The sequence below is a fragment of the Sturnira hondurensis genome, unplaced genomic scaffold (genome assembly GCF_014824575.4).
Source record: "Sturnira hondurensis isolate 20B ecotype Veracruz unplaced genomic scaffold, ASM1482457v3 Scaffold0006413, whole genome shotgun sequence".
NCBI lineage: Eukaryota > Metazoa > Chordata > Mammalia > Chiroptera > Phyllostomidae > Sturnira > Sturnira hondurensis.
This window is the reverse complement of record NW_028079044.1, coordinates 58,782,048-58,924,642: the sequence shown is the minus strand read 5'-3', so window position 1 is coordinate 58,924,642 and position 142,595 is coordinate 58,782,048. Positions and strand designations below refer to the sequence as shown.

General features: G+C 53.5%; 1 protein-coding gene and 2 long non-coding RNA genes across 6 annotated transcripts; 1 reads left to right on the top strand and 2 right to left on the bottom strand.

Moving 5' to 3' along the window:
- Positions 1-46,309: 46,309 nt before the first annotated feature.
- Positions 46,310-135,056, bottom strand: LPIN1 (lipin 1). 4 transcript variants are annotated; one of them, XM_037048730.1, is made up of 22 exons: positions 134,903-135,056; positions 121,081-121,137; positions 90,350-90,550; positions 89,445-89,540; positions 85,870-86,177; positions 84,116-84,241; positions 81,968-82,075; positions 78,556-78,685; positions 75,959-76,265; positions 74,900-74,993; positions 74,079-74,266; positions 72,581-72,674; positions 71,736-71,805; positions 68,687-68,779; positions 65,371-65,450; positions 63,117-63,243; positions 61,477-61,625; positions 60,891-60,977; positions 56,565-56,717; positions 53,254-53,368; positions 51,729-51,832; positions 46,310-48,738 (listed from the first exon to the last, which is right to left on the bottom strand). In XM_037048730.1, the coding sequence occupies exons 1-22, from the start codon at positions 134,981-134,983 to the stop codon at positions 48,579-48,581; spliced, it is 2,928 nt and encodes a 975-aa protein (XP_036904625.1). In that variant the 5' UTR covers positions 134,984-135,056; the 3' UTR covers positions 46,310-48,578. The 4 variants fall into 4 exon arrangements, with proteins under 4 accessions (XP_036904625.1, XP_036904626.1, XP_036904629.1 ...); XM_037048731.1 differs by lacking the exon at positions 81,968-82,075 and having other exon boundaries at positions 134,903-135,055; XM_037048734.1 differs by lacking the exons at positions 121,081-121,137; positions 134,903-135,056 and adding an exon at positions 108,559-108,757.
- On the top strand, positions 51,526-72,974 carry LOC118988774 (uncharacterized). Its single transcript, XR_005066852.1, has 3 exons — positions 51,526-51,611; positions 69,502-69,505; positions 72,964-72,974. It is a non-coding gene; the product is annotated as an uncharacterized LOC118988774 (long non-coding RNA).
- On the bottom strand, positions 103,063-119,621 carry LOC118988773 (uncharacterized). Its single transcript, XR_005066851.1, has 3 exons — positions 119,612-119,621; positions 104,125-105,081; positions 103,063-104,091 (listed from the first exon to the last, which is right to left on the bottom strand). It is a non-coding gene; the product is annotated as an uncharacterized LOC118988773 (long non-coding RNA).
- Positions 135,057-142,595: the final 7,539 nt, after the last annotated feature.

Sequence of the window (142,595 nt, the reverse complement as noted above, 5' to 3'; positions counted from 1 at the left end):
CTGAGAATTATGTTTGGTATAACATAATGTTCCATCCAAAGAGTATGTTCAGGATTTACTGAATACTATACAAATCAAGGAAGACATCAAGAAGACCAGGCTAATAATTACAGCCACGCTGCACACAGAGCTTGCTAATTAGGTACATTTTGGGGGAGGGCGTCTATGTAAATACATTTTTTATAGAGGACTTCCGCCAAGATGGAGGCATAGGTGGAAACACTGTGCCTTCCCCCACAGCCAAGTTTGGATACAACAAAAGTTTTGGAGAACTAAGACACACCCAGAGACCAGAAAACAGAATTATACGGAAGTCCGACAGCTACGAAACGTTCAACGAGGATGGTAAGAGAGGTGGAGCCAGCAGCGGAGCTGGGTCAGGCAGGACAGACTTAGGAGCACAGGCAGCCCAGAACTAGTCGGGGTGCGGGGCAGACTGACCAAGGTCGCACATTCGCGCGCAGTGAGACGGACCACGCAGGCCCCAGGGAGCGAACCCAGTGGTGGAGGGCTAACAGTGGTGGTACACTCGCGTGCCGTGGAGCAAGGCGCATGGGCCTGATGACGGTGGTGGCTGCGGTGCTGGTGGGGGTCACGGCAGCAGGCGGCAGAGGGAAGCCATTGTCCCTCTTTGACCCCGCCCCCACATACAACATCACAACCCAGCCACTGAGTTGCCCTGCTCTGGTGAAAACCTAGGGCTCTGATCCTGCTACTTAACAGGCACAAACAGCCCAAAAGATGGTGCAAGGAGAACTCAAAGTCCCAGAGCCAATAACTCTAAGCAACCAACAGATTGCCAGCCTCTCAGAAGCCCAATTTAAGACACTATTTATCAGGATGCTCACAGAATTGGTAGAGTACAGTCACAAATTAGAGGAACAGATGAAGGCTAAACTAATTGAAATGAAGGGAGATGTCCAGGAAACAAAAAGTGATGGAAAGGAAAATGGGACTCAAATCAATGGAATGGACCAGAAGGAAGAACGAAACATCCGACCAGAAAGGAATGAAGAAATGAGAATTCAAAAAAATGAGGAGAGGCTTAGGAACCTCCAGGACATCTTTAAACGTTCCAACATCCGGATTATAGGGGTACCAGAAGGGGGAAAGAAACAGCCACGAGTGGAAAACTTATTTGAACAAATAATAAAGGAGAACTTCCCCAGTCTGGCAAAGGAAATAGACTTCCAGGAAATCCAGGAAGCTCAGAGAGTGCCAAAGAAGTTGGACCCAAGAAGGAACACACCAAGGCACATCATAATTACATTAGCCAAGACTAAAATGAAGGAGAGAATCCTAGAAGCAGCAAGGGATAAGGGGACAGTCACCTACAAAGGAGTACCCATCAGACTGTCAGCGGATTTCTCAAAAGAGACCTTACAGGCAAGAAGGGGCTGGAAAGAAGTATTCCAAGTCATGAAATCCAAAGACCTACAGCCAAGATTGCTTTATCCAGCAAAACTTTCATTTAGAATGGAAGGACAGATAAAGTGCTTCTCAGATAAGGTCAAGTTCAAGGAGTTCATCATCACCAAGCCCTTATTATATGAAATGCTAAAGGGACTTATATAAGAAAAAGAAGATGAAAAATATGAACAGTGAAAGGACAGCAAACACACAGCTATTAACAACCACACCTAAAACAAAAGCAAACCAAGAGGACAGCTAGATCAGGAGTGGAACCATAGAAATGAAGAACACATGGAGGGTTAGAAACAGGGGGGTGGGAGGAGGAGAAGGGGAGAGAAGGCACAGAAAATAGCATAGATGGTAGGTAGAAAATAGATAGTGGGGAGGGCGAGAATAGTGGAGGAAATATAGAACCTAAAGAAATTGAGACACGTGGTTATAAACTAAGGGGGGAGAATAGTGGGGGAGGGAATGTGCGGGTGGAGGGGAATGAAGGGGGGGAATAGAACAACTGTAATGGTATAATCAATAAAATATATTTTTTTTAAAAATACATTTTTTATAAAGATGCTACATGGAACTGATGAACTACTGGCCTGCCGTGAAAGTTACATAAGTCAGAGTTACATAAGACTTCCACTGATGGTGGAATTCATTCGTCTGCCTCTAGGAATATTTATTTACTTAATCATTGTAAAGACTCCCACTTCGAATCTAAAATCACATTAATTCATGCATACTGATCACAAAAAAAGAGAGAGAAATTTGAAAATAATTTCCCCTTTTGCAGCGTGTACACATAAAATATTTGTCAATCCCATGACTAAGGGGATGCTAGTCCCGGGAGAACTTGAAGCCCCTCAGTGATCTCCCGTTGTCTTGCTCAGCGGTGGGACACTTAGCTTGTGCTCTGCGAGTGACAGCTAACGACGGTACGAAATGATGAGTGACGAATGACAATGATGAAGTACGGCTGGAACAACCAAGGAATTCAATTTCCAATTTTGCTGCGTTTCAATTCATTGAAAATTGAATTTAAGTAACCCCGTTTCAATTCACCACCACACTGGTCGGTGGGAACAGAGGCTGTTTCCATCGCCTCAGGACATTCTCCTGGGTGGAATCGGCCGCAGTTCAATAAATATAAACGAAACTAATAAACAGCGACCAGTTCCACCGAAGGTACACTCTGACGCTGAGGCGTATAAGGGCAGAAGGCGGGCCGGCTTTCACGGAGACAGAGGTGCAGTAGGAATGTAGAGAGCTGGCTGTCACGCAGGTGCGCACACAAGCTACATGACATTGCCATCGATTGCCGTCGACGTTCAGTAGATCAAGCAGTTTTGGCCGAAGACGTGATATTTGAGCGGATGTGCGTAGGAGAGAAAAATCCGAATGAAGGATGGGGCCGGGGTGGAGAACCTCAAGCTGAGGGAACAGCCGTGTGAGACAGCACCGAGAAGCTTCCTGAAGGGTCAGGCTATCTGGCAGAGAGCATGTAGCTTGGTAAGGTTCCAACATGCTCTGAGCATAGAAGTGACAGCTCGGTGGGGAAGCGTGACGTCCTCGTAAACCGTGTGAGAGAGTTTAGAACTGTCCCTGTGACGATGGGGCGCTGTATTCTGTTTTAAGTAGAAGGACAACACGGCCAGATCTGTTCCGGAAAGGCCATCCCGTCTGTAGAGAGGGACGCGAAAAGGCTGGAGTTGGGTTGGAGATGGGGAAGCCCAGGAGAAGGGTGTGGACGGGAAGCCAAAGAGAGATGCCCGGGCTGACCCGGGCACAGGAGGGAGGCTGGAAAGGAAGCGAGGGAGGTAAGAGCTGTTCATTCAAAATGAATGAATATTTATTTCAAAAAGACTCTTGTTTTGAAAATGAAGCAAGGGAGAGGCGTGTGATCGTCCTGACGTTCCAATGCCACGTGTCGTGAGAGAAGGTGTTACTGCAATTTTTATTACGGACTCTCCCGGAAGCTCGCGAACCCCTTCCAGAATGCTGAGTGTGCAGCCAACCTGACGAAGCCCACCTGCTGACCCCAGTCACCTCGCGCGGTGACCTCAGCACAAATGCAGAAGCCAGCCATGGCCAGGGAGGAAGACCTAGGGCACAGGCCGCTGGACAGGAAGGGGGACACGCTGGCCGTCAGAGGTGGCACAAAGCCCTGGAAAGAGCCCGGGATTTAGAATCTCAGAGGCTACGTTCTAGGGTCCAGCTCAGCAACTTCCCAGAGCTAGGCTTTGAGCAAGTCTCAGAGTTATCTGAACCCCAATTTTCTGACCTGTGACCCAGGAGTGGTACCACAGCCCCCATAAGTTTTCTTGAGCCTCACTAGTGTATGTAAGTGCCTTAAATATTTTGATTCCCTTGCCTTCCTCAAAACCCACTCTCTCAAGGTAGTCAACCCCCACAGCTCTGGGGGGAAACGTTCATATTTAGTGCACAGCCTGAGGTCTTTCCTGCTCCTATGTCACATTTTGGGGGGGTTCCCCAATCCGTAATAATATCTGAGTCCTCCGTAGGCTTCTCAGGGGCTCTTGTGGAGACTGAAGAGCCCGGGCAAAGACAACGAGTGGGGCCTCAGCTGTGCCACGTCCGCCACCAAGGGAGCCCCACAGAGGGTCAGAGCCCAGGCGGTCTCAGGGAAGGAGGGTGTGCACAGCTGACCTGGAGTGGGAGGCCCATGTGACCCAGGCTGGGGAATGGAACTGGTGTCCCTCCCATCCACCCTCACTCTCCAGGTAGGGCAGAGGGACGGGGAAGGAAAGCTGGGGTTGAAGCCGATCCTTCCCATAACACAGAGACAGCAAGCTGAGACACTCAGGTCATACTTGACCAGTTCATAGGGGCTAGGGGTGGGAATATTACATGAATCATTTGAATCCACTGGTTTCTATGACAGCTTGCTCATCTTCAGGAGGCAGCTCCTACCAGGGTCCCTCTCATCCGCGCCCTCCCACCCACCCCCCCCACCCAGAGAGTCACCACGTGGAGAAAACCAGTGTAAACAGCTCATGGCCAAGAGCAAATCGTTAGATTTCTTCATTCCTCAAAGTGCAAAGAAGGCCTCTGGACCGCATGCACTCTCCTGGCTTCCCGTACGAAGACCATTCCTTCCTCAAGAACTTGGCACTCTGTTTACCCTGTCGTTTCATCCTTCCCAGGGCGTAACAGCCCATGCCCAGCAGGTCTCACGGGGACAGCTTTGTCAGGGTATGCTGTTGCAACTCCAAGTTCATTCGACAAACACAGGGCTGGAGCAACTGAGGCCAGTCTCTCCATTCCCAGAAAACTTTGAAGAGCATAACCAAAGCAGAGAGCGTGTTGGCAACGTCTCACTCACACTTACGGCCCAAAGGGTCTAAGCTCTTTAAAACCGGGTTCACATCTGACATAAACTTAACAGGATCTTGTGGGATTTTTATTGAGAAGCATAAAAATGCCTGTCACTTTCCTTGTTCAGCCATTTCTTCTCTGCGGTCCTTTTCCCACAGCTACCCCTCACAACAGTGCTCTGTGGTGGGTTGTTCTGGAAATCCTAGTCCCTGGAAGTTCATATGTTAAGCACGAACTGCCAGGACGTCAGAATGTGACTGCTTGGAGACGGAGCCTTTCAGAGGTGATTGAGTTCAAATGGAGTCTCTAGGTTGGGCCCCAGTCCAATCCGACGGGTGTGCTTACACGAAGAGGTTAGGACACACAGAGAGACCACCAGGGGTGCGCACGCACAGGGGCAACCATTCCGAGAGCCAGCGAGAGGACAGCTGCCTGCCAGCCGAGGAGAGAAGCCTCAGAGGACACCTACCCTGCTGGCCACCTTGACCTCAGCCTCGCCGCCTCCAGAATTACGGGAAAATAAATTACTCTTGTTTAAGCCGCCCAGTCTGTGGTGTTTTGTTACGGCAGTCCTAGCAAATTCATACCTAAAAATCAGAATTTTTCAAGTGAGAAAATGGGCTGAGTTTACGCAGCTAATGCTCGACCATGGAACTTTCTGTGGAAATGCGTGCCCTGGCATTTCCCCATATGCTTCACTCTTTTGCAACACATGTGAGGTTGGAGGCATAGTTCATTGACTTTTACTCATTATTAATTTTAATGTGAGTCTGCAAGAAGATGGGGTCTTTGAAGTGAGTTCCCGTTTCGTCTCCCCTCCCTCAGCGTTGCCCTAATCCCCACCCCAGATCGGTAGTTGTTTCCAAACATAATAAACCCTAGCTAGCTGCGTTCGCTAAGTTTGCTTCCCTGTGACCAAAATACACAGAATGAACTTAGAAATTCTGCATCAGCCATTCTCAGTCTACTGCTTTAATAATTACAACTTTTCCCAATGTACCCAGACAGAATCAGGGGACCGCATGTGGAAACGGCTGTGAACGGTGTGGGATTCTGGTGGAAAGGACACAAAGTTGGAGCAGGCCGAATTACAGAGAAGGGATCACTGGGCAAGGCTTCTGTGTTTCATTTGGAATAGGGGTGAGAAAGGGCTCTCAGAGTTTGCTTGGTTGGTTGGATACAACACGGACAAAAGGCGGCCGGCTGTAAATGACGCTGAAATGCCAGGACTTCCTCGGTGCACTGCAGATGATATCCAAAGATTTATCCAAAGATAAAACGCTAGCATGGGTTTACCAAGACCATCTAGGAAGGGTTCAGAAGACACCTCTTTACCATGACTTCGGGACATAAATTTCTGAAGGGAGCCCCAGCAAATGTAAAGTAATAAAAATTACCAATCTTGCCCCAGGGCACCTAGCTCAGTTGGTCAGAGCGTCATCCCAATATGCCAAGGTTGCAGGTTCAACTCCTGGTCAGGGCACATACGAGAAGCTGCCAACGAATGCATGAACAAGCAGGACAACAAATCAGTGTTTCTCTCTATCCCTTTCTCTCTCTCTAAAAAATTCAATTAAAAATTGTACTAATAAACAATAAATAAAAATGACCAGTCTTCCCAATGTATATGACCGCAAACAAAATAACTGTCTAAAGTGGCACCTTCTCTCGCCAAGACACAGCAGTCCATCGGGCGGAGGCTCCAGCAGCGCGCTCTGCTGGGGAGGAGGGGCCGGGCGTTCCGTGGGGACCCTCCGTGCCGAGCTCTCTTACACGGCAGCCGGTGAAATTCGAGGCAGACGTGAAGTCAGAGGAGGCAGGCGGAGGAAGAGTCCTTGAACGCTTCTCCAAGGCAATCTGTACTGTGGAAAGTTATTTTTAGTCTGTTCCATGCAAATTGTGAAAAATATGAAGCATTCTGGGAGTTTATCATAATCCTTGATGAGATAAATACGGTGCTCATGCGATAAAACAAATGGAAAATATGTATTTACTCCAAAAGCTTCATTTAAAAAAATTAACATAAGGAAATGAGTCCCTAAAGAGCCTTCCAGTCTGAGACGAACAGTGGACCCAACTGCTGAAGGATACGGATCGGCTTTATCACTGTGATTACGGCCCCTGACTGGGGCAGACCAAAGCCGCACGTTCTCCCAGCAGCAAGGTTAAGTTCTGCAGAACCCAAGCACGTGCTGGGCTGTGCTGTGCACCTCAAACCCTGATCGAATCCAGGCCCTGCAGTGGGTCCCACCTCTGCTGCTGCACAATTACTGTCCGTGCAACCCTGGCGAGTCCCAAGTGTCTCTGAACTTCGGTGTTCCTGCCGCAATAATAGCTTCCACAGTAGGAGAGAAAATTGAATGTAATAATAGCTTGTTCGGTAAAATGCCTAACTTATTGACGGATGTGAGTTACTATTGTGTTCGTAGACTGAAAAGCAAACACAAAGCATTTCTGGGACCGATCACGAACTTGGGAATGTCCTGGGCATTAAGGAAAAAAACGTAAGAACAGCAGATCGTGTGGTCCCTGCCTCCAAGGAGCTTGTAACAAAGTTTTCAGGTGTTAAAAAAACCCGGGGTGTGGACTCTTGCACGATAACAAATGAACAAATTAGCATTTGGTGGGACAAGTAACAAGTGTCTAGAAGATTCTGGTGAGGGGAAGGCATGTGCATGAGGCCGAAGGAAAACCCAGTGGGAGGCAAAGCAGTGCCCTTATGAGGCATGAGCAAGGCTGATGGCTTCACCCCTGAGACCTCAGTGTGGCACCGATTTGGCAAAGACAATGGGATATCATTTAAGATCTAGTCTCCCACCCCACACCCCCAGGCACCGAATACTTACCAGATGTGGCCATGGCCCAGCCAGGCTAAGAAGTCAGAGGAAGACTCGGAGAAAGCCTGGTCTCCAGGCCGGCTCGGGTAGAGTCAGCTCCCTGGACCCAGGTTTCTCATCTGGAAAATAGGCCCCCAGCATCCCCTTGCCCTCCCTCTGCCCCCACTGGCCCGACAGCGGGGCAACAGCCAGAAGGGTGGAAGGAGAGGAGCAGGAGAACGCCTCGCACGCCCGCTCGCTCTGGGCCAGCATGGTGTTACATTCTGTGTCTCGCTTTCTCCCACTTCAGTCTCTCAAGTGGGGCTGAAATTAATATTCCCATTTTATAAATGAGGAAACAGCCTCATAGCACTGGAGAGACTAGCCAAGTTCCCATAGCAGAAGAAAGATTCAGACCCAAGTCCTTCAGACACCTGAGCCCACACTCCTCACTGCTCCCATAGCGGTGGAAGGGGTCCTGAGCTGGGGTCCTTCCTCTGTTCTGCCTCCTCCTCTGGGCTGGGAGACGGGGGCTTGGGTTGGACACACTGCTCTGGGCCCTTGGAAAGGTACGGGGGCTCGGAGAGGTGAAGCCGGTGACATCAGGTGAGAAGCATCCCAGGACCCAGTCCAGGTGCCCTCAGTGGGAAAGGACTAGGACTGGGGACGTCTCTGCCCAGGAATGAAGACAAGATGGACATCTGACCGGGATGTCCCTGGAGAGCATGTCTGGCCCTGCCCTGGCGCCCAGGACAAGTGGGACTGAGGGGGAGGGGCTGGTCTCAGGGTCCACTGAGGGGAAGCAGAGCCAGGAGCCTGGGCCCACTCATTACCTATAAGGATGCTCAGCCAGACCAGAAGTAGGAGGAGAATTCAAGTCACAAGCTAGTAAGTGCAGGAACCTGCACACACAGACATTCTGCTTCTCAAATTTGGGAACACAGTGGTGGGCAGGGGCCCGGTGAGCCCCAGGACAAAAGCACCCCATCTCTCTGCAAGAGCAAAGCAAGGGGGTATCAAACAACATTTTGACATTAGCACAAACTTGAAAATATGAAACTGAACTCAATAATCTGAGCCAAGTTTGGAATGGCACGTGATTCCAAAAACATTTCAAACTTACAGCTACCACTCGACACGCCCCGCAACATTTCCCAGCCCTTAGGCTTTGCAACGGGAATTTTCCAAAAAGGAGTCAAAGGAGACAAAGGGTAAGAACAAACATGAAGGGAGGGTAGCCAGGCCGGTCCACAGGGAAGGACTGGGCTGGACCCTGGGGCTAGGTACCCAAGAGATAAGGAAGGGGGCCAGGAAGCCAAGAGGTGAGCCCTGGACCAGCCCCTGAGGGTCCACGTACACTAATTTGGAACCTTCGCTGTTTAGCTAGATATTAAGGAGAGAGCAAAGGGAACTAGACACTGAGCTTAATAAACTGGAAAGCACAAGCCCGTTTGCCTTCTCAGCCAGGAAGCAGCAGCTTCAAGATCCAGGGGATCGGAGCACTGTACTCTGCCGAAAGAATCAACACCCCTCCCTCGCCCGTCCAGTACCAGGTTGCCAGGTGGGGGCAGGGCAGGTGGGCGTGGGAGTCAAAATGGTGCAGGGGAGGGGTTTGACCGAAGAGGCCTGTCAGTCTAGCCTGGGAAAAGCAGAGATTGGTAGGGGGGCGGGTCCATCCCAAGCCTGCAAAAGTTTGAAAAGTTGATGGGTCCTTTTGAAAAAGCACTTTATTATTATTATTATTATTATTATTATTATTATTATTGAAGGAAAATTCTCTTTCTTTAGATACCGCAAGATCCCCACTTCCACCAGTGACAGTGTCACCCAGGGAAAAGACATCTCCTGCCTGTCCAGGGTTTCCATGCCAAAAGGTACGCCCAACTGAAGGTGTGTGTAGACTGCAAAGGTCTCCAAGACAGAAGAAATTATCTTTATTATGTCGCAGTAATTTAGGCAGCCCTGCCTGGCTCCTGATGGGGCCACTCCTCCTTGACCACGCCCCCTTCTCTATAGCCCCACCCACCTTCCAAGCTGTTGGCCCCGCCCCAAAGTGCTGCCTTCTGCTCTCCCTCATCTCCTGGTCCACAAGCTGCAGATGTGAGCTTAGTTGATATTTGCTCCCGTTGGCTGCTGTTTCTTGGACCCACAGTCCAGACACATGGTTCTGGCTGAGTCATGTCTGCTGCCCAGGCCACTGTGGGAGAGATGGGTCCGAGTTCAGGAGGCTAAAAGGGAAGGAAGCCCAGGAACGTATGCACGTACCTGTTATGAGTTGAATTGTATCCCCACAACTTTTATATGTTGGAAGTTCTAATACCCGATCCTCCAATGTGCTGTTATTTGAAAGAAGCTCGTGAGGAGCAGGGAACGGGTTCTCCCTTGCAGAAGGAGCCAAGCCTGCAGGCCCTTCAATCTTGAACTTCCAGCCTCCAGAATGGAGACAATTAAGCTCCGTGGGTTAAGTGACTCTGTCTGGGGTACTTTGTTACGGCAGCCTGAGCAAACTCCTGCGATTCCCAGCCTCTCACCCTGGGTCACAGAAGGCTCACAGAAGCAGCGCGGCCTGAGCCAGGTCTCTGAGAACAAACAGAGGATTCCACACCGAGAAGAAAGGGATTGAGTGTTGTTCTGGGCCGAGAAAAGCGGGCAAGCGGCACCACGCAGCCTTTCCCAATGAACTACTACTCGTTTCCGGAAGCCTCTACGAGACAGAATGTGGAGCCTGCCTGTTTCCGATGGTTACTGGCCACACCTAGAGTTGGAGGGGACCTTGGAGATATAGTCCAATTTGTCAACAGAACAATTGAGGGTAAGGGAGGGGGACTAAGCCACCCAGCATCCCGCGGGGGTCAGAGCCCAGCCAGGACTAGAACCCTGGACTCCAGACGCCCACTGGTCTCTGTAAACAGCACGCTGACCACTGTTTACCACACAGCGGGTGTGAAGTGGACAATGGTCAAAGCAGGTCTCTCTTTCAGAGTAAGGCTCATTTTTTAATTTAAAAGAAGGCATGGGTGCGTGTCTTTTGCTGACACCTGCACAAAATACTTTGTTTTCCAGTGTGATCAGTGTAACATAACAGGATTCCCACAGGAGGCACCGCGAACCCGCATGGCCCGGGGACGTCGTCCTCAGAGAAAAGCGATGCTCTTTCTGTTGGGGGTTCTCACCAGCAGAGCGGTTCTTACCTTCCCAGGACATTCTGTCCTGGACCAGACGAGGAGCCGGCATCCAGTCCTTCCAACCGCACATCTAATGACTTTAACGCAATGGCTCCTCCACTCAGAGGAAGGCCGCCAGTGACTCACTCTCCCCTCCCTCCCAACTTCTAGCCAGACTGAAGGAGAAACTTCACTGTAAGAGTCACTGGGGTGGCTCCACCCCCACTGTGGGTGCACTGGGCCCCTCCTCCAGAGCAATGAGCCCCGGGCAGGGTGGGGTGGGCCCCAGGCGGCCAGGGAGCGTCCCCACCAAACACCAGCAGTAAGAATTCTGAGGTCACTGAGGTATTGCCCCCCCATTTCTCCCCACAGGCTGTGTGACACAGGACGAGACCCAGCTTCTCTGGGCCTCAGTTATATCATGAAATGCAGCTTTTCATCCTCACTTGGATGAAAGCAGAGCAACTGGTCAGATGAACTTGAGACTTCTCTCCACTCTGAAATGCTGTGCTAATTCAGCAGTGCAAATAGTAAGGTTAAAGATCGCAGTGATCTTGACTTTGGGGGCCACTGACATACACCTCCGTGATTCCCTCCCTGCCACCTTGCCTCTGTGACCTGCTCCTTCCTCTCCTTCTTTGCTCCCAAGTCACCCCTCCTCCAGGAAAGTGGGGGTGGGGGCAGGGTCAGTGTGCATGTCCCTCCTGCTCTGCCCTTGGCCCTGCATCACACCCTCGAACCATCCCCATCTCGGGGACCCGTGATTTTTCCCTGCCCTTCGGGTCACACCTGTCTCTCTCACTCTGTAGATGAATAGACTTAGAGGTTCTCCCCACCAGCTACTTCCAAGCCTAAAACTTTCTCTAGTGCTATTCCCTGCCCGAACACCCTGCATGTCCCCCGTAAACCACTGCCCTGTAGGAAAAACCGCCACCGTGCAAGCGATCCTCCAGACACAGGGAAAGATACGCTGCCTTGTGGAACCATAACAACCCGCTTACCAGGGGAAGTAAAAATCGGGTCGTGTTATTTCTGGGACAACGCTGATCTGAATGCAAGATTCAGGTGCCCCCGAGTCCCACTGTTGGCTCGGATGGAGGCCAAGAGCAGCGCTTAGCCTTTCTGAATTCAAGATAAGTTTCTCTCGGCTGGAAAAGTGGTTTCTTCTCCAGCGTCTGGAGTATGCACCGTGTTTTACAAAGTGCAAATGAATACCTTTGAGTGGGAGAGGTAGGAGGGTGGGGCTTCAGCTCTAAATTTTGAAAGTAGCATTAACACGATAATGTAACATCTTGACTAAGGAGTCTGTATTCCCAAGTGTTAAGGATATTAAAAGAGTCAACTTTTGGTTCTGGCCATTCCAGATTTTAAAAATAACCCCCTCTTCCTTCTCACATCCTCTTAAACATTTTTTTAAATGTTTCATTGTAGCCAGCAATACTATTTGAGCTTAGAATTTGTCATGACGAGAGTTCAAACAGTTAACAAAGGAGAGAAAGACAGACTCACAAATAAGAGCTCTGCAGAGTTGAAATCAGTTCCTTGGCTTCTGTCTCATCCTTTCTAAGAGGAGAATAATAATTGCATCACAGGGTTGTTGAAAGAATGAAATGATGTAACGTATTTAAGGGTCCACCTTAGTCCTCAGAACCTAGGAAGCATTGCATCATTTCAATGCTTTTCCAAGTCACATTCCATAGGTCGTTCACAACTCTCTTCTTATCACCCAACCGAATGGAGGAGCAGAGTGTTTTATAGAGGCGCTCCTGCCCGGTATGGGGCGGGGTGTGGAGTTCGACCAGGCGCTCTTTGGTGTGAACTGGCTAAGAGCAACCCTCCTCCCGCATTCCCACTGTTGCCCCAGGACCTAGTGTAAATGGTGCAATGCAGAAAACGTCCCGATGGCTGCATCTCCACCCACCCGCAGGACCTGTTTTCAGCTCGGATGCCGATAATAGAGTGAGCCTTACTACCGAAAGGCACTCCCAACAGCCCCCTTCTGCGCAGGGCAGTGGCGCTCAATGCTGGACGGAGCATGGACAGGTCCCAAGGAAGAAAGCCATGGCCGCTTTCACTAGAGCAGGCAGCCAGTGCTTCAGGTTGGGTGTTGCCAGAGGCCACCCCCTCAGAGCTACTGCAGAAAGGACCCCACATGAAATACAGACAAGGCAGATACAGGTCCCTGTACAGGGAGTGGTCCCTAAGCCATGGACGTGGGTGTGCCACTCACGGATGATGGACAGGGGGGTTGGCCCTTCCATACCAGGTCACACTGGTCCCCCAATTCTTCATGAGGAGGTTCCTGGTCCTGGGTGGGCAGGGCAGTCACCTGAGCAATGTGCCTGGGTGCACCCCAGCCTGACCTAGCCATTCTCTGGAGGTGGGGCCCACACTTCACAAATGTCAGCGCCAGTGTCCTGCTTCCTGGCCAACCACAGCCTCCCATTCTTCCGCGTCTTTCCCGCCTTCACTTTCTTTACAGCTGTCTTTGACCCTGGAGAGACCTCCAGGTCCTGGACCCCTCCATTTTCCCACATCCTCCTGTCAAAGTCTGCATTAGCCTGGGGTCTTCAGAGAAACAAAGAGAGCAGGAGAGAGGGAGAGAGAGAAAGAGGAAGAGAAAGATTTACTATACTGTATAAATTGACAGGCAGTGGGCTGGCTGGAGACTCAAGACAACAGTGGTGTAATTCTCGTCCAAGTGCAGGAGACTGATGTCCCAGCCCCAGCTCTCAAACCAGCCAAGTTCCTTCTTACCTTTCTTCAAAGTGCGTTTTTGTTCAATTCACATCTTCAACTCACTGGATGAGGCCCACCCTCATTACAGAGGGTCAGCTGTTTCACCCAGTCTACCAATCCCAGTGCTAGTCTCATCCAAAAACACCCCACAGATGCCACATTGGGAAACCTAGGATCCATCCTCCGTTTCTTCCCACTCCATCAGTCACCCATGTCCCATCAGTCCTGCCAGACTTACACACTGTCTCTTGCACCCATGCATCTTCCCTCATGCTCCATGGTTGCTATTTTGAGGACACTGTTTATTTCTTGCCTGGAATTACCTCTTAATTTGTCTATCTGCTTCCCCGTGTATTGATCTGCAACCAGAGTAATTAGTCTACAATGCAAACCTGACTATTCGCTCCCTCCCTGCTTCCAACTGGTCAGTGGTCGGCGGCTTGCTGGGCGAGACAGAATGAGCTGCACGGCTCACCAGGCCCTCGGTAATGTCGCCTCCCCACCTCTGCAGCTTGATCTAACGTAAGGCCCTGTCTCAAGCCTCATGCACCATCCACTCCTTGCTTCTGTGTCTTTTGTTCTTGTGGATTCATAGCCTTCCCACCTTCTTCTTACCACTAACCTTATCCTTCAAGACTCATTGAAGCATCTCCTTCTAGGGAACACTTTTCTAGGCTCTCCTAGACTGAGTTAGGGTCCCCTCCCCCAGGCTCCCAGAATGTGCCTGCCAGCACTTGGCACGGTGCCTAACGCATACTAGGCAGTCCCATCGATGTTTGTTGAGTGAATAAATGAACACATAAGCCATCCATTATCGTTAATAGGTGCACTCATGGGGGTGAGAAAAGAAAGCTATTGCAGCACAGGGGAGGCTCCCCACCCTCCCGGGAGTCAAGGAAGGCTCTGAGAGAAGGAGCCGAAGCTCTGTACTTGGCAGGTGGCCAGGAGGAAGGAGAGGAACTTGGTGCCAGGCAGCTCCAATGACATGTCATCTATGCCACCACACTGAGACCCTGCTTGCTCTAATGCTCTGCTTCCACCATCTCAAAGGTCCTCATTCTGGAACATGGAGACCAGCATTATCATGTTGCCTAGTGTCCTCCACTTAGGGACCTGACGGGCAGAGAAGACAAGCCCGACCGAAGGCATGGGGACAGGGTGGGCTTTGGAAAGACCCCCACCAGGAGAGCTGAATGTAGCTCCAGTCTGGCTCTGCTCCTCCAAGCCAGATACCTAACCACAGAACAATGACTGTTTTCTTCCCGTGCATCTTGATCTGTTTATACATGTTTAGAATTTAGAGGGAAACACCAAATCCACATTTCCAAGCTTTACTCTGCTCAGTACTTAAGCGTGCGTATCGTGGGGCAAATCGAATCCATATGTCCCAGATTCATTTACACTTCGGTCATCAGCATGGCCTCCTAGCCCCTCCCCATGAGGCTGTCTCATGCCCAAGAAGGCATCAAACTGTTCTTGGAGCTTTGGATTTAAAAAAAGGAGGGGGGGGCGGGGGTTGAAAATGTGAATCTGAGTCAAGAAAACTGGATTTAAATCTCAAAAGCTCTGATTACAGTTTGCAACCCTAAATCCCTCAGTTCAAAGGGGCACTCAGCTTAGCTCAGTCCCCTAAGTCACCCCAATATCCCTGTGGCAGCCCCAACCCCCAACGAGAGACATTTCCTCCCGAGAAGGAGTCGTCTGTGCCTTGATTGTGCCTTAAGAACTGGAAGCTTAGAGGGAATTACATCGGTAGCTGCTTGAGGAGAAACAAGCCTCTCACTCCCGGCCGCATGAGCATCACCAGGCTTTAGGTCTGAAAGGGATAATGGAGATCATCACAATAATAAGTACCATCTGTGCAGCGCTTTACACTCAATAAATCACTTTCACACCCATTTTCTTATCTAATCTCTGCTATTTTGTAAGAAGGTGCTGTTCCCCATCACCCTCGATTGGGTAGCTCTGGAAATGAGGCTCAGGAAGGTTATGCGGATTACCCGAGCTCACACAGCGAAGAGCAGAGATGCCAAGGACTCAGACTCATGCCCTTGACACTCCTCCGGGGGCTTGTCTCCTACCCCACTCACCGCTCCTCAGGGTGAAATGACACCAGCAGCGGCCAGACCCTCCCAGTCTTGCCAGTGGCCCTTGTGAGCACAGACGGAGTGACAGAGCCATCCTTTCCTCTTCTCTCAATGCCCCTTTCTCCCTTGATTGGAAGAAGTCGGGGAAGGGAGAAGCTTATCTCTTCTCATCCCATTCAAAGAAATGGTCTCACTGTTTCTGACTTTGCAACACCCATCCCTGTGAAACAATAGAGCAATTCGCTTTAACATATGTTTTCTTCCCAGTTCTCACAACAGCCTGATAAAGTAGCTACTCTGTAACCCGTCTTCCTCAAACAGGAAGCTGAGGGTCAGAGAGGATGCTAAATAGCTAAGAGTGCCAAGACTTCAACCCAAGTTTTCCGGTGCCAAGCCTAAAAGCTCTCTCTACTAAGCCACATTGAGAGCATTTGGCTCTGGGTCCGTGAGGACAACCCCTGTCAGAAAACGGAGTTGATAGCAGAGAAAAGGGAGAGGGGAAAGATAACACTCAAGACCTGCGAAGGGCGAGATTACTATGTGATTTGCCCGTTTGGCCAGGAACATTAAACACTGCAGGAAAATCTTAGGCATAAGGAGCAAGGCAGACTGGGTGCGGGGGCGGCAATGGCTGAGAGCAGAACCTGGGGGGCACGCACGTATATGCATCCAGAAGACTCGCCGTCTTCCTCTTTCAAGTGCATGCAAATGAAACTATAAATTAGTACTAATCAGTACCCGCGAGGTGAATTAATTAAAAAGTTATAATTCACAAGAGGCCTCCATTACTTGATAATGTATCACCAAAGCTTATGAATATGAGAATTAATTACTTGGCCCAGATGTTGAAAGAATGCTTATTGCCTTGGGCTCTTAGTTTAAAGCATCTACTTTTTTTTTTTTACACAGGGCTGAAATGAAGATAACGTTATTGTGTGTTTCCTAAACTATTATCTGAACAAACAGCCACCATGTATTAATTTGTTAATATTTGGTGCCTAGCTGTGCTTAGGGGTTTTATACACATTATTTCATTTAACCTTTGGAGCAACTATGTAAAATGGACATCATTATCATCATTGCATGTGTCTGAAACAAATGGGTTCTACACTCGGAGAAGCCAAGGTCACTCCCACGAAGTGAAGGACTGAATACTCACACCTTGTACCTGCCCAGCTCTGCCCACAGAATAGCCCTGTTGCAAACGAACCCCACGACAACTCTGGCTTACAACCTCTGCATGACTGAGGACCTACTCCATTTGTAAAGCATTTATTTGGCTCTGCCTGTCTGTCATTCGAAGCTCATGGATACACTTGAACCTGAAATCTTCAAGCACACAAGTCTATTTGTTTCCATTTTATGTTCATTCCTAACTGGTTTCTTAATTCCACTTTAACCAAAACCAAGTGTTGCTGCCTGGTGGGCAGTACAAATATAGAGCCAGGTTCCAGTCTTCGTGAGGGCTGTGGGGCAGAACGAGCACTAGTCAGTCACATCTACGCAGACCCGAAGCCTCACCAGGTAGCTGTGGAAGAAAGAAAAAGGTGGGGAGCCCTGGCTGGCGTGGCTCAGTGGATTGAACGCGGGCCTGTGAATCAAAGGATCGTGGTTCGATTCCCAGTCAGGGCACATGCCTGGGTTGCAGGCCAGTTCCCATCAGGGAACACATGAGAGGCAACCATACATTGATATTTCTCTCCCTCTCTCCTTCCCTTCCCCTCTAAAGATAAATAAATAAAATCTTTTTTAAGAAAAGGTGGGGAAATTGGAATTTTTTAAATCTGGATTTCATATGGTTTTGAGTCTTTAAGATGTTTTAAATTTTTAATAGGTTTTTTCCCATAAGGAATGTATTTTTGTAATAGAAAAACACATTTTAATTATTAAAATTATGAATGACAGTTTGGCTGGGTATAAAATTTTTGAATCACAATTCTTCTCCCAGGTTTTATATTCCATTGATTGCCTTTGCCCAGTGTTGTACAAAGAAGTCTGGGGCCTCCTTTCTGACCACTGTACTTCCAGGGTTATTTTGTTTTTTTCTGTGTGAAGTCTTCTAATATTCTTTTATTATCCATGGAATTCAATATTTCCACAAGGACATGTCAAGAAGTTTGTCAGATTTTATTAAATCTTTCTGCTAAAGTTGACATCACTTAACTGAAAGGCGTCAGCACACACTGAAAGAAGAATAAAATGAGAAAGGGGGACTGGAGACCATGGGATTATAATGAGTCATTAAAGGGATCAGGGACTAGAAATGAGGAGACAGTGGGGAACAAGAGTCAGGTCTGCAGGGCTGTCTCAGGAAAGACTCACTCCATTCATCCCAAGGGTCCGCAAAGAGAGAAACTGGGACTGAGGGGTAAAGCCCAGGGAGTCAGGGTTTGCTGGAAAGTAGAGCCATCCAAAGACAAAGCCAGAAGCATCCAGATAAAGGAAAGGAAAGGGAGAGAAGGACACAGCTGTGCTCCTGTCTTGATCTGTGACATGCATGACCTCTAACAACGACCATAATCATTTCACCTGGGCATGTCAGCCCCTTTTCCAGGTTGGAAAACTGTTGCTCAGAAATAGACCATCTGATCAGCATCAGGGGTAGTGAGTGAGTGAATGTCCCAGCAGGAGCATGTTGAAACAAAGAATGAAATACCAATTTAGGCATCACATTGTAGAAGGTTGGAGAATAGGTCTTTAGGATCCCTTCCAGCCAGCAAATCCCAGGCATCTAAGGTGTTTTCGTGATGCTTCCCAACCACCATGAAGAATCGTATACTTCAAAATAGTGACTGGCAAGAAAAAGTCCTATTGGAACTCAGCCACCACCACCATAATGAATACTATTCTGATGACCACCATCACCACCATCACCACCACCACCACCATGATGAACATCACCATCACCACCACCGCTACCATGATGACCACCACCATCACCACCACCACCACCATGATGACCACCACCATCACCACCACCACCACCATGATGACCACCACCATCACCACCACCACCACCATGATGACCACCACCATCACCACCACCACCATGATGATGAACATCACCATCATTACCACCATTATTATCACCATCAGTAGGATTATTATCAATACCAGCATCTATTATAGATGCTGGGTACTAATAGAAGCTGTAATTAGAAACATTGTATTAAATAGAATGGCTATCAAGGTAAATATCTTTGTTATCACATTACAGATGAGAAAACTAGCCTCAGAGAAGCAAATTATTTGTAAAATGTCATCAAGCAAGCAAAAGGCGGAGCTCAAGCTCCAGCCCCACTGTGTCGGAGTCCAAAGCTGGAGCTGTCTTCAGAATATCCTGCTCTCTTCTTACTTCTTCCTGCGCGCTGCCCCGCCAGTGTTGCACCTGAGCATGGCCTATACCACATCGGGAAGGAGAGGAGCAGGTGTTGGAGCTTGGGAAAGGGTTTTTAAAAATGTGTTCTCCTGCATGTCACTATCACAATGGGTATGACTTCGATGGCAATGCGCTCCTTGAGAGGCATCAAGAACTTGATGGCATCACAAGAATCAGCCTGCCTTCTCTGTGGCTCTGGTAGGTGGCTCCAGGACACTGGCCATGCCATCTTAAGCCCTACACACAGAACCTCAGGAAGGTAAGATGCCGTCTTGCAGAGAGTGGCTCATTGGCATGACTCAGCACCCCCCCAGTGCCAGATTCCCCACTCTGGGGATGCTGACTTGGCCCACCTTCCTTGCAAGGTATGAAGGCCATTGGTAACTTTCCCCACACTCAGCACTTCCTCCAGTTTCCTGGCTCTTTCAGCTGAGGCTGCAATGTTGAACATGTAGCTTTGTAAATTAATTCGTTCAAGATTCACTCTTGTCAGCTAACTTTTCTCACTGCAATAAGTCAAGGAAGTCACTTACGAGCAACTGAATTTTCTACTTTCATGTCCTCTTGAGCCCTTTTCATTTAAGACAATGTTCTAAAACCTCTATTCAGCAAAACTCTCCAGTTATATACGGGAATCTCAAAAGTGTTCTCTTAAAATTAACAGGGAGAGTGATCATCTCACCTTAGCCTTAAATTTTTAAAAAATTACTGGGTGGACCATCTGGGGTGAGAAAGGACATAGAAGACAGCTAAGCCCTTGGTTGCCATTCAACTTAAAACAATCTACTTTTCAGCTTTATTCTCTCTACAGCCTCAAATGAGTGGGTTTTTTATACCAGGAAGAGATGGTGCTAAGCTCAAGGTAACTGTCCCTACAGGTGTGAACTATGAAGAAAGAGCCTTGCCTTTGCCTTCCAAGAATTCATAAGCGAATGGAGGAAGGACGCACCACCCACTCAGAGACAAAGCAGACAGTCCCAGAGGGGCAGGAGACCTGGGAGCAGCGTGGGCTGGGAGGCCTGAGTTTGGGTTCTGACTACATCCCTAATTTGCTCCATGAACTTGGACATCACCTCCCCTCTCCAAGTCTCTACTGACTCATCTATTAAAACATCAGGTGATCACTTTCTCAGACTGTCACATTTGCTCACAAAGTTCTCACTCATAATTTCCCCACCACCCCTCTAAAATGGGGGTAGCAAATTATGAATAAGGAAGTAACTGGCAGGTAATCTGCAAACTTTATTAACTTTCCTGTTTTTCCCCCTCTTGTTTAGGAAACAATGACAGTGATCAGTCTCCCCCACCCCCATCTTGCTTTACCAAGAGTTACAATGGGATAGCTGTCAAGGTCAATTAGAATCTAGATTTGCTAACACTTCCATTTCCCAAATTTGCGAACAAATGCTTTAGAAAAGTTGAGCAATTGCCTGACTACCCGTGGTGTATTTTATGTACTGAAGGCATCTCATGTGGGCTTTGTCTTAAGTGAATAATAGCAATATTGTTGACTGAATAACAGTTCAGTTAATGCCATTGTTACTAAGTAATTTACACTTAGTTAGAAAACCAAGAAGGTCATTTGGACTTGTATGCATTGAAACGTACCGTATCTTGGTTACACAATATGCTTTTCATTATTCCACAATGTCTCGAAGAATGGAACTAATAAAGCTGATATTTCATACTGTAGGGTGCAGACTAGCAGTTTGCTGTAATGTTTCAGCTCTCAATTTTGTTCATACAAGGAACAGATTAATCTATTCGGCTGGAGAAAAGGCCCACCCAAGGGCTACTGCCCAGGTGAGGAGGGATAGAAGTCCTGCTCACAGCTATTTTCTCTATTTTCTCTATTTTCTTTAGTGGAACCAATCGGCACATCTCCCAAACAGGCATCACAGAGCCATAAGTCGGCGGATTCAACTCCTGTTCTGGGAAAACCAAGAGTTCATCCAGTTACGCTTAGCAGGCCAAACTATCGCACACAGCCTTTTGGGGAAACTTTGAGGAGCAATGGTTTCGATTTCTCTGTTCCTACGTAGTCAGTAGCAAGTGGCAGACCTGACCTGGGGATCAGCCTGTATTATGGCACGTTAGCAAAGAGCCGTGTAAGCACCTGCAGTCCTCACGAGAAAGGCGACGCGAGCCCTGGGTGCCTGGGGAAAACCATCCAAGTACCATCCTCAATGCCAGAATGTCACCTGGTCACCCAGAAAGTCTCATCGCCTATGTGATCTCTCCTACCCTCACCCGAGTATAAGCTTTTTAAGACCTTACGTGTGGATTGGGAGCAAAGTTTCGCCACCCCAAAATATGTCTTTGGGATATTGGTTATTTTAGGCTGGTTTTGTTTTTGTTTTTTTAAAGAAACAGAAGTCTCGGGAAGAACCTTTGACCTTTCCCCTAACTACCTAAGGAGGTAAATGAAGGACCCACTCCAGGAAGGGGGCTGTCATCACAGGTGACTACAGTTCAATGTGAACCGAGTGTGTTAGGAGGCGCCCAGTGAGGCCCCTTGGATCAAAGGCCTCCCTCCGCGCCTTGTGGGTAAAGGTGGCCCAGCATTTATTTACCAAACATTTGCTTTTCCATCCCCATGTGAATTGACTTCCTGCTTTTGAGGGTCCAAACCTCAACCTCCCTTCTCAAGACAGAACAGACGCCCAAATGGCCCTTTAGTCTCCTATTCTCATGGAACCTCTATGTACACACATAGTTAAATGTGATTGTTTTCTCCTGTTAATTGTCTTCTGTCGCCTTAACTATCTGACCAGCCCGGAGACGACAGAGGACAAGTTCTGTCCCTGCACTCATTCAGCAGAATCCACCTTCATGCGCACCCGTGTTCAGACACCGTAGACGGGCACTCCCAGGCACGCTGCCTGGGTGTGCGGGAGGCTCTTACGCACCAAACCTCCTCTCGTCCACACACTCAAGCTGCCGTGCACGTATGTCCGTCCTGCTCTCCACACTGTCATTTGTGTTTCCACCCCTCCCAGCAGCGAGCTCACTAATAAGCCTGGCACAACGGTAGCTGGAGAAAACAACCTCAGGGCGGGTGACGCTTTGGCCAAATCGCCCGCAGCCGTAGTCAGAGCTGCTGCTGTAACAAGAAGGCCAGGGACTGGGTGGCTCAGAAACACAGAAACTTACCTCTCATAGTTCTGGAGGCTGGAAGTTCAAGATCAAGGTAACAGCAGGTCACTGTCTGATGATGGCTCGTGTCCTGGTTCACAGTCAGCTGCCTTCTCAGTGTGTCCCTCTGGGGCCTTTTTTGTGAGGACACTAATCCCGTTCATGAGGACTGCACCCTCGTGACCCAGTCACCCCCCCAGAGCACTCACCTCCTGATACCATCACACTGAGGATTAGGTTTCGACATACAAACTCGGGGGGACCTACGCTTCTCATCTTCCACACCCGGTTAGGGGTCACGGAGCTGAGCTGGGACTCCAGGTGTGTCTGGCGACAGATTCCATTTGCTATCACACCACGGCCTCCCCAGCACTGTGGCATCGTCCCCTTTCCCACGGGCCCTCACGGGGTCATAGGAAATATCTCACAGACACTTTCCTGCTCACAGGCACATACAAATGGCTGGTGCTCAGTGGGCACTGACTGCATTCCAGGCACTGTTTGTTCTCGGTGATTCTCGGGTTGTTTACACATCCTCCAACCCTCACCAATCTTTGAGGAAAGTTACTAGTATTACCCTCACTCAGCAGAGAAGAAAAATAAGTCACAGAGGTGTTAAGTAACTTCCCCACGGTCACACAGCTAAGAAGTTACAAAGCTGGGATTCAAACCCACGTGGGCTGGCCTCAGAGTCCAGGCTTTAACCTCTACACTACCAGCTTCGTGAGTTCCTCCATCCACACAGGGGTTTAATGAATGTAAGCAACCCTTTACCAAATGCCTCCCATTGTGCCCACAGGGATCAGAGCCGGGGCACACAGCGTTCGTGAGACAAGGCAGTCCTTTCTGCGCTGGAATTTGTAGGGTACCTGGAGAGGCAGGTGTCAAACAAGTGAGAGCTGCAAGGGCAAACACACAGGAAGAATGACGAGCGGAGGTGGGGGACAGGACCCCTTCTGGACCGAGTGATGAGGCCACGGCTCCTGGGACCTCACTGAGTGAGACTCGGCACTTCCGTGACTGTGAGGGGTCGACTGCAGTGCTCCTCCTCTGCAGCTCGTCTGCTGGGCCTGAGTCTGCATCTCAGCTTGGAGCCTCCTTTGAGATGCCACAGTCTCGTCTACAAAGGAAGTAGGGGTGATAGGAACTTCCTGGGCGGGCTGCTGTGACCACTAGAGAGAATGTAGAGAAGGCACCTAGCGGGGCCCTTGCCACACGGAACACACGCGTGTTTTCCTCGCCTTTCTTTCTCCTCATTAGCCGGTCAGCTACAGCCATGCTGGGTTCAGGGGGAGGAGCTGTCAGCTCAGCCACCCTCAGCCAAACCTTCTCAGCCAGGCAGGTGGGCTGCTCATTACATCTCTGAAATAGAGCAAATCCAGTGTCCGCTGTGAATACAGCACTGTGTCAACCGCATGGGCAGAAAGAGGCCACCTACCTTCCCGTGTCTAAGTCAGCACAGGCTCCGTTCAGCTGCAGTATCAGGGGAAAATCCCAATTGCCCAGAGACTCAAAACAACAGAGGGTGATTTCTTGCCTCTGTTCCCGTCACCATGGAGGACTGGGAGACTCTGCTCTGTGTCATCCTCACCCAGGGACCCAGCCGGGGAGAAGCTCCATCACCATCTCCCTGGTGGTTGAGCACGCAGCAAACCAAGTGCCAGCTCTTTAGGCTTCTGCTTGGGTGGGACACAGCACTTCTGCCCACATTTTATCTCCATGACGATTCACAGGGCCACCCCTAACCTCGAGGGGTCAGAGGAATGCAATCCTACTGAAAGCCTGGAGGGAGACGAAATGGTCTGTGACCAGCTGCCCTGACTCCCACAGGGCATCGTACCGTGCCTGTCTCTCTTCCAGAAGGTTCTGTTCCAGGAAGGCTGGGAGGGAACTGCTTCCATCTGAGCCTGTCCGGGGAAGCTTTCCACATGATCCAGAGCATCTCAGACGTGTCCACTGGGGCCGCCCCACTGGCAAGGACAGCAGAACTTCCACCTCTGGGCTCATCCTAGAAGCTCACGTGAATTCTGCAACCTGTTCTGTTGCACATCGCTGTGTGTTTGGAGGTCGAATTCAGCACTTACAGGGTGCGTGTGGTGCTTCTCCGGTGTGTGTGTGCACAGCCACTCACCCGAGCTCGCGTGCTCCTGAAAAGTTCAGTGACAGTGACAGGTCCTCAACATCCCCAAAATGTATTCTCGAAGTTTTCACAGATCGACAGAATCTCTACATCATCACTTTCCTACTTAGGTCGCTTTACTTTTTCTGGATAAAAACCCTACCCTCCATCTACTGAGAAGCTCCTTTGTGCTGACCATATGGTCTGCAGGGTCTCACCCACACTCGGGAGAGTTCTCCGAGAAAGGTGAGGCTGCAGTTTCCACTGACGGTGAGGGACAGAGGCTCGGGGTGGCCAGTGGCTTCACGGGGCCACACAGTATGTGGCAGAGACGGAAGGTGAGCCCAGCTCTGAATGGCTACGAATCATCCCGTCTCTTTTCACTATAATTATATTCTCTCCGTGTTTCAGATGAGAAATCAGCCTCATATCTCAGTGAAGGCAAAGGGAACCTGCAACACCAACTGTATTTCTTTTCTTCTATAGCACATCATCTTGGCGTCCCCCCTTTGGGTGACAAATTTCAGCAGGAACCAGGGAGACAGGGTGTGTGGCCAAAGGACTGTCACTGATAAGGGCTACAGAGACTAGCAAGGAGAGAGTCAGACCAACCCCCAATGGATTTGTGTCTTAGAACTGGAAGACCAGCTTGATTCAACATGGCAACTAATTTCACCTGACTGTGACCCTTAGCCTCGTTACACATTCATTGTAATACATTAGCAGGCTAAACAACACTCCCCCATGGAGCCTTGATCAAAAAACAGAAAGCCACCCTGGCTGGTGTAGCTCAGTGGATTGAGCGTGGGCCTGCGAACCAGAGGATTGCGGTTCGATTCCCAGTCAGGGCACATGCCTGGACTGCAGGCCAGTTCCCGGCAGGGGATGCATGAGAGGCAACCATACATGATATTTCTCTCCCTCTCTCCCCTTCCCCTCTAAAGATAAGTAAATAAATAAATTTTAAAAAATAAAAAAAACAGAAAGCCCCTATGAGGATTCAACATGGCCACCAGGGCTCACCCCAGAAGTCCCCACCCCTATCCTAGAAAGATCCTTAATATTCCTGCCCCTTATTGAATGCCTTCGCCTCAGTAAAAGAAGCAAATGCCACTGGGGGGGGGCTGCTCTGTCTGTGGAATAGCCATCCGTCTGCCTGACTGCTTCACTAATAAACTCACTTTCACGTTAAGCTCTATGCTGGCTCGTATTTGAATTCTTTCCTGCACGAAGCCAAGGACCCCCAGTGAGCTGCGTTGCCAGCCCCCCAGAATGCCTGCATTGCAGTGCTTAGTTCCTTTGCAATTAGCACCTCTACGCTGCCCTGAAATGCAGGGGCTGGAGGGCGACGGCCACGCTCATCAGCCCACTAAGCAATTCATCGCCACACATCAGCCTCACAGCCACTTGGACTGAAACTCCACCACGGGGAAAACTCACGCTACTAAGGAGCATGAGCCTTCAGAGGGTCTGGTGATGAGTCCAACCAGGATTCTAAGAGACACAAGGAAGAGACGGCACCTGCCTCCTGGTCGGGCTGGTGGGAGGCTATGGCCGGTGGTCAGGAGAAAAGCACCAGGTAGAGGGAAGGCTTCCCTGATGGGCTCACAGCAACACCCCTGGCTCCACGGGCCTCTGAGGACCAGCCTCGTGTAGTTAAACAGAGACCCTGGAGGTGGGTCGCCCAGGCTCAGCTGGAGGGGAACCCATCACACAGATGATCAGCCCCCACTGTCACCTCTGGTTCCAAAGACAGACGGCCTTTCTGAACATTGTTCTGCCAAATGGCAAAGCCACCGCATCTCAGGTCCTTACAGGGGTGGGTCAAAAATGACACTGTGAACACGAGGCAATAGCTGTTATTGAAAAAGGAAGAAAATATGGGTTCGACAACGACATTTTCAACCCAGGCATTCACAGAAGAACTATAAACAGTCTAGGTAAGCATTTCCGAAATGCTCACTCTTGCCGGTAACCAGGAACACAAGAAAATAAGGCACCACATTTTGCCCCATTGGTCTTTTTCCTCTTTGGAAGGTAACGCTCAGTGTCCTTGCTGGGGCCACCGTGCAGGCAGCCCCTCCCCACAGGCCCTGGGAGAGTCGGTTCCAGGAAAGCGATGTAGCAACGTGCCCAGAGAGCACCGGGCCCGCCATCCTCTTTGATCCAGCAACTCTCTTCCGGGAATCTGCCTAGGGGGATCGTCAGTAAAGATTTACGTTCTGGAATTTTCAACAAAATGTTTCTATTCCAGGATTTTCAATAAAATATTATGCATAAGGACAACCACAACAAAAGAAATGGAAGCAAATTAAAGGGCCAAAAACAAATAGATAAAAGGCAGGGCAAGGTTAAATAAAATACAATGGGGAGATATGAGAGTCTCTTAAAAATACCATATTTTTAAGAATCAATTCATGACATGAGGAAGTGTTCATAATGTCAATAGAAAAAGTCAGACTCTGCTATGATTCTTCTTTTTTTCAAAGAAAATATTCCACACACATATTCACCCAGTCACAGAGTCACTGATATGCTCATAACACAGGCAGAAACACAGCAAAATGTTAGCAGGGATTTTCTCAGAATAGTACATGACAGATTTTTTTTGTTTCTTTAGATTTTTCCATATTTCCCAAATTTTCCAAATTAACATAATACATATATACATAGAGCAGACATATATACATTTTATAATAAAGAAGCATTTTGAAGACAGAATAGATCTTAAAAATTGCCACTGCTTATCTCCCTCCTGCAGCCACGCCCTTGAGCCGGACACACCCTGCTGACTCAGAGCCTGGGCCTGGTGACAAGTCGTCAGCCACAGGGACGCAAACAGAGGCTCTTGGAAGCTCAGGACAACCCCAGTGTGCAAGGGCCGAACCTCATCTGTCCAGCCTGTGTGAGGGTGAGAGAGACACGACACGTGACCTGGTGAGCCCCACTGCCCCAACCACAGGCAGCTCTCCCCACCCCAGAAAGAGAGTTTCCTAGCCCACCGGCAGCTGACCACAGATGCAAGCCCGTGGCGGGTGGGGGTCCCCCAGCATCGGCAGAAAAACCACCCAACGGATCCCAGCCCAAACTGCGGGCCTACAGAATCATCAAACCAATCAGTAATGGTGGTCTCAGTCCCCTAAGATTTGGGGTGGTTTCTTAAGCAACGACAGCTAAATGACATAGGGAAAAAAATGTACTCTGGTAATACAGTGGAAAAGCTCTGGGTTTCTCCATGGGCCATCATTTGACTGTCCGCGACTCCATGTTGCTGTGCCTGACCCGGGGATAACAGCGCGTGCTCCCGGGGCAGCCGTGAGAGCAGAAGGAGGAGCGTGAGAGCAGCTGAGAGGCAGTGAGGCCAAGCAGGCACGAGATGAATCGGAATCGCTATCCGTTGTCAGGAACTGAGAAGGGAGAAGCATTTCAGAGCACAAGGAACGGAGGACTCGGGTTACGTCCATTCTCACAGCTTCGGAGTGGGTTAAAAACACTGTCGGAGTGGTCCAAGGATTTCGTTATTTTGAGAGTGGGTAAAGCCTCTGGCTGGAGTTTGGAAGCACGAGTTGTATATCCTAACTCTTCCACTGACTTGCAGTGTGACACAGGGTGCTTTTCATAACACAATTAACTCCTGAGTGGTGGTCCTTCGGGTCTGAGCCGATCACAGCAGCGCAAGGAGAAAGCTAGCTCCCAGCAAGGTTATCTCAGATCGGAAGTCTGAAGTTCAGTGTCCACCTCTCCTGCCGCCCACAGCCCAGCTAACCCCATACGCTCAGCGCTCGGGCCCAGCAAAACAGCCTGAGGGTCTCGAGACAGAGCACCCAACTGTGGTACTGGCTCACGCTGCTCCCCTGCTGGAATGTATTTTCCATAATCAAACTCCTACTCACCCTTCAAGGCCTACCCCAGGGAGACTCCCCCTGAGCTGCCAGACAAAAGTACTTTATTTCCCTTGCATTCCCCACAGCTCTTTATCTTGGCTCGGTTCCGTACAGGCAGAGCTAAGACAGGGACCCTCATGCATGCGGGTTATTAAGGGAGGGGGCCCTCAGGGGGACCCGGAAGGAGAGGGAAGCAGGAGTGGGTGGTGGGAAAGCCGCACAAAGGTGTGAGCACAGCTGACGTCTACATGGAACATAAATGAGACCACAGGGTTGTCCCACTGGGAGGCAAGGGGTCTGCCCGGTCTTCCGCTTCTTCCTATCAGCCAACCACTGGCTGGAAGCATCCTCCGGAAGGGGGCGTGCCCTTCCCAGCATTCCTGGGGCCACACCCATTACCCAGGGCAATCCCAAGGGGAGGGACCCCTGTGGCCCTGGTGGGTGTGGCTCACTGGACTGAGTGCCCACCTGTGAACCAAAGGGTCATCGGTTTGATTCCCAATCAGGGCATGTGCCTGGGTTGCAGGCCAGATCCCCGACTGCGGACATGTGAGAGGCAACCACACACTGATGTTTCTCTCCCTCTCTTTCTCCCTCCCTTCCCCTCTCTAACAAACAAATTTTAAAAAAGGAAGAATGAACTATGAGGGGAGCCTCTCACAGTAAGTTCACTCCATTTAGGCTCAGCCCCTTCAGGTTCCCACTGGTCACAGTTCCTGGGGAGACTTACAAGAGAGGTTCCCTCCTTCTCCACCCAGGCTGAATCGCCCTCCACAGTAGCCAGCCAGGTGGTCGGTGGGATTTTCCCGAGGGAGAGGGAGAGCCAGACCCTCACGGGAGGAGGTCTGGGGCCCATTTGCTGTCGAAGTTGGGTGTGGGAGCCCTGAGAGATGGAGGCCCAGAGTATCGCCTCAATGCCAGACATGTTCTCCCTGTCCCCACCGGGACACAGCCCCTCTCCTTGTGATGACAGAGTCCTCACCCCTACCGAGTGAGAACACCTTCCTTGGCCTGATAATTTAGTCACAAACGCCCAAAAACGACCCGAAGCAGCTGCAGCTTTAAATTAATGGGCCCAGCTGGTGGCATCTCCCCTGCACCTAAAATGACAGGAAACGCCAATTCCCCACTTGGGCCACTAGGGGCGATGGTGAGCAGCCACTCCCGCTTCCCTCTCTAGGTACCTGGACCCCACGTGCTCTGTCTGTTCTACAGCGCCTCTCCTTCCAGCCTCTCCTTCCAGCCGAGAGACTTGAGTCTGTCCTCTCACGTCCCCTTGCCCAAGGGCTCCTTGAAGACAAGGCCTATTTTTATTTATCTCCGTACACATATTAAATCACATTGCTCAGTACACAGTAAGGGTGCGGAATGAAGAAGAGCGTGCCTCTGCTTGGTCTGCCTCACATTCCTCCAAAAAAAACCCACAGAGACTGTGGTCCTAATACCTGATACAGGAACAATGGGTCCGCGTGTTAAATTGGGGCCACCCCAGGACACCGGAATAACAAACGGCTACTCAACTGGGACCGGGCAAAGGTCAAACTACCAGCAGGGTATGTGGGAGAGAGAGGGGAGAGAGAGGGATTCTCTCCAAGGGGAGAGAGAGGGATGCCACGGGCCAGCGTTTCCAGGTACTCCAAACCTGGTGAAAATCAGACCCACTTCCCCACCAGGCAAGGCTCCCCTATATGAGAATCAGGGCTGAGAGACAGTCACCTGGGGTCAGGGCCTGCCAGGTGTCTGTCCTCAGGACCCCAAGGACTGGGGGATAGAATGGGCAAGGGCAGTGACTTTGAAAGGGCTGGACCAGGACCAGCACCCTGGCCTCAGCCCACCCTGAGTGTCCTGCCTTGGCCAGAAGGGACTTGGAAAGGAAGCAGTGCAGAAGAACTGGGAAAGGTCTAAAAACCACAGGAGTCTGATGAATAAAACCAAGAAGCTGCCCAGTGATGCAATTCATGGGAGACAAAAAAGAAAGAAAAGAAATAAGAAAAAAAAACCTCCAATCCTACCCAGGAGCATTCATCATTCAGCGTGACCTTCCAGGAATCTGCTGACAGACACAGAGTGTTCTGTGTGACTTTCTGCCCGGGACCTGGAATGACTGTGAAGGGGAGGAAGGCAGAGGAGGGGGCTGGAGTGTGGGGCGAGGAGGCAGGGTGGACTTGTTCCTGGCGCCATCTCGGGCCCCATCTGCTGGTGACACTGGGAACCACACCCAATCTCCCGACCGAACACAGTGTTTCTGAGAGAAGGTGTGTGTGTGTGGAGAGAGGAACAAAACACATTTCCACCAGGGATGAGCCAAATTTTTCATCCCCTTTGAATGCTGCATGCCTGTTGGGTGAGACTTGCTGTGCTGGTTTTACCAATGGGAAACGGAGGTTCAGGGAGATGATCAATTTCACCCAGGGCAAGAATTGATGGATTTGTTGTCGCTGTGGAATCACTCCTTTCTGAATGCACAGGGGCCGGACTAGCTCCTGGAGCATAAATGCTTGCTGAGTGAATGGCTGGATAAGGCTTGAGCACCTCACCTTTTCCCAGTGTGTCGGCACGAGCCCCCCTAAACAGGGAGACATCAAGGCAGCCGTGAGGACGGTGCCGTGTTCCCAGGCGGTGCTCAGGGAATGCCTGGCACATCGTCTGCCTCCGTGTCACCCTCCAAGATCACAAACCACTTCAAAGGGGTGGGCCCTGCCCCCCTTTGACCTCTTCTCGCACTGAGCTGTCCTGAGGGACCACGTAAGGAAGAAAGGAGAGCAAGCTGCACAGGCATCCACTGACATCGGAGGGACTGGGACCAGCCTACACTGACAGGCGATGGGCTACCTCTGAGCATCCCAAAAAACTGTTTGCTATTGTGGCCGCAAACTGTGGTGCCTGGAGAGATCCAGGCACATCAGGTGTCTTTGTGCCGGGCCCTGCCTACCCCTCCATCCATCCCCTCCAAGCCACCCCTCCCCGCGGTTCATACCCTTGCCCTGAACCCAGAAACACACCTGCTATCCAAACCCCTTTACACAGGCAGAAACTGCACCAGCCAGGGACCCCTGCACAGCAAATTTCCCTGTTCCCAAACACACTGGCATCCATCCCATCCTCGAACCTGAGCGGCACATGGGTTCCCCTTGCTCTCTCTGGCTGGGATAATTCTCCTGCTCAGGAAAACTCCTCTTCAGCCTTCAAGGCCCATTTCCCACATCACCCCCTGTGAAACCCGCTCCCCAGCCCCATTTACTAGCTAATTGTTCCCTTCCCTGAATCCCCAGCAATTTTGCTTGTATTTCACTACAACCCAGAGAGCACTGTCTTCGTCTGCCTGTGCCCTAGATGCGAGTTACATACTCAGCAAATATCCATTAAATGGCAAAGGAGTAAGCAAGCATGAGCTTCTTATAAACCCTCTAAGACAGAGAAAAGGAGTCAAAGCCAACTTGACACACAGAATGATTAGAAACAGGAACCCATTAGAGAATTCGTTTATTATTTAACTGCACAGTAAATGCTCGATAAAAAAAATTAAACTTAGTAACTGGACTCTAGACTTATTTTGTGTGTGACTTGGTTCAGGAGGTTTATTTTCTGGGCCCTAGAGTTTTATCCCAGAAATTGGAAAACAACGCCTACCTAACAACCCTGTGGTGAGCATGGCACAGCGCTGGCAATGGACAACGACCGAACGTGCACATGGCAAAGTGTCACTTGCTTCCACCACTCTGCTCGGAGACCGGAGCCTGGGGGGGTGCACTCTGGTGTAATCCGTCCTTCCCTATGGCACCAGAAAGCCAAGGAGCTGCCCAGAATTGATTCTGGGGTCTCATTTGCACCCCAAAGCCATTTGAAGAAATGAGCCACCTTGTGATGTTCACCACACCTCCTATGTGCTCGGCCCAGGCCAGCTCCAGAGAGCACAACTGTGCACAAGTGAATGACAAACATGCCAACAGGGGCCGGGGCACCTCCCACGGAAACAGATCGGCCTTCTGGGGCTGCGGGCAGGCGTCCAGGGAGCGCGGGCGCACAGCTGCAGCCGGGGCTGGCGGCCAGGGCAGACTTGCCCATTGTGTTGGGAACCAGCGGGAGACACAGTGTCCACTCTGAGCTGCGCAGAGCAGCTGTCATCCTCCTCTCCAGGTGCTGCCACAGGGAACCTCACCGGGGGCCTTTCAGGGACAACCTTCCCATGGGTCTGTGTTCAGCTCTCACATCAATCAGCCCACAGTTGGGACCCAAGTAAGAGCAGCAACAGGCGATGCTTTCAGGGAAATGCATTCGGCCTCCAATTCAAGTTCCATTTTCGCCACATGAGGCCACGTAATGGGCACAGTCTGTCCTCTTCATAGGTGAGAGTGAGAAATCCTAGGCTCTTAGAGCCTGGAGGAGAGTTGAAATTCACCTGAACCAGGGGCGCTCCACCTTTAGGTCACACCATCACCCCACCCCCAGGGCTTGGAGATCAGATGGCTGTGCTCTGCACCCTGAGTGTCCGATTCTTAGGTCCGGGGCGAGGCCAGAGCACTTGCATTTGTAGTGAGTTCCCAGCAGGTCGGTGTGCCTCAGTCGGTTGGAGCATCGTCCTGTAACTGAGTGGTTGAGGGTTCGATTCCTGCTCAGGCATATACCTAGGTTGTGGATTCAATCCTGGCCTGGGCACTTAGGGGAGGCAACCAATCGATGCTTCTCTCTTGCACTGAGGTTTCTCTCTCTCTCTCTCTCTCTCTCCCTTCTTCTCTCTTTAATAGCAATGAAAAAATGTCCTCAGGTGAGAATTTTTTAAAAATAAATAAATATGTAAGACCTAAGAGACAGTGGGGGAGAGAGTGAGTTTCTCAAACACCCCCAGGTAGGTTAGCCTGGGGGAGAGACAGGTGGGAGGGAAGGTGCTAAGGAAGCTCACAGGAGAGAGCACTGTGAACTCACCTTCTGATGCAGGTGTGGTTTAATAGCTCAGTTTAGCAGTGAGAAAACATGAATTTTGTTTTATGATTATGTCTTTCTCAAATGAATTTTTATGTAGAAACTACTCGGTTTCACCTATGCCTTTAATGGTCATATAATAACTGGAAATGCTTAGAATGCACTTACTAGGTGCCAGGTTCCAAATGTTCATAAACATTCACTCATTCGGTCTGCATAACAACCTACAGGTACCATCCCCCCTTCAAAATGAAGAAGCTTCTTTCTTTTGACTTCCGGCCAAGATGGCGGCATAGGTAGACACACTGTGCCTCCTCCCACAATCAAAAGAAAGACAACAACAAATTTAAAAAACAAAAAGCAACCAGAACTGACAGCAAATTGAACTGTATGGAAGTCCAACAACCAAGTAGTTAAAGAAGAAACACTGACCCAGACCAGTGGGAGGGGTGGAGATGGACAGCCCGGCAGAGAGGACTCACGGCAACGCAACAACATGGGTTGCCTGGCCCTGGTGAACACCTAAGGCTCCTCCCCTCACTACATAACAGGTGCACCAAGACAAAAAAAATGACCCAAATGAAAGACCAGATCAAAGCTCCAGAAAAAAATACAACTAAGCGATGAAGAGATAGCCAACCTGTCAGATGCACAGTTCAAAACACTAGTAATTAGGATGCTCACAAAATTGGTTGAATATGGTCTCAAAATAGAGAAAAGAATGAAGGCTATGAAAAGTGAAATAAAGAAAAATGTATAGGGAACCAACAGTGAAGGGAAGAAAACCAGGATTCAAATCAACGGTTTGGACCAGAAGGAAGAAATAAACATTCAACCAAAACAGTATGAAGAAACAAGGATTCAAAAAGATAAGAAGAGGCTTAGGAACCTCCGGAACAACTTTAAATGTTCCAACATCCAAATCATGGGGGTGCCAGAAGGAGAAGAGAAAGAGCAAGAAATTGAAAACTTATTTGAACAAATAATGAAGGAGAACTTCCCCATTCTGGCCAAGGAAATAGACTTCCAGAAAGTCCAGGAGGCTCAGAGAGTCCCAAAGAAGTTGGACCCAAGGAAGCACACACCAAGGCACATCATAATTACATTACCCAACATTAAAGATAAGGAGAGAATCTGCCATGACTGGTGTGGCTCAGTGGACTAAGCACCAGCTTTCAAACCAGAGGGTTGCTGGTTCAATTCCTAGTCAGGGCATGTGCCTGGGTTGCTGGCCAGATCCCCAGTGAGGGGCATGCGAGAGGCAACCACACATTGATATTTCTCTCTCTCTCTCTCTTCCTCTTTTTCCCTCTATCTAAAAATAAATAAATAAAATCTTTTTAAAGAAAATATAAGGAGAGCATCTTAAAAACAGCAAGAGAAAAGGAGACAGTTACCTACAAAGGAGTCCCCTTAAGACTGTCAGCTGATTTCTCTAAAGAAACCTTACGGGCAAGAAGGAGCTGGAAAGAAATATTCCAAGTCATGAAAGATGAGAACCTACACCCAAGATTACTCTATCCAGCAAAGCTAAACTTTAGAATGGAAGAGCTGATAAAGTGCTTCTCAGATAAGGCAAAGTTAAAGGAGTTCATCATCACCAAGCCCTTATTATATGAAATGTTAAAGGGACTTATCTGAAAAAAGAAGATCAAAATATGAACAGTAAAATGACAACAAACTCACAACTCTCAACAACCAAACCTAATATTAAAACAAAAACAAACTAAGCAAACAACGAGAACAGGAACAGAATCACAGAAACGGAGATCACATGGAGGGCTATCAGCAAGGAAGTGGGAGGGGAATAGAGGGTTGAAGTGCAGGGAATAAGCAGCATAAATGATAGGTAGAAAATAGGGGGAGATTAAGAATTGTACAGGAATGCAGAAGCCAGAGAATTTATATGTATGACCCGAAGAATTTATATGTACGACACAAAGTAAGGGAGCGATGCTGGTGGGAGGGGGTGTGCAGGGCAGAGGGGAATAAAGGGGGGGAATGGGATAACTGCAATGGCATAATCAATAAAGTACATTTTTAAAAAATAATAAAAAGTAAAAAGAAATAAAATGAAGAAGCTGAGGCACGAAGAGGTAGCTTGCCCGGGGACACAGTGATTAGTCCCAGCCCTCCAGGTCCTGACTCGCCACATGTAACCGCCTCTCACACTCGCTGGGCGGTAGTGCATGTGCCTGGTGCAACCGGCCTGCCACAGAATGGACACATGGGTGAATGAAGAGATTCGGGCAAACCAACCCACACACTAGCTTGAAAAACCCACTGCTGATTAAATGCATACTCTGTGTCAGATCAGTTATACATACCAGCATCTGGGATACGCTGGAGCGCAGTGAGGAAGTGCATGCGCTCTTTCACAGAGGCGGACGCTGAGACCCAGAGAGGGCGAAGGGCACGCCCAACGCCACCTTCCCCGTGCTCTCGAGAGTCGAGAGTCGGGGAGACGAGACGGTGTGGCAATCTGTGCAATGGGGAGGTGCGGATTTCCAGGCCTTTTTCTAGAGTCTTCTTCCAAAATATCGGCATCTTCTGCACATGGCTGTGCTGTTTCTCCACTCTGCACATTGTGGAAAACTGAGAAGAATGCAAGTAATTCTTGTCCGGGAAAATGTGAATGGTTTCGATCTTTGGGGAGGCGATTGGAGACTGCCCTGCACACACTGAACTGTCTGCAAATCTGTTCGCAAAACCATTTCCAGTTCCTGACGGCCTGCGTTTGTGTGCCCTTTGATTCACCGTTGAACCTGTTCTTACACTTCACTGGTTTTCTCATTAATTAACGAGTTAAAGAAAATCCTTGAGGTGTATTCATTGAATATTTCCACAAGAGTCATGGTTTCACCTTTATTTTCATTTTAGCACCAGTTAGGATTCGCACCTAAGTTTGTTGGTTCTAATTAATTGCACACATGCACACTTGTTACTGCTAAGCACTTTGGCATTAAGCTGAGGCACAAATTTAAGTAGGTCTTTTAAAACGTGTAGTTTTCTCCCTGGCCGGTGCGGCCCTGTTGGCGGGAGTATCATCCCACAGCGGGAAGGCTGTGGGGTCAGTTCCGGGTCAGGGCACGTGCCTGGGTTGTGGGTTTGATCCCCGGCCCGGGTGCATACAGTCCCCAGCCCAGGCACCTACGGGAGGCAGCCAGTCTCACGTCCATGCTTCTCACTCGCCCTTTCTCTGTGCTTTCCTCTCCATCTGAAAGCAATCTAAAAAATTGTATTTTCCAGTGTTATCTGTTAAGGACAGCCCCCGATTCCCACGGCCTCACGTGTCCCAGTCCTTTGGTTTCTGTGCTCATCTCTCCCCATTGCCTCCAGACCACCTCCGGATCCCCCAGGCGCAGCTCTCCCAGCCTGTACCGCGGCCCCAAGCAAACTGGCAGGTGCTCAGGGCTAAACAGTGCGGGCTGGACTGAGTCCAGTTGAACTGAACTGCACCCACGCTCAGCCTTCGCTGTTCTTCCAGAACCCTTGCCCTCCCACAATGCCAGGTCCCGGGGACAGTCTTCCAGAGAGGCCTCATGGGGAAATCTGGGAACGTATTTAGCACCAGGGAACATACCAGGCTTTCTCCCTGTCGGGTGACTAGAATCGTTTTCAGGCAGGAAGAATGACCACGGCCGTCCACAGACTCTGGGCCAACAGTCCCAGGGCCCCTACACACACACACACACACACTCTGAGATAGTGTCTTGATGGAACAAATTCCAGAGGCTGACAGCTCTCAGCTCCAACCCTAACCACGCCACACAAGACTTCCCTGATTTTCAGCTTTATCATCAGTGGTGGTTGACTTTACACATTAGGTTGGCTAGACTACAGTGCCCAGCTATTTGGTCAAGCACGAGTCCGGGTGTTGCTGTGAAGGTGTTTTTGAGATGTGATTGGTATTTAAATCGGTAAACTCGGGGGGGTAAAGCAGACGACTCTCGGGAATGCAAGTGCCCCTCATCCAGTCAAATGAAGACCCGAAAAGCAGGAGCCGGGCGTCTGCTGCGGAAGAGGGACTTCTGCCTCCAGCCACCCTGTGGACGCGGGCTGCAGCATAACGTCGTCCCCGGGTTGTAGCCCGCCCACCTGCCCTGCAACTTTCAGGTGGACAGGACCCCCACCCCAAGCAGTAAACCGATTCCTTTCCCTCTCTCCTCCTCCGACTGTCTCTCGCCAGGTAGAAGAAAGAGTACTACCTGACAGTCCGGGTTGAGCTGGGCAGAACCGGGCTTCCGGGGAGGCTGTGAAACAGGGAGAATGTACTTTGTAGACCCGGCGAGGGCCCGCACTGCCCCTCGAGGGGCCCGCAGGTGAACCAGGGCTGAAGGACGCCGGAACGCGGTCCAGCGGACCCCCGCCCTCTGCTCAGCAGTGCCACCCGCCCCTCCCTCCGGGTGTCCGTGCCTTTAACCAGGTGGAACACTTAACCCTCCCACACCTCGGATGTTGACATGGGGCGGGGGGAGTCAAATCCGTAATCTACCCGGAATGTTGCACAACTGGAAACATGGAAGAGGATTTACTGAACTGTGACAGCTGTTGAGGACCACTGTCCCAGCCCCAGGAAGGTCGGTCAGTGAGGAGGCTGTTGGGACAGCGTTTGCATGTGTCATGGCACTCAGAGACCCCCGGGCCATTCCATCTGAGCAGATGCTCACTGAACCAAGAGGGCGGCTCTGTCGCCAGACCCTGGACTGTGTCCACAGGGCTTGACTCAACGGTGCAAGTGAGTCTCCGAGGGCAACTGTCCTACAGGGATGTCACTCCCCAGCGGTGACCCTGCACCCTCAAATCCTACCACTACTCACCAAAGGCTCTGAAATAAGTAAGAGCTGAATATTAACGAAATCATCCCCAAGGTCATGTTTGACCCTGTTCTGGAAGTACAGCCCATTCTGTTTCACCCTGTAGACAAGTTCAGCCACGTGGCCTAATGTAGCCCCGGAGGGGTTACCCAGTGACCCCAAATACACGTGGAGGAACATCTCCAAGATGGACAGTGTAAATTCTTTTCCACTTTTTAACCTCCGCGTGGGAATTCAAGGCCAACAAAATTAACACCTAAAAGAATTCTTCCTTCCGATTTCTCATTTCGCTCTGGTGTAGCACCCGGGGCTCCTGCGGGCAACGGGTTTAGGATGGATTCCTTCCGAAGCTGTGGCTCCTTCCCGTGGGAAGATGGAAATCGCAAGCACGGGAGCAGGACTCCCAGGCCACGTCTCTTCACACCCCCTTTTCCCAGAGCCAGTGAGAAGCCCAGAATTATCTCTATACCATCCCCACACCCATGAAGGTTAGGAAACCTAAGCAAACCACAGGCCAGCAGGAAATTATGGGGACAGGATCAGATCGCTCCGCGGATCGGCACTCGGCCAATCCCCCAACAGAGACTCCAGGAATTTCTGGGAGGGGAGTCAACGGAAAATATGANTAGGATGGATTCCTTCCGAAGCTGTGGCTCCTTCCCGTGGGAAGATGGAAATCGCAAGCACGGGAGCAGGACTCCCAGGCCACGTCTCTTCACACCCCCTTTTCCCAGAGCCAGTGAGAAGCCCAGAATTATCTCTATACCGTCCCCACAACCCATGAAGGTTAGGAAACCTAAGCAAACCACAGGCCAGCAGGAAATTATGGGGACAGGATCAGATCGCTCCATGGATCGGCACTCGGCCAATCCCCCAACAGAGACTCCAGGAATTTCTGGGAGGGGAGTCAACGGAAAATATGAAAAAGTTACCTACCGTTGGTTCCAGCCCCACCGGAATACCAGTGAGTCTGGCCAGTTGCTGGGCATGGCTTTTTAATAAACACAAATGCAGCAGGAAGACCTCACCTCAGAGGAGGCCCACGGGGCTCGATGGGCATGGACAGCTCCCTGGGCAGTGGCACCGGATGCATCGCTGTCTCCCCGCAAACAGAGGCTCCTTCTACCTCTTCCAGTCCCTTTACCTCTGTGTCCCCAGATGTCCCTGGCACCCCCGTGCCGAACCACAGATCAGATCTGTGTCCACTCTCCGTCACCAGAGCACACCAGAGTCATTTTCAGCTTTTGGTTTCCTGGCAAGTCCTCTGGGTGTTTTCTCTGCGCTACTCCAGAAGATGGAATACCCCTCGTGAAACAAGGCTCAAAAGGTCTGTACCCTTTGCTAGATAAGATCTGCTATTCCACTGCTGTGGCCGAACCCCAGTTTGGGTCTCTCAAACCCAGGACAATCAGAGTTGAGGGTGTACGCACTTCCAAGCCAAGCTGAGCCCACTGGCCACTGGAGACGTGCAGCCTCAGATTCAGCTGGTCTGGGGCAGGACTCCCACAGGGGTGATTTTAAAAATCCCTCCTCCCCATTAATTCTAACCAACGGCCCAGGCTGAGAATCCCCATGACTGAGACCTGGAAGGTCCTCTGCTCCTAATACTCCTCACAGCATCAGCCACAGCTCAGTCCCGGTGGGGACCCCTCTGGGCATTCGTGTCCACGTCAGGCCCTTGGGAGTTGTCCTGGGTTCCTCCTGGGCTCTCCTCCACCCCCATATTACAGCCTAGATTTGGGTGCTCGGCCTCTCCCATCGGATCGCAGCTGCTCGAACAGTCTCCCATCACCCTGGTCCGCGTGTGCCACCACCTGAGTGACCTCTCAACAGCACCACCCGCTCAGGCCACCGCGCCTCCACCACAGTGGCCGCCAACTGCAACGCAGGCGAGACCTGACCGTCTGGCCTGACTACTCCCAGGTGAAGGCTCCCCCCCATGGCTTGTCCGCCCTTTGGAGCCCTCCTCCAACGACGTGGAGCTCATCGCTGCTTTCCCTCACCACACCGTCACTCCCCGGGCCACTTCCCATTCCCTGGCCACCACTCCAGACTGAGTCCAGGCACCAGCCTCCTGTCCAGGAAGACTCCTCCTGCGGCCCTGATAACACCCACCGGGCCCAACCCCCAGACACACCCCACCCTCCCTCCCTTCACGGCGCTCTCCCAGGACACTGACGTTTCTGTCCCTGCACCTGCCCACCTGCAATGCACGATTCCCTTAAACGTCCCTTCCCTCAAGGCCCCGAGCTGCTCAAACCCCCTAACACCTGGCACTGCACCAGGCACACGGGAGACCTTCAGTGCGTTTCTTCCTGCAAATGCCGAATTCACTGTCAAGTGCTGGTTCTAAGGCACAAGGAACCCCTCAGACAGACAGACATACAGACAGACAGGGGACTGTTCCATAAACACTGTCTCCCGCTGTAAATAACCTGCCTGCTTCTCTCCAAACCAGTAGCTAGACGGAACAAAGGGGACTGTCCTCGGAGAGGCTGACCATGAGGACTTGTCCCTTGGAGACCAGGAAAGGGTGCAGATGCAGACAGGCGAGATCCGGCTCTCATCTCTCTTCTCCTCCTTCCTTTCCCCTCCCCCTAACTTTATTTTGTTGACATTACATTATATAATTTTCATCCTACTAGGTTTTTGAGATCAAAATAATATATTTGCATAATTCTAAAAGTCAAACAAAGCCTAGCCCGCCCGCCCCACCACGCACACAGGCCCTGGCTCCTTGGAGACACAGCTTTCTCAGCTGTTTACCCTGCTCTTTGCTTTATTTTTCTAAATAATATAAATGCGGTGTCATATTTGGATTAACTAAGCAGATGCTACTTACTGACTTTTCGCATTAGATGAAGTTTCTATCTTCCTTGTGCCCTCTTTTCCCATCCCGACCCTCCTAGGGTGACAACGCGGTTTTTCACTGCTGTCCCTTCTGGCTTTTCCTGGGGCTGACAGTCGCTCCTGGTTTTTTTTATTGCTTGTTATTTTTCCGACGTACTGTGATCCCCTCCTTTCCCCAGATAATCTGATGGGAGGAGGAAACACTTCTCAGAAGCATTTCCCACATTGTCAAATACATCCTTCTTTTCCCCCCTCCTTGGACAAGCACAAAGTCGAGGATGGAACTGCACTTCTGCTGAAGCAGCCAACCGGGACGCCCCAGGAGGCCTCTCCCCGGAGGTGCGCTGCCGCCCTGGGCCTCTGATCTGGATCCGCCCCCACCTGCTGTCTGTGTCAGTTGGGCAATGCTACCTGCAGTCACGAATAACCTCAGAATCTCAGAGGTTATCGCCACGGAAACATGTCTCATTCCACAAAGCCCATTTCAGTATTTGGCGAGTCGCCTGCCACCCAGTGACTCCGGGACCCAGGCTCCTTTCATCGTGTGGCTCTGCCTTAGCGCCCTGCACTGGTTGACGGGCAGAGACAGGGCATGGGGACAAGGCACAGCAGTGCTTGAACCGCCTTGGCCCCGCGGCGACCTGCCCCTGCTGCTGCAGTTCCCACTGCCAAGGTGCAGGGACATGGCCGCACCTCAACACAAGCCCGGGGGCTTGGAAACAGCAACCACGCCACAGGAAGGCGGGACTCTCGGAGGACAACTTGTCCCCTCTACCACCCCTCCCAAGGCTCAGGGTCTCTGACCCTGCCCCATTTTCACAGGGAGCCCCCAGTCAGTCAACGTCACCACCAGGACACTCAGCCTCAGGGATTCAGCAACCAGAGCGTCTCCTTTATGTCATTATGTGGTTGTGACAGTGAAGCCGTCAGGAGACAAGCCAAGAACAGAAGGCCGGAGAGGAATCCCTTTACCTGGTCCTCCTGCCGCTGCATTGGCTCATTCCCTGGGCCTCGGGCCGCCGGGCGAACCGTCCAGGGCACGCCCCATTCCACGTGTGCTCCGTTCCCCCCACCCAGCGTGCCTGGTCCATGCAGACACCTCTGAGTTGAAAGGTCAAGCTCTGCTTGGGGAGACAACCAGGCCTCATTTGTCCCCGCTCAGAACAGGAGGTGAGTACCCCAGCATTTGAAGTGTGTTCGCATTTTAAAAAAGCAAAGGCACTCGGCACACACCAGGGTTCAGCCCCAGGCAAGACGTGGGCGCTGCCTCGTGTCTGCCCTGCTGGCTGGTCCCTGCTCTGTCCTCGTAGCTGCCAGGTTCTGGGTGCGATGGGCCCACAGTGCGGCACTTGCTCCGATCCTTGCTCACTTCTCCTCCTTTGTCCCCACTGCCCATACGACTGCCACCCTTGTGATGGGACAGAGCTTGAGGACACCTGAAAACACGCTGGATTTGGAGACCTGCGCTCCAGCTCTGCCTTTTCCTAGTCAGGCGGCCGCTCTCTCACCTTCCATTTCTCCCATCAACATGGCGTGAACAGCCGTAAAACGTGATCTCAGCAGCGATGACAACAACACTCGGGGCTGGGCCTTATCCTCCCCCTTTGCAAAGCACAGACTCGCCCCAGGGTCTCGGCCACCGTTCGCCTCCTGACAACCAGGTGGAACCAGCAGACGACTCATTCAGGGGACGCCGGCCTGTCGTCCGAGTCCCCAGAGCCATCAGAGTGGGCAGGACATCATCAGCACTGGGTTTTGTGGAGGCGGGTGTCAGTGATCTGGACAGTGGCCCCTCACGCTCAGAGGTGAAAAGAACCAAACCGACACATGAAATGTAAAACACAAACACCTCTGTTACCCACCCAAATCCCACGTCATTTCACCAGCGCCCACGCAAGGACGTTTTCCAGCACAGGGCCCTCACGTTAAATGACGCTTTATCCGCACTAGCGGTCTATCTGCACTGAGTTTTAAACACGTTTTGGCTTTATCTTTGTAAAAGGGCCACTGATTTATGCTCGCACACGTCGAAATAAAATTGTGTAAGAATAACTAGTTAGTTTGACACGAATGCTTTGAAGACGACTCTGTCATTGGGGCTGGAGAAAAATGTCTCGGTCTGTGCACCGCACACGCGTGTCGAGTCCGACCGTCACCTCTTCGGGCGGCACACACGGATTTCTGCGGAGAGCCCGGCTGAGGGCCATTTCACTGTGTGACGTGTGGCTCCGGGACCGCACCTTTGCCACCCAAAAGGAACACCACAAGCGTCTCTCCAGAACCGGGTCTCTCTCGATAAATCGGCAGCAGACTGCCTCACTACTCCACCAATACGTGCTAGTTATTTTTAGGATGTTTCTGAAATATGAATGAAGAAGACAGACAACGAACAAAAGCGAAACTGTCCAGCCACCCTGCGAAGAAAAACATGAAGTCCCCAAATGGATGTGCTCCTTGAGCTTACAAAGGCCTTCCTCGTCGCTGGGCTCCGTCACCATCTCGGAAAAGGATGTTTTTGCAATCAGGGCAGAAATGTGACTGGCCGCCTGCGTTTACATTTCTTTGTTGCACAATGAATGTAACTTGTTCAGCTTCCAGCCGCGGAGAAAGGAGCAAAAGTAGTGGTTACTTTCCAAAGTGAAACTTAAAACCACAACCTCCGGTGCACAAAAGGCGGAATGAGTCACCGGAAGAGGCCACTTGCTTGCAAAACTCATTAAAAGCAATGCGGGGCTGAATGGACTTCCTGCACCAGCGAAAAGATCTCTGGCATCAGGATGGTTCCTCCAGGCCCCAGCAATTTGGGGGAGGCAGGAAGTCATCAGAAATCTGGGTGAAGCCCCGGTCTGCTGGTTGACAAGTGCCCCCGCCTCCTCCTGGCAGGCAGAATCCCCTCCAGCCTGGACCAGCTCACGCTGAGATGCCCAGGAAGGTGGCTCCAACAGCCGGGCATCACAGGCCCAAGACACCCTGGGTTGGGTGTCCAGGGGCCTCCCCCCTTCAGCAGATCCCTTCTGTCACTCTGGCCAGGCCAGATTCAAGTTAGATGCCCTGTGGCAGCTCCAAAGGACCGGGCTCCAGGCCTCAGGTGTATCTGCGGGGACTTCAGGTGGGCCCCCCACGCAGTTTCGTGCAGGAAGCCCAGGGCAGGGCCCAAGAGCTTGCAGTTCTAACAAGCCACCGGATGCTGGAGCTTCGGGGGCCCCCAGACTTTTCACTTTGAGAGCTGCAGATCTAAACGATCCTTAGACCTGAACTACAAACAGCTGCCAAACACCTCCCTCCTCCGTGATGTTTGACCTTGAGCTGGGCCAGCTGGAGGCCCTTTGATACCTGGAGAGTCCCTCCTCCCCCTCCCTGAGCCCACAACACACCTGGCTGGTCTCCAAGGCACGAGCTTGCTTGATCGCAGGAGAGGCCCTAGTCCAGCCGGACTCGTTTTTTTTCAAAGGCTGTGCCTCCAAACCAAGCTGGAGTGTGCCCCCAGGTGGCCATTTGGGGTCATTGACTTTCAGAGCCAACTTCGGTCGGATCACATTCTGGTTCCCTCAGGTACCAAGCCCAGGCACTTCAGCCCCTTCCATCCCAGCAGGAGCTAGACCAGGGGTGTCGGACTCATTTTCACCAGGGGCCACCTAAGCCTCCAGGTTGCCTTCAAAGGACAGAATGTAATTTTAGGAATCCTTGACTAGGGGCAAGGAGCTCGGTAGAAACAAGGTGCTGGCCGGATAAAACAGGTTGGAGGGCGCGATGCAGACCACAGGCCTTGTGTTTGCCACCTGTGAGCTAGAAGGGTGGGGGCAGGAAGGGGAACCTGTGGCACCTGAACCACGTTCCCTTCATTTAGGGCAGAACTGCCCCCTCATGCCCTCCTGGTCTGGAGACAGGACAGTTCATATGTCTGCATATGAGTAAGCGACGGGTGACAGCTGTCCCTGACAGTGGCCTAGGCCCACCCTCCTGCTGGAATGAGCAAATTCAGATTCCAGAGGAGGTAGGTTTCTTTTGGGGGGCCGGCCTAACTCTCCCCCTGACTGTTCTCCTGTCCGGGGGGGTCACAGCGAGGCCTCATGCATCACCTGTAGTTGGGAAGGGGACGCTGAGGACCAAAGCCGACAGTCCCTGCCCCACTGTCAATGTGCCTTGGCCTGGACGATAGGGCTGGTGAGTCTGGTGGGTGTATCGACTTCGGAAACCAAAGGCAAGAAGCATTTTAAATGTTCAGGTTTGCAGCTGAGACGTGGAGAAAGGCAAGCTGCACAGGTGTGAGCGCTACCTGCAGGACGGAACGGGAACAGCGAGCCTGGCCGCGCCGCTAAGAGACGGTGGGGCAGAGCCCGAGCAGGCCGGGGAGCGCAGGCCGGAGCTGTTTAGCCCGGCGTTTACACACTTTTTCTCCCTCACAGGTGAAAGAGCTCACAATCCAAAACTGCACTGGGATGAACCTGTGACGTTCAACCCAATGAGAGGGCCTGTTTTGTCTTCCACATGCACCCGTGTTTGTTCTACAAACACCCCTAGACGAACTCTTCGCCTCGGGGCTTCGAGAGCAGGCTCAGCCTGCTGCCCCCTAAGCACTGAAGCATTGAGGGACCACTGCTCCCACATTTATTCCAAAAACTCGCAGGCTGATGCGGGTAGATCAATAGGGTGCCTCGGGCACGTCAGCGCTGCACAAAATCAGTAGGAATTATGGCGGTGTTCGAGTGGCCTGGGTGGACCAGTCAAGGGTTTTAATTGATTTGTTCAAAATGAAAATGGAGTCGGCACACCATGGAGAAGAGTCCAAACCCTGTGGACAGTGAATGGGGGGCAGGGGGTGCTGAGCTGTTTACTCTTCTCTTCGCTACCTCGTTAGTGTCTCAGCATCTTACAAACCTCCCTGGCTGGGGACAGTGCGAAGCCATTTCTCAGAGGTAGCAACAGGCCCGGGGAAGCACACCTGTGAAACGCAGGACTCCTGTCTGGTCCACACACCCCAGAGGCAATAGTCCCCAGCTTTGGCCGTCCCAAGGCCGGGTGCCAGGCCACCAGGGACCAGCCCTATAGCTTAGAGGTCACTGGAAGGAGTCCACTAGCCGACCCCAATCCATCCACTCTGGCCTCCCTGCCGTGTCTCCTGCAGAAACGCCAACAAGAGCCCAGGCTCCCCACTCCTCCCTGTCACCTGCTGCCCCAACAGCTGGTGCTTCCCCACGGGGCCCTGCCTCCCAGTTCTTGGGCCTGTGAGGGAACACACCTGGTTTTCCTGAGCCTCTCCGGGGTCTTCTCTTATGGCCGCACCTGACTGGCTACCACATAAAAGGACCTAGGACAGAAGCCACTTAGGTAACAGCCAGATGGGAAACAGGCTCTGAGTGGCTCTCCAGAAACAGCCTGTCAGTGAGCCCTCCCTGCTCCCAAGCCACTCCCACGGGTGGGACGCTGGCGGAGGGGGGGTGCCCTCTCCCCTCTTTCCTCCCTACTACCCTCCCAGGTCCAGGAGGTCCGTATTTTACCAAAGGCATCGGAAAAGGCTCTTTTATTCCAAACTTTTAATAGTTCAGTCTTTTTTTTTCCTTGAGAATAAAATGTTGGCTATCACACACTGGAAAACCAGGAACCTAATCATTTACTAAAAAAAACATTTAGAATTCACACACCTGATTTCGGTAAGTCTTTCATGGGACTCTTTTATTACAGTAGCTTTCAGCTCTGCATCCGGCAGCGCACGGTCGTATTACAAGGATGCTCATCGTGGTACCGCCCTACACACACAGATCGGGGTCGTACACAAAACACGTGAAACGAGTGACCCACTCCTGAAACCGAGCAGGGGATTCTCCTTGCAGGTGTCATCACTTCTCCACAGTACCAGGTGTGCGTGCATGTTCTCCATCACAGGTGATGAACACCTGTCACTCTGCAGCTTTGAGGCGCAGGGTCCACATGCAGCATTCTAGCACGTGACGGGGCGGGGGGGAGCACTGGGTTGCGGTTGTGTAAACACAGATAAACGATGCATGAGCTTGCGGGAGTGTCACCCATGAACAAATCTCATTTCCCAAAGCAACAAGCCAGGTGTGAATGTTACTGCCTGGGGGTGGGCAGGGTCCCACTCTGAACTTGACCCAGATGCGAGTGCAACTTTGTGGAAGGCAGGCTTCGGTTCAGAGTGACGGCTCGGGATGTTGCGGTGCCGCGGTGCTCAAGGCCAAGGTGGCGCGCTCGCACCGCACCTGCCTCGCACCTGCCTGGGAAGTGGAGTAGAGCCGTTGGGCCAACAGGGCGCGCGCCACCCACATGCTCGCCGGCGCTGCTCTTTCTGGGAGGAGCGTCGTGGCCTCCGCAGGCCCAGAGCTCCTGCTGTGGTCACAGTGGTGAGCGCTCTCCCCAATGCACCCTCGTGGCAGAGAATGAGCATAGGCTCAAGGCCACTGACTAGCTAGCCCAGAGTACTTAAGGCAGGGCGACTTTTAACTATTTTCATTGCTTCCCAAAAGGACTGTGCGCATGCGTGTTTGCGTTTCTATGCAACTAGGGTCAACCACGCAGCCGTCTCCCCTTCTCCACGGAGCCCCTCTGCTCCCCTCCCCAGCCCCCCACCCCCAACCGCAGCGAGGCCAACGCGATGCGCTCTTTCACAGAAAGAGTACCGCCCGGCAGTGCTCCATGCGCTTGCCCCCGCCCCCGTGGCTCTGACAACGCAAGTTAAATAGGAAAGCACTTCAATCACTGGGGGAGAGCGCTCTTTAGAAAAATAATACTTCAAAAAATAAAGCAAAATCTTTTACCAAAATAACTCTTTGACTTTTCAAACTGTTCTCTCTGCAAGCAAATTTAATAAACAAGCCAGGAGAATCATCTCCTAGTGGCTTAAAGAATGTGGCCCGGACCATCGTTTCTCCACCGGCCCTCTCGATTCACATGGGAAAAGCCGAGGAAAACAGAGTACGACTCCTGGGTCCCGCAGAAGGCCGGTGTCGGGAGGTCTGTAGCCTAAGGCTCTGCGGACGGTCTAACGCGTAGGCAGTATCTTTTTAACGTACCGATGACAGTTAAAAAAGAATATGGCTAAGTGCTTATAACAATAACCCAATCAGAGGAAAGTAATAAATAACCTCTACAAAGAATATAATTTAACTTCTCGAAACTATTTTCTTAAAACCAAGCAGTTTCCCTTGAGAGCTTCCAACGGGAATGGGCCTCACTGCCCTTCAGCGCTGGCTGTGTTCGAGCGCACAGTGTCAGCGGCCCCTTGCGGGGGGACAGGCGCTGGACGGGGGTCACGGAAATACTGCCCCAAAAACGCCTCCTACATCTGAACCTAAGGCGTGGTGGAGCTACCGAGAGCTGGACAGAGCCTGCCACGGGTGCGTTAAGGCCTAAATCCTCCAGCCTCAAGCCACACACAGCGGGCGGGAGATCAGCGGGTCACGCAGGCTATCTTTAACCAAAGGGATTTAAAGAAGGGCTCACCACCTAAAAATCAGACCAGTCAGCGAACACTGTGGGGAACATCTGCCAGGTGCAGACGAGGGTAGGAGCTGCCACAGGGGGGTGTGGCCTGCCCTCCACTCATGCACATCGGGCATCCCTCAGTCACACTGCCCCCAGCAGGGCCCGGAGCCACCTCGGCTCCAGGTCATGGGTACACGCCGCACCCTGACCACCGACCAAGGACACGCTGCAGGCCGGGAGGGCAGTGCCAACGCCTCCCACTGCGGAGGTGCCCAGTCGTCGCCTATGAAGTGCACCCTGAAGTAGCAGTTGACTTAGAAATGTCAGCCCTCGGGCTGCGGGGAGGGAGGAACGTGCGTCTGGACTCTCTCTGCTCTCCAGCAAGTGACTGAACGCCAGGCTCCCGAGCTCCGCTCCTCAGCTGCCAGAGCCCGACGGGGCGCGGCCTGGCCCCACAGGACGTGGGTCCGTGCTCAGAGAGTTCACGCCGAGGCAGAGCGGACGTCCTGGTCCTCAAACGGGGGCGGCGGCTCTCTCCAGAAGGTGAAGTCGCTGAACGTGTCCGAGCAGGGGAAGTCAGAGGAGTGGCTCCTTTTCAGCAGCGGGAAGACGTGGTCGACCACCTCACAGAGCCGGACGTACCTGCCAGGAAAGCGACGACATCACTGGCTGCCTCCCAGCGACACTGGGCCGAGGGGCACACCTGCCACGCTCTCTGCACCATGTTAGAAACTAGGAGAAGGCCACAACCCTGAGGGGTCTGCCCAGGGGGTGAACACATCAGAGGAGGCCTAGAATAATTCCTCAGCAATTAACTGAAAATCAAAGGGCACGCCAAGAAGGAGTCAGAGAAGGCCCCACAGTGAGGCAACAAGACCCCACATGGCAGGGAGAACACAGGAGGGCAGAGCAGGACAGAGGAGGACAAGAGGACGTCAGCCTGGCAGAGGGACAGCCACCCGCCTCAGACCTCACGCATGGGCACCACAGGAGCGGAGCCCAGATGCCCAGAGTGTTCTGGGGCTGTGTCCCTGTGCAATGAAGAGGCACAGGGCCCTGGGCTTCGGGAGACACAGACCAACTTCAGCCTTGCCACTCACTCGACGTGGGATCTTGGGAAAACGGCTTTGTCTGCTAAGCCACAACCCATCCTGCCCCACGCCCCGTGAGGGGCAGGCAGTGAGCGCCCCTCGCTGCTCACAGGAGAATTAAATTAAGCAGAGTATGCAGCAATATGACCACGCACACTGCGTGTTCTCGACATGTAGTCAAAGAACAATTATTAGGAAAGAATTAGGCCTGGCTAATGAGGAGCTTAAGAAGAAAAGCCGTCATTGGCTTGAGGGTCTCGAGGCCTGGGACCTGCTCCCTCCCTACTGCTGTGGAACCCGGGGCAAGTGTCTTGCCCTCTCTGGACCTCAGACTCTTTATCCTTCTTGACTATGGACTTGAATTAGACCCATGTTTGTCAATATGCCCTGCACTTCCCTCACTCCATTTTCTGTATATTCCCAAGAAGTTGTTGCACATCAGTGTCTGTGGCCTACTGCAGAAAGAAATTTGCCATAGTGAATATGCATTTCCAGACCTCCAGGCGCCTCCAACCACAAACTGTGACGAGGCCAGGCCTCTCTGAACATCCCCAAGGCCCTCCCTCACGGCCACTGGGTCCCTCTCCAGTTCCAAGTTGCTGAGAACCAAAAGGGGCCTTCCAAAATCCAGCCTCTAGGAATTAGCGTGTTCTAAGGCATAAAACAGCTTATTAAGTAAGAATGAATGTGTGTGTTTAATAAAGGACCTCCAAAGGGCTTCCGAGAATCAGTGTGCTTGCATAAAATGAAAAAAAAATCTCCCTTAACGAGCAAGAATTATGTCTTTCCTGGGGATGAAAACAAATGTTTACAATACCTCCTGGCTCTAGGACCTATTTGTTTGAGTTCTGCGGCTATGGGAGGCAGCTCACCCACCACTCACTGCCAGGGTGTGGGGCCCCAGCCCAGGCCACTGTCCCGGGCTCTGAATGAGCACTGGCCCCGCCCCGTCCACGCGCCTGGCCAGCTGCCCTCCCTCCTGCACAGGGCTCCTGCAGGGCACAGCGCCCGGGAGACATGCACTGAAGCCCCCCACCCAGCAGGACCCTAGACCCTCGAGGACCTTTCAGGTGACTCCTCAGAGCCAGTGTCACAGGTCTGGGGGGCAGGCACCCACTTGCGTTTGCAATGGTGGTCCCAGTTCAGCCCCAGGTGTGGAGAGTGTGCTTTCTGGGGAAAGGAGCCCCTCTCTCGGGGACAGCCACACCCCCAGCCCAGGCTAAGTCAGCTTCCCCCAGCCACACATGCAGTGGTCTCGCTCCGGCACACGGGGCTCCATGCTAGGCCAAGGCCCCAGCAAAGTGTGCGTTCAAGCCAAGTCTCGGTGAAGAGGGTAACCTCAGGGGCCTCCTGGGCAAACCATTGCAGACGCTGGACTCTCTCTCTGCCAGCCCTTTAGAACGACACTTGCCCCTCGGCTGCTGCCCAGCAGACACCTAGGTCATTCCTACACAGCATCCCATGGGCTGGGAGTTCTCTCTGAACCTAAATACAAATCTGCTAGACCTTCCCCAGACTCAGGAAGCCGTGTCATGTGGGAAGGAGACAGGCTGTGGAGCCAGGGCAGAGGGGGCTCTGGAGTCCCCAGGGGAGGCCTGGTGTCATCAGGGTGGCCACGTAGGACTCAGGAGGGGAAACTGCTGAGAGATAACTGAGTGGAATCGGCCCGTGTGAGGCTGGGTTGGACTCCTGCTGGCGGAAGGAGCTCTCGAGGGTGACAATGTGCTCTGGGGAACCCCAGGTCTGCCATCTACCTAAACCCACCAGTGGCACCGGGAGAACACCTAAATGCGCCCATCCCAACCCCTCCACCCGAGGAGGGCACCGGCAGGCTGCTGCGGTCATTGGGCCAGTGGCCATCATCTGGGTTTGCGCAGATGGGGCCAAACAGGCAGCCACACCTGTCTGCCTGGTGTCACCCGGTGCACAAAGCTCCTGGGGCGAGGAAACCCTCTCCCCTTCAGGGAGTGAAGAGCCTGAAGTGAGAGACGCCCAAGTCAGAGAGACTCCGCAGCCACGCAGGACGCCTCCCTGCTGTTGCCCAGCCCAGCCCTCGGCAGTGGGAAACCGGGCCTGGACCCTCACTGCAGGAGGGGTGTTTCTGGTGACACACGGCCGTGTTTCCGGTGGCGCCGCTGCAGCAGGCAGGAATGGAAGGGAGACGCTGTCTCTCAGCTGTAGGCTGTAGCGCCCCGGGATGCTTCTGTAGTGCCTGCCCCTCGAGTTGCACTCCAGGCTCTGAAACCCAACTTGGTGACTCACAGCCACAAGTTTTCAAACTCATTCGATGCCTCTCTGGAGCGGAGTAAGACCTCGAGCTTAAATGCTGCACCCAGAGGGGGTCTGATTTAATCCAGGCCATGCAAACGTGAGTTTTGGACAAAATACGGGAGTTAAAATCTACTCTCCTTGTGGGAACAAAAGGTTAAAACAACAAAGGACTGTAAGCAATGCAAGACTGTTCCGACACTGAGACCTAGGTGACCCCGGTGACCCCGGTGACCCCAGTGACCCCAGTGACGCTGGGGTGGGGAAACTCACGAGGAGATGTTGGTCTTGGCATGCTCCTGCACCAGCTCCCCTTTGGGGTTCACAGTGAATATCCTGTTCAGGGACACACCCACTTGCTTGTACGAATACACGTCCTATGTTGGGTGAAGGGTAGAGAAAAGGAATTCACTGTAAATACAAACACAGGACACCTCAGATCTGATGCAACATCACACGTGTTTGTGAACCAGAACCACGCTCCCAGATAGCACAGGGGAAGAACATCCCTGGACGTGAGACTGTAGGATCGGTGCTCCCCTCCGGCCCCCCGAGCGCTCAGCATCTCAGGAAGGGGGTTCCAGAGGCCGGGACCCTCGGCAAGCCCCCTGCAGCCCTCCCTCTCCTCACTGCTGTTCTCCAACCCAGCTTCTCAGGCACGACTTCAAAAGTAGGAGAATTCTCTTACTCTGTTCTCCTGATCATTGAACTTTGTGGCAAACTGGGGCAGAAAACACAAATTGCCAAGCATCCCTTTTACTGTCTGAAGCAAGACCACCCCCCCACCCCTTATGCACAGAGGACGTGGTCCGAGACCCCTAGTGGGGGCCTGAAACCGGGCGTGGCACCAGACCCTACAGGGACTATGTTTTTCCTGCATGATGTAGACCTTTGATTAGGTTTAGTTACCAATTAGGCATAATGAGAGATTAACAACAATAACCAGTAAGAAAGCAGAAGAACTGAAACACTACATTGTGATAAAAGGTACGTGAATGTGGCATTACCAAGCAAAACACGGGTGACCTGAACACAAGCACTGATGCCACAAGTCGATCTGATGTCCCAGACGGCGACTAGTAACAGACCTAACAGGCAGCGAGTGAGCAGGGGTGTCCAACCTGCGGCCCATCGGCCACATGCAGCCCAAGATGACTGTGAATGCGGCCTGACACAAAATCGTAAATTTACTTAGAACATCGCGAGATTTTGTGTGTGTGTGTGTGTGACTACTTGTCTCAGTGTATTTAACGTGTGGCCCAAGACAACTCTTCTTCTTCCGGTGTGGCTCAGAGACGCCAAAAGTTTGGACACCCCTGGCACAGCGTGAATACACTGGGCCAAGGGAAGACTCCTGGGTGGAGCAGAGTGGGACGCAAGAGACTTTATCAGGCTGCTCAGCAGGGCGAGCAAGTTAACACTGATGAACTGCTTATTTCTAGACCGTTCCGTTTAATATTTTCAGATTGCTGTTGATATCAAGTAACTGCAACCGCAGAAAGCAAAACCGCAGCTAAGCGTGGGGGACCACTGCACCCTTACAACTTGCAATGAGGAGCTCGCCGCTGTGCTAGGAATTGGCCCTGCGGTTCCCCACTGAATGTTTCTAGTCCCACCTTTCATGACTCAAACTGAGACTCAATGGCCAAGCTTCAAAGAGAACTAGAGGCCGTGAAACAGCTTGCAGTCCCAGCGCTCCCCGGTCGGAGGGGAGCCTGGCCTCGCACGCAGCCTTTCGGGCAGCAGCCGTCAGGAAAGCGGGGTCCCCAGCATGCTCCATGCCCTGGCCACTACTTACAGCAGGTCGGTTTCCAAAGGCGGCATAAAAGGGCTCTGTGTTTGGAAAAAACAGGTTTTTGATGTCTGTCAAACACTGGACTTTAAACTTTTCTGGCTTCTTTTCGATCACTTCTCTGTTAAAACAAACAAACAAAGAATGGGGCAGCATGAGAGGATGCGCTCGTACACATCGAGCCATTCTGAACCGTCAAGGACGCCGTGACCTGAACAGCCCTCGTATCTTCAGAGGCAGACTGGGCATGAGACTGCTCCGCTGTCCCAGAAAAGCGCTGGACGGGAAGGGACTCCCTCCTTCCAAGTCCCCCACACAGAAAGGTTGAGGACACGCCGTCTCCCGCTCAGCCAAGGAACAAGAACCCAGCGCACTGGAGAGAAGGAAACATCTCCCACCCTGTTTCTGAAGCCAGCACAGCCTCAGAACAACCCTAAGGAAACAGTATGGGCAGCGTGGGAGCTGACCTCATTTGTGAACATCAGTGTAAGACTTCTAAATTGTTTTAAAACTCCATCAAAATACATTAGGGAAGACCCAAATAAACGAAGCGACGTACCGCACGACTGAATTGGACGATCCGCGCTATACGAGATTGTAATTCTCCCTAACTTGATCTCTATAGATTCATTGTAATTTCAAACCCTCATTAGGTTTTCGTCTGTTTTCGTGGCACTTGATTCTGATGGCTACGCAGAAGCGCAAAGGGCGGAGGCAGAATATGTTTATGACCTCTCGACGTGCGGCCACAGTGACAACGGGAAGCAGGACGCAAGGACAGTCCTGTCAGGAAACGGTGCAAGGACAATGGACTATACCTCCACGGAGAAGAAAGAAGAGAGAAGGGAGCCTACTGGACATTATGTGGAAAACCCAACTGCCAGTCGATTATAGACAGAAACGGGAAGGGCAATGCGTTTAGGAAAGATACAGAGTAACTTCATGCTCACAGGTCAGGGACAGCTCTTTAAATACACAAAAAGTACAAATTACAGTGGAAACATCCAAGTTCATGAAACCAAGAGTTCATGTTCATCGAGAGCTACACCCTGGGGGAGGCACGGCAGCACTCACGGCAGACGCGTCGGGGACAGAACCTGAGATATGCACACTCTCTGAGCCAGAACGAAAATGGACCAAGACTTGAGCGGCCACTTCGCAGAAGACGAAGCCCAAATGGCCGATAAACCTACGAACTGAGACGCTTCCTACCCCACGGACCAGCAACCACGTAGAAGGCTGACCTGTTGGCAAGAACAAAGTGCAACACGCCCACACTGCCGTCGGAAGCCAGCTGGGAAACGCAACGCGTGTCCACTTCACGGCCTAGAGACTTCCTCCTAAGTGTGTACCTTGGACCACCTACCACACAGATGTCCCCACAGGACACACAGAAGCGTTGCTTCCAGTAGCAAAAGGACTGGAAAGGACCCTCTTTCCAGTCCTTTATAGTTGCACGATGGAAACCGTGCAACTATACGCACCGCGGTGGAGTCACACGCAGGATCCTACACACAAGTGAAGTAAATGGGTCACGGTGACACCCAGCAACCCAGGGGACAAAACCAAGGCACGCTCTGGGAGAGCTCGCTTCGTTTGTGTGCAGTCCCCAAGTGCGCACAACTGCACATACTGGTTAGGGTTACAAAGCAAGGAACGTTAACACAAAATTCAGGGGTAACGGTTACCGTGCCTGCCGCAGGGGCAGGGGGGCGAGTGGCTGGACTTGCCTCCCCTGAGGTACAGGAACACGGGTGTTCACTGTTTGGGCACCCTTTGTCGCTTGCAGGCGTCTTAGAAAGACTCTCATCCCTTCTCCAGATGTGATTCAGTGATGACGACGGGGAGGAGCACCAGACAGTGTCCAAGGCCCAGCACTGCCCCGGGCTCTCACGGACTGCGGGGACTCCTGGGCCCCCTGAACACCTGAACGGGACTGCAGGGACTCCAGGGCACCATGAACAGGACTTGTATCTTGGGCCCAGGGAGACACGGAGGGCTAACTGCCTGTCTGTTTGGACCGAGACGTAACTGACGTACAATGCTGCATTAGTTTCAGGCACACGACACAGGAACTCTACACACACACACACACACACACACTGCGAAATGATCGTCACAATAAGTCTAGTCAACATCCATAACTGCACACAGTAACATTTCTTCCTCCTGCAATGAGAGGCTTGAAGATCCACTTTCAGCAATGATCGCATGGCTTTGTCTCGAACTCCAGTCCACTGCGGAAATCATCCAAACTCAACTTCCTGCTTCTCTCCCCACCCCCGCACACACACTGGCTCCAGCAGTGGAAACCGGCCCAGGAACGAAGAGCCACGGGACTCGGCCACAGCGCATCTGTCCAGCCCTGTGCGTCCACCAGCTGACGCCCCTGCCCTGCGAGGCTGGAGCCGCGCTCGCCAGGAGGGGGCCTGGGCTAACAGTAGAGGGCGCTCTCGAGAATGAGCCGAGCAGCAATGCCGCCACAGGACTTCCCACCATTGGCGTGGGCAGAGCAGCAGGCGGCAACTCTGGTCCCCAATTGAGGCAAAATCACGACAAAACTCTTCATCGGATGTTCAAGACACAACTGCAGGGTACACACATCCAGCCCCTGGCAGGACCAATGTCCTGTGACGGCCACAGCAGGTTTTGCTACGAGAGCATCCAGAAGCTGCCTGGAGGCCAGGGGCCCCCTCTCCCCCCGCCCCCGCAGGCCAGAGTCTGGCTAGGCTGCCCCGACTAGAGCCAAGAGGGCTGAGGGAGGGGGGTCATGAGAACCCGGCTAGCGGTCTGTTGAGTGCCATTAAAATAAACAGCGGCCAGAACTCCCTGGGAGGACGAATGTGGTGGCAGTCCCAGGCCAGGTGAGCGGTGGCATCTGGCACAAGGGCCACTGAACCCGACCTAGGTCCCCGACTGGAGGGACTGCAAAGCTGACTCAGACTCAGCCAGACAGCATGGGGCAGGGAAGGGGCACGGGAGGAGGAAGGGCAGCCACCACAAAGGGGGCGCAGCACGTGGTCAGGGGAGAGAACGTCACTGTGGAAAGTGGAGCCAGCTCAGCAACACTGTGTTCCAGAAACTGGAAACGAGACTGGGAAGAGGCAGCAGGTCCCAAACAGCCACGTGACGCCGAGGATGAGCAGTGAAGGGAGCGGGCAGGGCTACCCTGCACTTCAGGGCGATTTTCCCGGTGCCCCCCACGGGGACGGGAGCTGGGTCAGAAGACCGTTCAGAGGCCATTCTGCCAACCCCCCGGGGAGGGAGACGGGCCCGCCCCAGGCAGCCCTGGACAGTGCGGACAGGCAGCGCCCTACCTGTGCAAGGCGGAGAAGAGGCTGCTGGGGCTCAGCAGCAGCGGCCCCTGCGGCAGCACCGTGCCCCTCTCGTTGACCCAGTGCAGGTAGCCCCTCGTCATGTCCGCCATCCCGATGGCACGCGCGGAGCAGTAGAGAAACTTGTACCCGTTCCTGGAGGAGACAAACGTGCACTCTCAGCGGCGTCACGCAGTGGGGCTCCTGGGCACTCACAAGCCCTGACCCACATCCGCCTGTGAACTTGGCGTGGTGGCCGGCCCCCTCAAGGCCACAATCCACGAAACCTGATTATGGACGCCACCCCCGGGACCTGCCTCCTCAACGGCTGCTTCTTCCAAGACAAGTCGCCGTGGCGCCCAGTGTGCTGGCCTCTGAAGGCCCAGGAGCTCTGGGGTCCTTGAGTGCCATTTCTTCTCACCCCCACCCATGGCTCTAAATGCCACTCCCTGACTGAGGCCGCAGCCGACATCAGTGACGCTGTGACACCACAGACGCACAGCTGGTCTGCGTCCCGGGTTCCTGGCACAGAACCTCCAAAGCCCTCGGATTTCCCCCAGCGACAAGAGTAAGAGGACCCCCCCCTTCCACCCACACCCGGGTTTCTGCTAATGAGGTGACGCATGCAGGGTGGGGGCCGGTCGCCGAGGGAAGGAACCAGCAGCTGGAGCTCAGACACCAAGGTCGCAGGACTTAGTCAAGCCTCAGAACTGAAGCCCCCGCACAACCCCAACCAGTGGGGTTCAGACAGCTTCCGGTTCGGGAACAGATCCACCTGCTGAGAAGGTGGCACACCCCAACTCCATTGTGGGGGTCCCTTCTGGGCCTCACTCTACGCATTTCACCTGGCTATTCATTTGTATCCTTGGTAATAAACCAGTAGGTATGTTTCCTTAAGTTCTGAGCAAAGCCAGAGCCATCGTAGCAAATTACCAAATGGGCACGACACACTACTGGTTTGTAGCCAAGTTGGGCAGAAGTGTGAGTCATCTGGGGACCAGTTCATTGCCCTGGTGTCTCAAGTAGGGGCAGCCTTGTGGGGACCCCCCTCCTGCACTCCTGCCACAGCCTGAACCATCCCCTGCCCCCTCCTCAAGTCTCCACATGGAAAGAAAACCGAAAACAACACGCAACCAGATCCTGCTCACAGCCCTCCCACACCTTGCCCTCTCTCAGCCAGAACCCAGCTCCTTGCCGTGACCTCCGAGGCCAGCAAGCCCTGGCCCCTGCCCTGCCCTCCGACCCCACCTGCTCCTGGCTCAGCACACCGGGGTGGGTTCTTGCCGCGCCTCCCACTCGCTGAGCTTGCTCCTGCACTGGACCCCTGCATGTCCCGTTCCCGAACACTGTCCCCTCCAGACCCTCAGAGGGCCCTTCCCTGCTCCCTGTGGGTAATAAACCCCGCCCGCCCTTGCCCTCGCCCCAGGCACTAACGCTTGCCCGTCGGTCCCCCTGCTGCCTCTCACTGCTATCACACTGCGGTCCCCGTGGGTGGGGGCTCTCACTCCGGGCTGCACCCCTGTGCCCAAAGCAGGCCTGGCACAGAGCAGACACTCAGAAACACCCGCTGGAGGAGCACGCGCCACTCCCCACTTCTCATCGACTCCCTGCTCCCCCACAGACACCACACGCTGGCCGCAGGACGGGCTGGTAGCATGTCCTTTGAAAGAAGAAACAGGATTGGTGTAAGACTAAAGAGAATCTAGGAACATCAGCTTGTCTGGACTGCAGGGATGCATCTGAACATCAAGAAGTCTTTCTAATTAAACGTCTTCGTACTTGAGCTGTCTAATCAATGCAATCTTTTTTAAAAAGCACTATTTCTGTATTTAGCTCTTCACACCCAAGTCCTAAGCTGCCACCTGCAGGGACGGCTCTGAGGTGCTAATTTGACTCAAAACTCGCTTTCAAACACACTCCCCCGTGGCTGTGGTCACCACAGCTGTCCACCAGAGGTCATCCCTAAGCTCAGCTGGCAAAAAAGCTCGAGAAAGGAGAACACACTTGTAGGTGGCAGCAGGGGCTGGCTTCCCGGGGCCTTCGCCCCAGGACAGCTGTGGGGAGCACCAGGGCCGCCCATCAATGCCCAGGTGCCCCGAGCCCCTGCAGGCCACGGCCCGGCGGCGGGAGAGCCGCTGCCCTGGGGGCTGTGCGCCTCAGTGGTCCGAGTATCCGGGTGCCCCGGGGAACACACGTCAGACTCGGCACTCAGGTGGGTGCGAGTCCACTCTTCCCAGCCCTAAAGGAAATGCCAGTTGGGACAGGCCTCCAACTGTCCCAGAGCCTCGCCTCCTCGGCTCGCTCACCTACCCAGTTCACTCACGCTACACGGGTTGACAAAGAGAAGGCTTGGGTGTGTTTTGGTACACTGCACTTTATTTTCCAAGAAGATATCTTTTCTGGGAAAACCCAAATAGACACAAATCAAGACAGCCCCCTCCCCCCAAAAATGTAAGTTCTTTTTTTCAATGTTTCAGTGAAGACAGGAATAGATCTATGTTCCAAAAGCCACAGTGAGTCAGGCTGTGAACCGAGAATTACTCAGGAGCCTGACCCAAGATGGTTCCTTTCAATCCAGAATAGACGCAATTGGCAAGTGTCATGCAAGTCACTGAAAAGCAGCCACTGAATCCTTCTAAAAACGGATCTGCCCATGGCGAGGGGGGCCGTGGGGAGAGGGCTTTGCACACACAAGGCTGGGAGCGCACAAGCAGGGGAAACTGCGCAGAGGGCAGCTCGGGACGCGGATCGATCGGCCCTCTGCCTGCGCTCAGCCTCAGACCAGCAATCCCCCTGCGCGGAGTCCGACTCCCGGAGGCCTACCCACGTGACTGCGCCCGCTTCAGTGATTTGTGTGTTGCCGGTTCGATTCCTAGTTAGGGCACACACCTGGGTTGTGGGCCAGATGCCCAGTAGGGGGTGGGCGCACAAGAGGCAACCACACATTGATGTTTCTCTCCCTCTTTCTCCCTCCCTTCCCCATCTCAAAAATAAATAAATAAAATATTTTTTTAAAAAAAGAAGAGGTAAACCCAACATGCGATGGAGTGTAAGGGTGCATTACGTAACTGTTCACGGAACCCGTAGTGAGTGGATTAGCTTGGCATTGAGCATGAAGGAAGAAGACACAACCGCCACAGCTTTCAATTTCTCTAATTTTCCTTATTTCTCTCTCTACTTAAAAGAATCGTGTATTACTTAGGTAATTTTGTATACAAAAGACCTAGAAAAGAAAGGTCCAACTAGCGACCTGAACATCTAAGTCGAAATCGGAAGTTTCTGATTCCACCAGAACGGGGAAGGTCCCCTCCCAGGCAGCCCTCCCAACACTGGAGGCGGCGGCCCAGGATGCAGAGACTGTGTCTGCATCACTGTCACCCCGCGCACCTGTCACCAGGCCAGGTGTTCGGTGAGCGCTGGGCGAATGGATGAGTGCGGAGCAGAAAGGACACACTTTGCTCACCCGCGCTCACGGGGCACTGGCAACAGCGCTGAGCGCCCACTCCCCACAGCCCCTCACCCAGACGGGGGCCACGGGTGAGCATGTCAGGCTCCGAGCCACGGGCCTCGGTGCAGTCCTGACACTCACCTCACCTTCCCCCCATGTAGCGGTGGTGGGCCAGTCCCGAGTCAGCCGCAGGTACCTCCCAGCCCTAACTGGCTAGAGAACAGGATGCCAGGAAGGGGTGGGGGTCCCCCAAGGACTGGGAACCCTGGGGCAGACGAGAGCAGAAGCGGCAGCCCTGGAGCTGAACAGACGGGGCTGGACTGAGTTCTGCCTATGAGCAGCGACGGGAGCTTGGACAAACTGCTTTGACTCCGCGTGTTTCACTCGTCTGAACACAGAGGTGATCCTCCTTGTCCAAATCACCCTAAGACGTGATCGAAGCAACACGTGTGCCCGACCGACAGTCTCAGAGCCCCTGCCCACCCGGACGGGGGCCCACAGCAGGTTCGGCCTGTGTTCCAGCCACTCAGCGAGGCGCTCCCCACCCCACAGCCAAACCCTGCTGGGGGTCTGCACCCCGGGGATCGGACACCATCTCCGGGCAAACGTCAGACCACGACTCACCAGCCGCCTGTCCCCGACCCTCCTCGGCATGACCTGCGCCCCAGTCCCTCCCCCAAAGCTGCCACCTTCTTCTCTCTCCATCAGCGCAGACTCACTAACCACTTCCTTTCTTGTCTCTCAGCACTGAACTCGGGGTTCCCAGGCCCCACGCCGCTGATGCCCCAGGCTGAGCTGGGAGTCGCTCCAGCAGCCCACCTTCGCGTGCAGCACACATGCACACCAGCAGTGCGCGGGGCGGGCACACGCTCTGTACTTACTGGCTCACTTTATGGTACAGCTTGGCGATGCCCTGGTGGGTCCAGTCCTTCCCGAGGGTGGGCAAAATGTGGCCGAGAGTATCTGATCTAAATAAGGACAGAAATGAGAAAAAGGACATAAAGAGGGCATTGCAAAAGAGAAAACACTTGGGTTCCGACTCACAGCACCACAGATGCCTCGGGAAACCGCCCAAGAACGCGCCACTTACTTCCTGGACAACAGAAACTAAAGCAGCCACGTGAGAAGGCCCGGGGGAGGGGATACATTAACACATCTCCAGGCAAATCTAAAGGGCACCTGTCGTCTGCCCACGTGCCAAGTCCCTGAGCGGCCGACCACGCAGGAACCCCCCCGGAAAGACGCTCTTCAGAGGCATCCAGGTGAACAACACAAGGAGCCGGCCCCACAGGTGGGAACCACCAGCAAGCCCTCCAGGCAGCTGCTGGGTTGAGCAGCAAAGGCACCACAAACCCAGACACTGGGCGGCACGGCCCCCAGCGCCACAGAAAGAGCACCAAGGTGCTGGCCCCAGACCCATGGGTCCCGATGAAGGCCAGTCCTCCAGGCCCGAGTCGGCGGACCTACCTAGTGATTGTCCCGTCGATGTCAGAAATGATGACTTTGTCGTCCCAGTTCCACAAGTAGATGGTGCCCTCGCAGCGGCACGTGCCCTGATATTGCGTGGTGACGCTGAAAACGACGTCATTGGGGCCGTTCTTCAGCTTCAAGCTTTTCTGGAAAACATGACGTGCCCTCTTGAGGGGAAGGCCCAGGCTGAGTGGACGTGACTTCCGTCCCAGGAGAGCAGGGTTAGGGTTTTCTGGAATCACCACCCTCGGCCATGGGGCAGTCCCTTCTTCCCTGTCTTGCTCCAGATGGGGGGACTCCCTCCAGGATCTGGGCGACCTGAACCCCGACTCCCCTCGCAGACCCACTCCGAATGCAGCTCACACACTTCACACAGAGGCCTCCCATTTCCAGGGAGGACGCCAACCTGACCCCGTATTTCGGGGTGAGAATCGTTGGACAGGGTTAACACCTAGGCCACCAGGCCTGGCAAAAGGAGCAATTCCAGAACAGGTTACACTCCCTACTCCATGGCCAAACACACAGGGCCCCGCCTGGGAGACCACGGAAACCCAGTGTGTGACCACACTTCCCTACGGAACCACATTTCTCAATTTTCACACTGGCACAAACTGGAAGCAAGCAGTCTGCTACCAGTCTCAGCCTATGTTCAGAAGCAGGAGGTCTAGGCCCAGGAAGCCAACCACACAGAGACCACCGGACTCGAGACCTCCAGGTCACAGGCCAGAGCCACTCACCGCCACGCAGCCACGCGGGCACTGCAGGGTCGCACTTGTGGTGTGGGTGTCGGCGCCTGCCTGTTACCATTCTCCACTGAACACCACCCCAACTAAGCCTGGGATGCTGGGAGGCCTGCTCATGGCCACTCATGGCCACAGGGTCCAGAGAAGGAAGGCCCTGACTGAAGNTATGTTCAGAAGCAGGAGGTCTAGGCCCAGGAAGCCAACCACACAGAGACCACCGGACTCGAGACCTCCAGGTCACAGGCCAGAGCCACTCACCGCCACGCAGCCACGCGGGCACTGCAGGGTCGCACTTGTGGTGTGGGTGTCGGCGCCTGCCTGTTACCATTCTCCACTGAACACCACCCCAACTAAGCCTGGGATGCTGGGAGGCCTGCTCATGGCCACTCATGGCCACAGGGTCCAGGGTAGGAAGGCCCTGACTGAAGCAGCTGTGTGCCCATGCGAAGGGGGCACTGTGACCTGTTCTTCCACCTGGAAGGCTCCAAATCCCATCACTGGGGCTCAATCTCCCCACTCAGGAGACACGTCTGAATTAACAAGCGTCTCAAAGCGGGAACACCGAGTCTGGTCTCAGTCAGTCGCACTCGGGGTAAATGAGCTCCCCAGGCTGCCTTCCTCAAACCTAGAAAACAGGAGCCCCCCCAGGGCAGCGGCACAGACGACAAAGGGGAAGTGGCAGCGAGGAGCTGCCCAGACGGGCACCCCTGTCGGGGCAGAAGCACGGGCTCCGGAAGGGCAGCAGGTGCTCTGACACCAAGGTGCCAGGAAGTCCCGTGGGGACCTGTGCGGAGGGACGCCCAGACCCCACACACGCCGGGTCCGGGGGCCGAGCCTGGGGGCCGAGCCCCGGCCAGTGCCCACAGACAGGCCGGAGAAGGCCCAGGCCCTCACCAGCTGCTCCGAAGTGAGCCGGAGGGTCTTCTTGTAGCCGACACTGGACAGCAGAGGGAGGTGGCTGGCGCTGGGGGGCCTGGCAGCTGCGCGCTCCTCGTCACTGGAGGATGACTCGTGCTTCATTCTAGAACACACAGGGATGTAACCACCAATCAGGAGACGCGTCAGGGCGGCCATCAAAAATGCACCGGGCCGGAATCGACGGTGGGGTCAACGGGGGCTCTCCTGAGCCCCGAGCCGGGCGGTCATTTCCCACGTGCCGTACACACGTTGTCGGTGAGCCTCACTCAGCTCCCATTCACACGCTCCTACGCTAGTCAGCTGGGCTGCCCCTCCTCCTTCGCTTCCGGATTCACTAGAGATCACCGCACTGTTAGACGCCAGGAGGCCCCTCTGCCTGGTCAGCAGGGCCGGGTCCCTGCCTCGCCTACAAGCACGCTCACAGCCTCTCCTCCGCCCCGTCCGAGGCTGCCAGACAGACGCAGAGTCCAATCTCTACACGTCTAACCAGTCAGGCCCCTGTACCTGCCTCTCCAAACCATCAGCTGCAAAAAATGAGGGCACTTGGGGACTGACCAAGGGGTACCAGTGAGGACAAGGAAGACTCGCCAAGCCTGCCCCCGAACTCCTGGGCAGGCTGCCCGAGAGCCGGGGCAGCCCTCGTCGGCCTGCCCAGAAGCCGCAGGGCAAGGGTCTTCTAGGCTTTCCTAGTTGGTGGGGGTGGGGAGGTGCAGGTGGGAAGCAGGTGCCTTTTCTTTAAGGAACCCACACAGAGCATATCAGTAATTCGTCAAGAACTCTTCTCAGGGCCCCTGTGGCTTGTCTGTAAAGTGACACATTCCCACAAGAGCCCTCTCCTGCAGAGCCCGTGAGCAACGCAGGTCCTTCGGAACCCACAGCCCAGAGGAGCCCGGTCAGGCAGGAAGGACACAGGCCCCGGGGGCCAGATGAGGGCCTGGAGCAGAAGACAACGAGGCCTACTCATGCGTCGGGCAATGTCTCGGCCCCATCCGAACAGTCTGGGGCGAGAGGAGACCCAAACGCGGGCCAGTGCACTCAGGGACAACTGACTGGTGTCTGCCTCTGCGGGGTGCGTGCGGAAGCAACACAGACTGCCGTCGTTTCCACCTGCTGCTTTGAGAAAAGACCACAACGCGTGCAGCCTGCCGTGCTTGAGGGGACACAGACCAAGAAAATAAAAGGGAGGCGGCACAGGGGGCTGGCATAGGTGCAGCCGAGGGCAAGCGCACGGTCACCTGCGGACCTGCCACCCCACGTGGGACAACGTGGCTCCCACCCAACCCTCTCCTCCCCCCAGCAGCACAGTTAACAATGCTCACTTCAGGGCACCTGCAAGGAGCAGCGACAGAAAGCCACGGGAACGACACCCGAGTTCCCAGTTATCACGGCGAACTGCCCTCAGATGGTGTTTTAACGATCTGTACGGTGACGAGCTGTTTGCTCAGTTACGAGGCTTCGGGGACTGTTCTGTCGATCAAGTCTGTCAAGTAGGAAAACACTCCTACCCCCTTTTTTTTAGTCAACTGCAGGAGTCTAATTAGGAGACTAAAAGTCTAAGACACCAGTAGAAATTAAAAGCTTTACATGTCCAAGAAAGAACTTTATAACTTCTCAAAATCTCGATTCCTTTTCACAAGAGTCGTTCTCCGTGCGTCAGGTTGAAGAACACAGTGTGGCGTGGGTGTGGCCTGCTTCCTTCCCAATGGGGAGCCGTCGAACTATTTAACGGGGAAGGCACTTTCACCTGCATCCCTTTCAGTAATTAGAAAAGTAGCAACTGAAGTCCTGGGAAGTGTTTGAACTACAGAGCAAGGCAAGTTTCCTCAGAAGGGAAACCTATTTCCCCGCCACTGGTAAGGCCACTGTTCACCATCACCACCGCCGTTGTCATCACCACTGCTCCTGTCTCGTGTACACTGAGGCTGTCTCGTGCCAAGACCGTGAGAAGGTTACACCGTGTCATTTCTAAGCCCCTCTTTTATTTGGACATGAGATCTCTAAGGGAGCGACTATCTCCGTCCCATCAGTGGGAAACCAAATTAAGCCAACTGCCCCTGGTCACTGAATAACTGAGAGGCAGGGCTGGGCCCCAGGGCTGCCACCCCGGGTCCACCTGGGTCCAAGGCCTGTGGGGTCTGGTGAACACCACGCTATCAGCGTCCACCAGGCCCGTGCCATGGCCTTGGACACAGGGAGGAGCTGCCACGCCCCGAGACGACTCGTACTGTACCTGGTGGCCATGCCGAGCTGTGACGGCTGCTCCCCGGTGTTGTGGCTCTTGCCAGCCAAGCCCTGCTCTGGCTTGCTTTCCTGGAGAAGGAGAGAAAGAGTCAGGGACGTACGGAAGAGACAGCTGCGGGTCCACCATGGGCACCCCAGGCCCAGAGCAGGGTCCGAGTGCCTTCCCCGACAGCACACCCCCACCCCTCTCGCCCAAAGTACACAGTTCAGCTGATCAATACACGTGGCAAAAGTGAGTCTGTTTCCCCACAGGTGTCCGTGGCACCAGATCAAACCTCACAGCCACCGTAGCGCCGTGAGAATGCTCTATCGGGTACCCCGCTTGGGTACCTGAGGGCTTCCAAAATGTGACTGCTGATAGAAATGCCTGAAAATATTTTCACCCCGTATTTTGCTTGGGAAAATGTGGACGCATTCTCTCTGTCTCCCACTCATTCTTTTCGGAGAAGAGGCTCCTCCACCGTGCGGGCAGGAGCTCTGGACTCCCAGAGATCAGGCCGGCCCTGCTTCCCTCGCTTGGGATCCGGGGCAAGTCGCCAGACCTCTTGGCCTCGCTGCCCCTGGAAACCGCACTGAGAGCCGCCGCCACCGCCTCCTCCTCCTCCACTGCGGGAAGGGCTGTGCAGCACCTGCCCCCCGAACATAGCAGCGGCGCCCACACCCCTCGGGCCGGGAAGGCCTCAAGGCCAGAGCTGAAGGGCGGAGGACATTCGGTTCACTCTCACTGTTTGTGATCATTTGCTCCAGAGGCAAACTAATGTTCTCCATGTTAATTTTTTTAATTTATTTATCTTTAGAGAGGAAGGGAAGGAAAGAAAAGGAGAGAAGGAGAGAAATATCAATGTATGGTTGCCTCTCGTGAGTGCCCTGACGGGAACTGGCCTGCAACCCAGGCATGTGCCCTGACTGGGAATCGAACCGCGATCGTGTGGTTCGCAGGCCCACGCTCAATCCACTGAGCTACGCCAGCCAGCGCTTCCATGTTAATTTTTTTAAATAAGCAATATAAACAGGGTGACCATCTTAACATATGATGAGTACTAAGTATTTTTTAAATATCCTTTACCTTTTTTAAGTGTACAAATAATTGGTGTAATAACACTCCCAGTGATTTTTAATCTATTTACTGAGACAGGCAACTTAGCTCCCACTATTTACTAAGCTTTGTCAGACTAGCTCAAAATATATGTATATCTATCTGAAATAAATACATTTACTTTTTTAGAAATATTTCATTTCATAACGATTCCTTATTTCATCCTGGCATTCTCCTCAATCCAAACTGGTGAGAAACTGGATATTCTACAATAAGTAGATCTTTGACACAGCTTTCTGCCTAAATTCTAGAACATTCTGCTCTTCAGCACAGGAACCAGAAAGGCCCTTTAAGTCTCTTGAAGTATGTCTGACCTAACACGTTTAGATCTCTTGGAAACAATAATCAGTAAAACACAGTATGCTAACAAAGAGCACCAAAGAACAGTTTTACCTTGATAAAATCTTTCCAACAGACTTTCTCCCTTTGAACTAATAAATAAATAAATAGCTCACTGGGGTTTCTTTTACTTTTTTTCCTTATCCTCACCTGAGAAAATGCTTATTAATTTTTAGAGAGAGGGGAAGGGAGGGGAAGGGAGGGAGAGAGAGGGAGAGGGACACCGATCCGCTGCCTCCCACACATGCCCCGACCCGGGACCGAACCTTTCAGTTCAGACGACGCTCCAACCGACTGAGCCACACCGGCCAGGGCTCTCTTGCCACCGCAACAACCCACTGAACAGTCGTCCCTGGGGTTTCCTCACGCTACATTCCAGAAGTGGTCAGCATTCCCTCAACAACCATTTCCCAAACCCCTGCTCCGCGTCCAATACAGACACCAGGCCACCCAGGGACCAAAGAGCCACGGTCTCACCCTTCGTGGGGTCTAGGGACCAGAGGGAGAAGACGCTGATCCAGACACTGGTACGTGTGTAATTACAAACTCGGGCAATTCATGAAGGACCAGCCCGGTCCACCAGCGGGTTTAGTGCGGGGAATGGGAAGGGTCCCCCAAGCACTGGGCAGGGAAGGAGCCACATACAAAGGTCCTGGGGTAGGTGGACTCTCAGCCAGTGAAGCCAAAGCTCAGAGGACTGAGGGGGAGCCGCAGAGGATGAGGCTAGCGAGGGAGGTGGGCACTGGGATCCCCAAGGCCTGTGACCGTGGTAAGGATACTGGTCTTCAGTACAGGAACCCAGGGAACCCACTGGGAGGCTTCAGCAGGGAGCCACATAAACTGGACCAGGGTCCTAAATAGAACAACGCGTCCCAGTACCGAGAATGAAGAAGCAAGGACAAGAATGGATACAGACAGTTCGTTTGGAACCAATTCTGGGAGAGAGAATAGCCGCCGGGATGTGTGGGAGCGAAGGCGGAGAGAAACGGAAACCCGAGAACCCCTAGGATGGCAAACTGGTAGGACTGACTGACTGACTGACTGGGAGAAAAAATAAGTGACTAGCCTGCACTAGCCTGCAGGTGGCCAGTGGCACCATTTTCGGACCACGGTCCAGTGAAGAATTCACAGGGAAATTGTGAGTTAAATATTGGAAATGACAAGTTTGAGGCATCTGGCAATCACGGTGGGGTGTCCCCTAGGTGGCTTACGCGGACAGAGGCATCAGAGAATGTCTGCTCTGGAAATAACAATGGGTCGTCCCACGGGAGAGCTTGCCGTGGGGAGAGTGGGCGGTCGAAGCAGAGCCCCCGAGACCACCCTCGAGAAGCCCTTCCGGGGCGCTGAGCCAGAGGAGGCACGCCAGGTGGACACGGGCGTGGAAACAAGGAGAAGGCTTCGCGAAATGGGTTGGGAGGGAGACAGAGACCTGAAGACAATTCTAGGCTTTTACAGAAACGCCACCAAAGTGAGAAGACGAATGAGAATCGGTCTGCAGCTCTAAGCATACCTCACTGAAATTATCCTCACAAGCAGAAGGAAAATATTTAACTTAAAAAAAAAAGTGAACTATCAGGTTGAATCCCTTCGTTTCACAGACGAAGAAGCACTCCAGGGGAAGAGTGACGTGACCGTGGCCTCCGGGCGAGGAGGGAGCAGAGCCCGGTGGTGAGCCCGATCCCCACCCGGCCTCCCAGACCGCGCGCTCCCCCACCTCCCGCGCACCCTGCGATGCCGTCCCTGCCTCGAGGTGGAGCAGGCCCCTGCCCCCGCTGACACTCCTCCCTCTGACACGAGAGCTGAGGAACTCCTCCGCACGAGCCCCGTGCCCTGAGCTGAGTCCAGACGCTCCTGTGCTGCCCGTGCTCACCTCCTTGATTGTGGTGTTTCTTCCCCTCCACGAGAACCACCATCTTCCTCCCTTTCGGGGCATCTTATCCCTCATGATGGATTCCACAGTGGCCTGTTTCAAATGGATGGTAACATAAATAATGGAACCAAAAAAAGACCAACTTAGCACACTCAAACCAAAAAACACACACATGCAAATTAAAGTAAGATTTAACTAAAAAAAAAAGAGAGAGAGAGAGAAAATGCAACATACGATTTGTGAATTAAAAAACTTTGAAAAGCAAAACCTAATGGCGTCCAAAATTACAGTAAGGTAACTTAAGCATGAAGACTTAACAGGATGTTAAAGGAATAAACAAACAACAAAAAGATACAACAACAACAACAGGAAAAGAAAGCATTGAAAATCGTTAGTGATTAGTGAGACCGGAGTTTTCAAACTACAGTGGCTTACTGGTTAGGACACAGTTACTCTCAGTATAAAACAAAAAATGAAATGATCACTACGGGGTATAGGGTAAAAATGCACAAGGTGTTTTCAGTAAACGTACATTGCTAAATTTTGACAAACTGAACATTGATAAATGCATTTAAAATATCAAGTGTTAAAATATTCATACTCTTGCGGGAGAAGATTTAATATCAACTCATAATTTTCTAAGTATTTCCAAAGAGCAAAGTATCCATCTTGAAGCTAATTCCCTGGACCAAGGTCACTGTTATCTCATTTTTCTTCCTTGGTTCATAGAACTATCAGGTAGCAGCCGACACACCGGCTGGCAATGACCAAAAGATTTACTCTTTCAATCAAACAGGCTGCCAGTAAGTGGAAAGGTAAGTAATTCACATATTCAGCCTGAAGTGTGCTTCTTTTTATCATTTAAAACATCCCTTCCTGACACAAAGAAACACCCGAATACACTAAAATGCACAAAATGCAAACCACACACACACCCTCTGCACAAACAGGGCCACCCATGAAGATGTCGATCACCCTGCTCCTCCTAATTCATCCAGAAATGGTTTAAAACCCCAATTAAGAAAAAAATTACCTAACAGGATTATTGTCTAAAGTTCACAGGAAAAACAAACAAAAATAGCCAAGAAAATCCTCAGCAGAGCGATAGGAAGACACGAGCCTTACTAAGCAGTACAGTACATTGAAAGCCAGAGTGATTTTTTTAAATGCAGCTGGTACACGCGTAAAGACACTAATGAAACAAAAGACCAAGTTCAGAAATAAACCCGCATTCACAGAGAGTCGTAAAAGATGATGGGACTGCAACTGCCTGTCAGTGGGGACGAGAGTTGTCATCCAATGAAAGGTGCAGGGACAAGCAGGCAGCAGCGCCAACCCTGGGGCGGCAGCATCACCCCTTTCTCACTTTCCGGCCGACGTCCAAAACACTGCTCAGGAACCAGGCTGCAATGTGTTCCCGAAAACGAACCTCAACCCGTCCACGGTACTCACAGCCACGCCACTGTTTCCCCAGCTATGGGTTGGGGGGTGATCATGTGAACAAGCTGTGACCAATGAAATGCCTCCACCCTTCCCACTTCGGACGTGGCCGTGGACGTGGATGTGGACGTGGCCGTGGACGCGGACGGGCAGCACAGTCGCCTTGCGATCATTAAGGGAGAGCCAAGGAAATCGCAGAGAAGCTAACCCACATTCATCCAGCCGGGAACTCCCAGCCTCTGAGGTTCTTCCTATGCGTGAGAATAAACCCCTAACGTCTAAGCTACTCGTGGTCAGTGTTTCCTGCACCAGAGCACCCTAATTCGATGACCAGCTGTGAAAAGAGAGAGTTGGTTCCTGTCACCTCACCCGTTACTCTCAACATAAAATGTAGACGGATCAAAGACTCAAGAAAGTACTAGAAGCGATAGGGCACATTTTCACAAGTTTTGGAAATGAGGAAGCAAGACCATTCCAAGTATGACACGAAACCCAACCTCCATAAAAGACTGACAGATTCTACATGCAAATATAACTCTGTATTAGATAAACACCATAAGCAGTCAAAAAAACTGCCAACACACTTGTAAAAAGATTTAGGATGTGCCTCACGAAGTCTTTAAGTTTACAACCCAGAGGTATTTCCTTTTCTGTAAACTAAATCCTTTAACGATATTTCCGTTGCACTGGTCTTTTCTCTTATTAATGTGTAAGAGTTGAAACGTGTAACATAACAATGTGTCCTGGGCCATGGATACCGTGAGGAACCCGGCAAGAAAAACAAAAACCAGCCAGGAAGCAGGTCCTCCACCCAGTGCACAATATGCACAGATAACGCACCCCCCGAAAAAGGTCACGAGCCCCAAACGCCAAAACACAGCAACACACACAAGGAGCAAATGCGTTCATCACAGTCCGACAGCCCTTGCAGTCCCACGGGTACCAGGATTACCCGACAGACAGCAGCATCAAAGCAGCACAGAGCACATGCTACGCGTACAAAGGACCAGAGGAGTGTGCGACCGAGTAGGAGGACACAGCACTGGAGAAACGAACAATTCCAGGCTGAGCACCCATGGCTCCTTGGGAGGGGGACGGGGACCGCACAGTGGCTGCCTCGGTGCATCTGACCTCTCACCCTGCGTCTCCCTCAGCCCCTCACCTACTGTCCCCTGCAGCCTGGAGCACCTGGGCCCTGCACACCTGAGGCTGCTTCCTGGCGAAGTGACGCTGGAACTGGCACCGGCACCTGAGGCCTGCTGTGCTGCGGCCCCGCGCCTTCCCCTCGCCATCCCCGGGCTCCGGACACCCCAGCGCCCGTCCGCTCCGCCCCCACCTGTGTCCCTAGCACAGCAGGTGTTGGGAAAGGAACCCTGGGGGAGGCAGGACTTGGTCTGGCACCCCCACGGTTGAGAGGTTTGCCCTGATGAGCAAAACGGGGAGGACATTCAAGGGGCAAGAGAAATGGATTCAAAAGCCCTGACACCGATGCACAGAAACTTCGAAAGAGCACAACGCAATTAAAATAAAACAAAATCCAAACTGCACCCACCCAGCTTAACCCACCCTCCAGTTCAGTGCCCCCTTTCTTTCTCGTGCTGACGCTCACCTTTGGCAAAGGCTTCTGAAAAGCTTGCATAGCCAGCAGCAGAGGAGCCGCCGTGGTCCAGTTATAGTACCTGACACGAGACAGTGAGACAACTGTCAGACCTGGGCTCAGACTGAAAATCTCACGGCTTGGGAAGAGGTCATGGGAAGTTCTGGAACTGCAGCTGGGTCCGTGAAGAGCCCAAAACTGTTGCCAACACCCCCACCCTCCCCGGCACGTCCCACCCTTCTGTGGACACACGGAGGCACCAGGCAGCTGTCCAGGCGGCAGCACACTCAGTCGGAGGTAGCGGGAGACCGCACAGCCACTGGAGGGCAGCCAGAGGCCCACGGTGCACGAGGTCACCCACACACTGGTGGCACTGCCTGCCACACTTCTAGGAAAAGGCCACCAGGCTCTCTAACTTCATGGGTAAACATCCATGACCACCTCTCAGAGAGAAAAGCCTGCCGACAGTCTGCCAAATGCCAGCACATCCCTGGACACCCCTTCAGCTTGTCTGGGGTCCTCAGGTGAGGACGCTGTCCGAGGTGGACACGCAGTCTCTTCGGGTGACACACGCGGGCTCCTCGGGTCCCGGCCCCACAGGCCCAAGACTGTACACGGTCCACTGTACAATCCAGCACCAAGGCCGTGGAAACCCACGGGCTCGCTGCTCCCATCAAGATAACAACTCTACAACGCCACGGTTACCGCCAATGGTGACTTGACAACAATACATTTTAACAAAGACATATAAATACATATAAACTAATTTCCAAGGCCCGACGTCTAGGTCTCTGTATTTGAAAACCTGACATGAAAGGGCATCACTCCCCTATGAGTGACCCTCAGGAGGAACTTACTTATTCCCGATCTTCACCACGAGATTGGGGTCATCGATGAGCGCAGGGTTGTCCGAAAACTGTTGGTATGACACAGCTTGTTCCAAAAAGGCTTCTGGGGAAGCAATCGTAGGGGGCAGGGGAAGAGGGGAAGAGAGTCTGGTTGACAAAGTCAGGCCTGGTTCCACTGGCTCCTGGTCCCAGGTAAGTCCCCGCGAGTCCACACACTGCCCCCATGCGGCAATTCTCCGACTGCACTAGTGCGTTTGGGGGCAGCGTCCATGTGGAATGAGGGGAGCCCGGGGTGCACTGAGGGGGTGGGGAAGTGTCTCCCTAGTTGGGGTGCAGACGTGGAAAGGACAGGAGCAGGAGCGTGGAAAACACCACCTACGTGCGCCTCCGAGGATGCAGGTGAATGGTAAGTGGGGCATGGAAACCAGGTGGCCTGAGTTGCCGTGACCTTGGGCAAGTGGTTAATGTCCCCACACCTCAGTCCCCTCATCTGTCCCAGGGACATACCTCCTTGGGAGCCGGGATGGTGGAAGAGGCCACGAATAAAAGGCAGTGTCCTGCCTAAAGCAAGGGCTCACTCTACGTCAGCAGGTGGGGCTCTGGCCACAGCCACCTGCTGGGGGTGCAGAGGCCCAGCCACTGATGCAGCCCCGCTCACACCAGAGCTGGCGGGAAGGCCCAGGCCAGGGGTACCAGGCTGATGGGTTAGCAGGTTCGGGGCCAGCACGAAGGGCCCTGGTCTTTGTGTAAGAAGTAATTCCCAAAGCCATGAAGGGACCTCAGGATGGAGAGAGGGTCCAGGATAATACCTCAGGCAGGAAGGCAGTCATGAGTGGCAAGGGGAAGAGGAACAGGACCAGTCCACGGTGGGAATGGGGGGGTGGCGGGGGGGAGGGTGGATGGAAGAGGGACACCTAGGTCTCCTCAGGGAATTTGTCAGGCGGTACTGGCTGGCCACACTGACTGGGGCCCTGGGGCCACCTCCCCATACAACTGTCCTAAGACACTGAAAAATCACTTCGTGAACATGATGACTGCTGTGGATTCATTCACCCCCTAAAAGTCAACACTAAGAGCACCCCTCACGGCCAGCTGGGAAGTGTCCCTGGACTTGACCAGGTCCCCCCACCTCCAAGATGCCACGGCATTTGTGCACCCCTCCAATGCACTGTGTCCCCACTGGCTGCAGGCTCCTACACCTCTGCGGGGCTGGTGTGGGCCAGAGACACACACCAGGCGCAGCGAACATGCCTGACATTGAGTGACCCCGATGAACTCATTGCCTGAAGCTGCATGTGAACCCCAGAACCCTAAGGTCAGCCAAGTACAGGCCACCAACACAGGGGTCATGAGCAACAGTGAGTCACTGGTGCTATTGGGGACCCAACGAAGGAGACTCGACTCCTGTTGTGAACCAAGTCCGGCAGCCCCAGCTCCTGGGCATTCTGACCAGTTGCCACAAGAGGGTGCTCTCGGCTTGAAGACCAGCTCCAAAGCCCAGAGGTACCTGTGGTTATCTCCCTGTTGTCACTGAGGCCACCACAGAGGGAGATGGCGATGGATGGCAGGTCCCTCAGGCCGTCGGAGGTGCTCTCCACACCACTGTCAACGCCAGAGCTGCCCACAGACTGCGGGGACTGGTTGGCTGACCGGGCTCCATTGTCGGCATGCTTGGGGAGCCCGGCAGGATCTCCGCTGGAAGGAGGAAGAGGGGAGGGTGGTCTGAGGACCTTCCTGGTCTTGGGTCTCACAGAGACATCAAAGACCCAGCAGAGCAGCAAAGGGCTTCATTGCAGACAGAAGTTTCAATAAAGCACCGTGAGAAGCCAAGACAAGCGAAGGGAATGACTTTGGGAGAGAATACAACCTTCTGCCTGTCGCACCTCCTCATCCCCCCACCAGGCCCATGTGGAGAGAACTGAAGAGACAGCACTCACCTAAGAGGCCACAGCTCTGGGCTTGTAACTGCCCTGCAAACCCCGGGAAAACTAAAGATGTGCCCAAAGCCACATCTGCCCTGGGGAGAAAGAGCCACGCAGATGCCACTCTGGGCACGGGCCACAGCAACACAACCTCGGTGTCATCAGGAGCCACAGCCCTGCATGGGGGCCTCTGTTCTGAAGGTGGGGAGCCCCCCCCCCGGGGACACCCTCACCCCCCGCGCCCTCCCTGCAGAGAAAGTCCGATTCCACTGCCTGCTCCTCCCGGCGACAGGTGGGCCTCCTGCTGCCTTTTCCCACCTTCTAATCAAACAGCAGGGAAAGTAAACTCGCACAGCCTCCTACTCAGGGAACAGAAAGGGACATGAAGAACAGAAAGAAACCTTACTTCTTGGGGAAATACAGGGCAGCCACCTCGGGGTCCATCTCCGTGAGGTCATCCAGGTAGACGCCATCGGCACCGAGGTGCCTGCTTCGTTTGTCTGCGGGGGCACACGGGGCACATCAGACCGCCGCTCCTCCCGAAAGGAGCCATGGACCTCCCGGGGTCTCCAGAAAACACAGTGCAGTGCGCACCTGTGCTCGGAAGGGCCCAAACTGGCCCAGAGCCCCACCCTCAGAGGCCTGCCGCAGAGCGTTACTGGAAAGGCATGTGGTCTGGGCTGCACGCGACGCCATCGCTCACTGACCACGTGACCTGGACCAAGTCACATGACCGTGCGGCTCACTGCCTGTCTGGAAAGTGTATTCCCTCCACTACAGAGGTTAGCATCGTTATTACGAAGTGACACGCTTTCATCCAGCCCAATACGCTGGCTGCAGACCTGCTCGCTTCCGGCAGAGAACCATGTCACTGGGTCCTAGGCTGGTACAAAGCTGACTGGCCGACGGGTTACCGTTGACATCATCACTCTGACGTGCAACCAGATGTGCATTAAGTAGGGTTTATGGAGCACCTACTGTGTGCCAACCACTACTGAAAGCTGCGAGGAAACAAAGGTAAACTAGACCAAGAGTCTTGACCTCATGGGGCACCTAGGTTCCACTGGGGCATCAGGCAGAGCCAACAAACACATGAGCATCTGAAATGTGCTACACAGAAATTCAAACTGAGTGACACGGAGAGAAACCGGGGTGGGGGAGAGGGGACCGGATGAGCCGAGTAGCCCAGAGCACACCCAAAAGGACGCCCCTCCTCTGGATCCCAGCATCCCTGAGCTGTAAAAAATGAGGGGTTCACTACCCGATCCCCAAGACCTCCTCTACACCTCGTTTTCTACAGCCAAGGTCTCAGAATTAATATCCTCCGTGAAGGGGCACAAGGCACGCAACCGAACATGACAGCCAGCACAGCTCCGTGGTCTGGACGGCCCGAGGGAGGGAGGGCCGTCACTGGCAGAGCCGCACGTCTCCGGGTGATGGGCGCGGAGCCCCCAACTCTGCACACCTTTCCTCCTGGAAGGTGACTCCGTCTTGCTCGCCATGGCAGACAGGGCCCTGGCCTCCTCTGTGGTGGGCAGCGGCGGGGCCACAGCTCCCAAGGCCACGGCATCGTCCTCCTCATTCACAAACTGCATCTCCGTCTGGGACTTGTTCTGCTCTGACAGCGGCTGCCCGGGAGGTGCCCCAGCCGACGTCGGCGACTGGTCACTAAACGCGTCGGAAGATTCACTGTGAATGGCCTGAAAGTGCATTTTCTCACAGATTTTCCTGCTGCTCAGCGGGCTGGAATCTTTCGTCTTGTGTGGCGAAGTCTGGACCAAAGGGGCAGGGGGAGAGAGGGACAGGGGGTCAGAGCACAGGCAAACAGGAAAACCGAGTTAACCAAAGAACCACACTGAGCCAAAAAAGGATCTGCTGCACTGTCCACACTTGGCAGGAGACACCCAAGCCTGGGGAGTCCCATGGTAGCTTCCTTATCTGCCTTTGAAGGACCTTCTGTAGGAAATGTCCACTGGCAAAAAGTGGACATTTTTTGAGTGAGATGAGGAATGGCCAGCAGGTGGCAGCAACCCACATGCCCATCAGGAGAGCGGCATACAGTATATACACACACACGGTGGGGGATTTGGCAGCAACAAGAACAAAGGAGTCGCAATTAATACAACTACGTGATGAAGCTCGCAAAACCAGCCTCTGCTGTTAGAGAGTGGAGATCACAGACGTGATCTCTGTGGAGGGTCAGTGTGAGCAGTGACTGCCAAGGCGGGGNAGTGAGATGAGGAATGGCCAGCAGGTGGCAGCAACCCACATGCCCATCAGGAGAGCGGCATACAGTATATACACACACACGGTGGGGGATTTGGCAGCAACAAGAACAAAGGAGTCGCAATTAATACAACTACGTGATGAAGCTCGCAAAACCAGCCTCTGCTGTTAGAGAGTCGAGAGCACGTCTATCCCTGTGGAGGGTCAGTGTGAGCAGTGACTGCCAAGGCGGGGACGCCCCAGTTGGCCTGCTTTGTGGTCTGGGTGCAGGTCACATGGACACGTGGGAAAACGTATTGCCCTATGAACGCACTTAGGACCTGGGCGTTTCCATGTGCTGTACTTTGCCATGTACGATGCTCCCTTTTTTGCCCACATTTTTTAGGGAGAAATAAGGCTACGCATTATACGTGGGTAGTACTAATTCCATATCTATGCGAATATTTTTAATTTTTATTTATGCTTATGTGTTAAAAGCGTAACTCTAAAAAGCAATAATGATATCTGTATGCAAATTAATGCCCTAGAATGGGATAGTCAGTTTTGCTTCTGAATATAAATAAATAAATAAATTGAATTAAAACAAAAGATTTTTTTTCCTGAAAGTCTGGGCCAAAAATGCAGGTGCACGGTACACACGGGAGCACATTATACATGGCACACAGTATGTATGTATATTTCACCCCCAAAATGTGAGTGAATGAGCGCAGATGTACGTGGAGGCCGGTCACGTGAGCGGGAAATCAGCATTTCTGATTCTGCCTCCCCAAGAAGTTTCCAGTTACGGAAAGATCCCCTGAAACAAAAGCTGGAATGCACCATGCCCATCGGGTCGGGGGCGGTGAGAGGGCGTTCGAGGGGGCGGCTCCCAGGCGCGTGTACACTGTGCTGCCTGTGGGTGGGGCTTCCTCCGAAAGCGGTGGCTGTGCACTTCCCCGCCGCTTCCCAGCAACTGGGGACGTGGATTTGTGCAGAGGGTTGGCTGGGTCAGCGCGACAACGTGTGGGCAGAGCAACCAGCATTTTCCGTGAAAGCTAAACAGAGCCTAAAAAGGGCACGAATCCCCGAGGTCAGCCTGTTTCAACAGACCTACTCTCCGACGAGCTGCCCANGTCTGGGCCAAAAATGCAGGTGCACGGTACACACGGGAGCACATTATACATGGCACACAGTATGTATGTATATTTCACCCCCAAAATGTGAGTGAATGAGCGCAGATGTACGTGGAGGCCAGTCACGTGAGCGGGAAATCAGCATTTCTGATTCTGCCTCCCCAAGAAGTTTCCAGTTACGGAAAGATCCCCTGAAACAAAAGCTGGAATGCACCATGCCCATCAGGTCGGGGGCGGTGAGAGGGCGTTCGAGGGGGCGGCTCCCAGGCGCGTGTACACTGTGCTGCCTGTGGGTGGGGCTTCCTCCGAAAGCGGTGGCTGTGCACTTCCCCGCCACTTCCCAGCAACTGGGGACGTGGATTTGTGCAGAGGGTTGGCTGGGTCAGCGCGACAACATGTGGGCAGAGCAACCAGCATTTTCCGTGAAAGCTAAACAGAGCCTAAAAAGGGCACGAATCCCCGAGGTCAGCCTCAACAGACCTACTCTCCAACGAGCTGCCCATATTGAGACTTAACAAGAACACTTAGTGGGGATGCAAGAGGCTGTGGCATCTCCAAGGGCTTTATAGCAAGTAAAAAGAAGAAAACAACCTGAAACATGGTAATATAATTCAAAATTGTAAAATACAGCTTCTTGAAATAAAAACCCCGTGTCCATTTCATGTTTTTAGAAAACTGCCTTTGGTCTGAGACAGGAACCAAAGTTCCTGGGGAAACCACTTACTTTTGCAGCCTGCGGCAACTCCCCCCAAAGCCAGAGCATTTCCAGGTTATTCTTCTGTGTCGTCCTATCCGTAGACTTGCTGACCAGCTCTGAGTCGCTTTTGGGTGTGGAAGGTCGGGACCCTGAGGGACTTCACAAAACACAAGCCCGTGATTAAAGTGGGAAGGCAGACCTTTTTTTAATGTTTTTGACCCAAAATTTATAGGGTTCAAATAGCCCAGAAAATGCAGCCAAGTCACCAATCCCTATGACAGCGATCTTCAACCTTTTTCATCTCATGCCACACATAAACAAATTACTAAAATTCCTCAGAACCTCCAAAATTTTTTTTGGCAGACTGACCAAAATAGATCTGATCAAAATATAATTTTGATTCACTCACACCAGACAGCTATTGTCTGGACTGTTGTCATTTTTCTACTTGACAGCCTGAGGGAACAGAGGTCAATGCCCTGACTGGAGTCCGGTGCTGCATGTTTTAAAAGTTCTTGCAACGCACGGGGTGAAAATTGCTGTCTTGGTGGAAGGTGCTCCCAAGGTGGGTGCCCTGGTACCAACCTACTGCCAAACTCCAAGTAGGAAGGACGAGGAGTAGCATTAAAAAGGGAACATGGGAAAAGAGAGACAGATGAAAAGAAACAGGGAAAAAGAGAGTTTTTCGTTACTTCACCACCGGCCATCCCCCGCCCGGCCCACCCCGCGTGCACGCCTGCTGCACACCCAATCTCCAGTCACTCTCCCAGGCACTGCAGGGCCTGGCCGTCGCTGGCATGTGCCCGTTCTAGTCCACACTTAAAATGCAGACTAGAATCTGCACTGGCCTTGAAAAGAGGCAATCGCATCATGTGCCAACTGTACCACAAACGCCAGATGCCACCAAACTCGCAGCCTGTCACCTGCCAAGTAACCAACTCATCTACAGAATTCTCGCCGCACTCTAAACACACAGAATGCCCCTGTGATCATGGCTTGTCTTTATCCTCCTACATCCTTTCCTCCAGGGTGAGATGGCGGTTCTCAAGCACAGCCAGAAACGGAGCTGCCACAGGGTTCCTCTGCACTGTGTTTCGCCTCCCACTGACGCGCCTGACCCCGCGCCTGGCTCAGTCACCCCACTGGAGTACAGCCTTCCTGTCGAGGCGAGGGGGGCTCGCGATCAAATCCAGACCCGCAGTGGCTGAATGGACCCTGGACGTCCTTATTCAAGCCACTGGGACCGAGCGGACTGAGCCCGCTCCCCTCCCTCCCACTCCGAGAGGCACAAGGCTGCTTCCTGCCCCCGAGGTGCCTACCACCCTCCATCCATCCACGTGACAGGGCGTGCCGCCAGTTCGTGGAGGTGAGGGTCCTGAGATGGCATGTTGTGAGAGCACATGAAATGGGGCATGCCCCAACATGTGCGCTTTCCTGCCCACCAGGAAGGCATCCATGAGCAGGAACGTGAGGACCACCACACATCTGAGTGCACAAGGGTCACCACCTCCCAACCTCTCTGCTCTCTCCGGCTCCGCCATGATGCTTTTCTCCAAAGGGTCATTGCTATTCTGGTGCTGTGTCCGCAACCACACGTTCAGCTTCCGTGAAGCCTGCACAGGGAGCATTGTGGCCTTTGTACCTACAGCTATGACCTGAGGCCACACCCCCTCCAGGTCCTCAGGGGAGACGACCTCCCACCCTCTTCAGAGCTGCAACCAGGCCACAGGTCACCTGTCTAAAAAGCCCCTACATCATTCACTGTATTGACCGCACAAAACACAGTTTCTATAACCCTTTGTTATTACAACTTGTTACAGATTCTGTGAAATAACTGGTCTCCCTACTGCCACTACATTAAGCAAAGCCCTTGGGGCTAAACTTGCTCTGGAGTGCAGGGGAGGGGTCAGCAAACTTTTTCTGTAAAAGGCTGGAATGCAAATATTTCGGGCTTTGTAAGCCATGCGATCTTCGTCACGGCTACTCAACTCTGCCATGGAGGAGGGAAGGCAGCCAGAGCCAGTGTGCAAACAAGCTGGCAAAGCCCCCGTAAACCTCCAGAGAAGCAGATGGTGGGCCAGATTTGGCCTCTGAGCTGTGTGTGGTTTGCCGGCCTCTGCTCTGGAGGATGTAAATGCTGAACGCAGTTCCAGAGCTCGTCCCAACTCCAGAATCCTGAACGCCCGATCCTTCCACAAACAGCCACAAGGTGGCCAGAGGCATTCAGGTTTGCAAACGCACGCTCCCAAAGAAGCGAGCCCCGTGAGAAAGGCACGGACAAGTGGCACGGACAAGTGGCACTTCCCCCCTCCCCCGGCACTGTGCCACCACAGATGCCGGCCACCACGGCTGTGCCAGCCTTTCTCAAAAGAGTCTGCACCCATGCTCACACGCTCACTCCGGCTGCTCGCTGGGGGCGCACCTGAGGCTGAGTTAGTCAAAGACTCCCGATACTGGACGTGAATGATGAGAACGATGGTCCAAAGTTTCCCACAGCCACACACGAGGCTTTTGCAATCAAGGGCTGCTCCAAAACGCAAGCTCACAGGGGCGCTGACCGATTTTCCTAAGGAATGCACTCATTCGCCCTACGGCTGTGCAGTGTTCCTGCCAGTCCCGATCAGGCAGTTGGTCGTGACTGCTCACAGCTCAGTTTACCTCGTTTTAAATGGCCTTTCTCCTGCACACGTGTGTCCTTGGAATGAAGTGCACCCTGAGATTTGGCTCTTTAATCAAAAAGAAAAACAGTTTCCCATCTAAAAATTAATCATAGCTTCATTCACGAAATTTCTGAAGTAAACCCCACAAGTCCACAAAGCTGGGCTACAGGGCAGTGTGGGCAACCCCGAGGGGACAGCGCAGAAATCGGAGACCACCGCCTCGAACAAGAGCACAAACCTATGACCCTCAACCTTGGGATCTATCCTATTCGATCCTGTTCTCCAAACCTCTGTTCTACAAATGCTGTGAAAACATCTGACGCCGTTATTCAGAAAGTTTAATAAGCTATTTAAATAGTTACAATAACCTCTGTTAAAGTGATATCCTAAAAAAAAAATCTTATAAATTTAATCACCGAACAACCCCAGAGAACTAAAAATCATATTCCCCAGTCTTATTTCATTATTCTATTTTCAAAGCACTTCCCAGAATTAGGAAAAATTAGATGCACAACCGTAATTCCCAGAGAGTCAAAGTTAGTACTTGAAAAAGAATTTACAAGTGTTTAAAACGAAAGCAGAAGAGAATATGCATTTTCATCATAAGTAGTTTGATTAGTTAGTAAAATAGATTTGTAAGAGTTAGATCCAAATTTTCACTTCACAGAATCAGATGCATTTGCTACGTAAGTAATTTCGGTTAGTGGTGAGACAGATTTGTAAGGATTCGGTGGAACATTTCGTTATCGAAGGTGCCCGAGTGGGGAAGTGGCCGCTACCTTTCCGAAGCGAGGAGGAGGGACGGCTGTGGAGGGCAAGAACTAGAAAGCCCTCCCTCGGCCACATCCGCCGGGTAAGGGGGGCTCCTTTTGCCGTCTAGCAGGCTCCTGGGGGCCACGTGACACACAATGAGAGGAAAAGAGACGACAGGTCAATCAAAGGGAAAACGAAAGTTCAAGTAAACCAAGGACCGTTCTCAACGATCCCATTTGTAAGGAAATGGATGTTACTCCGGCAACTGACAGCGGCTGACGTGACCAGGGGCTGAAATCACTAGGAAATCAACACGAACTTCCTTAACTGCAAAACCAGGGAAAACGTCCTAAAGACCTGTTTCCCGGTCTAGCTCATTCATCTGCCTGTAAAAGACTGTTTGCCTCTGGTCAGGATTTAGTGCTCTGCCCAGTCTTTGGAGTGAGCTGTTTGACTGTTTGTGCTTTTAAATAAAGAAAATGCATAATTCCAAGTAGAGAAATTACCTATTTATCTTAATTTGTAGTTGCATTTGACAGTGGTCAGATTTACATAATCTGACATGGCCACCACCCTGGATTCACAGAGTAAAATGTGGAAGACTGAGAAAACCTCTTTGGGGTTGTGTTGAAAACATTTAGTTTAAACTCTTTAAATTAATAAGGACTATCTGAGTAGACGTTTCAGCCTGTTAGTGGTCTCCACCCATTCCACACGGTCTGCTCCTGAAGTGCTGTGTTTCTCCCTCCTGGGGTTCTGGAAAGGTGTCCCGCCTGTACCACCGGACAGGACAGTCACAGGCTGCAGGGGACCGCTGAGCACGTGACATGTGACAGACTAGTCCACACTGGCAAGTTCTATGCGTGTAACACACACAGCAACTTCAAGGACTCAGCACAAAAATACAATGTGAAACAGCTCGTCATCAATGTGGGTAAAAACGGACTCCCTGAAATGCCATTTTGGATACACTGGGTCAAATCTAATGCAACATCAGAGTTCACTTCACCAGTCTCTTTTCACTTTTCAGGGTGGCTGCAGGAAAACCGTGACTTATGCATGGGGCTGGCACTAAGTGTCTGTGGGATACAGCCATCTCTGGACAAGTCCAGGCCCCCGGCCCCACCCAGCAGACCGACAGTCTTTGTGACAGTCCCACCTGCACCCAGGCACTCGGACCGTCTCGTCCTCTCCGACCTCAAGCTCAGCACACCCTGCTCCCCGTGCTGTGTCACCAACAAGGGCACCAGGACACAGAGTGCAGGGGACGGGCTGCAGGCACGTGCCGGAGCTCGAGGGGGCTCCCGCGTGTCCATTTTAAACCGGACGTCCATCCACCACACTCAGAATAAGAAGCACCCAAGGGCACTGCTCACTATCACTTCGATCACCATGTCTCTGGCCCTTTGCACGGCCACGTGCTGCTGAGCAGGCTGAGGTGCGCTCCCTGACAGCCCTCCCTCCACCAAGGACTTTCCTCCCACAGCTGCACTGGGGGCCTATTTCTGTGCTGTGGCTCATTACAGGCCACAGACCAGCATAGGGCCTAAGGCAGGTTTTGCCACCCACGAACCAATTTTCGTGCCGATGGGCTGCTATCGCCCCTATCAAGACAGCATGAGTTAGATGTGTCCCTCCCCCAGTCCAGAAAAATGCCCAGAAGGGCTCCCACACATTCCCACGGGTTCCACTGACTTAAAAGTCTCGGGAGCCTGGGTGGGATGGTCTGCATGCGGGGTGGTCTGCACACGAGGCAGCCCCGGCTCCCCAGCTCCTACCGGAAGTCCAGGCCCACCTGAGAGCTCATTTCGGGGAAATAAGCATCCCTGAGTTTGGAAAGGACTGAGTCGGAGAGAGGGCGTCGTTCTAACAGTCCCAGTGCAACTCTCACTGTTTTTGAATCTTTGGAGTTAAATATCAAGAAAGGCCGTCGGCACCTCCCTTCTCCCAGTGACAATCAGCATCACATCAGTTAACTGTCTGGGTCAGCTCAGGGAGCCCAGAGCTGTCTCTGGGAACGGCTCTGACATCAGGAGGTGAGGGCCTGCACCGGTCACTTTGGTCCTCATCTGCACCTCCCACCCTAAACTCCATTCTTTCCCAGAACCGACTTCAAATCTGCAGGACCAGGACCGGTGAGCACACTGCACGCCCCCCACACACGCGCGGCTCACCTGGTGCTGGGGGACCACTCTCGATCGGAATTGGGGTACGATGCTGACTGTGGGTAAGTCAGGACCGAGGAGAGGTTCTCCTTGGGGAGGTCTTCTTGGAATGGCGGCACATCATCAGAGAGAGTTCTGGTTTGAAAAAGTAACAACAATTAAAGCCTAAGGGTCATCAGCAACAGATTCATAAAGCCACCATGTCCCCGGGAGCGCCTCTAAGTGCGCCATACAGCCACGTGATCTCCCGGGAGCACCCAGGCACACCCCAGGCCGGGCGGCGGGAAAAGCCGAGACACGGACAGTGCAAAGGCGTTCTGTGCTCACGCTGTGGCTGAACTAGAGGGGTAACTTTATTCTGTTCAGGTATGTAGACGCGCCCAGGTGCACCATGACGGCCCTGCCTGTCCCTGCCACTGCAGCACGCCATCCAGTCACCTTTCCCGTGTCACCTCCCAGGGCGTGGGTCCCACACGGGACCCCCGGGCTACAGAACTGGGTTATAAAACTCTTTCCACGCCCGGGGGGAGCTGTCAGATGACTAAATTACCACGCACGGTCCACATCTCATTCAGAAGGACAAATAAACAGTATAAACCAAATGTATCTTGAAATTAGAAACTGACTGCCAATCTCCTTGTTGCAGGTAGAACACACTCATTACGATATACGACTCACCACTTATTCAGGCGGAGACCACCTGTCTGCATATTTGACGTCACCTGAAGTGCTGCCGAGCATCACGCTCTGGAACTAAAGGCCCAACCCCCTGCATCTGAGCCCGAAGCAGACCAGAGGCCATGGTTGGGGAGGGCAACACTGCCCACCCGCCTCCACTTTTAGCCAGGGGAGAAGGGCTCTCTCTGAACAATGAAGCAGGGGGTATTCCTAAGGTTCCTCACTCCTTCTCTAGGTTAACGAGGCACAGAAACAATTCCCAACAATGACGCTGAATTACATAAAAATTGGAAACATCAAATATTCTTTACAGATGAGGTTCTGTCTTTCAAAACTGGCATTTTTCACCAAAACAGCATTGTACAGAAACAGAATTTCACCACGCTGTTAAAAGCCAAGGAAATTAAACAGATGTCCGCTAAACTGCAGGCTGAATCAAAACTGAAGAAGCAAAGTCGGCATGTAGACAAAACGGGTGCTGTTCTACACTGACCTGTAATCCTCAGTCTATCATAATCAGCACCAGGCTACGACTCAGCCAAAGGCCGGGTACACAGCCGGTACTGCAGTAAGAACGAGGAGGTTCTGACACTGTGCTTTTGTGCATGAAGTTTGCTCAGCTCCTGTTGCTCAGTTCTGCCCTGGAGAGCGGAAGGGAGCAGCCACGGAAATCTGGCATCGCCCACCATCTTACTTACAAGCTACCTCAAACCTTTGCTACTCGCCCTGGCTGGTGTGGCTCAGTGGACTGAGCGCCGGCCTGCAAACCAAAGAGTCACAGCTTCGATTCCCAGTCAGGGCACACGCCTGGGTTACGGGCCAGGTCCCCAGTAAGGACACACAAGAGGCAACCACACATTGGTATTTCTCTCCCTCTTTTTCTCCCTCCCTCCCCGCTCTCTGAAAATAAATTGTGGTTTTTTTTTAAATCTTTGCTATTTAAAGATTGGGTCCACAGGATTACCACATTCAGTCTAAAATGCATGAACAAAAGAATTAAGGAATTCTCAGGGGGAAATGGTAAGAATCGCCTTAAGAAATGGTGTTACCAGTCCTCGGGCAGGTCCTGCCTGACTGACACTTACCTACTGCTGTCCAGCGGGTCCGTCTCCTCATCGGAGCTCATCTCGATGGGAAACATGTCTTCGTCTTCCGACGTGTTGGTGTTGTCGTCCCTTTTCAGGCTGTCCAGCTGGGACTTCCTCCTCCTCTTCCTTCTCTTCTTCACCGAAGAGCCGCCGGAAGGGGCCTCACCGGGAGCTAGGACCGGGGCCGGCGAGCCGGCGTCCAGGCCTCGCACCCAGTCCGCAGAGCTCCTCCTCAGCTGGCACTCCATCCGCGAGGCCCCTTCCGACAGGATGGGGGAGGTGGCCAGGTGCACGGGGACCACCTCCTAAGGGACAGGAGATTTTTTTAAATAAAAGAGCCTCATTTGTTTGGGTCCAGAAGCAGGACCGTGCCCCAGGGGTGCCAGCGCCCGCTGGGAGCCCAGGCGCCACTTGGGAATAGCCACGCCGGGCCGTGAGGAGAGACGCAGCAGTGACCTGGGCAGGAGACCACGAAGTCAGCAGTTAACTCTTCAAATGCCACTGCTGAGTATGCCTTTGCATAAGTATAACAGAGTGAGGTAATCCTCAGTCACTCCGCGTCACCAAAACTCAACTCTCAACTATCCAGAGGCCAGAGGAAACACTCGGCTTTGAGTCATCACATCACCCTGGGGACCAGACTTGGCTTTCACTCGGTGTTGGCAAGGGGGTGTGGTAAGAGAGAGTGTGCGTGTGTTTCCAATGTGCACTGAAGTAAGATGTCCATACTGTTCGGAAAAGCACTGGACCGTCCCCCGTGCTGCCCCCCAAGGGCCTGCCCAGGTCAGGGGACAGCCAGGCACGCGGACGTCCAATAATTAGATACTGACCCTTTTCATAAAAACCAGAGGAGGGGGCAGGGGCATGAGGGGACTAAATTGTAATGGGAAAAAATACAATAAAAATATACTTAAATTTTTAAAAAAGATAAAAAGGCAAAAATAAAAGAATACAGAGCCTGTCAATTTCATAGCTGACTGATGAATTCATCAGTGTTTTAAAAACTAGAGGAATCATTTTGTTAACGATTCACTTATCATGAGAAACCTGGTAACAGGAAGGGAAGAACAGATGTAAAAGGGGGTAAACACAGACGCGCTGCTGGGGGTAGGAAGTGGCTTAGGGAACAGCGAGTGTGCAACAGACACGACACCTACACCGAGAGGCTCAGCCTCAGGCCGAAGGGAAGAAGGGACCGGCGAAGATGGAAGGCATGAGGGAGGCCACCTCACCCAGCTGCTCAACTGGACCAAGCGAAGAAGAAACACAGGACGCACTGACACGGGGTCAAGGGCAGGAAAGAAGGTCCAGATGACTGAAAAGGGAAGGGGTGGGGCTCTGCAGTGGAGGGCAGACGGCACCCTGCAGCAGTCTGGTGAGGAAGGACACAGGCTCCCCAGTTTCCAGCAGCCTCTCAGGGGCAGAAAGGGTCATCGGATGGGACAGGACCTACTCTGGCCTCCTGACCCCAGCCACCCACCAGCATCTGTAAGGCCAGCCCAGCAGGCCCTCTGAGATTTGCAGGTTCCTCGCCCAAAATGCTTCTCCAGCTCTTACAACATAACAGCTGTTGAAAGCCAAGGGGAAACAGAAATTAAAAAGGCAAGCGTGCATTTGAGGTGGGAAGAGTGTCTGTCGAAGCACCACTAGGAACTAATTCATAATTTCACTAATTCATGATTCATAATTCCTGAACCAGGAGGTAAAGAGCAGGCAGGCAGGGAAGCAGGGCCCCTGACAGCCACGGGGCAGCTACTACAGGGCAGTTACGAAGGAGGGAGGCACAGCAGGAGGACACCGGTGTCTGTGCCTCACCTGTGGGCGGGCCCAAAGGAAGCAGCAAGTGGGACGGTTCTGTCCTGAAACTGAACACAGGGACACTGGCTTGAGAGCCCAGGGTGGTTCCTTCCCACCCAGGCTGCCTGCCCTGGAAGGAAGGAGCTCAAGTAGACTTTGCTGAGGAATGACTACCCCAGACCACGTCACAGTGGCTTTCTCAGTGAGTAAAAGAGTAGTTTATCTAGAAGAAAACTCAGGGATACATCTTTGTGACCTTGGACTTTGCAAAGGACTCCCAGATACCAAAAGCACAAGCAACAAAAGAAAAAGTAGATAAATTAAACTACAACAAAATTTAAAACTTTGTGCTTCAAAAGACACCACCAAGAAAGTACAAAGACAACTGACACAGTGGAAGAAAATATGTGACTTCATATTGTGACTTCATATATGTGACTTCAACTGACACAGTAGAAGTCAAATAGATTATAAGGGGCTTGTATCTAGAATACATTACGAATTCTTACAACTCAATAATAAAACGACAACCCAATTAAGAAATGAACAAAGGATCTAAATAGACATTTCTCCAAAGACATACAAATGGCCAATAAGCACTTGAAAAGATGCTCAACGTCACCAGTCACCAGGGAGACGCAGATCAAAGCCACAGGGAGACACCACTTCACACCCACTGGGACAGCTGTGATCAGAGTCAAAAGGGAACTCCCACACACTGCTGATGAAAATGTAAGTGGCGCAACAGCTCTGGACGACAGTCTGGTAGTTCCTCAAATGTTAAACACAGCTACCATCTGACCCCGCAATTCCACTCCCAGGCACTCGCCCAAGAGAAATGAAAACTCGCGTCCACGTGAAAACCTGGACACCAACACCCACAGCAGCAGCATCCACAAAAGGTGAAAACCGCCCACGTGCCCACCCACACATGGAAGGAGAAACAAAACATGGTGCGTGGATACAACGGGACACTGTTCACCACACACGGGAACGAAGTACCAGCTGGAACGTGACGGATGACCTTGTGCTGGACCGTGGATGACTTTGAAAACACCAGGACAAGTGAGAGCAGACAGACACAAAGGATCAGACAGCACACAGCCCGTTTAAAGGACGCTCAGAAGAAGGAAGTGTACTGAGACAGAAAGCAGATTAGTGGTTGCTTAGGGCTCTGGGGGGGTCAGTGGGGGTCGATGGGGGACGGAGATGGGGAGGTGACAACGACAGGGAAGAGAGTTTCTGCTTGAGGTGATGGACATGATCTAAAATTGACCATGGTAGCAATTGTGAAAACTGGTAACACACCTGTGAAAATACTAAATAACACACCTGAAAATACTAAAAACCACTGAACTATACCACTGAAACAGATAAATGCTGTGGTGTGAGAATTATCTCAATAGCGCTGTTAGAAATTTTTAAGTAATTAAAATAAATGCAATCTGGTCACTCATTAAATAAAAATTCCAACACACGGCCCCCTTAAGATTTGACACCAGTTTAGTTTGTAAGCATTGGACAAGGGTTCAGGCCAAGGTGATTGGGTTCTCCCGTCTCCCTACAAACAGTGAGCCAATGGGAGCAGTCAGGACTGCTGAGGCTTGTGCTGGCCCAGCTCAGACCCCAGCACAGACCAGCCCGCCTCCTCTGCTGCCAGAGCTGACCAGCCAGGCGCCAGTGTCACCTTCCGCCCACACTTCCGCTGTCCCTTAGATAAGCGTAGCTCAATGCTCGAAGGCAGGAAGTAAACCCGACCACCCAGCCTTCCCTACCTGATCATTATCAGTCTCTTGAACAAAAAATGCTTCTCCATTATCTCCCAATTTCATGTGCAAATCCACGGACTCCCCGTTGATTTCTATGTCAACCTGAAAGGAAAACAGGTGTCTCCACAGCAGGAAGTGAACCTCTCGGGGTGGGGGGGGGCACCCCCACAGACACACACACACTTGAATCGCACACACGCCGCACACATCTCACAATCCCCACTCTCAATCAGCCAATCCGGTCCTACCTGCGCTTCCCCATCGGAAAATGGAGCCGACCTCCCTACCCACACCTCCATCTCCTGGAGCCTGGCCAGCTTGTGACTGCCTCAACCAGCAGAACACATTAGGTGACCTCAGAGGCTAGGTCCAGAAAAAAATGCAACAGCCACTTGGCAGGCACTTGTGCATGTTCTCTCTCTCTCTCTCTCACCACGCTTGCCCTTGTGGCTAGCCACCATGCTGTGAGGATGCCCAGCCCATGAGGAGGGGTCAACAGCCTCCTGAGTGGCCAGCCAAGGGCCCAGGTCATGTGAGTTGAACCCGCCCTCAGAGGGTTCCAGCCCCGACCCCGGAGCCCTCCAGCTGAGGCCCCAGACGGCGACAGCAGAGCCAGACAGTCCTGCCGCACTTGGTCTGGATTCTGACCCCAGAACCCAGGAGCTTCGTGAACAGTGGAACTTAATGCCCGTGGAAACCAAGAGCTTAGCGCCGTCAGTTCGGGAGTGATTTGCACAGCCACAGTCACCAGAACCATCTGAACTGACTGTCAACTCAGGGAACAGCCCTTTCCAATGGAAGGCTAAACATCTGGGTCCACAACATGCTCCAGACACGTGAAGGCACAGAACGATGGTGACCTTCTCTGCGGGGAGAAGCCACCCCCAGGTCCCGGGGCCCCAGGCTCTCACCACTTTCTCCCGGGAGCGCAGGACCCCCATCTTCCCGAAGCGGACGTGGAATGGCGAACACTGCAGGCTCCCGTTGGGCTGGCGGACAACGATGATGTCGATGCATCCGGACAAGGTGGCAGGGTTCAAGCCCTTGTAGAGCTCCTTCACGGTGACAAACACCTGGCCTGCCAGCTGCCCGACGTAATTCATGGTTTGAGCCTAGAAAACATAGCCAGGCAAGACACACACAGACAAGCAAACAATTATAATTCAGAGAAGGCCGTCTGTCTAGAGTCAGTCAAAATGAAATCCTCATGTCAAAACGTTAATTTGAGGTGGATTACGAGTTCATTTGGTTTCCCGGCACGGGCTCCACCCCACCCCACCACCCACCTCCCCCCTCGCAAAACAAGGAGCCACCAGCCCCTACCCTGAAGACCCAGGAGGCCTGAGCTCTGTCAGCACTGGGCCCTTCCTTGCTGACGTCAAAGGTCCTTGTTCGTCCTCACGGCCCCTGCCACCTGCACTTGCTCTGCGTCTATGTGCAGGTTCTGCAGACTAAATCTCAAGGCTGTTGACCAAAGACTGCATACGACACCTCTTAGTACCCCCACATGCCACGTGGGGCAGGCACTTAATTCATTGAGGAAAAAAAACTATGTTTACTTGACAAGAAAAAAAATGGTTATTATTTTGACCACTCCCACCCTGGTCCTTGCCTACCCACGTGACTGTCTTCCACACTCCTGGGGACATCTGTGCTCAGCCGGTGTCTCTGCCCAACTAGTCCACTTAAGTCCACTCGGCAAGTGTTCAGAACACTACTCTACCAGGGGCCTGGGGCTGGGGACAGCGAGACAAAGAAGACACAGTCTCGATCCCTGAAAGGACTCACAGGCTCATGAAGGAGCAAGAAGCAAAACACAAGTCCCGAAAATGTGTGTCAGTGCGCTGTGTTCCTGGACTCTAAGTACGCGCTAGGAGAGTGAGGACGGAAGACAGCGGAGAGTGCATCGCAGAGGCTGCCAATGGGGCTGGGAGGAGGCTGGGGCGCTTTCAGGTGAGAAGGTGGACGAGCGCCCTGCAGGAGGAGAGAGGTGCATGAAGACACAGGCGCAGCTGTCCCTGCAGCAGAGAACACCCGGGGGAAAGCCAGCGCGTCGAAACCACGCCAGCAGATTCGGACATTGCCGCGCCGCAACTGTGGACTCACAGGAGATTCGGGAACACCACAGTGGCGACTCAGACCAAAGTTTCGAAAATGCATGGTGGAACAAGTGCAGAGACGACTGGCAAGAAAGGAGGCAAAAGGCAGTTGGTAGCTGTGTGTGATGGTGCCGACGGGAAATGACGCCAGCCTGAAAGATGAGTGGCAGAAGACATGGAGGGAGAGATACCCAGGCACAGAGCAGCCGGGTCTGAGCATGCGCAGTATGCTGGCTCCGCCCACCGCACACATGCTGATCGGCAGCCCGGCCTCCAATCCCCAACACACACACACTTCCCTGTCACCTGTCCTGTTGAGACTCAAGACACCTCAGTTCTGTCCAGGGCACTGAGGTCTCGCCCTGCCACTTGTTTCTGTGCCCTCCTCCTCCTCACTCAGCTTCACTGGGCCACCCCACCCACCACGCTCCCCATCTCCCCCCAAGAAGGGGGCTGTGCTTACTGGTCCTTCCCACTCTAGGTCCTCTCCTCCCAGCTCTGGCAGCCTCACAAGGGGACCTGGTCTCCACCCTCCCCCCCGCACCCCGACTCCTCTCTGCACACGCGGCCCTTTAGGGCACTTGTGAGGCTATGTGGTCCAAACACGTGAGTAGGAAGGGTTTGCACAATGTGATTTCCGTCTGTGGACCCCAAGACCGGGCCCTTCCTCCTGGCCCATAGGCCTCCATTTTCCAAGGCGCTGACCTGCCCATGGGGCACACAGGACACACTGTGCCCGCCCACAGCAGGCTCCTTACAGTGATCCCGGCAGCCATGACACCTGTCCCTGACCAGCCCCCACTCAGAGTTCAGTCCTGTGACCTTTCTTGTGCCGATGTGTCTATTTTGCCATGTGGTTCTCTTGTCTGTTGGCAAAGCCAGATTCTCCTTGAGGCCAAGGATCAGGCCTTGTCCGTTCAAGTTAAAACAACAAAAAATGCCTTCTGGAAGCTTCACCCCAATCTCTATGACATGAGCAGCCGTGATATTAGCATCCCCAATTTGCAAATGAGGAAACCAAGACCCAAACATAGTGGGTCCAATGGCCTGTGTACACTGGGCAAAAAAGAAGGGTGGATGTAACTCTAATTTAGAACTGAAAAGAGTCAAAACTCAATGGACAAAACCTACAAAAGACAGAGCGCAAGCCAGCCCTCGCTTCTCATTTTGGGGCCTGAAACGACGCCCTCTGGCTTTGTACTTACCTGACCCCTAAGATGAGGAACCCGGTCACACATTCAGTAAACACGGGGAGATACACATGCACCTGCTGCCCTCAGACAGGGACCACCAGGGCAGTCCAGCTGCCAGCCTGAACACAAGCACGTGCCCACAGACACAGAAAATCATGCCATTTCTAAGTGCACTTTTTCGACTTCATGGAAAAAGGGGAGAGCGCACAGGCCTTGAAAAGATGACTATAAAAAAAGGATTCTTTGTAACCCTGACACTCCTTACAGGGAACCCGTTTATTCAGGAGACCGTCGCCACAATGTCCAACCTAGTGTGACCACACTGTGCTGAGGGGCAAACCTCTGACAGTACAGCTACGGGCAAGCAGGGTGAACATCATCTTGCACGATTCCTTCCACATACATTACCTTGTGCTCATGTGTTTCGAACAACCACCCTGGAGGCACAAGGCCTGTCAGAGGAGAAAACTCAAAGACAAGGGAAAGTACAACGAAGCAAAAATGCCCAGGATAGCAGGTGCCCAGCAGATCTGGAATCCAGGGCTTTGGACTCAGTAGCCCCCTCCAGCCCTCCCCACGACTTCTCTTAACCATCCCTCCTCATGTATGAATGTATGAGCTGTGCTCATCACAGAATGACATGTGCCCCACCCCCACCCCCGCAGCAGTGACATCCTGAAGACACGCCCGTGCTACTGCTGCTGCTAACACAGCTCCTGAGACCTCAGGGCCCGCCAACCAGCACTTTTTATTCAAAACAGAGAGAAGGCTCATAGCTGCGCGGGATGACCACATCACGGCCGCCTACCTTCTCATCTGTAAATGCGGACCTTGGCCTGGATGAGCTGGAGGTGCAATTCCAGCTCCAGCCATTTGAAGAGAAAGGCTGCGCTCCTTAATGCTGAGCAACTGACAGGGCGTCTTTAATAATTTAAACTCAGTGTTCCTCTGTTCTCCTGCCCTCAAGAACAGAGCATCCCTCCCCCTCACTAAGGAGCAAATTCAAGGTTATCATGCAGAATCTGAGCATTTTGAAGCTGGCAGGATCCTGACTGGGTTGATGCTCTGACACCCGGTTTCAAAGAAATGAGCTCAGAAATGTGCAGTGACTTTGGCAGACTCCCCGGGGGCGGAGGCAGATGGAGCCCAGGCTCAGGTTTCCACTCCTGTGATCTCCGCTCTGTGCTGCCCCGGGAATTGGCCTCAATTATGTTTCCTACCATAAATAGTCAGAAACTGCTTTGACATCTTTACCTATCCCCTCTACTGCATAACTTATTCACAAACCGGAAAATACTTCCATTTAGAAGCAGAAAATATGTTCATAATCCCTAACAAATAACAGGGCAATGGCCCCGCCCGGCAACAGGCTCCTGCTGCGAGACTGCCCTGGCTGAGCACTGAGAGTCTGTCAAAGGGAGAACACACCACCTCCCACCCAGTAGGATGGCTACCGTCGAAAAGCAGAAAACAGGCACCGCCGAGGACATGGGGAAACTGGAACCCGCGTGCGCTGCTGATGGAGCTGCCAGACAGCGCGGCCACCACATGACAATGCTGGCTCCTCGGAGATGAAAAACAGAGGCACTGGACAATCGAGCAATCCCGCTCCCAGGTGTACACGCAAGGCAAACCGACAGCCCGCTGTCAAAGAGACGTCTGCACACCCACGTTCACAGCGGCACCATTCCCAACAGCCAAGAGCCGGAAACAGCCTAAGTGCCCATCGATGAAAGAGTGGACAGAATCGTGGTACACGCACCACGCAACGGAATGCTACTTAGCCTTGAAAAGGGAGGGAGTTCTGGCACATGTTACAATATGGATAGACCTAGAGGACACTGTGCCGAGTGAAATACGCCAGTCACACACACAAACACCGTGTGATCCCACTTAGATGAGGTGGCTCGAACGTGGGGAGCGGGGAGGGGGAGAGTGTGTCCTGGGCACAGAGCTTCTTCTGCAGATGAGAGACGGTCTGGAGCTGGAGACCAGCGAAGGTTCCCCAACATCACTGTAGTTATTATGCTAAGTGTACTGAAGTATATACACTTAATGGCTGAGACAGTCCATTTTATGTTCTGTGTATTTCTCCACAAATTAAAAAAAAATTAAGGAGTTAGGAAGAATACTGTATTAACCAGAACTCATTTCAGGAAAAGGAGTGTTAGTTGGTAAAAAATTTTCTTCGGAAGGCCTTGGGCCTGGGGGGACATGGGAGAGGGTGGCCAGTCCCCCTGGGCATCTGCAGGGCAGAGGGGCACTGGCCACCGGGGCCGGAGTGGCTCCCCTCTCCCCGCCCCAGGACCTCCTCCAGATCACTGCTGGACAGAAACTGAACCGGCACAGGGATACACCAGCTGGGCGCCAGGTCCCCCTTCTGCAGCCACCAGCTCCTTTGAAGCAAAAGGATCCAGAGAGAAGCAAATTTGATTGACCTGAAGAAGCCAGCCCAGATTTCGAAGGTCAAGCTCATCTCTGACAACGACGGTTTCCATTAAGATACATGGCCGGCCTGAGGGGAAGATCTGTTTTGAAGAAAGTATTTTAATGCCTCAAGAGTAACAGAAGTAAACCTGCAGAGAACCAAACAAAACGCTTAAATTTCCAGTTAAGACAGCTTTGAGACACGCGCTCTTCCTTCTCCCCGTACCAAATTACTTCAGATTGGTTGATTTTAATCTCAAAACTTGGCAAGAAAGAGCTGCTTCTCCTGACAGGCTTCAGGGACCGCCTGAAACAGGACTCCACAGCCCAAGTTCAAAGGGTTCTCAAGGAGAGCGGAGCGCGACCTCACAGACCCTCTGGCCAAACCCAGGTTTGGTGTGGATTCGCAGTGACTCTGAGGTTATGAAACAAGTGTGTTTTCTTAAGGGGACATTTTCTAGCTTGATCTTTCTGGAATACGGCTGTCTGAGGCTCTTCCCTCCCACTGGGATCCCCTTCCCCACATACTCTGCCCTGAATCAGAAACTACTTACGCTGGACCCAGCAGATGACACACCAGGAACCTAGACACGAAAGCCTATTTCTATCTGGGATTGTATTTACCAGTTTAGTAAGAAATTGTGCGTTCAACTTGAAAAGAGTCGACTACCAGAACTGAATACGGGAACTGGAAATATTTGAGGCCCAGCACCTTAATCTAGTCGTCAGTTCAGCAACCAGTCGTTCTGCCCACTGATCCCACAAAGTGATTTCCATTCCTGTTCCATTTCTCTCAGCTGTCGAGTCCATGGAGGCGCCTTATCTAGGAAGTCACCATTTCCCCCTTTCCCTGTTGCGGGTTTGCGCCTTGGCCGTGAATCGGGGATGTGGTGCGACCCCCGGCGGGTCCCACTCTGCTCCTCCTCCCCGGGAAGGCTGCAGACCAGGAGGGGCTGGCCCAGGCCAAGGTCAACAGCGAGTGCACTCCCTCAGTGATACAATTCTCGGCTTCTCCACTGTCCTTCAATCCTTCTCACCTCTGCTTCTCGTGCAACTTCCTTCTCTCTAGGACTCAGGTCCCTGCAAGACTTCCACCATCCCTCCTTCAGGTGTACTTCCTGTGGCCTCCTCCACGTCCGCCCTCACCTGCTGTCCGGCCTCCTCCTCGGCCTTCCGGCTCAGTTCACCACCTCACCTCCCGCCCAGGGCAGTGGCTTGATGAATGGGGGCTGTCACCTGTCAAGTGTCTGGACAGCCCCCATCCCCCAAGCTGGTCTGCTGTCCTGAGGATGGCAGGGCCTCTGGGCACCCAACCCCGGGGCGCAGGAAACGGCTGTGGTCACACATGCCAGCCACGCTTCCTTTGACGAGCCCCTCCAACACCTGACAGGAGTCTTTCCTTTTTTTCTTTCTTCTTTTTTTGGCCTGTTGAGCTGGGTCCCTCTGGAATGACTAGATTAGACCTATATGGTGGCTATGTTCCAAAAGCAGAAGTGCAGGAACCAAAAAACATGTTCCTGAGCTGACAAAAAACAGATGTAACTTTGACCTGCAAAAACAACGAAGAGTGGTAGTAATTACCTACCCTTTTTGCTCCAACGTGACTTTTTAAAAAACCAGGTGCCTATACTTGTGCATTAGGGTTTCTGGTGCCAAGAATTAACCAATCAGACGCAGCCTTACTATGCAGCACGATCAACAGATGCAACTCCATGATACGACCCACACATGGTTCGAGACAGGATTCGAGACAGGACAGTCACACCAGACAGGAGTCGTCAGGCAGGCTCCTGTCATTTATCACATGACAGCCGGAGGGAGAAGAGGTCCCTGCCCCGACTCTACAGTCAGATGCTGCCTGATTGCAAAGCTCTCAAAGCGCGCAGACTGGAAGCCACCGTTCAGAAGACGTCTCCGGTGGCACAATGGAGACAGAGAACGCAGGGTCAAAGCCACCTCCATCCGCCCTGCGCACGTAAAACAAACGCTTGCCCAGCGTGTCAAGGGCCCGCGGTGAAGTGTGCTCACTCCAGTGACACTGTGGAGGGACAGGAAGGGAGCATGCAGGCAGGACAGGTATCAGGTGTGGAGGGTCCTGTTTCTGCAGGACACAGACAGCCTGTCACACTTTAGTGAGAAATGAGCTGGCGTGCAGGCAGAAATGGGGGAACTGGTTAAAAGTGGTGCAGACCACAGACAACAGGTCATCCAACTGCACCAGGGTCCCAGCAGAGGCTGCCCTTGGATTCTCCGCTGCTGAAAAGGGTATCCTGAACAAGCGAGAGTTCCAGGCTCCAGGAGAACACAAGTCCTTCTGCCCAGAGGGTGGGGATCGCTGGTATCCCGGCTGCACAGCCCCCTGCGCCCGATGCTTGTCTCCAGGAGGTTCTCGGGGGCAGCAGATGCAGCCCCGAGGACCATACACCTCTTACCTGGCACACAGCCAAGGGCTCCTGGGACAATCACTGCGGGTGGCCCTGATAAAATACTCATTCTGAGAAAGACTTCAGTGGGCACGGAAAACCACACAGGGACTCTATACCAACTTTGGAGAGAAAATAACCTGCGAAGCCCTCAGATCTAAACCCAGTTTACACTCCAAACCCTTAACGCATCGCTCACTGCATCCCAGGGCTGCACATCAAAGCCACCCTGTGCGGCAGTCACGGCCGGCACTATTACCCCACTGGTGACAAGGACCTGGGGCACCACACTTGCGTGACAGTCATTCAGAGAAGCAGGACCGGGAAGGGGCAGCGCGAGGACAGGAGCCCTGGCTGGCATGCCGCCGGCCCACCCTGCTCTCCTCGGCACCGTGCTGCCCCCCCATCTCACCGGATAAAACTGGAACCCACGGGTGAGGCCCAGTCACAGCAAACCCCCTCAGGTGGCTGGAGCAGAACAGATGGCGACCACCGAGTTCCAAGTGACAGGTGATATCCTGCACATGTCTGCAGGGCATCCCGTGCAGCACAAATGGTCACAGGATGCACTGAAGGCAGCGTCCCCACGGGGCCAGTCTGTGAGGCCGAGCTCCTGCTCAGAGTCTAAGCCACCGCCCGACAAAGAGGTTGCAGAGGGAATTCAGGACAGGACGGGGCTCTGAGCTGACGACCCTGGGACGCAGTCATAGCAGCACCAAGAAATCGAGTCTCCAACCCAAGCAGAACCCGGGGTGGGGGTAGGGAGGCAGCTGCGTTGGGGGGGTCACGGTTGGGGGGGGAGATGGAGGAAAGGGGTAAACGATGTGCAGATACCAAGGTGCACCCTTCACCTCCGAAGTAGTCAGGCAAGTCTGGGTGTGAGGGGAAAGTGCTCGAGTTCCAAAATTAGAAGAACTTAAGAAAAGAGGAAATGATTTCACCATTAAAACTGGTAAAGACAGTGCCCCAAACAAAGCTCACTGCAAACACAGTTTACATTCCAGGCTCATCAGGCATCTCTTGCCAACAGACGAGCCATGGAACCCCAGGGGCAAGCACCTGAGGAGCAGGAGCTGCACAAAATTTGGGGTCAGGCGACCCAGAGGAGCCAGGGGCCAACACAGCCTCGCTCTGAAGCCTTTCGGACGCTGAGCGAGTGACCCGAGTGCGTGACGGGGACCTCTCGCTCAGTCTTGACTCTGAGATTTCCAGAGTGTTCACACCCCCCTCAGCCACCCCAGCGCCTCTGGAAGGTAAATTCCAACGGCTCCCTCCCAGCAAGGACGAAGGTCAAACACCCTCCTTTGTTCAGTCTAAGAGTGAAGAGTCTTTGTTCACTCTTGTCCTCAGAATGATTCATCACTTCCTGGAGAGGCTTGGCTGCTGATCCCCTGCCGCGAGCTGGAGAAAACAGGCCTTCATTCCACGTGGCTCCTCCACCCTCCGGGCAGGCGCCGAGGGGCACCTGCGGAGCCCAGGGAGCCGCTGGGATGGAAAGCCAGCCACACCTGCCCACTCTCGGAGAGGCCTGCTTTGGTTCCTGTGATCAGCAGCAGGATTTCACACCTGGGCACAGGACCAGCGGCTGCGCCGTAGCCAACAGACACGGGTGATCCGTCATGTCCCAGCCTGCTGGCTACTTTGGTTAAAGGGCACATCAGAGACTTTGAACTACCCACTGAGTTTATGCACGACACCAGGCAGAGTTCCGCAGTGAAGCGGAGCGCTACACACCCTCCAGTCCACTCACTGTCCATTCTCACCTGCCAGTTAGGTTGGGACACTGTCCAGATGACGATAACAATGAGTTAAACTTGTCCACCGTTTATCACAATGACTCAAGGGAGGCCGTTTTCCCACTCTACCTACAGAGAGGGAAACGAGCTTTAGGTTCTGGCACCTGCTCAGGCTCCCAAAGCGGGGAAGAGGCAGAAGCAGCACCCAGAGGCAGGTGGGCCTGTTTCCGGTTGTGATGATCGTGCAAACCCCGTGTGACCCTACTGTCCAAGCGAAGCGTGTGGCTGCACACACAGACTCCGAGTTACATAATGCAGGAGCATAGAATACTCACTATACGACAGTGTATTTACCTCTCCCACAGTGAAGCCAGAACGATCCACTGCGGAACATTTTAATGGTCGTATTCCCTCTTCCTGAGCTGGTATCTGGTTAGGAAGCCGGTCTGCTTGCAGGTCCGCCTGTGCAGATTGTGCTGGTGGGTCCGGAGGAGCAGCCGGCCCCACCCTCTGCCATCCCCAGGGGGCACGTGCAGACAAGGCAGGTGTTTGGGTCCATCATGGGGACGGGGCTGACTGAGCCCTGACACCAGCTATGAGAGCCAGGAGAAAGCCCTGGGCGCTTCACAGCCCTAAAAAGGGCCTCGTTCCTTCTTGTTAATGAAGAAAATGGGCAAAAAAATTTCACAGGGAAAGTCTAAACACTCGTGGCTGAAATCTCTCTGCTCCTCCTCTTCATCCCGAATACCGGTGGGTCTGAAAGTTGCTTCTGAGACAAGCGAGCCCCTCGCCAATACCCACCCCTCCCCACACACCTCCGTTCCTCCCCTGGCACAGCAGAGGTTACAGAGTGTCACCCTGCACCCGGCTCAGCACCTGGCACCAGGCAAGACCAATTCCTGCCCTTCAGAAAGTCTTACACCATAACTGGCTCAGGCATAAACAACTGAATCCTGCTGTCCGCCTACGACCTTTCTGAAAACGGAAGGCTTTCTTCGGGAGAGTGAGCACTCCATCGCAAGGAGGACTGAAAGCCTTTGGCTTCTGGTCAGGACAGTTCTTCCTCAAGGGCGTGGCGAAATCTGCCTCCACGGGGCCCCCCCCACAGGTCCTCCATTCTCCTGGTTGTCCTTGGCCATCTGAGGAGAGCTACGTGGCTGTCCCTGGGGCCCAGCACTCTAGGAAGGCCCTGCCGGCCCCCCAGCCCAGCTGAGTAAGTTTGAGGGGTGGGGGCTGTCTGGACCCCCCCCCGGCTGCTCTCCAATCACTTCCCNGAGGTTACAGAGTGTCACCCTGCACCCGGCTCAGCACCTGGCACCAGGCAAGACCAATTCCTGCCCTTCAGAAAGTCTTACACCATAACTGGCTCAGGCATAAACAACTGAATCCTGCTGTCCGCCTACGACCTTTCTGAAAACGGAAGGCTTTCTTCGGGAGAGTGAGCACTCCATCGCAAGGAGGACTGAAAGCCTTTGGCTTCTGGTCAGGACAGTTCTTCCTCAAGGGCGTGACGAAATCTGCCTCCACGGGGCCCCCCCCACAGGTCCTCCATTCTCCTGGTTGTCCTTGGCCATCTGAGGAGAGCTACGCGGCTGTCCCTGGGGCCCAGCACTCTAGGAAGGCCCTGCCGGCCCCCCAGCCCAGCTGAGTAAGTTTGAGGGGTGGGGGCTGTCTGGACCCCCCCCCCGGCTGCTCTCCAATCACTTCCCAGTCTGTGTGTCCACATCAGGCGTCCAAGTCCCAGCCCGATCAACTCTGAACAGAAACGCGAACACCACACCGCTCCTGGGGCCAGCCCAGGTCACGTTCACCTGAGAGGCTAGGAGGTAAATGTGGGTTTGCAACCAAAGCATTAAAAAAAAAAGGCAATTTCTAAGAAATCCCCAATGATGCAATGACTAATAAGACTTGCATGAAAGTGAAACTGGCTTACAGTGTATCTACCTCTTAGGACTTACGTTAGTGGCGAAGAAGAAGTCTTTTCTTCAGAGCATTGTGGGTATTTATCAGCTGGTCAGGATGATAAGTTATGTTTACGTGACAACAAAAGGAAGCAGAGCTTAGACGCGGCAGCACAAGGCAGAGCATGGCAGACAGAAAGTCCAGACACCTGCTCCCGTCCCCACACACCCTTCAGCACACCTGTGGACAAGCCGCTTCCCTCCTGGCCAATTCTGGACTGCACGAGTCCAGCAGACCCTCCGCCCGCTGAGTTCTGCCCTCCTGCACAAGGTGCTTATAAGAAGCTTCCAAAACAAAACAGACCAAAGCCCTCAATCCCCCTCGGGATGCAGGCCCCAAACAGGGACATTCACTAGCCAAGTCTGAGGTGCTTTTAAAGAGCCTGCAAGTCAAACTAACACTTCCTGACTAAAATGACGAAGCAGCGAACACCGCTGGCCCTAGAGCCGCCCCACCAAAGTCCTTTCTGAATTCAGCAGGTCGGATAAATCCAGGGCCCTGCTCATCCCAGCTCAGCTTCGGGACCAGGAGGGGCAGCCGGCTTCAGGCGGTCCTGCAGCGGGAGGGAAGGCGGGAGGTGTGCGGCGTGTGTCCAGAACAGAGGGTGCTGTCACCCTGCAGAAGTGGGTCGAGAGAACAGGCACCCAGAACAATCGCACATGCGGGCAGCAGAGCAGGCCAGGGCCCCCACGCGGGCGGGAGCCCCCACGCTGAGGCTCATCTGCACAACCGCCGGCACAGAGCCAACGTGCCGGAGCGCCAGGGGCCCCGATTGCACAAGGTTCCGGGAGGGTCGTGCTGCTGACACTCGGTCAAGATCAGGCAATGGTGGTCTTGTGACTCCTCACCTAGTTGCTACATCAGGAGGAAAAACAACAGCCATTTCATCCCAAAATTGGCAGAACCCTTCTCCAGGGTTCACTAATTGCCAAGAAAGACTGGTTTCTCGGGACGAATGCCAAAATTCAAAACTCCAGCCATTTCTGCCAACACCCTCCACCTCCAGAATGTCAAGGCCAGTCTAAGGTGGCCTCAGACCAACTCAGTGAAAAATGGGCAAAACACAGAAAGACAGAGTTCACAGAAGGAAGAAAGGAAAGGAGGAAGGAAGGAATCCATCAGTTGATGACAGATGAGAAGAGTCAACCCTATTCATGACTTAACCTATGCAGATCAGAGGAGGCCTTTCAGATGGTCCAAAATCAGAGCATGTCATTAAAACCCAGAGCTGGTGAAGATGGGGGAAGCCCACACACCACCCCCTGAAAGTGGGGTAATAAAGGCGGAAGCACCTGGCAATGCCTGACACTTTCTGCAGGTACTGGCAAACCTCAGCAATTCTCTGCTGCAAGACCCATGGGCAAACAGCATTACGGCATGGATTCTAACAGGGAAAATCAGAAACAGCTCAAAAATCTACAAGGCTCTGGCTAGGCAGATTATGGGCCAGCCACATGGGAGAATAGAATGTAAGGAGACCGTTTTTTAAAAAATGGGGGAGGGAGACACAGGTCCACAAACAAACATGAAAAGGTACATACTGAGTGGAAAAAGTACATATTTACACCATGAAACCATTTGCTAAGAATTACATTTACAGCCCAGACCAGTGTGGTTCAGTGGGTCGGGCATCTTCCCATAAACCATAAGGTCACCAGTTCAATTCCCAGTCAGAGCACATGCCTAGGTTGGAGGTTTGGTCCCCAGTCAGGGTCAGGGTGCTCACAAGAGGCAACCGATTGATGTTTCTCTCTCACATCAATAGCCAAAGAGAGATCTCCCTCTCTTTCTCTCTCCCTTCCCCTCTAATAAATAAATATTTTTAAAAGGATCACACACCTATCCTGATATGCACCAAAAATCTGGACTGATTTCCAGCCTGAACAGGTGCATTCACAGGCTCACCCTGGAAACCAGGCCTGGGGACGGCGGAAGACCTTCACGTCCCATCATACATATCTCCACAGTGTCAGCTGCTGAGAGCGAATCTTTACCTGTGCATATATTACTTTAACACCAATTTGTAAGACCCTCAGAGAACTGAGTGAGGAATCGAAAGCTCTGACCAGCTCAATGTCGGGGTCTCCCTGTCCTCTCTGAGACTGCTGAGACAGGAGGGGTAAAGGGGGGCCCTGCTTCAGTCAGAAAGGTCAGGTGGAGTGCACGCTCAGCTCCTCCAGTGTCGTGCAATGCTCATATCTTAAAGTCTCATGTGATGAGAGTTCTCAGGTCCCTGCCAAGGACACAAAAGGCCTGTATTGAGGGCGAGGGGCAGGGCGGGTGATGATGGAGACTACATTCAGGGTGGTCAGATTCAGGTCCGGATCCTCTGACTGTTAATGAACTATTTGGCTCACTAATTGAGCACAAGGCTCTGCTTCTGCTCTTCACCTACCGCTAGCACCCCACGTCCAAGTTTGGTCTTGATCAAAAAGAATGCGCTGCTTTTGCAACTTCTGTATGACTCTAGCCCACTCCACCCCAGCAGTTCATGGAGGGCTAAACACCAGCTGGGGAGCCAAGAGCGCTCAGGGGCTAAGGATGCAGGCCCTTGGTGTTCAGACCCAGCTCCCCCACTGACCGAAAACAAGTTGCTAACCTCTCAGCACCTCAGCTTCCAAACTCCAAAATGGGATGCTACCCGCACTCTCCAACCTCACGGGGTTGTTTGTGAGGCAGTGTACTCGAAGTACTTTTCCCAGGGCAAGTACAAGTGACAGCCAGGTGTGAAGCCCGTGGTCACAAATGCTCCAGGCTCAGGCTGGACTCTGAATGAAGGCTCTGGCCTGACCGTGCTTTGCACGTATCAAGTACTTCAAAGGCGCCTTCCCCCAAAATACTATTACTTAAAGTGAATACAGAAATATTAAAAGGGTATGCTTACATTCCAACAGGGTGGTAATACACTTCCATGTGGCCAAAAATCTGAGCCCAAAGGCACCCCCAAATTGGGCAGCACCCGGCCATTATGCAGAGTTCCATAGCAGGAAATTCTCTTGGCAAAGCAGCCGCTGAGCAGTGTGCCTTACTGGGCAATGGTGCCCCATGACCCCACGACCTTTGCAGCATACATCCTCTGGAAACCAAAGGTGAGTGCCTAGTGAGACTCGTGAATGAAGAGGAAGAATTCACCAAACAGAGACAGCACGTGTCTATAAGGAAACAGACGGCCTTCCTGGAAATGAGGTACTCGGGGTGAATGTGCCCAGCCCGTCCCAGACGCAGCTGCCAAGCAGGTGTGTCTTGGGAGGTAGCAGAGTCTGTGGTCAGCTTCGCGTGCAGCGCAAAGGACTCGGGAGCAGAGCCATGACTAGGGTCCAGCAGCCTGTAGCTTTTTTTTTCTGGAAAGCCCCAGCATTCAGCATTCACAAAGAACTGGAGTAAGTTGTTGCAATTATCACAAAACTCGGTCAGTGGGTTGAGAGACGCGGCTGTGATCACCGGTGTGGAAAAGCTCCCTGCTCCCTGCTCCCCGCCAGACTAAGCCCCGTCCACTCGCTGCCACCCAAGTTCTCAGCTGGACAGGGGACATCTTTCCATCTGAAGAACAAGAGATCCTATGGCAGCCCCTCACCTGAACCCCCACGTTCTCCCCTTGTGTACTGAGACCCAGCGGGTCTTCCCCTGCAGCCTGCTCTTTCTAGAATGATGTGGCTTTTGTGACAACTGAGACCTGGGATGGTGACAGAACTGTGCTGGGCCCCCCAGCCAGCTGAGGCCAAACTAAGACTGGCACCCAGGCCTTAGAGCCACAGGGTCGGGGTGGGGCTCCGTCCAGGCCTGCTCCACTGCACAGCGTGGCCCTCACCAAGTGGCCCTCCGAACAAACAGGAATAAAGGCTCCAAACAAACACCCACACACAAAAAACGCTTAACCCAATAAATGCTGGCAAGTATGACACGTTATCAAAATACAGAACCAGAAAACAAACCCTTAGATCTTCCGCCATTTCCAGGGGGAAAGAAGTGTGTCTTTATTTCTCGATTATCATACATTTTCCTCAATTTCTTACTTTAAATCATAAGGCCCAATTTATGGAACACGAGATTAACAAAAACTTCCCTGCTATCCCAATTTTAAAAAAAAAAACTTTCTGAAACATCATTTCCAAAACACTCCTACTACCCTGGGCAAACTGGGTTCTAAAAACTCTCCGAATTAATGCCGCCAATTGTTGTAGTCCCCGTGTCCTGTGTGATGACGGTCAGAGACAGTGGTGGCATGCGCCTCCTCCCGCTTCACCCCCCAAAGTATGCGCCCGAGGCACGTAAAGTTATTTCCAAAACGCTCCTTTTCACCGTACGTTTTCCTGGCTTTCCCCCGAAATTAAAACCACCGGCAGGGACATCCGATGGAATTCACGAGGCCTAGCACCCACTGGCTGCAGAGAGGTGCGCGGAGGCCTGGCAATCCCGGGACCACGGTAATCTGAGAACCCAGATTCCAAGCCTGGTTCCCGGACGCCCAGCAGCTGTGTGACCTTGGGCCCGTAGGTCAACCTCCCAGTGCCTCAGTTTCCTAAACGGCACAGCAGGAATCTTAAAACCTCAGGGCACATTTTCTTTAAGTCCCAACGAATCCGGGCTACTTGCAGCCCACAAAGAACCCTCCTTTCCTGCCTGGATCGAGAAGGTCCCGCCACCGAGAAGGTCCGGCACACCCACCGCACCCCACCTGAACCCGGCCAGACCTACAGGCCGCTGAAAGTCAGCCCTGCGGGTGCTCCTAAAGGAAAGGCCCGAGGATGCTGGTGAGGCCGCCTACCTCCCGGCGCCACTTACCCCGAAAGGGCTGCGGGGGCAGAGCCCGATCCCCGAGCGTCAGGTCGGCCCCCGTGCCCGACCCCCTCGGGCCTCGCGCGCGCCAACCAGTCCCTGGCCTTCCGCGCTGTGCCCCGCCCGGCTCTGCAGAGGTTGCAGTCTCCCTCGACCGGCCAGGCTCTGCCTGCTCGGCCCGGGGCTCCACGGCAGCGTGGAGACAACTACTCCCCGGGAGGCGCGTGCGCGTGGCCGCCTTTGTATGCAAACACCCAGCCTTCCGCGCGCCAGCAGTCCCAGTGGTTTGGGCCGGGGGTGGGGCTAAGGGGGCGGGGAAGGGGCGGGGCCCTGACGGCGGGTTGGCCCTTGGCGCCTTCCGAGGCACGCACCACGAGTCCTCTTTCAGAGCCGATCCGGTCCGGAGCAAGGCTCTAGTTTGCCAGCCCTCCTTCCTCTCCTATCTTAGCTTTCCTGTGGGCGCGGGACCTTGGGCCATATTCCATGTTTTCCTGCCCCACGCCAAAGTCATGTGTTTAATTCAACCAGCTGGACTGACTTTTACCGACGCTCAGGTTTGCAGCCTGGTAAACGGCGGGGAACCCCCACTCCTCCAGGGCTTGGCTGTTCTCTGGGCCCTACTCTTCCTGAGCAATGGGATCTGGGCGTGTCCCTCAACCCTTCTGACCCCGGCCTTCATTTCTTCAACCACAACGTGGCAGCTGTATTGATCATATGGGTATTTAGACTCAGCTTCTTGCCCCTAGTCCACCTTCACCCTCTGTCTGAATGACTTCCGCTTCAGTCATTCGTTCATTCAGCAGGGAACAAAACGGCCAGGTCCCTGCCCCCCTCGGGAGCTTCCATTCAGCAGCAGGAGACTCAACAAGGGACAAATAAATAAAAAGCAAGATAACCTCCGATGGCGAAATGATTTAGATCATGTGGATGAAGAGAGGGTTCTGTGATAAATCTGAGAAGTACACAGACCAAAAGGGACCTCACGGGATGATCTGACCATAAACCTCTAGGTAGAGGGTTTATCTTTGCCTGTCAGGCTTTAAGCAAGCCTGTCCCCATTTTTTTAGAGTACTTTTATTAAACCCGGGGGCACTGAAACGAGGGAGGCTCAGGACAGAGGCAGCAGCAGGAGAGCCCAGGCGGGGCTGCTCCAACACTCCCCAAACGTTGTAGGAAAGATACGAGCCTAAGCCGGGCTGCTCTGCCTCACTGGAGGGTACGAGAAAAGGCCTCGGAGTCAGGTTCAGGGGTCAGCCCAGAACCACCAGCTGCTGCTGCCCACCGCTCCTGCCCACTGCTCCCCTGGTTGCGAGTCTTGTGGGGACCCTTAGAGCGTAGGAGATGCATGCCTGTGGGGGAAGAAAGGAGTGGGTGTGCCCAGAGAAGAAGAGCCACACCCATTGCTTCTTGTGCATCCAGGTTGACGGACCTTTGAGATGCTGGAGCGACGCTCTTTTTCGGACCCTCCGAGGCCTAACCACCTTCTCCCTCACGGAGCGCACACGCTTGTCAACTAGTCGCGACCCAGTCCCCATGCATAAAAAAAAAAAAAAAAACGGCAAAACTGTCCTCCCAGGAGGCGTTTTTCTCAGTCTGTTGAGATCTGGCTTTCAGGCGTATACTCTGTTTGGCTCAAATAGACTCAAGAAAATTCTCTCCAGGTTTGGATGCTCTGACCCTGACAATCAGATGATTCAAAATCCTACACGACAAGAAACACTCAAGTCCTACGATGGGCCAAGGAGGCAGAGCTTTCTGGAAAACGAGCTGAAGGCAGCCCTCTGCAGGGTCCTGGAGCCATGGGGCAGCTGTAGGGGGGGCGGGGACCAAACCTTTAGGGCCTTTGGGCCACTCGAAGAAGTTTAGACATTCCAGAAGGGTTGTAAACAAGGGAATTATAGAATCTAATACACATTTTTGAAAGTACTTCTCTGCTGTATGGAAAATGGACGGTAGGGGGCAGGAGTGGAAACTCAGACAGGCGGCTACTGCAGGAAACCTGGGGAGCGGATGGCGGCTCAGACTAACGGGAGGGGAGAGGGTGGTCAGGAGGAGTGGAAAGACTCCAGGTACGTTTTAGAGGAAACCCCCCTGGACTGACAGGCATGCGGGGGCGGGGCTCGGGATGCGAGAAGGGAGAATCGAGGGTGACAGCTCCACATGGGACTCGAACCACTGAGGGACCGGGGTGCTCTCTACTGAGCTGCAGAAGGAAGAGGGAAAGGGCAGACTCGGAAGGAAATTCGGGAGCCTTCCACGGAGCGTCTCAGAGACCAGGGTCGGCAGTGCAAGTGCAGGGCCCCAGAAGCCAGCGGTCTTATGCTCTCCTCCCCACCCCCATCCCCCAGAGAGGGTCCACAAGCAAGACTACCCTGCATGGAAAGGCTTTCTGGAAGCAGCGTCCAACCTCAGGCTGCTTAAGCGAAGCCTTTGTTTAAAATACATCTTGAATGATCAAAATGTGAAGGCTGGAGGTCTCAAACAGAAAATCCAGTCCAAAGCACTCACCTTACAAACGATGAACTTGGGAGCAGCGTAGGTTTGGGTTCCACCCAAAATCAGCACCAATTTCCAAGGTCCGGCTGGACCCGGAGCAAGTGAGGTCTGATGGCTTCCCAGCTTCGCCTGCCACCCCAGGGAAGGCACTTTCTCCGCTGTCCCTATTGCTGCCACAATTCCTAAATAGAGCCAGACCCAAGGGGCGGGGGCCTGGGTGGGGGTGGTCGATCAAGCAATTATTGGAAAACACTCACTAGAACACATTTCACCATAAGCTGAATGGGATTCACCAAAGCCTCAGGACTCCCTAATGCAGCCCTGTCGGGAGCCCCCCTGGGAGGGCCCTTGCTGTGTTGCTGGCTGCTGGGTGTTGGCACTGTGGCTCAGCCTGTAAGGCTGAGGTGATCCCTTCTGGCCAATTCCAGGACATGCTGCTTTCAGCCCAACTCGGAAGAGAAGGAACATCAGATGAGCAAAACTTGCTTCCCCAGGCACTGGCTGGAGGAAGAAGGCTGGACGGGTGATGACGCAAGCATGCTGGGTCCTGCAGACACGGTTTTACTGTCTGGAAAGCGAGGGTAGACGCCCCACCCACAGGTGCACTTTGACAACGGAAAAGGCCATCTCGTAAACCACGTGGCACGCCTGCTCACCTGCAAGCTTTTTAACCTCCAGAACCCCATACACTGAGAACTGGCGGCTCCCGCCAACCCAGGAGGGCCCCCAGAGAGCACTGCCTTGCTGAGTGTGGGTGAGGCCGGCAATGGCAACTCCTCTGCACGGAAAAGTGACCAGAAGCCACCTTAGTCTAGTTGGAAACCTCCCCATTTTTAGCTGGTGACAAGAACTCCACTATCCTGGGAGTTCTGAAGTTTTCCAGATTACCTACCTACACCACAGACAGGGCTCTGCAAGGGGGAAGGGGGGCTGTGGTGAACACCCTGTGAAACGTCGCAGGCAGGTGTACAATGAACCAGTGGGTGGTGGCATCCACGGGCAGCTCTGTAAATGCCCTGGACAAAAAAGATGCCCAAGAAAGAACAGGCCCAGGAGGACCTGGGCTCCCAGTGAGGGAGGGGCTCTCCCCAGGGTCCAAGGCCCATCCTCTTCCGGGGCCCCTGATGAGATGACTTCCACAGGGATCCTCCCTTGCTGGGGCCTCAACAATCAGGTGGGAACTAGGGTCCCCTTGGTACCACCTCACCTCCTTGGTATGCAGGGGACAGGGCAGCCTGGAAATTTGCCGGTGGTGCAGTGGGTCCCCTGGGGGCCTGGGGGCTGGCTGACCAAAGCAAGTTTCAGGGGGAAGGGGAGAGTCCCTGGGTTCCACAGGGAGAGAAGGAGGGGGGAGGGTAAACCAGGGAGAGCAAGTGTCTGGAAGGGCTCACCCCCAAATTAGGGTGAGGATCGCAGATTAGGGCTAAGGTGTCCCAGAGGGAAAGAAGTCATGGGGAGATAAAGGGGACAGGCTGACAGTGGCCACAGCGAATATTGGAGGCCACACACCCAACTCACCCTAACGGAGGCACTAATTAGACAGCGTTGTGCAGCAGCACACACACAGAGGGGCAGAGAAGCAAGGAGAGCCCCTGGCAGGGGGCAGAGGGAGCTGCCCCCCTGGGCCTGCTGTGCCCCATGGGCCCACACTGGGTCTCTCGCTCAGAGAGCGGCCACCAGCCATCCCTCGCTCAGTCACTCACCCACGTCTTCATTCATCCGCCGTGAGCTAAGCGTCCACTGTGTGCCAGGGGCTCCCCTGGGGAACAGAGCAGACAGGGCACCTGCCCCAGTGAGTGCGTGGTTAGAGCAGTGAGCACAGCCAGGCCAGGCACACAAATACGTGTAGAGCCCATCCCTGCTCAGCAGCGCTGTGAACCAAAGCTCCACACACAGCTTCAGGGGCTCACCTGGCAGCATGTGCGGGGCGGCCCAGTGTGTGGGGGGCTGGGGGAAGGTCCAGGATGGTCTCTGACAAGGTCACTGGGGAGCACAGCAAGCCACATGCCTGCCAGGCCAGGGGCTCCCGGCCTGTGCTCCCTGGGATCAAGACGGGCTGGGACACCCTTTCCCCTCCAGCCATAGAGAGAACATTCCCACCGAGCCAGGCTAGAACAAGAAAGACATTTCTTTGCTACACTGTTCCCTGCCCCCTTCCAGTCCCACCTCCAGCCCCAGTCTCTATAAACCAACCCACATGCCTTGGAAGTTATGGCCTGTGGTGTGTATTTCCAATCAGTGTGTCCAAGTTCAGCTCCACAGCCTTCATCCTTCCCAGCATCCCCCCCAAACCTCCGCCCTGCCTTACTGTGACCACTCGTCTCTCCTTCGCCAGTCCCAGGATTGACACGGGCACTATTTGGTGTGGTGCAAGCAAGTGCCAATCAGAATAGATGCCAGGCACGGCAGAGGGCAGGTTGGGAGGGGAAAGGGAAGGGGGGATGAGGTGGCAAGAATGAAACTTTCTAACATTTTAACCATTGGCAAGGCCATGTTAGCTTATACAAATGAATCTTCCCAAGAAGATCACATATTTGTATTTCACTGAGAAATTCATCTGCTATGGACTGAATGTTTGTGCCCCTCCCCCCGGCCCACACCGCCAAGTTCATGTGTTGAAGGCCAGTGGGATGGCATTTGGAGGTAGGGAGGTACTTAGACTCAGACGAGGTCTTGACGGTGGAGAGAGCCCCACCAGAAGCCTGGGCCACAGAGCTAAGCACAGCGACCCAGGCTCTGACCTCAGCGAGAGAAGCTCCAAATAGAATCTGGTGCCCACAGAGCAGACCCTGGGCCACCTGCCGAGGCGCTGTGAGCTCTGGGCCAGCCCCCAGGTAACTGTTCAGTTACTAGACTTTTGCCCCCCGTTCGGGTAAAATCTAAGGTACCAAGTTATATAATGCTTTGTCAGCTCAAACAAACGGGAAAGCAGAAAAGGACTGGATCTGCTCACAAATTCCATCTGCAAACTACAGAATCCAAATGCTGCTTGCCCATAGCCATCCCCACGGGCATCTGCTCGTCATCTGGAGCCAAACAGAAGCTCTGCCATCGCTGACCTAGACCCTGGCCTTGGTGAGGGGAAGTAATTCTCCACTCTGAGTCTTCAAGTCAGTGTTATCATCTATTAGAATAAATGAAACCGTTTGAGTCAGACATCCTCACCCGCTCTTCCCATTCTAAGGCAGTGTTTCCCATGAAAGCCGGTCACGTATTAGAATCCCCTGGGAAACTGTCAAAACTCTCAACGCCCAGACTGGGTCCCCATCAGTGAAGCACAGCCCGTCCTTTGGGTGGGACCCAGGCATCGGGACATTGTAGAATTCCCAGTGACATTCCAACATACAGTCACATTGAAGGGCCGGTGTCCAAAGAGTCCATTTCCTTTCCCGTGTTTCAGGCTGAGGGACCAGCGTGTGGAAAGGCACCGTGAAGGCCCGCGGGGAGAGACAAGTGGTCAGTGCCATGTGGCTTGATTGCAGGCTCCCCATTTGAATGCAAAAATAAACCCACTGTCTTCTGCCCTCGCCCGCCATGCCCCACATGCGCTGGGCCCCCAGGGAGGCCTCCAAAGTCACTGAGCAGCTGACGAACAGCTCGAAGTTAGCACAGGAAAGGAATTCACCTCTTGGGAGAGTGAAAGTCAATTTCCTGGGTGAAAGCACATGTCCTCTGTGCTCAGGAGAGCCAAATTAAAGTTCCTCCCACCCCAAGCAGAATGCTCATACCACACAAGTAGAACCACACGCTCCTGCAGGAACCACCCAAGATGACACCCTGCTCCTTGGGTGGCATGGGGACACTTTCTCAGTGGCCTCCTGGCCTCTCTCTCCACCCCTCCTCCCTCTGTCTTGGGGAAGGAACCGCACACTTGCTGCACAACTGCCCCTTTCTGCCACAAGGGTCAACGCAGACCGAGAAGTTCAACTTTCCCAGGAGCAAAAAGGGAAAGAGATCGCCGGCCCCTCCTTCCTCGGAACATTCACTATGGAACACTTACCATGGAGAAACTCTTTCTCCGCCCCTCCTGAGATGGCAGTACATCTTTTTAAAAGCTAAATAAGCCGCCGGACACCAGTGCCGCTCAGCAACGATTCGAGGACCTGGAAGCCGCGTGGGTTGAAAGGCAACAGCAAGGCAGGGGCGCCAGAGCGCCTAGTTTCCAGAAGGGCGGACGCTGAACGTGGGCAGGTGTTCTGCCTCGCTCCCAGGTGCAAGCTATCTCCTGTCACAAAGACACCAGAAGTTTCACTTTTCCCCTGGACAAAAGCAGTAAGCGAGCACAGGTGGCCGCCCCTCTGCCAGGCGGCCCAGGCAGCATAAACTGCAGGGGGCACGTGGTGGTCAGCGGCGTGGAGTCCTCCTACTGGAGGAGTGGTTGTCGTTGAACTTGGGAGCAGGTATCGAAAGGGCTGTATCGTCGTGGCTACTCAAGTGGGGGAAGTGTCTTTCTGTCTTTGCAATCTGGCCACGGCGGGCAGCCCGTGTAGGGTGGCGGGAAGGCTTCTGCGATGGCCTAGATGCCAAGGCACAGGGCCACGCTGTGGTCAGGGGTGGGCCGCCATGGAGAATCGATGGAGGGGCGACCCACTTGCAAATGTCCCTGTGTCTGGGTGGACGAAAGTGGGTAGCGTGAGCAGGGGCCCCGCCCATCACCGCGGAGGCCCAGGTGAGAGGGAGGCAGCAGCTGCGGGTGAGCTGTCCGACCCCCCACTGGGGAAGGAGAGCCTTAGGTTCCCCGTGTGTAAGTCCTCTCGGAGCGAGGGAAACCGGCTCCTCGCTTGTTTCCGCCGTCAGAAGGCCAAGAGATCGGGGAGGAAAAAGCACTCCCAGATCTCAGCACAGGGGCTTCCTGGCCAGGGGCCCTGGTGGGTGTCTGTCTGCGCCGCTGGCTGTTCTGAGAAGTTTCTGACGACCACCAGCTCCCAAGCCAGAAACAAAACAGAGCAAAGAAAACCCCACTATCTTAAAATCCCAGGGAAATAACACTCCCCATACACACTTGTCTGCCGATTACTATGACACTGAGAATTGCTCTCGGCAGTACAGATGCCTCAGCCGTGTGGAACAGACGAAGGGGAAAATGGGGGCAGTGGGGCAAGGGCGCCAAGGGCAGACCTCACCTGCTTCCCAAAGGGGCTGGGGGCTCCTGGCCTGGGAAGCAAAGATCCCGTTCCTCCTGCCTCTCGTCCTTCTAATGGGAATTAGACTCTGGAGATTCCTGCCAAGGCACCAACTCGGAGAAGAACTCCCTGAAAACACACTCAGTGTCGCGTGCTGGTGCATGTGGGCAAAGTATGTCACCTTTGTATAGCCCGAGTTAACAAGATCAAAGGTTGGGGGGGAGTATTTGTATAAATTAGAATCCTACTATTAATATGGACCATGGTTGATCATTCTTAAAAGCACTCCACAAGGAGATCATCAGTTACCTTAACAGATGCCGAGAGCAACCAGTCAACCAAAGGTAGAACCCACACTCCCAGAGTTACAGTTCAGGGCTCTAGGGTCCCCAGGCTTTGGTCACTGGTGCCATTCTTCAGTAAGTTCTGTGCCTGAGACATGCGGCATCTACTGAAACCTAGTGACGTTCTGCCCTCCCTGCCTGTCATTTACCTTTGCTGCCGGAAGGAGACTGGTCTCCCCCATCTGGAGGACCCCACAGAACTTGCGTTAACTTCAGACAGAGGTCCCTGCTCGTGGGAACCTTGGTCCCTGGTCAGTGTTCCTCTTTCCCTAGTTGTCTAGTTCTCAGCAGCCTCCTCCCCCACTCACTGGCTGTTGTCGGGAAAGGCACGGTCGGCTCCCCCCACCATCACCGTCTTGCCCTTCCCTCTCCAGCCTCCTGATCTTGCCCCTCCACCCACCTCCACCCCTCCTATTTTCTCTCTTCCATCATCCTTCCATCCGTGCCCTCTGCAAAGGGTCCAGAAGACACTCATTGTGGGGTGGCAGGATTCCGATGATTCTGTCGGGACTCTGATGTCGGTGTCGGTGGTGCACAGAGGACAGAGAAGAGGTGGGTGTGGAGTGAGGCTACTGAGTGGAGCTGCTGTGAGACCAGCCCCGGTTCAGAGCAGCGCCTGGTCAGCAGGGGGCGGTAGGGAGCTGGGAGTGCGGCTGGGCCAAATCCTTTCACAGAAGGCCGGTTTCGTCTTCCCGATTTCTGAATTCTCAATCAGCTAACTAGAAGGAACATCTGACTTAGAAAGCTGCCCTCCAGCAAACTAAAGAAATGTTGATGGAGGAAATTACCTTAGCTAATTTTTTATAAAGCATAGAAATTTGATATTATCCACTAAGTCTGTTAAGAGATTTCTGTAATAGATGCTGTTTGCGGAAAAGCATCAGTTCAGAGAAAAGGTGAGCTGCGTGGGACCTCTTTGATACAGTCAAGTCCCAGGCGAAAATGATGAATAAGTACGGGATACATTGTTGAATTATTGTTCAGTCCACTAAAAAATAGTTTTAAAGGGTGGTGCAAGTTACAGCGTCAGAACAGAATCCGATAAAACAACACAACACTGCTAAATGACAACCGGAAGTCTTCGGTCAGGTGTGACCCTGGGAGCCCGAACGATTGGCCGAGCATCAGGGAACCCCCTGCCCATCTGAGCCCCCTCTTTATACGGATGCTTAGGATTACAGTGAGGTTCTCCTCCCATCAGCCATTTCCTTGGCACAACCAGAACGCCTAGAGTCAAGCGTTACACAGTGGAGCGAAAGGTAGAAGTTGGTGATATCAGCCAATGAACCTAGGGCCTTCCCCTTCTGTGGGAAAATGCACAGTGGGTGGGGGGCGGGCAGCTCTCCTGGCCTTCCAGACGTACAAAACCTGCGTACCCCGTCCCACGTCGCCTTCGGGTGGCGCTCTTGAGTCTTGGAGGAAAAGTCACGTAAGAAACAAGTTCTTACAAGGAAGACAATTTTTCTTTCTCTGGCCCGTGGTGCTTTGGATGGAGGTGCAGTCACTGCAGAGTCTGAAAGAGGATGCTCCGGTGGTGAAAGGCTGGGCGGTGGGTTCTAGCAACCGCCCAGCATACGCACATCGTTTTTGCTGACTTGTCAAAATGCAACACAGTAAATCAGCAAATCAGGTGCCGCTCCAGCGCGTTCAGCTGCCTGCCTCGGCGAATGCAGCTGGAAGCCGCAGTGCCTGCAATACCGACAGGTCGTTCCGCCAAACACTACGCCCTTCTGTGGTCTCTCCAGTCCTTGGCAGCCCCTCCTTACCCATATTGGCCCGGCAGGGGGGGAGGCTAAAAATGTTCGCTGGCTTCTTAAATCGTCACTCTCATCTTCAGAAGTGCGTAGTCTACTGAGACCAGAAGAAGTGTGACTGAGCCAGCGTGCTCAACAGGCCACGGATTCCAGCGTCTGTGATGCCCCACCAACCCCACCAAAGGAACAGCTCAGACCTTCCGTTTTCCCAGACCCGCGATAGCGGGTTGCACAGAAAGGACTCGTTTATGCAACAAGCCATTTCCGAGCACGTAACTGCGGGCAAGGTGAGTGATTAAGAGACCCCTCTGTCCTCAAAGAGGTCAAGGTCTAATAGACAAGGCAGTGTTTTCAGCAAGAGAAAACAAGGACAGGAGGTTCACACCAAGAGGCCCCTTGGGTCGGAGAAAGGGCTGGTCCAAGGGAGGATTAAGAATACGAGGTCTGTCCAGAAGGACATTTTTCATGTCCAGCCATGTAATATGAAAACTAGAGACATTAACTGAAGAAGATACAGGAAACACTGTGCACAGGACAATGACGCCTCAGTCCCCTTCCCTGTAGGCACCTTGGGACCTCACACGGTTCTCCCACTTGCCATCAGCTGCTCCATCACATTTTCCTGAATCTCATTGGTGGTCTGAAATCTCTTCCCTTTCAAAGGTGATTTTAGTTTTGGGAAAAGCCAGAAGTTGCAGGGCACCAAATCTGGGCTGTGGGGGTGGTAGGGGGCTGAGTCACCTGGGTGATTTGATGTTTTGCCCAAGAACTCTGCATAAGACATGAGGCAAGGGCAGGAGCGTTGCTGTGATGAAGCTGCCAATCACCAGTTGCCCATAGCTGCAGCCTCCTGAGTCATCCAAAGTTTCCTCGGAGCAATGTTTAAGCTCAGCGCAAAGTTTGATGCATATTTGTTGCTCTATTGATTCAGTCATTTTGAATGTAACAGCCACCCAGTACACACGCTCACTCAAGGGCATCCACCGCCCCCACTGACTAGCACAGAGAAGTTGTCATTGATCATGTATGCACACTCCAGTCTGCTCTCCTTGGCTGCCAGGTTATATCGATGTCATGTAACCCATTCACGTTATATGAATGATGGGCGGACTTTTTCCAGACAGACCTTGTATATGCTAAAATGTGATGTTTCTTTTGTTTGTTCATTTACATAGGTAACATTTTATTTCTTCATCTTGTCTTCATATCAATAAGCACTAAACTCTGATAAAGGAAGTCTCGGGAACAAGGAGAACATGGAAGAACTGGAGGTCAGCTACCGGGGCCTGAGCCCTGACCACGGGTATCTTCTCAGGCCGGTGAAGAAGGCGTTTTAACCTCAGCCCAGACCAGACCAAGGCTCTGCGCACTGCCGCCTGCATTATAGAGACACCACTTCTCGGCCTCCTGCAGCCTTTACTGCACCGGACAGAGGTGACGTGGCGAAAGGCCGGGGGGTAAGAACTGCAGGCAGTATCCAGGTTTGTCCGCAGCCTCCGTGGATCTGGGCTGTGCCACGTGGAGGCAGAGAAGCAGGGGCAGGGGGGCGGCGAGTGCAGTGAGCCTGCTCAGCTCCACACTGCAGACGTATGTCCGTGCAACATGTCTATGCACAAGAGACACGGGGCCCTGGGACACCTCTGGGAACCAGGGGAACCCGATGAACAGGAAATGACTGTTGTCCACGCAACCACTGTCCACACAGTCCTAACGAAACACATCACTGTTGTACTGCCCGTCATTCGCCCATGCCAGACGAGGGCTGCAGAGGGAGGCTGTGATGATCCACAGTGCAGGAAAAAAGCCACTGGCCAGAAGAGATGCTGCCACATGCTTCTAGATGGGAACCCAGGGAGTGTTACCCGACACCCACACAATAGCTCCATTGGCAATTCTGGGCAAAAAGGAAAACCCTGGGGCAAATGGCAGATGGTGCAGAACGGACAAACACGTGTTTATCTTTCCTTCACTTCCAGAGATCTTATCAAACTTCAGGGAAACTTCTGAACTTCAAAGCTCACAGCAGAAGGGGTATCGTCAGTGGAACACATGTTTAACGAAATCTGGAAGGCGAGCGCACGGGGAGGTGGGACTGAAGAAGGGATACTGCGCGGAGGGTCACCAGGGATACCTGTGGGGGCTGCGGCCCTCCCCACACTTGTGTTGTGGGGCAGGAAGACTCGGGCCAGCAGTGGGAACCGTTTCCCCTGACAGTGGAGAGGAAAGGCCGACACAACTTCCAGCAGAAAGGCACCCCCCGCCCCAAGGAAAACTCAGTCTATGACGACGGCAGAGTCAACGCGCACTGCCATAGGGTGGGAGCATCCATCCGTGGCAGAGCGTGACAGAGGGCGAGGCGTGTGCACAGGATGCTACCAAGGAATCGGCAGAGTCTCCTGTCGGGGCTGGTCCGCAGGATGATATACAGAGGGGGTGTGAGCACAGACTGGGGGCGGGAGGAGGCAACCCGCTGTATGTGAGCCAGGGTGTTTCCTGGTCGATTTTCTAGGAACCAGACACGGGAATCGCTTGGATACAAGTTTTCAAAAATAAATTTAAAACTAGACAAACGTTTCACTTCCTCCCCCTCCAAAAATGGGCTCCCTCCAGGAAGACTACATTTTAAATGCAGTCCTCTGTCAAACCTAAAGATGACAAGAAATAAAGAAAATACAGTTTCCAGTAACTGAGCCAGAATAATCCAGAATTCAGAGAAGGGTCGCCCTTTCTAGAAACGCCGCAGTTGAAGCAGCGGGTGGCCAAGGGTGGGAGGAAGGTGTTTTCAAGGCGCAAGCCTCTGAAGATAACAGGAAGATGGCCCCAGCTTGATGTAACAAATTGTGCCAATATTCTGACAGGCAAGCTTGCTTAGGAGTTTTGGTGAAAATTTCATTGCTCTCCTGTCCCTGTAGAGGTCAGGGCCCTTTGCCTCAAATGACTCTGTGCATGTGTGCGGGGAGGGACATGGGGGGGTGAGAGTGTACTTCTTGGGGTCCTGCACCCCATGGCCAGATTCTTCGACCCAAAAGCCAGACGCTTAGAGAAGCCTGTGCCCAAACATTCCCCAGGTGCGTGAAGAATTAGTCACTGGCTTCTCTGTACTAACAAGCCCATGTGTGACTCCAGGTGGCACGCCTCACAAAGCGCTGTCACCGCGCCCTGGTGTGCACTGTCTCCTCTGCTGTTTGGTGAACCCTCGAAGGGAAAGGCCAACCGTGGCACAGCCGTCCCTGAAGCCAGTGCCTGGCACCCAGCACACGCATGCCTGAGCCCTGGCGCCTGGCACATTTGCAGAGCAACTAGGAGAGAGACAGGCACAGAGCAGAGGGAGAGTCTGGGTCTTACGTCTGCTCTGTTCTACCTCCCCTTCATGTTTGGTTTTCTCATCACTAAGCATTTTTGGAACTTATGAACCTACCTTTTAAGAATAACAGCATAAAAGTTACCCAATACTTTGACAGAAGAGAATTTGATGGGAACCCCACCTCTATGCCCTTGTCCGCCTCCCTATGTCACACGCTCTCCCTGCAGGACTCTGCCTGCCTTCGGTGACGCTGCTCCCCTGCTGACCCCACACAGGTCAGGGTTTCTGGTCCAGACCCACCCCTCAGCTCCGGACCACATGTCCAAGCACCTGCTAGACATCTCCACGCAGGGGGACCACAGGCACTTCAAACTCAACCAGCCCAGCAATGAACTTGGGTCTCCAGCCCCCCTCCCCCCCCATGACCGTGCTCTAACAAGGCTGTGCATCTCATTTGGTATCACCCGTGTAACACCTTCCACACCACCACCAACCCCCACTACCTGTAGGATCACACCCAAGATCCTTAGAGGAACAGGCCCCCTGGTCACCAGGACCCAGCTTCCTCCCCCTCCTCCACGCCCGCCACCCACGAGCTCCAGCTCCCCACCAGCACCATGCCCACTTCCACACCTGTCTAAGGCAGGCCCTTTCAAGACTCTGCATGATGCTCGTCTTCTGTCCGAGGCATTTTCCTGACATCACTGCTACACCTTCCACCCACCCTCGCTGATTCCAGACCTACTTCTGCACGGAGCCCTGTGGTGAACAGCTAGCCCTTCGTGTTCAGGACCGAAGGAACGCTCCAGGTACATGGGAGGGATGCAACAGCACCCGGAGAAGTTAGCCGACTTGTTCGGTGACACTCTCACTCTGAGTGGCAGAGCTGCGACCAGGGCTTTGGGCTCCTAACCCAGTTCTGCTCAGACAGTAACAGTCTGCTGTCACTTTGCCTCTTCTCGCCAGGGCTTCCTGCCCAGTCCCTCTCTGAAGAGGCCCCATCCAGGGCCCTCGGGAGAGGCCTGGTTAGTGGGCTGCCTTGCCCCACCTGCCTCTCTCTGGCCCATAGTCCTGGGGCCAGGGGCTGCAGCTGGATACCAGATCCATGGCTCCCATCCCAGCCACCGCCCTGGTCTGGGGAATGGGGCCTTGCCCATGGAGAGCAGCCTCAGCCTACCCCAGGCTGCCCCTGCACCCCCGCCCACAGGAGAGAGGCTCACTTACCAGGACCTCCTGCCCCATCTCTCCCCCCTGGAGGTGGCTCCCCGCCTCCAGGCCTAACAGCCACCAACTGCCGGCTGGCCCGCATTCCTGCCCTCTGATTGGGCCCCATCCCTGCCAATCCCCTCGGAAACGGAATTTCTGCTCTTCACAGAGCCCCGGTCCAGGACCCCTCAGAACAGCCCTCCCCAACAACCAAGGCCCGGACCGGCAGATCCATGAGGAGAGTCTGGAAGCTAGAAGTGGTGTCCCCAGGCTGCAGAACTCGGGGTCTAGGGGGATCCCAAAAGACAGCACCCACGGGCAAGGCCAAGTTCAAAGCACTAACTAAGCGGGGTCACAGAGACCACCGCTGAGCCAATGATTACAGGAAGAAGAGGCAGAATCTGCTAATGGACCTTGAGGGGCTATGGGCAGCAGCGTGTTTCTTATCAGATACACGTGACCTTAACCGGTGGAGCAACAGTGGCAGGGGTGCAGCTGGGAACCTCTCCTGTCCGCTCTAGGGAGCTGCTGAGTGATCATTAATCCGGAGGCAGTGAAACCACACCCCTGCCTGGGGCAGAATGCAGGGACAGGAGATTAGAAACTAACCAACACCTTCTTAGATCCATCAAACCTGAGAAAAGTGCTACAGGCCAGCTCCACAGACACAGCTGAAGGGCGGGTGCTGGCCTGGAGCCTGCACCCGCCCGTGGCAATGAACCACAGTTTGTTGGAGAGTCTTGTCTCTCACCCTGAAAGGTAAAAGTACAAACAGGACATTTGCAGCAACTTCACTCACGTTGATGTTTGAAGACCACACGTTTCGAATCCATCCGGGGTCTCTCATTATGGGGATCTGCAAAACAAAACCATGAGAAGTTATTGAACGAAAAAGTTCTGGAATTAGATGGTGGGGATGATCGCACGACGCTGGGAATACACTGAACACCACAGACTGTGCACTTGGACATGGCAGGTTCTGTGGTCTGCCAGCTATGTCTCAGTAAGAAAGGCAGTGAGGGGAAAAGGCTGTGGTGACCTGTCTCCAAGCACGTGCTGTCAGCGTGAGGTCTCTGTGACACAGAGCACCCTAAAGCCACCGATCTCTCCCCTCCCTCATGCCTGCATTGCGTCCCTTCCAGAGCCCACGGAACCTGTCAGTGAAACTTCAGGAGACGGGTCCGGGATCCGGAGACATGGGTCGAGTGGGACCCTTCCCTTTCCTTCCTTTTAAATGCCCTTCTCAAGCACAATCTGTTGCCGGAGGCCGTGTGGAAGGAGACAGAAGGGAATGGTACGGTGGTGTCAAGGAAGGGGACCGGAGTCCGCAGCCATGGCTCTAGAACCCTGAGGTTTCAGACAGCGCGGTTTGAGTGCACCCACCGCACGTGGCGGGGAGCCACGGATGGGTGGGACAAGCAGGCCTGTGTGTCACAGGATGGATTTGGGGGGGTTAGGGGGGCATTGCAGAGTCCTGGAACCACTTCCAGAATAAAAGGCGTAGTTTCCTGTGAGCCAGAACCCGGGAGAGAAGGCAGATGCGCCTTCCTGGGTTCTGCCCAAGTCTGGGCCCTCGCTGGGAAGGTGACGGAAGGCAGTTGGTTTCTTCCTCTGTCAATTGCTTAACTGGGCAGTTAATTCAATCCGGGTTTAACGGAGTGATGCCTTTGACACACCCACTGGAGTGCATTTCAGCCCCTGTGGGCAGCACAGCAGGCCACAGAAAGCCCTGCGAGACGGATACAGGTGTCCTGCCCCATCCAACCCAAACTCCACAGGAGGCACAGGCAGCTGCACTGACTTCACACTCTCGAGAGAAGCGACGGAGGCTGGCAGCAGTTGGAACTCGCGAGGCCTGGGTTTGGTCCTGGTTGAAAGTCAAGTCTCAAATCAAACACCAAATACGTGCGGGAAAGGGGGGAACAAAAGTAGGTGTACAGTTGTGATTACATGAAACAGCTTATTCTTGTGTTATAATTGATTAATTCTTTTTTAAAAATATTTTATTTATTTATCTTTAGAGGGAAAGGGAAGGAGAGAGGAAGGAAACATCAATGTATGGTTGCTTCTTGTGCATCCCCTGCAGGGAACTGGCCCCTGCCTGAAACTGGCCTGTAACCCAAGCGTGTGCCCTGACTGGGAATCGAACCGCGATCGTCTGGTTCGCAGGCCCGCGCTCAATCCACTGAGCTACACCAGCCAGGGCGTAATTGATTAATCCTTATATTATTTTCCATAGGAACAGTGGTGAACCTGCCTTCGCCCCTGCTGCGTGCCTTTGACTGCCACAGGGGCAACAGCGCTGCTCCTCCAAGGGTTTGGGCTGGTTTCAGACATGGGATGTGAGCACAAGAACACCAAAAGCGGGGAGCCCGTGCATGCCCACAACAACTACTCTCAAAGCTAAGAAGAAATGACCTCCTTCCCCCACAGCTATTCGTCGTCATTCAACAGTCTAACATGGGCTTGGGAGCCCAGCCTTCGGGCCCTGGGCAACAACTGTTACTAATCTGAGTGGACGCAGAAAACGAACTTGGGTTTGAATGCCGGTCCTCTCACTAGGAGCTGGGTCGCCTTTGAGGAATCTGACCTAAGTCTCAAAGGCCCCACCACCAAACACCATCGCACTGGAGGTTCTGACTTAAGTACACGGACTTGGGGTCATACCAACATTCTGTCCATCCCAGCATGACAGGTGTGAACAGTTAAGTGAGGAATAGAAGGAAAAAAGAGGTAGAGATGGAAAATGGAGTCACGAATGAGGCCAACGCACACGTGCATTCCACTGAGTCCCACTTCTTGGCGAAAAGTGGGCAGACAGGCGGCCCTGGCTGCCGATGCCTGGAGCGGGCCCCGACTGTGTCCGCAGCTCGCAGTGTGACTGAGGCGGAAGCAAGCCCTGTGTTCAGAAACGCTCGCCTACACCTGAGCTTCCGTTCCTGCCCAGCGCCCAGGACTAGCAGCTAACTTTTGTATGGTGCGTTATTGTTTCACACAGTAGTCTGTCTTCTGATTCTTACATTGGCTCTACCAGGTAACTATTTACCTCTGTCCTTTCTTTACAGATGAAAACACTGAGTTTTCGTAGTTACTGTTTGTTTTTACAAAGGTCTTGTTTACTTATTTTTAGATTTTAGCTGAAGACTAAGATCCTAGCTTGTGCTTTGTCCAGGGGAGGGACTATGTGACGCAAGCCACAGGCACAGAGGAGGGCCTGGAAGGCCAGGTGCGCACAGTGGCTCTGGGGGTGGCACCGCAGAGCCAGCAGCAGCCACGTGACCCGGACCAGTCACTCATACATGTGTCTCTTGAAGCCTTGCTGCCTCCCAGTGAGGAAGTTACATCAGCGTCAACTTAGAAATGAAGAAACTGAGGCTCAGAGTAGCTTCAGGTCACCTGCCCAAGGTCGCATGCTGTGGAAGTGGCCAAGTGGAGACCTGACCCCGGCCGGGTCTGTCCAACCCCGAAGCCTTCAGCAGCACGGGGAGGAGGCACAGAGGCCACTGCAACAGCCAATGAGGAAGGCAGGAAGTGGCGGCATTGGGCCAGGACAGAGGGAGGGGCAGAGGTCAGGAGGACAGAGCCTGTGACGGCCACACAAGCTAGGATTCTGGGTGGCCTCCATCTCAGCCCACCCACAATGCCCCGGGCATCGTGCACCTGACCGAGGCTGGTCAAGCTCTAGACACAGGGCTGTGCTTCTGCACTTGGGCAGGCTCTTGGGGCTACACCTGGGGCAGACCCGAACGCTTGACCGCAGGTGACTTGATCTGTGAACACCATGCCCAGCACTCCAGTCACATCTGAGATGTGGTAACCATTCGAATCTGCACTTGTAGGGATTTCAACCCGTGGAGCCAGGCAGACTGATGGCCCCGGGTGCAGCCCCCTCAGTGTGCAATAGTAACGCCCGCGCACTCTGTGCCAGGTCCGCGGCCCATTCCCGCCCTTCTTCTCTGAGCATTGTGGGTGACACTATCCTGTTTTTCACCCGAGAAGCCGAAATTCAGAAAGCTAGGGTCATTTTCCCAGGGCTGCACGCAGAGCTGACACGCTCTGTCCACTCTAAAGGCCCCGTCCCCCTTTAGCTGGCCACCTCCTACCCGCCCTGGCCAGTGCTCCTGAGTCTGCAGACACAGCACTGGGCTGTCTAAAAGCCCAGCCTTTACAAACCTGACCCATGAACTCAAAAGGAGGCACGTTTCACTGGCCCAGAACGTGAAGAAACAGCTGCCTCTGAAGACATCAGAGCCATATGACACTGTTGTTGTGTTTCTCAGAAGAGGAGGGTGGCTGGGGAGCCAGTCAGCAGTCCGCGTCCCAGGGAGGACTTTGAAATGAAGAACTCGGAGAAAGCCCTTGACCTCAGGTACATCCAGTCTGTTCTTCAAAAGCTGGTCCCCTGAGGCCGCTGCCATGAAGCTGGACCCCGGCCAGGCTGCAGAGCCAGCAGAGGCCAAGAGGGGTGGTGATGGCCTAGGCATTGCGACACTGCAGGACACAATGTGCCCCACGGGCTGAGCTGGCGGGGACAACAGAGCCAACCCCTGGGGACTTAGGACCTGCAGAGAGGGGCACCTAAGGGAAGGTGTGTCTGTTGCTTCAGAGAAAATGACAACACAGCCAGCACCAGCCACAGTGACACCATCTGGCCACCACCAGCCCACTCACAGCCCCAGCCAGGCCCATAAGCAAAGCTGGACTCCGTGCTGGGAAGCTGGCCAAAGCTGAGGCAGGTGTGACAAGTTGGGCCTGTCCTCTCCTTCCCCTGACATTGCTGCAGGGACCTGGGGACCTGGGGTCTCACTCCTGGCCTGATGGGAGAGGGAGGAGTGTTATGGGAGATGGGGAGGGACACAGGGGGCTGGGTGCCCCAGCTCCTCAGGTGCCCATGGCCAGCAAGGCTGACTGATGGGGTGCAAGTCAGGTTTTCAGGCACAAAGGCAGGCAACCAAGCTCTTCCCCACTCATTCCTCCACGAATAGTGGCCTGTCCCTGCCCTGGGCCAGGCCTGGCCGAGTCACGAGCAGTGGCAGGCAAGGAAGGAGCCAGCAAGTCATCGGGGTTCAGCAGACACTGTGTACCCCCATGCTGGGGAGACAAGCCAAACCCCTAAGCAGTGATACCCAAAGGCAGGGAGAGACAGGAGCCAAAGCCCGACTCCTGGTTCAGCCCAGCGAGGCCAGAGGGCCTCCTTCCTGTGCCTGTGCATTGGGCCCCAGGCCACCAGGGGTACAGCTGCAGCCGGGAAGGCAGATAAACCCCAGGGCTTGCAAACGTGGGAGCTGAGCCAGGCTTCTGGAGTGGGCAGTTCTTCCAGGAGCAGCTGGGAGGCCAGCCCTGGGGAGCACCTAGGGCTCTGAGGCGTCAGAGGGGGTCTGGTTAAGAACACAGGACCACGGACACCAGGGTAGAGACGGCCTGAGGGTGCGGGGCAGGGCTCAGGGTGGAGGGGGCAAAGGCGGGGGAAACTGGGATGACTGTAATAGCAGAAACAGTATTTTTTTAAAGTATCAACTGAAGAAAAAGAACACGGGTACTGGGGTGGGGCCTGAGCATCTGCATTTCTGAGCAGTTCCCAGGCAATGCCCCGCAGCTGCGGCTTGTTTGAGGACCACACTCTGAACAGCACTAGAGTCAGACCAGCCCACCCTGCAGACCAGGGCACTCCGTGGAGTGCCTGGATCACAGGTAATTCCAGAATCCCTGGATCGGTGTGTCCCAAACCTGGCCTCCCAGCAGAGTTACATTGGCATCTTGTTAAACATGCCCACCACCCAGTGCCAGAAATTTGATTCCATGATTCCCTAGTATTAAAAAAACGCAAAAAAAAAAAACACCCACCAACAAACCACATCCCACTTGCTCAGAGATTATGGGGCAGAGCCCTTTCCACAGGCAACTAACAGCCCCACCTGGCCTTCTGTGGCCCCAGGACCAAGCTCTGCCTTTTCTATTTCTGACTCTCTAGCTCCACCTACCGTTTCATCTTGTCAGTTCCAACGACCTCAAAGGTCCCACTCACAACTGGACAAAGGTACTGAGAAAGTCCCCAGAGCGTGATTTGAAGGACAGGAGGAAGGCTGGCCCCTGACCCAAATAAGATTTCTCTCTGACTTCAGCTGGCCTCAATGCCTTCCATTTCTCAGCTGCAATATAACCCCAAGATCTCAGGAGCAGGGCCAGGCTCCTGTTTCTCTCTCTATCCTGGGGCCAAACACAGCAAAGTCACTACAGCCTCTGTACCTGTGATGGTAAAATTGAAGTGAACTTTGGGCTACACATTGCCCTCCCTCCCGTTTCATTGCAGGAAAACCTCTGGGGAAGAGCAGCTTAAACGAGTTGCAGCCTGTGGTTTGTCCTCATGGACACAAACCGAGCAACCCAAGAGCGAGTGGACCTCGGAGGGGAGGAGGGACTGGAAATGCGGGGTAAGGGATGTGAGCCAGGCACTGCACGGAGCCCTTGCTGGGCTTCCAGGGCTACTTGCTAAGCCCTTTACAGACAATGCCACTCGGGACCTAAACCTGCTCGCTTCTCAGGACCCATGGCAGAATGCACCAACACACACGTTCTCTGGCCACACTCTGACTTGGTGAATCAAATCTCTAGTGACAGAACCCGGGAACTCTCCACACTTCCAGGGGAGCCTAGTATTTGGGGTGCACGGTATGACCTCCTTGAACCCTTACAGCAGCCCACTGTACAGACCAGGTCACACGCGTGAACTCACACGGGGCCAGAGCCAAAGCAAGAAAACAGGATCAGACTTTCTCCTGGCACTTTCACAGGAAGCCAAAATATTCCAAATCCTGGGGGGAGTACTGACTTTTTGCCTTGAACATGCCAGCATTTGCTGAGAACAGCCAGTGAGGCAAGGCTCTGTTTAGGGCACAGTCACGGCATGCACTTGACCCTGCAAGTCCAGAGTAAGTTGTTCTTGGTGTTGGAAAGCCACGGGCATTGGCAACTGGTAAGAAAGGGGCAGGTGCCAGACGGCACAACTCTGGCAAAGTAAACCCGCTCATTCTTCATGGGACAATCAGGTTTCCCCACCAGGGGTCAATCATCCACACAAAGGCAGGCACCGGCATGCACGCAGGCACGCCCAGGCGTGGGCACCCAAAGGTTTCACAAGGCGTCTGATAAAATCTTCATCGATGCCCCAAAGGATTGGTAGGATAACTCGGGTTGGGTCGCATTGCACTAAGTACAGGCAGTTAGACTAATGTTCCTGAAGAATGTGGAAATCAGCTGAGATGGATGAGATCATGCCACTGGCTGTATTCTCACAGGTTCCTTCTCAGACATTTTATCGGTGTTGGGTTGAAGTAGAAAGTACGTTTGTGAGTTATGGTCAAAGATGGTATAGTGAATTTGTACCTTGAGTCGTGCCCTCTGACCCAAACTCAGAGTCTATGACAGGATGAAACAAAATGACGCCATTAGGCTCAAAAACAAGCCGAGTGCTGTCGTGAACCAAAGACAGGTGGGAAATGGAAAGGTGCTGGTCTCAAGGCTCAGGTCCAGCAGCCAAGGGTGTGGCCAGTCCCTGGGGAGGGACACGTGAGACTGCGCACAGGAACTAGGCTCCTCACTGAAGCCCCACATGGGAAGTGGTCCCTGCTGCTGACGGAAGAGACTTCAAAATGCAGCCCCACTGCTTCGGGCTAAGGCTCTGGAGGATGGAGGGAGGACACGACCTTCCGAATAGGAATCAGACTGAGAAGCTGCCAGGCTCAGAGTCTGTGCGCCAAACTTCCCCAACGTCACCACCCTAAAGGGGGCCTGCAGGTCTGGCTGGGGCTCTGGGCAGCACCCAGGGTCTGGAGAGGCTGCCGGTCCAGAGTGTAGCCCTCAGATCACCCGGCCTCAGTGCACTGGGCGGGGTGTGAGATAAATACTAGAGGGAAGTAACCACCACAAATAAAATGCTCAGCAAAACGAGCCCCAGAGCAAAACTTCTCACACTTAGGAAGAGATATAATGCTCAGAAAGGCAGCAAGCAAACAAACTTTTAGATGAATTCACACCCAAGTCATTTCATTGAACAGTTGACAGTGACTCTGAATAAGTATAATTAGGGGGCTTAAAGATATAGATTAAGGAAGCACTTCGACTAAACATAGAAATTATGTAACAGAAAGGAACAAAAATTGAATACTACCCAGTAGCTAGGGAAAAGAACCAATTAGATATCTTGGAAATGAAAGCTATAGTTATTTAAATTAAAACAAAAATACCAAGATAGTGGGGGGAAAATCTAACAAGAAGCCATAAACGAGAGAACTCATGCAGTGGAGTGTAGTAAGGAAGACCTCAGCCACCAGAGCAAGTCGAAGGAACGAAGAGATCATTTGCGTCTGATGAGTGTGCTAGGAAAGGGAATCGATGACCTCACAGAAGAGAAGCTCTTGAGCCCACGCCTGAAAATCCCTTAAAACGGAGAAGATGTGACAGGTGAGTGGAAGCAGGCTCTGAGCTTTGAGGAGGCAAATAAAAATGAATCCACACGCACTGACAACGTAGAACATACAAGGCAAAGAACGAATTCGAAAAGTCTTGCAGGAGACGAATACGTCCTCACTACAGAGGGGAACAACTGCCAGCCTACAGGCATATAAAAATAATAAAGAATTTAAAACTAGCTCTGGCTGGTGTAGCTCAGTGGACTGAGCGCGGGCTGCGAACCAAAGGGTCACAGGTTCAACCCCCAGTCCGGGCACATGCCTGGGTAGTGGGCCCAACCTCCAGTGGGGGCCATGTGAGAGGCAACCACACATTGATGTTTCTTTCCTTCTCTTTCTCCTTCCCTTCCCCTCTCTCTAAAGATAAAAAAGGAAATAAAATATTTAAAAAAGAAAAAAATTAAAAACTGAATTAGACATTAAGTGGATATGTTTAAAAATTAAGGAGAAGCACGATAATAATGGGAATTCAGTCTACAGTCAGAAAATGTGCTGAGGGAGAACAAAAGATGGAGTGGGGAACTATATTTTTGTCAATTGTCCATTCAACTGGAGTCAGAAAAGGAAAGCAAATAGGTCAGATTTTCAGGTGTAACATGAATACATCGGATAACAGAATCTGAGGATCAGAGGACATTGAGAGGTCTGAAAGCAGTGAAATGACATTTGACACAGATATACTAAGACTCAAAAAGTCAACTGTCTGACTCCCAGGAAGGTCATGAATGCCGTTTGCACATCTGGTCTCTTCTGGAAACTCTATAAGCGGTTCTGACCTTCCAGACCAAGAGTGGCTATTAGGACTCCCCTGGGGCCAGCTTTCAGCACAAGCGGCAGAAGAGGCCCCTCCCACCCAGCACCAAGGATCCCAAACACCATTAAGCATTGTTTCATTCAGAAAGTTCGCAAGGGCAGGACCCAGGGAGAACAGTGTCTGTCCTGCTACTCCCCACCCCGCCTCCACCATCACCCTACGCAGAGCCATCGAGTCCCAGGATGGGTTGGAAGTGACCACGGTCTCTGCTGGGAACCAGACCTCTGTCCCCAGGCATCAGAGATAGGCAGACACAGGCAGGCTGGGAGCAGGGGTTCCCAGGAAAGTTAGGGTTCACTCCTGCAAATGCTCTGCAGGGAAAAGTACAAAGGCAGCACACTTGCAGTGGAGGGAGCACGGTCTTTCAAAGCAGTTGTGAGACCTCGGGCCAGGGAGGTGACCGAACGAGCCACACACTGGGTTCTCTCCAGGGCTGATAAGACAAGAAGCGGAAGGTCTCTCAGGGTCCCGGGCACAGAGAAAGCTCTCAGTAAACATCAAAAACAATAATACGCCTGGACATTTATCATTTTTGAAAGCACTTTAGAGTATCCATAAACTGGGAATAACTCGAACATTTACAAAATAACATTAAACAAGACGCCTGCACATTCTCTGTCCTGCTGGTGACCTCTCCCCCACTGGGCATCTCTGATTGGAGAAAACCCAGCAACCCGATCCTATCTTGCTTCACCATGAACTGTGAAGTGTCTACCAAATGGATATTAATAAACTCAGTTTCTGCCTAGGTCAAATCAGGAGAGTCCCCCCGCTAGCCAAGTCCCCTTTTCCTTTAGTTTGAACCATGTTGAAGTTCAAATTGTCTTGTCCTTAGAATAAGAGAGTTCATTCCAGAATGCCAACAAAACTCCCTTCCTGTTGGCTGAAATGTTTTATATATTAATTCATTTTCCATTTGTCCTCCACTTGCATGGAGCGGGGCTTGGAGGGAGGCATCATCCCTGCCTAAGGCTGCCGTGTCCTGGGTCACCGTGGGACAGCGCCCTCTGGGGGCATTTCTGAGACAGGACATGGGGCCCAAATGATAGCAGTTAAAGGCTCGCTGCCCTGTTCTGGGGTGAAGAATGGGGTGAATGGGGTGAATGGGGTAAGTGGGGTGAGTGGGGTGAATGGGGTGAATGGGGACAGGCAGGGTGTGGAAACAAGGTCCAGCCTCCCAGCCATGACCAAGCAGAACGGCTCAGTCCTCCAAGCAGGGGCCCAGAGACTGTCCCTCTGTGCTGCTTCAGAAAGAATTCCAGCCTGTGAGACAAGAGTTGAATGGCCCTGCAGGGGTTTCCAACTATGCTGCCTGGGGAGAGGGAAGTGGGGGCTGGCAAGGAGGTGGCTGACATGGGAAAAGCAAAGGAGGGTGGAGAAAGGACACCAAGCTCTCTGTCTTTGCACCTCCCAAGTTGCCCCAGATCTATAGAGAGGGGTCTGGGTGTTTTCACTGGTAGCAAAGGTCCTGTGTCAGGGAGGGCAGGTGCTGAGAATTGTGGTCAGACCACGCCCGGGGCCACAGGTGGTGCGCAGGGCCCCTCAGTGCATCGTCACTGTGGTTCTTCCTGGAGGGTGGGCGGGGAGGCGAGATGGTCACGTCCCCCTGGTGGGTCCTGCTCCAGCCAAGGGCTCCGGTTCCAGGGCTCCGGCTCGGAACAGCCAGGGCCAGCAGGACGCCAGCCCGTGTTCACAGTTCACGTCGAATCTCAGTGCGTTCATACCCACAGTCCCTTCCACTATGTTGTCCATGCAGCTGCTAAGTGAAAAACAATAACACTCTGACAGATTCACCCGACTCACCCTCACTATCGGACCCAGTTGCACGGTCAAACTGAAGGCTGAGAGAGCCGTGGAGGAGGCGGGAAGGGGAGCCAGCAGTGCAGGTGTGGGCACACCTGCAGCGCCTGAGCGTCTGTGGGAGGAAGTGAGCGCCTGTGACGTCACTTCAAAGGCCTCTTCTTTTATTCCCCCTCCTTCCCAGCCCCTCCTCCCATCACTCAGGTCCAGCTCCGGGCCCACCTGCCACAAAAGGCTACCCCCCAGGCTGCCTCACTCCAGTTCAGTGGCTCTCTGCCCGGACACAGCAGAGTCACAGAATCAGATGAAAAAGACCCCCAGAGTCCTGCTCTGTGTGTGCAGAGAAGGGGGTCTGGGCTTGGGCGTCTCCTCCTCACGGTGCTGAGACCCGTGGTCCACGCGGAGATGACCTGCTATCTCTTCCCCGTCATATTTACAGGTGGTCTCGTTTTTCAGGCTTAGTGCTGTTGTTAATACCAGCTTCCATTTACTATATGCCCGTGAGCATCCTATTACCAGGTGTTGTAATCCCAGTGTCACAGGTGGGAAAGCTGAGTCTCCAGGAAATCGAACCGTGTAAGTGGCAAAACTGGAACTTGAGCCCAGGCCTGAACTTCTGCCCCCCAAACAACCCCCCCCCCTTCACTCTGGGTCCTGTGTCTTTGAGTATCTGCTTCCTACCACTCCTAGATGCCTGACCAAGACAGATGTCGCTGTGCACGTCCCAGCTAAGGAGAAATAAAATCCCGGGAACAAGATCTGCAGACTTCGCTGGAGGGGAACAGCCCGTCCTCCTCCCACAGCCAGTCTTCGCCCAGGCTGGCCCAGCCCTCAGCCCTAAAGGCTCCAGCTGCCGTGGGCGCTGGGTATGGAGACCCTGCTATTCTCCAAGGGGGGACTCCAATGCCAGTGTCTCAGAGACCCCTTCCCCGGCCCCGCCAGTTGGAATTCCTCCTGATCGGTGACCCCATGAACTTGGCAGCTGGCTGGGGGCAGGCCTACCTACTCGAATTCTGCTTTGACCTCCCAGATGTGGGGGCCAGGTGTCCACCTCTCTGCACACCCCACATGGCTCTGCACACACTCAGGGCCCGGAAGTTGAGCCCCACCGACTCTCGGAATGGCCGTGGCCAACGTCACAGGTGGATGGTGCTGATGCAACACACGTCTCTGAAGGTGCCCAGGCGGCCGGCGGCCCTTTCCCCACCCCAGGACAAAAGCACCCACGATGGCCGGGCCACTTTTCCTTTTCCCGGAAGCAGCCAGTGCAGCCCGAGACCCCAGACACGGTAGCTGCACCCTCCTCCTAGGTTCTCCTGCAGTACCGTCAGTCCCTCTGGGCGTCTGCCCCAATTTCCTGCTTCGCGTTCCCATTCTGCTTTGCTGAAGGCCCGTCTGAGCCAGGCCCTCCTCTGTCCCCAAGTGCTAGGTGGGAGGCCAGCTCTCCCCCCGGAGCAGCCTGCTGGGCTCCCAGCGTCCCCACCGCGCAGCGGCCCCTCAGCAGGGCTGGCCAGATTCTCCCAGGCACCAGCGAACGTCAGAGCCAAGCCCACGTTCCTGGGCCCCCTCGGGCTCTGTGCCTGGTGAACGCCCTACGGGGGCCAGCACTGCTGCTCCAGAGTCCAGGACCCGCCTCCCAGGGACCCCCGCACCCACCACAGGGGCCCACCTCCCCCAGGAAGGAAAGTCACGGTGTCACACAGCAGCCCCCATAGGACAGCACAAGGGCCACTGAAGGTTTTAACCTGGGGCTTTAGAGTCAACCCCAGGGGCGCCGTAGGGGACTGGGCAAGTTTATGGAATAAAAGGGGCGAAGAGCTGGGCCTGAAGCCCTTCCAATGGCTGCATTAGAACAAGGCTGCAGGGCAATGAGCAGAGTCCATGTGCCGTGCGCCCAGACTCGAACACGGAAGGGTGACTGGAACCGTGCCCTCTGACCCACCCACACTCTGCCGCACATTCTAGATCCTCTACAATCAGCACCCTTTCATAACCAGGAAAGATAAGGAACCATCAAAAACTATGAGCCGAACACTGGTGTTGCCCAGGCTTCCCCGGGTCACAGGGTCTAGAGGCAACCCAGGCTGACAGTGCCAGGGCCGGGTGGCTTCCTGTCCCCCTCCCATCGTTCCCCTGCGCTGCTGGGGGCAAGTCCCGCCTTGCCCCCGTTTCCTCAGTTTCCCCACCTGTCAAAAGGTAACAATGGCGTCAGCCCCGGTTGTAGGAGAGAGATACTACCCGCACTGACACCTGGGTGTCAGGGCTGGGAGAGCATCGGTCACTAAAGTGGATGTGGGGGGCTCTGCGGGAGTCCCACGCTGCCCCTGGGGGGGAGGAAGGTGCACTTCCCAGCCAGCACGGGGCTGCTGTGTGTTGGATCACTTCCAGGAATGGAAGCAAGGCCCAGCCCCGTGAGCCCCACCCACCACACAGCAGCCTCTGTAATCAGAGGGTGGGGCTGGCTGGCCTCACAGCACCCCCAGGGTGGCAGGGCAGGGGGTCCCAGCCCTGTCCTTGGCCCACAGAGGCATGGCCACGGATCAGTCCCAGGGGACTTCTGCAGGCCTCCACCCACTCAGCCTCACTCACCCAAAGGGCCCAGAGGAGGGAACAGCATCTGGGTCCCCTTTCTCCTGTGGGTGTCCCCACTATGTCTCAGCGTGAAAAAGCTGCCCTGAACATGAGCCTGGCTGGAGTGACAAGTGACCACCAGCCAGGAGGCTCAGTCTGTCCCACACATGCCACGCCCCTCACTCCATTGCTCCAGGAGGCAGGAAGCCCCCGGCTGTCTCTGCTGCCAGGCCCACGGAGGCCCTCCGAACCGGGGAGTGCCAGCCCAGTCAGCCGTGGGCAGATGAGGGCCGGAGGCGGAGGGTCACGGCTCACCCGGACACTATCTGTCAAACCCCTGCCCTGTGGAAGGGACAGCCAGGCCGGAGTTCTAGCCCAGGTCCTACTCTCAGGATCACTCCCGCCGGACGTGAGCTGAACACCCTCCACTCGTGCTTGAGGCCTTTCAGGGAAAATAATTACTTACGAACAACCTCCCCTTCCCACCCCACCAAAAAGCCCTGGCAGCTAGGACGAGATCTGAACAGGCAGGATGGCACAGGCACTGGCTGTGGAATCTAGGGGAGCCCATAGCACACACACTACACTCTGAGACGTGGGGTCCAATGACTGCATGGGGGGACCCCTCCCTTCCCCCCACCCTGGCACAGACAGCTCGAGGCCCCAGCAAAGGGCCTGGAGCAGGAAGCCCTCAAAACACCCTGTATGCCCATCTCGAGGATCAAAACAATCACTATTTATTTTCTATTCAAAGCAAAGCGAAGTCCTCAATTCTGGAATAAGCTCTAAAACCTCTAAAAATGCAGCCTTCATAACAGGAGCCCCTGGGGGGCAGCCGGTCCCAGCACTTATTTGGCGAAATGTGAATGCACGCATCCCAACTGGTGTCCCAACACCCTCTCAGCACAAAGGATCCCACGGGTCCCCTCCGTGCCGCTCAGCCAGGGACGGTCATGCATGGCCCTTACCCATGACCAAGGTGAATCCGGGCGGCTCTTGTCCTTCGAGGGCTCCCACGTGGAGCCACAGGTGTTGGCTTGCTCCTCCATGGTCCCACCCTCAGGATGCTAGCCACCTCCTCACTGCCACCACCAAGCCCTGGGAGAAGAATGTCGCCAGTGGCTCCGTACATGCCCTCGGGAGCAGGGAGGCTGGGCCCGGGACACTGAACCCGGCAGGTGGCTTCCCCAGGAGCTCGGCCAAGTCACAAGGCTCAGATAGGGAGCAGAGTGTTGAATTGCAAATCTTCTCCCACCTGGGGACTGGCTGACAACTGGAACCGCCTCTTGTCCTAAAGGCCGCTGGGTCCCACAGGTGTCAGACGCAGTGGACTTGGTGAGAGGAGCCAGGCCGGGGCACGGCCCCTGCTGGCCGGCGGCCAGCATTTCTTCACTCTCTCCTCCCCAGCTCTCTGAAACTCAGAGGCTAACCAACTTCCCCAAGGACACACGGCTCCAAAGGACAGAGCTGGGATTCAGACCAAAGGGGACTTCACAGGAGGCGGTGCGGGGAGAGACCGCCTAGGGCGCTGGGGCGGGAAGCCCCACTGTGGGCTGTGTGCACAGTCTGCAAATGCTTGGGGGAGTCCTTTCTCTCCGTTCCTCCGTGTGGCCTCCACAGCCCTCGGGAGGTCGGAAAAGCTGGGGTCCCTGGGTCACCCCATCACCCTCAGCAGCACCAGCCATCACAACAGCTCCCCGGTTTTGAATGCCTGCCACACACCAGGAGCTAAGCAGTTAAGCCGCACGCTGGCATGTAACTTGCAGAGCAACCGTATAAATAAGGTCATGGGTTGAAAATAGGAGTTTGAAGAATGGGCCCCGGGTCCCAAAGCGGGAAGTAGCATCTGAGGGCCAGGCCACCTTGAGAAGTGGAGCTGGCCAGCCAGCTCCGACCCTGCCAGGAACCCAAGGCGAGTGGTGATGAGCCTGTTGGAGGGACCTGCTGCCGGGTGGGAGGGACGCAAATAACCAGGGCAGTGTCTGGCGAGGCCAAGGGCAGAGGGCACGACGCCAGAGTGGGTGGCAGGGGCTTCAATCTAGTGTGACAGGGACAGAGTAGGGGACGCCTTGCCATCTCACCCAGAGAGAGGAAGGGTGAAGGTGCTTTAGGATATTGGCATCCGAGCAAGTGGGCGGGAAAGTCGGAGCCGGGAAAAGAAAAAGGGTCAGAGAGAGGTCAGCAGGAGGCCAATGTGCAGCCAGACCAGCGAGTGCTAAGTCAGCTCCCTGACAGCTCTCTTCACCGAGACCTGTCCCTACTCCAGTCCCTGAAACCTGCGACTCCCTGACTGCCTCCAGGAACCTTCCAACTCTACCCCCTTCTCCAAATCCCTCCCCAGCCAGGCCTTCTCTGGTTTCACTGCAGCCGGTTCCTCCTCCCCCTGAGGCCTGCCCTCCCCAAATTCCCCACTGGGGCTGGGTGAGAGAGAAGTACTCAAACACAGAAAGGCGCCTGTGTCTAACTGCCCTCCCATTATACGTTCAGGGGTCAGAGGCTTCCCCAGTGCTGCATCTGGGAAGGGGCAGGGAGGGTCTTGGTCTCAGGCCTCCATTCCCAGGTCACTACACCAGGGTCCTAGCCACACAGGTGTCCCTGCCTTCCCCACCCTGGAAAAGCATAGAGTGCACTGGGGCGGGACCACTGTGCTCAGCCTCATGGCTGGGTGTCCCACCCCACCCCTAGCATGGCCCCCACAGTCTGAACGCCCCAAAGGTCCCGAGGTGGCAGGAGGACAGAACAATTTCAGACACTTCTGCTGAGCTGGGTCACCACCAACACTCGCTATTTTTACTTCATCCTGTCCACATATTTTAAGAATCTCCTGACCAAACAGTGATAAGACGGTGAGTGGCTGGTTACACCTGGCTCTGTTCAGCATGCACAGGGTGCAGCCCGTGCACAGGGTGGTGGGTCTGACCGAGGCAGCCCCCGTGTCGCTGCTGCCATTCAGAAGTTGCAGGAGTGTGCCCCCTCTGGTCGGAGGACAGGGGGCGCGGTGCTCCATGCTCCGTGCTCCGTGCTCGCCTGGCCCAGGCGGCGGTTGCCCAGGCCTGATGGCAGCGTGTGCTGGAGATGGGGTGGCCCAGCTGGCAGGCGTCCGCTGCTGTGCAGAGCTACTGAGAGCCAGCTCTGGTTTGGCCGGTACGCCTCGCTACGGGAGGTGGCTGGTGACAGGGCTCCGAGGAGCTCTGCATGACGCTTAAATCTCAGGCTCTGAGTCACACAGATCTGGGCTCTCGTCTGACTCTGACCTTTAGAAGCTGTTCTGACCCAAGGCAGGTCCCTCGGCCTCGAAGAGCCCTCGTCTCCTTATCTGGCACAGGGATAAAAATAGAGGTGCTCTCTCAGAGGGTTGTTGTGGTGATACTGGAGGCTGTGCACTGAGAGCCCGTGACGCAACGCCGGGCGTGCACCAGACCTTCACAAAGCGGTTGCAGCTACGGAACCTCGCAGTCACTGCGCGGCGGACTCTAACAGCCCCATTTCACAGACAAAGAAACCAAGCTTCTGACTTACTTTGCATCTCCTTCCGCTGCAGACTCCCCACGTTTTCCTACAGTGGAGCCCCTGAGGGCCACGGCCGGGACCAGACAGAACTGCCTGTGAAACGCTGCTGCTGTGTGTCGCCGCTGTGAAGAACCCACGGGTGTCCCTCCCCCTGGGCCTGCCAGCGCAGTCTGGGGGTCACTGGCAAACACCCAAGGGCACTTGGGTTTTGCTCTTTCTACACCTTGGTTCATGCTATGATCTCTCCCCATTCTCCCCAGAATACCTCCCCCCTCCTCTCTTCCTTTTTGAATGGCCCATTTCCTAGGCCCAGGTCAAATTTCCATCTTCCTCGAAGCCTTCCCTGGTCTCTCCACCCCACAACGACCTTTCCATGCTTTGACCTTTCAGGGCGGGGACTGACATTTCTGAGTTTGCCCCATGCGCCAAGAGTTTGCCTTACACCTATCCTAATTCTCAAGGTGAGGCGTTATCATTTCCCGGACGAGGAAACAAGCTCAGGGAGGCTCACTTGGCCAGGAGCAGGTGGGGCTCAGAGCCCCCCACTGTTCCCACACAGACACAATCACCCCCACTGTCAGCATGCCCTGCTGAGTGGTCCACTTGTTACAGCAGACAAACCTGCCCTGCACAGCGTGATCACCGAGGCCCATCATTCGCCGTGAAGTTCACTCCTGGTGCACGTTCTATGGTTTTGACCACTGTCAATGACAAATATCTGTCACCGAAGTGTCATGCAGAGCAATGCCACTGCCCTCCAGGTGCTCTGTGCTCACCCTGTCACCCACCCAGCCTCCCACGTCTTCTCACATCTGACCGTCACCCTCTGGGCAGCACTGACCGGCGCTCCACTGTCTGCAGGGACCCCAGCTGGTTTACCCAGGCCCCTGCTCACGGGCATCTCGGCTGCTTCCAGGTTGTGGTGACTGTGAGTTAACCTGCTACACAGGTCTATGTGCGGGTTCTTGTGGGGACACAGGTCTTCGGTACATGTGTCCAGTTTGGGGTAAATACCAAGGACTGCGACTGCTGGGTTCAGTAGTAAGAGTATGTTTGGTTTCGCGAGAAACCGCAAACTCTGCTCCAAAGCGGCTGCACCACGTTCCACCCCAGCAGCAGCTGAGCGAGCGTCCCCGATGCTGCGCGGCGGCGTTTGGTGGGGTCAGCGTTTCAGGTTCTGGTCATTCTAACGGGGGTGTATCGATATCTCATTGCTGCTTTACCTGGCATTTCCCTGGTGACATATAATGAGGAGCATCTCTCAATATGTTTATTTGCCATTTGTGTATCTTCTTTGGTGAAGTGTCTATGAAGGTCTTCGGCCCTTTTTTTAAATAAGATTGTTGGTTTCTCTCCTACCGAGTTTCCAGAGTTGTGGGTATATTGTGGGTGACTGTCCTTTATCGCACACATAGGTCAGCCAAGGTCCCAGTAGGAAGCAGAGGGGACACCTCCCACGGCTCCATAAGAATGACACCCTCCTAGGACTGGGAGAGTGTGAAGCCATAAGGATGCAGCAATCAGTGACAAAGGACTTCCTTGAGGACCTCATGTGGCACTGAGACAGCTGCAACGTGTTGATGTGCTGGCAAGTCCATGGCCAGTTGTGTCTGGGACAGCGCACAGTGGGACAGCCCAGGGCACACGCTGCGCTGCCAGTCCTGGGCTTCCACACAGATTCCCTCACTTATCCTTCGCAGAGAGTCCGTATGTAGGTAATACATTTTTCAGGCAGAAATGGGTTGAGAGAGGTTTGAAAACCTTGCCCAAGGTCACGAGGCCAGTAAGTGCTGGCGTTCAGCCCAACTCGTCTTTCGGGTCCCAAAGGAGGCCACTGTCCTGCCAGCACCTGCTTCTCTAGGTGGAACTGAACTGAGAAGTCTGAATGCAGCCGTGGGCTTGCACGGGTGACCGTGCATTTGCTCAGATGCACGCTTGGGCGGGGATGGGAGGCTCTCATTCTGGAAGTTCTGAGAGAGGAGGCGGCACTTGCTAACTGGGGACTCGCCCAGTCTCCAGGCATCGAGATGGAGAGAGGCTGTGAAAGGGGGTTGGAGACCAGCAGCTCGCAGTCCCCTCCAGCCCAGTCCGGGCCCAGCCACAGCCCCAGCCCAGCCCAGCTCCGAGCAAGGAGGCCTTCCCCAGGCTGTATCGCCGCACCTTAGCGCCTGGAGCAATGCGCTGTCCACGCCTGTGGTGCTGAAAACCCGGGCCAGGCCCCAGGCGCCTGCGCCACCAAACGCTCGGCCCAGCTCTCTCCACTCTGCTGCTGCAGCAGCCGCAGCTGGTGGGCCCGCCTGTGGACCTCTACAACTTCACGTGGTCCCACTCCCTCTGGGTCTTCGGAGACCTGGAATGCCATGTCTACTACTCTGTGGCTGAGCTGCACTGAGCTCTGCCTGGCCCTATGCCCAGCCCTGCACGCCAGCCACCTGCTGACGCCCTGCTGGGACCTGCACCCTGCTGTCACTGGTCTGGGCACCTGGCCCTGCCCATGACCGTCATCATGGGGCTGAAGGTGAAGCTGAAAGCTGTAGATGGGAATCCAGGGCCTGCCTCGCGCATGCACCCCAAGCTGGTGACCCGCCATTGCTCCAGACTTTCACCCAGATAAGGGGAAGGGGGCACCAGACCACCTGTTTTCACCTCAAACACTCAGGACCACCCAGAAAATGGGGTCTCATTGCCACATTGCACAGCCACATGAAACATGAAGGGAAGGCTGGGATTTAAAATGAACTCTGAAAGTCGATGTCACAATGAGTGGTGACCGCATGTCGCTGGGTGTAAGAATCACCTGGGGAGCCTGGAAAGACAGATCTCCTAACTCACCCCAAGCTTCTGCTCTTCCAGTATCAGCAACACTAGTCACCTTTAGCGCCAGGACCAAGGACCAAGGACCAAGGACAGACAGCCAGGGTGATGGGACTTTGCACAGGTATAAGAGAGAGGCCTGCACCTTCGGCATTAAGGAAGATTTCAGGAGAAATACATATACCAACTGCAACCTTAACAAGGACATGGGAAAACACAGTTAAATCCAGTAAGAAAGCATTCCATTTGCTTCAGAACTGCTAACCACGGTCCCTGTAAAGAGAATTACTGAAAACCAGCTAGGAAGAAACCCTGATTTTTTTTAAACCGACTTCCTATACCAGACGTCTTTGCCAGCTGTCAGATTCCTAACCCAAACCTGGACCTGACAGTAAGACCAAAACCAGCCCTGGCTGGTGTAGCTCAGTAGATTGTGTGTGGGCCTGCGAGCCACACAATCATGGTTCGATTCCCAGTCAGGGCACATGCCTGGGTTGCAGGCCAGTTCCCGGCGGGGGACGCATGAGAGGCAACCATACATTGATATTTCTCTCTCTTTCTCCTTCCCTTCCCCTCTAAAGATAAATAAAATATTTTTTTAAAAAGACCAAAAGCAAAAACAAAAGCCCCAAACCCACGAGCAGCAGAACAGTAACAAGTGTGGATCTGGTCGCGCGGGGACTCTGGCCGCAGTCAGGACGGTGGGAGCTGCTGCTCCTACCATCACATCAGGCGGAGGAATCCCGACCTCAGACCTCAGTGGCCCAGCCCGAGCACTGCCTGCCGCCACCTTGGCCCGAGCTCATGGGGGCACAGAGCAGCACGGGACCCTCGCGCACCTCCCAGCAGCCTCCGCAAGGGCTGCGAGTGGCAGCGCTCATTGGGGTGGCCAGTGCGCCGCTGCACCCTGACGCGGCCTTGCCCATGCGCCTGCAACCACGTGCTCAAAACACCCGGGAGCGAATTTCCACCGTGTCTCACAGCCTGGGAACATTTGTCGTGCGTATTTCGGAGCTAGGGTTTGGGAGCAGTGTCAAACAAGCCAGGTGTTAAACACACACTCGCAGAGTTCCTGTGGTGTGGACTGACCAACGCGACGGAAACCGAAATGTGCCGGGGCGCATTTTTGACATGGTACGTGAGAGTCTGTTGCCGCAACAAAATAACCAAACTCAGATTAGGGTTTCGCACGCTTTGGTTCACCTTTGGTTTCAGTGTTTTATCAGTGCACCGATTCACTGTCTCCATTAACCAGTGTCTTTAACCAACAAAATTGCTTATGCTTTTTGAAAGTACAAAAGCTATATCGCTTTTCCAGGAATATTTTAAAACTCCAAAAAGTAATTACTAACTTTAAACATAGTTTTGCCTTTGACTTGTCTCGACTGGTACCAGAGTTGCAATTTGGCAGTAAGTACACCATTGCCAATAAACACCTGCTTGGCTCCGCAGCAAACTAAAATAACCGTCGTGAGTGGTGGTTTATTTTTCTCTTGGTGTCGATTTCTGAACGCACATTCAGACGAAAAAGAGCATGGCTGATAACTCCTGAAAAGCGTGCAGGACCTAACTCAGATATTTGGTACTGATTTTAAAGTGGTATTACAATGTTCAGTTAAAAAAAAAAAAGTTTGCCAAAGGAAAGGAACTCAGGAGGAAAAACCCAAGGCACATATATTTTGCATTTAAAAAATGAAACGTTTAAAAACACAAGGTAAATAAACTTGTTCTTCAAAAGTTAACTACAAGGCTTGTAATGGCAAACAGCTGTCTCTCACCCACTTGGACTCACATTCTCTAGTCCAGATGCAGCGACCACCCCTGAACTCTTCCACTCGCTGGCCAGGTCTGCGGACAAGGAGCGTGGCAGGAAGGGCAGAAGGAACCAAAGGGCCTCGCTGCGCCAACTCCTCCCTGTTAATCAGACTAATGAAAGCCCAGGTCCCCCCTTTCTGCTTTCCCAGCCTCGGTGAAGCTCAGAGCGCCCCCAAAACTGCCTTCTTGTGTAGCAGGCTCCCTCACGCATGCTCAGCTGCAGTTTCCTGCATTTCCAATTCTTTCTTTCGGTGGTTCTTCCACATGTTAATAGGCCCCTACTTGTATGGATTTATTCTTATTTCCTTTCCAAAACTGTCTTTTCTGTCATCAGATTTTTTAAGCAGGTAGCCCTGGAAATCATTGGCCACACAACTTCTTCTCAAAATGATGTCATTTAATACCCACCCAAGAAACAGTAAATGCATTATAAGTTTTATTTGTAATGCTGGAACAAACAAGAATTTTTTTAAGTTAACTGATAAAATGGAGAGTAGCACAAAGCTGCCTATTTACAAAAGA

Coding starts and splice junctions, on each gene's coding strand:
- LPIN1 (XM_037048730.1), bottom strand. CDS start 134,983: ATGGAGGAGCAAGCCAACACCTGTGGCTCCACGTGGGAGCCCTCGAAG. Junction 121,138..134,902: donor CGGATTCACCTTGGTCATGG/GTAAGGGCCATG, acceptor TTTGTTTTGCAG/ATCCCCATAATGAGAGACCC. Junction 53,369..56,564: donor CTCTTCTCCGCCTTGCACAG/GTAGGGCGCTGC, acceptor TTGTTTTAACAG/AGAAGTGATCGAAAAGAAGC.